This window comes from Psammomys obesus, unplaced genomic scaffold (genome assembly GCF_907164565.1).
Source record: "Psammomys obesus unplaced genomic scaffold, mPsaObe1.curated_primary_1811, whole genome shotgun sequence".
NCBI lineage: Eukaryota > Metazoa > Chordata > Mammalia > Rodentia > Muridae > Psammomys > Psammomys obesus.
In genome coordinates this window covers 877,337-1,021,515 of record NW_026592586.1, presented here as the reverse complement: position 1 = coordinate 1,021,515, position 144,179 = coordinate 877,337, and the positions used below count along the sequence as shown (strand labels likewise).

Genomic DNA, 144,179 nt, shown 5'->3' with positions numbered 1-144,179 from the left:
TTATTCCAGAACTTCTGAAATTTCTCCACTCACTTTTTCTTCCCAAGAGATTTTCACATGATCCCAGGTACATGGGCATACAAAATACAGGCAAAACCCAAACATTTACTAACAATAACCCACAAAGAAACTCACTCCAAAATCATTATTTGGTTTTCACTATTTAGTAGAGACAAAAGAAAATCTGCAGAATGAGGACCCAGATATACTTATTTAATTTCAAATAGAAAATTGAATCCTGGCTGGATATTTGATGCTAAACATATGGAGAATATTGAGTATTTTTCAGAGCAGGTTGATATTTTGGTTTTATATTCATCAATGTGAGAGTGCCAATTTATATAGATAAGTAGTACAAAATGGAGGAGGAGATATATTTATGAACATCTCAGAAATTATTGGAATTCTGTGCTACCCTAGTCAAAATTCATCAAACAGATATTTTTGTGTGTGTTTGTTTTTGTTTTTCAAGACAGAGTTTCTCTGTGTGGTTCTGGATGTCCTGAAACTCACTTTGTAGACCAGGCTGGCCTCAAACTCAGAGTTTGCCTGCCTCTGCCTCCTGAAGAGTACTGAAACAAAGGAATCAGCCACCACTACCATTTGTTTGTTTGCTTGTTTTGAAGAAACTCAAGTTGGCAACTAAAACAGCAAATTTTCAAATTAAACATCCCAACACAATGCAATCCAAAAATATACTAATCTGCTACATGTTGAGGAACAGACAGTGGGAAAATATTAAAAGCCTCTGTTTTCTGTAAGAGCAGAGAACCTCCCCATGTGTCGTGAAACACTGGGTTCATAACACACGATAGGCTGGGATCTGGGCCCAGATGTTTAGGCAAGCGGTCATTAGTGCTGTGCTCCCATGCCCGCACTTGCGGAGAAAAGTGTGCTTACACTGTGCTGGCAACCAGGGAGGCAGTTAAGTCACGTGACGCAAGCCTGTACCCCTGCCAGAGACACCCCACATTCATTATATGTCTGACTTTGAGCTAGCTTCGGCTCGTTGTTGCGTTCAGAAGTCTTTTACTGTTGTCAGCCCCACATTGAGCTCCGTTACCGAGTGTGGGGTTGCAAACCACAGTTAAAGGAGCTGTGGACTATTGAACAGCATTGGTGGCCTTAGTCTCTGAAGGAAGCTGGTTTTTATAATGAAAAGTAGACTTGCCTCAGGGCTGCTAGGAAAGTTACAAGGCCTTCCTGATACTTTGGGGACAAAAAAAAAAAGAGAGCCCCTCTTCCTACTCCTAATAAAGTTTAAAGAAAGTGGGAGAGAGAGAAATTAAAGGTGCATTTGAATACAAGACACTCCTTTTGCTGTTTCCACCAAGGACTGTGGTACTGGGTGTCCCTGTCCTCATAGCTCCACCTCAGTCCAGTCTCACTGCAGTGGCTCCTGGAGCTTCTTCCCTCAACACTCAATGTGTTGCTCAGAATTTCCTGAAGAATGAGGATCTGGCTACTCAGTGTGACACTAAGGGTCCCTCATAGTCCCAGGCCCAGTGTTTCATACCCATCCTCTGGCCACCTGGACAATTGCTACTTGCTGACCATGCCATCTACCCTGGTTTCTTTGCTGTCTCTTCTGCCAGGTCTCCTGCCCTGTGCCCCTTCCCCCAAATCCCAGAATACCTTGTTCCTTGTAGACATCCTGTTGTTCTTCTAAGCCCCAGTGGGAATGTCAGATCTTCTGTGGCCTGACCAGTTCCAGGCAATATCTTATCTCCCTTACTTTCTCCTTTGAGACCTGCTGTAGTATTCATGTTCCATGCTGGATACCACATTGCATACTGGGATACAACAGAGGAATGATGTGGCCTTTGGCCTGAGGTCCCTTGCGATGCTCAGTGTATCTAGGTGTGTACAGGCAGACTGACATTAATGGCATACAGAGATTTATAAGGGCACATGACAGAGGCAGCAATGGGGGCCACAAAGACCTGACTCATGGTAGATCTTCACAAAACACCCTTGAAGGATAGCAGAGCACACATATTATTATATGATGAGCTACTTGTCTGGAAAATTCTGATGGCAAAGATCAGCTTTAGTCCCTATTCTAGGGACTAAATGTGAAATGTCCCCACAAGCTCATATGTTTGAACACTTGGTCCCCAGCAGAAGGTGCTGTTTCAGGGAGGATAGGGAACCATTGAGGGTGAAAGATGTGGTTGGCAGACAATGGTCACTAGACCTTTGAGGGCTAGAGCCCAGTCCTGCTTCCTGTCCTCTCTTTGCTACCTTATTCATCAGGATGTAAAAAGTCACTCTACATCTTCCCACCGCCAGATAGTGGCTCCAGACTCCATGCTGCAAACTCCCTGTGACAGGCAGGGGCTGCAGCCACCATGCCTTCCCACCACAATGGACTGTCACTGTGAACTAAAATAACCTCCCCTTTTTTGTGTTGCTTTTATTGTGTAATTTTGTCACAGCAAGATGAAAAGAAACAAACAGACTCCCCTAGGACACATCTTCTAGGATATTTCACCACACATAGTAGGTACTTTATAAGGTTCTGTTTAGCAGACAATTTCGCCTTTCATTTATGATGTAATATACAGACGTTAAAGCACTTTCTGTATACCCATCTCACTCAATGCTCTGGAATGGTGGCTCTCTTGTTTCAATTCCACTTAAACATTTTTTTTTTAATTTTTATCTGTTATGTGTATAGGTTTCTGCCTGCATATATATCTATGTATCGTGTATGCAGTGAGTGTGGAGATGAGAGGAGAGGGTTGACTAGTCTGGGACTGGACTTATAGACAGTTGTCTGTAGGCGTAGGTTATTGTGTGATTCAAATGCTAATTTCTGCACACCCCATATCTGGTTGTAATCCTTGTTCTGAGAATCCCCTGCCTTGAAATGTTGTGTTAACACTGCTTCCCAATTGTCTGCTGATATACCAATAAAGCAGCTTACAGCCAATTGCTGAGCAAGGAAGAGAAAAGGGCTGTTAATTCCTGCCAGCCACGGAAGGAAGAGTTAAAGGAAGACAGAGGGATTGAACCATGGGACAGGTCCCAGAGACATTAGGAGAAAGAGCTACATCATAAAAAGTACAAAGTGCAAATATCTCTGGGATATACTCTGGGAGGGAGCCACATTAGTTTAGGTGGTTAAGAATAGATTAATAACTACTCGTTTCTTGTGCTGTGAAGCTTGTTAAAATAATGTAACAGAGTCTCAGTTATTTGTGTGATAGCTGGGATAAGAGAGAAACTGAGAAACACAGTTTTATGAAAATAACTGTAACCGTTGTGAGCTGCCATGTGGATATAGGAATTGAACCCTTATCCCCTGGGGAAACAGCCGTTGTCCTTGACTGTACATCCATCACTACAGCCAGCCCCAGGCTTAGCTGCCAGATTCTGAGGTTCACAAAACACCAACGAATTGGTAGGACAAATTTCTTGAGTTTCCACTTTATCTAAACGTTGTTCCCAGCAATAAAGCTGGAAGAGTTCATGGCAGCATCTGACTAAGCTAAACCAGAAAAGTTCATTTGTAAATTGACTATTCGGAATGCATGGTGGCTATTCCCACTGAAGCCGTGCTTTATACAACGGTGAAGCTGTCATAGTCTCCCACATAGTCTGCCTATCAATGAGATAACAAGGAATGTTAACACAGAGGGGAATTCCAGAAATTCTCAGAGATTATTTTCTGGCAGTAAAGCAAAGGAAGGAAAGATTGTAGCTCCTGGGAGTGGGGTGGGGCCCAGCTGTCACCAAGCAGAAGGGATATAGACAGCCTTTGCCATCCACAGGCTAGGAAGGGCTTGCCTCCTCCCCATGGAAGTCTGCGTGGTGAGATAAGGCCAGGAAAGCTTGGGGGTCGGGGTTGAGAAGAGAGTTCAAGGGAGAGCTGGGGTGAGAAAGTTAGCCTGGTACTCAGGAGGCTGAAGGAGGGGGATCCAGAGTTTGTGGTCAGAGAGACCCTGTCTCAAATTAAAACAAAATAAATAAAACCCAAACATTTCAAGTCAACACCGGGCAAGAAGCAAGCAGGCAAGTTTTGTAGACATGGTGATGGGTTATGAGTCTAATCTCAGTGTTTTCCAAGAGAGGCAAATGAAGGTTGGGATTAAGTTATTTTTGTTATTGTAGCTTTTGGTTTTGGAGGAGGGTTTTAATTTTCACTTTGTTTTTTGTTTGTTTGTTTGTTTTGTTTTGTTTTTGATAGAATTTGGTACTGAGTCTGGGCCATATAAGTTCCAGGGTTTATCAGACTTTATAAGTTTAATGCTATGTCCTAGACTATAGAGGGAAGACAGTGTATCATTCAGGCAAAATGAGAAAGAAAGAAAGTAAGAAACAGATGATTTCTTTCTATCTCTGATCTACATACACTTATTGGACCAGCATTTTTGGGATGCTTGCCAAGCCGCTAGTGTTCTGAGACACATGGGATGGGGTGAGTAGATGTAAGACAGGATTCTTGCCCCTGAGGAGCACACGGCCCAGAGGGAAGATGTTTACACAAACAAACGACTGTCTACACAGGGGGAGGTGCGCTATAATGGGTGTTTGCACACGACACACAGAAACACAGATAAGAAATGGCTTCTTCTGTTGGGTGGGAGCTTGGGTTAGGTCTCTCTAGAGTTGGGACCTTGCTTTCAACGCCTCCAAGTATTCCTGAAAGCTACCACCATTTACTCCATTCCTTGTTTTCTGAAATTTGCTTTATTGTTATTATTTATTGTTTTCTTTAAACAATGACTCCTGTTTAGCATGGTAGCTCACACCTTTAATCCCAGCACTTGGGAGGCAGAGGCAGGCAGATCTCTGTGAGGCCAGCTTGGACCACAGAGGTAGTCTAGGACAGCAAGGGCCCTGTTAAACAAAGAAACCCCGTCTCAAAAACCCCAAAACAACGACAAATCCAATGACTTCTTACAAAGGAAGAGTTTCAGGCTGTGCACATGCAGAGTTTCCATATTTTGTAAATTAGCAGAGGAGTGGTGGCACATGTCTTTAATCCCAGCACTCAGAAGGCAGAAGCAGGCAAATCTCCGAGTTCGAAGCCAGTCTGGTCTACAGCAAGAGTTCTAGGATGGTAAGGGCTACAGAGAAACCCCGTGTCGAAAATATGTAAATTAAGAATCGAATACACATACACAAACACATATATGAACACATGTGTGTGTCTTCTACTATTTGAACATGCCCCCAAATTTAATATGCTGGAAACTTGGCCCCCAGAGCATCACGGCTGTAGAACTGCATTTCTGACCACATTTGCTGTGCAGCAAAGTGAAGTTCCATCAGAAGGTTGTTCAGTCTGCATTATTCTGTGAGGGAAGGGACTGTGTACTTTGGCTGGTTTAATTGGGCATCTAAGACAGCCTCTTGTTTCCTGAGACTATCTATATAACCATTGCACTGTCATGTATTTGTTTTTCTATATAAAGCATATTTATATGTAAAACAAGTTGTTGTTTTTTTTTTTTTTTAAGTTGCACACGTTATATAAACATGAGCTCAAAATGGACTGGAAACCCGATTAAGCTGAGATACAAATGTTAGGAGAAAACACGAACACTCTGAGAGTATGTCTTCAAGATGAGATCAAAACATGTGACAATGGAAAAACAAAACAGAACAAATAAAATGTCAACAAAGTAAAAGCATTTGCACTTCAAGGGACACTACAGCTTACAGACTGAAAGACAATATTTGCAAATCATGTGTCTGAAAGAGAACTGTTAAAAGTATCAATAAAACATGATCAATAAAACATTTAACCTGAATATGGAGTTTCAATAGACACCACCTCAAAGAAGACAAAAATGGTGAAAACCCACTGAAGATGCTCAATTGATGTCAAAGTCAGCAGGGAAATGCAACAAGATACTAGCCAACGCCCAGTGCATGGCTAGACCTAATAGCTTAACAAGGGTCAGCAGGTGTGAGAAATCGGAAGTCGTGCATTGCTAGAGGGGATGTGGGATCACAGTCACTAAGGGAAACAATTACACCAAGAAGCAAAATCACCAGATGCATCACAGTAGGACCCAGCAACTCGCTCCCTAAAGGTACACAGGAGAAACAAAAACAGATGCTCACACAAAAGACGCAAACACTGAGCATTTCCCCTGGTGGCCCTCCTTCAAGCAGAAACAATCCAAAAGCCAATCAAGCGAAAAACAGATAAACATACCGTCTATTGGATACAATAGGATATTAGCAACAAAAGCCTAAAACCGACACTTGTTATGACATGGATCTTCTGAAATATTACGCACAGTGAAAGAAATCCGACACAAAAAAGGTCACTTATTGAAATGTATGATTTCATTTATGTGTGATAACCAAAATATGCAAGTCCATAGACAAATCTACAGTAGATTTGTGGTGGTTTACAGTTGGGGTGAGGGGAAGAAAGAACGAGGAGGGGCTCCTACTAAGGATGTGGCTTCTTTTAGTTTGGAGGTGATGAGCGCATTTGGCAGTCAGGTAATTCTAAAAGCCACAGTAATATGAGGTATGCATAAACCACCTAGATGCAGGTTTTTAAAGGCAAACTTTATAGTGTATGAATTCGTTATTTTTTTAAATTTTTACTTATGTGTGTGCATGTCTGTCTGTCTGTGTCTGCATGTGCACTTGAGTGCAGGTGCCTTTGGAGGCCAGAAGAGGTTATTAGATTCCCTAGAGATTGAGTTTGGGGGTGTTATGAGCCATCCAAGGTGGTTGCTGGTCCTATGGCTGAGCTGTAGGTGCTCTCCACTGCTGAGCCGTCTCTCCAGTCCCGAATTATATTTTAATAAATCTGCTTTTCTCCCCCCTGTATCCGTAAAGAGGAAGTTCCAAGACTGCCAGCTGTTCATGTATCCGAGGGTGACCCAATTACATGGCAGTCTCGTGTCAATCACTGGGAATTTTTGATTTATTCTTTTCCTTGCCTCCCCAGAGGTGAACAGCTGGGGTATGTTCTCTGGCATGGGTGAGGTGCTCATTGGGATAGAAAAACAAAGCAAACCACCAACTGACGAGCTGTCAGCAGCACTCACATTTCTTTCTTCTTTTCTTTCTGTTTTAGAATTACTAAATAAGTATAGATACCTGGAAGGAAGCCGGAGCTTTTGATTGGCTGACGCTGGAAGTTAGTGATTTCTTTCTCAGAGGCTCTTCCTTGGGTGGTCTGAAGAGAGTGGGTGGTCTTGGGAAGCCCAATAGGTCATGTGTCTCTTACTCCGCTGAGTACAGGGTAAGTGAGGGATGAGTGTGGTAACAGCAGGCCATAGACCATGCTGCAAGGGCTGTGCCTGCAGCCTTAGGGGACAGTGACCACTTACAGACAGCTGTTCCCATTGGCTCTTTTCTTTTCTTTTCCTTCCTTTCTCTCTCATTCTCTCTGTGTCTCTGTCTCTCTCTTTCTCTCTTTCTTTTGAAAGAGAAAGAGAGTCTCACACTATAGCCCATACTAGCTTATAATTCATTCTAGCCCAGGCTGGCGTCAAATTCACAGCAATCCTCCTGTCTCAGCTTCTCAATTGCTAAGATTACAAGTCTGAGAGCAATACTTAGCCAGGTTTCCTTAGTGTTAGACATAGAAGGTAAACCCTCATTTAGAGAAATACTGGCAAGAAACTTAAAAACACTAGAATCATGTCTGTGGGCCAAACAAAACCTCTGTGGGCCGCGTCCCCACCACAGACAGCAGTGAGTGATGCTATAGGTGATCTCTGCCCTGGATCTTCTGCACAATTCTCATCAAAATTCCAGCTAATGTTGAGAGGGTGCTTCGAGTCCATCCAGTTTAACCTCTCACAGTGAGTTGACTTGCCTTCTGCAACACACAGGCATTCGGAATTTTAGGAAGTTAGTAATTCAAACCCGAACATACTGATTCTTTGTTGGAAAAAAAAAATAATGCTGTAGGCTGAGGATCCAGATCAGGAGATGAGGTGAGGTGTGACCCGAAGGGTGAGGTGTGTCAAGGGAGCTTGCATAGGACATGAACCAAGAAAGGCTTCCATGTTGCCTTGCTTGTTTGTTTGCTCTGGAGCGATGCTCCTCATGGAGACCACTCGAATTGTTTTTTAAGACATAATTTGTTAAAATGTGTGAGCAAAGTCGGAGCTAAGGTTTCCAGGATTCCATAAAGGAAATAACTTACTGGGAGCGAAACTCAGAATTTGTGTCCAAGTGGGTCCTTTACGAAGGAGGGAGTGAAGAGCTGCAACATTGGAAATAGTCCATGAAGGAAATGCCGGTGCTGGTCGAACCTCAGTGTTGCTCAGATTCCTTCTAAGGAGTCAAAAGAGAGCATGTGACCCCAAAACATTCAGTTCCTGGAGCTATGTGATGACTAAGAAAAATTAAATTAAAAGAACCTGGTATTTGTCTAACTTTCAGAATTGCTTTCACAGAATAATGAGATAACAAGCATAAGATACCTGTAATCACAGACAGCTGGGGACCCAAGCTTCTGGAGACAGGTATGGTGTGGACCTGGGGACATCATCACATCTCACTTCCCTCTTGCCCATCTTCTTAGTGGAATCCCATTAATGGCTGCTAATAGGTGCCATTGACAACAGGTATTTTACTGCTTCCATTTAGAAGGAAGGCAGGAAGCAGCAGAGGGTGGAAAGGAGGAGAAATGGGGAAAAAAAATCAAACAGCTAACTAGAGAGTCTAGTTAGTCTGCTCTAGAGTCACTGGAAGGCTTGTATAACTTGCTGGCAAAGTGACCAGGGTTTAATCCTTTCGGTCTGGTTACTGGGAATGAAGGCAAAAACAGGACCCAACAAGTCCATGAAAAAGATGCTGAGAGATCATGCACTTGGCTTGTGCTGCTGAGTTATTAATTGCTTCTTTCTGGTGTAGTACCTATACACATTTGACAAGCCTAATAAGAATAAGGACCCAGGCAGGAACCATGACCCCTTATTAAACGCAGAGATAGTTATTAGTCGTATGAACTCCATAGAAAGCCTCACTTCCGGTAATCAGCTTTTTCTTTTTTGCGGCATTTGAATTTGGTCCTTTTCTTTAATTATGCAGAACTGCCCCGATTGAAATGACAGGCTGGAACATGGTGCCTTCCACAGGGGAGTGGAGCTCCTCAGCCCTTGCCACTCTTACGAGCCAAATACTAAATTTCATCCTGTCTCTTCCCTAAATGAAGTTGGGAGCCTTCTAGGCCTTTTGTGTGAATCCAGGGGTGCTGGAGAAGAGTCTGGCAAATTCTGACAAGCGTCATTTCCAGAGTACGTTTGTGCTTTGCCTAAGACGCCTGAGCCAAAGGCTGCTGGGTTGTCATGGCAACAGACATACACACCATTGACACATCAGCTTCTCAAATGACATAACCTTCCCAACAGGAAGGACTGGAAAGAGGAAAGCTGGCTCATCTGTGTGTTCAGAAGGAATGGGCTTGCAACCTCAGTATGGCTCCACAAGGCATTGCCACCCTTGGGTTAGGTCTTATTCCTAGCTCTGTGGAAAAGTCATAGGCTCCTCCTCAGCGCAATCTGGTTAGTCACCTTCACGAAATTCTCATTTCTTTTTCAAGCCCTGTTAAACTGATGTCAAACAGCAATGTGTGATTGCAAAATAAAGGTGGTCCCTAACCTTACTCCTTCCCAAAATAGTTTCCACAGTTTTCCACAGAGGTTTAGCATGTTGTTCTCGGACATTGAAAGGTAGCATTGAAAAGGAACATGGCGGAGTGGGAAGGAAGCCTGCCACAGCAGGAAGTGAAGCTGAGCATGGCTGGGAGGCCTTCCTTGGAACATACAGGTCTAAAAATGAGCAGCAAAGCGTCGCCCACTCTGGCAGTTCCTGAGGAACAGAGCATCAACAATAGAACGGAACTCATATGTGGAAAACAAAAAAGCCCACACGGGAGAATAACTCACACAGAATGGAGGCTGGATTCCTGAAGGTGAATCGCAGCAAGTTACAGCAGAGGGGGAGGCTGGAATGTGTCCCTTCCATTAGGCTTGAAGTGAAACCACAGGGACCCTATTCACGAGAAGCGAAATTAGCCTCATGTTCAATTTTCGTGACATTTGCTGCGGCGGTGAATGTTCCGCAGCAAGATTTAATTGGCACTCAAACACCTGAGAGGAAAAGAAGTACATAAAGCACCTGATTGTTAAATGACAAGGTCTTCATGAAGCTGGGAACATTCAGTAACTGGAGATGAAGCCAGCGTCACAAGCAAGCCGAAAATCAAAGTCCCATGTTTGACGATAACAGCGGATTCTCTCCATTTTTTCCTCACTAGACCATAAATATTTGAGTCTAGCTATTCTGAAGTTAAAGATCCCAGCTCCTCAGTTCAGTTTTTCTGTCTTGTGATTAGCCAACATTTTAAATTCCAATTTTAATTTTGGATGCCTAACACAAGTTTTGAAATCTAGGGAGAAAGATTCATTGTGTATGCCTAGATATTGCATGTGGACTTGGTAAACTCCTACTGCGCAGGAAAAGAATTCAAGAAGCCTGCTTCAGGAAGAGAATGGGAAGGAAATCCAGGCAGCTACCAGGCCCAGGGCAGAACACAGGGGCTGGCATGGTGCTGTAGGAGAAGTCATATACCCTTTCTAGGCAAAGCAGAAGCTCTGAAGTTTACCTCAGTTTCCCATTCTCCAGTGTATTATTACATCTGCACTGCTCACCTCTTTGTTTGTTTCACCACTCCCTTCTTTGTTTGTTTGTTTGTTTGTTTGTTTTCTGAGACAGGGCCTTAATGTAGTTCAGGCTATTTTCAAACTTGCTATGTAGCCAAGGATGACCTTAGACGTCTGACCTTCCTGCCTCCACCTCTGGAATGCTGGAGTTGCGGGTTATGACACCACACCCAGCTTTATTCTGTGCTGAGGATCAAGTGGAAGGCTTCTGGGTATGCGGTCTACCCACAGCGCCGGCCCCTGTGCCGCATGTTCAAGGGCATTGAGATGCTCCACAGCTTTCTCCTCTGCTGGCTACCAAGTCCTTTCTCAAGACATCTTTACATGCTCTTCTTTCACCAAATTCCCTCCATACTGTGTCACCTGGGCATGACTTCCCTTTCAGCCCTATTTGTTCTGCAGTGTTGTTCCAATGTGAACGGTAACCACATAGCCAACTCCTGAGGGTTGGGATCTGCTGAAATGGACAGCGCCGAAGGAGCTCAGTGGGCTCCACCCAGCTGCTGCCAGTGGGCACCGATGGGCCGATATAAGCATGGATAGGAAATCTAAAAGTTCTGCAAACTTCAGAGCTCTTCTCTGCGAGGCTTGGAAGCCATATTTTGGTTCTTCATAGTCTTTAGAACTCATATTTCTCCTTCAACATGGAAGTATGAGAGTCATCGGAAAGTAGGAGAAGCCTGCGAATAAAGTTCCTGTAGCTCCCCCAGAAGCCATTAGACTGCGTTCCTGTATTTGGGGATGATGTCAAGTTCCCACGGTTGCTGAGCCAGCTGGAGTACTGTTAGGTTTGTGAAATGTTGTAGTGGCGCCATCTTGTGGTAACTACCCAAAATGCTTACTGACCGTAGCACTTTCCAGTCACAAATGCCTTTGCTCCTCATCAACAATTTTTACATTAAAGGAACAATGTGAAATACAGTCTTGGAAAATCCAAAGCCTAGAGAGAGCTTTAAAAAATTTTGGCTGGGGGCTGGAGAGATGGCTCAGCAATTAGGAGCACTGGCTGCTCTTCCAGAGGACCTGGGTTCAATTCCCAGCACCCACATGGCAGCTTACAACTGTCTATAACTCCTGTTCCAGGGGATCTGACACTCTCACACAGACATGCACACAGTCAAAACACCAATGTACATAAAATAAAAATAAAAATAAAAAAAGAAATTTTGGCTGAAGTGAACCCAGTGAGGATTCATAATGGTTAGCATGAAAACAAAATTAAGGGTTTGTACGCAATATTTATTGCTAGATTTCCTTCCTCACGGTTTGATTGCATTTCCACACCAGTGGTCAGACAGGATTGACCACCTGCCAGTAAAAATTGCCTTGTTCCAGCTTATTCCAACTCGTTCTTCACTAGCTGCTTAGCTTCTTTTTACGTGGATTTCTGCTAATTTTTAATTACTAGTAAGATCTCCATGAGATTAGCTCTGGACCAGGAAGGAGGATGAAGGGGTGTGTGTGTGTGTGTGTGTGTGTGTGTGTGTGTGTGTGTGCGAGAGAGAGAGAGCGCAGAGGTGGTGAGTGGCACCTAACAGGAAGTGCCCTGTGCCTTCTGCCTACCCCCACTCACCGGTCCTGGTGTTCCTGTGGGTGGTGGGAGTAGGAAAATTTGATTAAAATACAGTCAGGGAGGAGGGGATTTAAAAGCTTCTACTTATTTAACTTTTGGATTGTTCTCTCAATTGTCCAAATTGAAAGAACTTTGTTCTTTCAAAGAAATTGAAAGAAATGCCCTTGGCATTTAATTTTTCTCCTACTTGGAGCTAGTATTTTAGATTTCTATAGAAACTCTACTGAGCAAGACTATTCTGGAGAGCAGGGACTGGGATAGTAAGGATAGTGACAGTGAGTGTTTTTTTAAAGCTTTTTAAAAAATTTTGTTTTAATTTTATCTTATGTGCATTAGTATGAAGGTGTCAGATCCCTTGGAATTGGTGTTCAGACAGTTGTGAGCTTCCATGTGGTTGCTGGGAACTGAACCAGGGTTCTTTGGAAGAGCAGACAGTGAGCCATTTTCCAGCCCTCAGTGGGGATTTTTTTTCCTTTTTTTTTTTTTTTTTTTTTTAGGGTAGGGAAAATGTCAACGGAGCCTTTAAAAATGTCAAAATAGCCTGGCATGGTGGTGCATGCCTGTCATCCAAGAACTCCCTCACCTTGCATTGCTGTCTCAGAACAATAAAAACAAGAGGAGGAGAGCGGACAAGGAAGTCCATCCTCCACCAGCCCCCGACCCCCAAGCAAAAGATCTGTAGGTCTTAAACTAAATTTCTGAGCTGGAAAGCAATGTTTCACTATGTTCAAAATAAATGAAAGCAAAGGCTGGACCCAGGACTTAGGACCGTGCAAATTAAATTACTGAAAATGCATAGGAAAGGGCATGAGGTGATGGTCACTAGAATCCCTTCCAGCTTTGGAAACATTGGCTTTTGACTTTTAACCATCCCTACTTCCTGTGTCAAGTTCGGGCCAGTGGAGGTTGTGTTTCTTCACAGGAGGCTGAAGCAGGAGTGGGTTTTGGAGTAATTCACCAACGGGCTTCTGGGTTTCCAAATGATGCTGCATTTGTTCTCAATGCCAGCGTTCTAGAAGGGAACTGTTAAGTGCACTCACCTTCCACTAGTGTGGGATTAAAAGCCACAGGGATGGTTGGTTTTCTGAATATCAAATGGGGTTTGGGTTTGGGTTTGGGTTTGGGGGGTTTGTTTGTTTCGTGTAACCTGGCCCTGAAATCTCTACACAGCCGAGGGTAACATCTAATGCCCGATCTTTACTTCATTTCCTGGTATGGTAGGATTGCAGACATAGACCAACCAACACACCCAGTTTGGACACTGCTGGGTTCAGACTCAGGGCCTCATACATGCTAGACAAGTGCTCTACCATCTGATTAGTTACACCCCAAGCCCACAAGTGAGCCATTTTTATCTGCATGTAGGTCTGTGTACCGTGTATATGTTGTGCCCGTGGAGGCCAGGAGAGGACATCGTATCTCCTGGAACTGGAATTGCAGATGGCTTGAGACATCATGTGGGTGTTGGGAATCAAACCCAGCCAGCCGAGCTCTTAACAGCTGAGCCATCTCTCCAGTCCCAATGGAGCCATTTTTGAAAGCCTTGTGCTCAGCAAGATGGTTCTATAAGTGATTGTTATTTACAAGTCAAAGACCGAACAAAACCACTCAGAAATTGATAAAACGCTTTAACTTTCAGGCTACATGGCCACTCTTGCTCCTGTGTACAGAAGAGAGGGGCATTATTTTTGCCTCCACTTGTTGAAGTGGTGGCAGTGGGGTTCTTTCGTTAGATACAGACATAGCTACACATTTTTCAATATGCGGAGAAGACAATGTTACTCTGGTAAGCTTTATGACAACACACATAGGGCTGTCCAGAGCATAGCCGTGCTAAGCAAATGAAAACTAATGACCAGGCTAGGTGTGGAGGATCCATGTGTTATGCTAGTGCCCAGGAGGTTGAAGCAAGAGGACGGCCATGAGTGTTAGGTCAACCTGAGCTGCATAGTGAGTTCCAGGCCAACCAAGACTGCAGAGTGAGACCCTGTCTCACAAAAGTCAAACAAAATGAAATGAAAAGAAGAAAAAGGAATGACTGAGGGCAGATAACAGACATTAGTGTTCTGAAAGACTGGGAGTTCAGCATAGAAAACAGAGAGACACTTAGTATAAATCCCTGTTTTTCCTTTGAAATGAGAACCCTGAGAATCTCTCAGATACTCCTTATTCTATGTTAGCTTCTGTATTTGTCTTCTCTTTTTGCTCTACATTTTTAAAGTAAAAAAAAAAAAGCATTCATCTCAAAAACTCATTTATATAAATTTATGTGTAGTGATTTTTAATTGGTGAGCATTCCTTGAAAAACGGTGACCCTGATCTTAAACACAAGGCCTGTACAATTTCAAATAGGAAAAAAAAAAATGTGGAGCAAAGTCTTAAAGATATGACACAAGATTGCCTCTGAATGAAGATGGTGAGAGCCAAGAGGCTGGCAGCTGGGGTGTGGGGTACTGCAGGCTGGGGCTGGAGGCAGGAAGCTGGGAGGTAGGGGGTAAAGGCTGGGGCTAAAAGCAGGAAGCTTCACTAGAGGGTGGATTCCAGGAGCTTAGAGGTTGGGGGCCTGCGGCTACAGGCTGGGGCTACAGGCTGGAAGAGGGTGAGAACTAGGGTTTGGGGGCTGGAGGCAATAAAGGTCTGAGTCTCCAGGAGACCAGAGTGAAGGAGGGGCAGAATCTGTGTTCTCAGATTCTGCTTGTGGTTTGGAAGGACCCTTTCAGAATACAGCTTCTGCTCACCTCCTGGGCAGGTGTTCAGTTTTTCATTAAACACTTTCTCATACATTCTTCTTCCAGCCTGTGTGTGCGCGTACGTGAGTATGTGCATGCGTGTCTGTGTCACTGTGTATGGATAAAGGTTAGAGGACACTCTGCAAGAGTTGATTCTTTCTCCCTCAGGGGCCAGGAGTCTTGATCTAGTTGATTCTCTCTGCTAGATAAAGAATGAAAAGGCAGGGGGAAAAAATCACTAAATGTGGTAAGTAGCAGTGGAGAAAGTCTCAAGCACTGCACACAGCAGCAGACAAACTAAGCATTTGAAGAAAGACAATTATTGGGCGTGAGGAGACACACATGCAACAGACACACAGGGAGAAAGACCATCCGCAAAGCACTTGGGAGCCCCAGATCCGAGCTCTCATCCATGGCTGGAGTTAAAGCATCTTTGCTGGGTCCTCCTCCCCTAATTTAGGGTTGGTCAGTTTGAATAAAGCCAGGGGGGCTGAGAGGTCCACCACTTCGGCGTAAACATCTGGCTTTGAACCCTACTGGATCTTGGAGAAAAAGCCTGCTAGACCTTTGTTTTAAGTTGTCTTGGGTCAGAAGGGCGAGAAAGAAGCCACCATCTTTCTTACCTTTATTGGTCATGGCCCCTCTCCTTATCTGTATGCCTATCAGGCATCAAAGTCATAGTCTGTGGTGGTTTGGATGAGAATGGCCCCATTAGGCTCATGCTTGAAGGCTTGGCCCCCCATGAGTGGAAATGTTTGGGAAGAATTAGATTATGTGGTCTTGACTGAGTAAGGTGTGGCCTGTTGGAGGAGGTATGTCACTGGGCTGGGCTTTGAGGTTTCACTGTCCTGCTTGCTGATCAGGATATAAGGTCCCAGCTACTGCTCTAGTCCCATGCCTGCCTGCTCACTGCCATGATGACCATAGACCAACTTTCTGAAAGGGTAAGCAAGCCCACAATTAAATACTTTCTTCTGTAAGTTGCCTTGGTCATGGTACTTTGTCTCAACAACAATAACCCTAACTAAGACACAGTCCTCCAGGTCCTAGGATTTGAACTCAGGTTGTCAAGTTTGACAGCAAGCACCTTTACCATTGAGCCACTTGCCAGCCCACATTTTACTTCTGAAGTAGTAAGTTTAAAAAGAAATTGAATAGGCCTGACAAAATATTTCCTTGTGCCTCATCTTCATGCAAAGACTTACTGTGCTGACAAGACATCGGAAGCCCAAAGAAGTGACATGAAGTGTCAGGACCCAGAACCAAGCAGCCTCCAGCCTGCTCTGGGTCTCAAAGGGGAGGAGTTGAAGGGTGAAGGGCAAATAGCCCCAAGGTCAGAAAGAAGGCTTACGCAGGGAGAGTTGGGGCCCAGGACCTAAATAGGTGTAGACAGCTGTGCCGTGGTTTCTATTGTCCCTAACATGTCACAGAAGAAAAGCGGTTCCCGCTATCTGTCATGAAAGAAGTAGGCCAGCACATCCTTGGTTAAACTACAAAAATGACATTAGGCCTGGACTCTTTGCATCGCGGGGACGGGCGCCTCTACAGACCTCGGAAGTGGTGATTCCATCGGTCAAGAGACATTGGAAAACTGGCTCCACAGAGGCTCAGCCTTCCCACCTGCTTCCGGCTTACACAGGCAGCTCTCTGTGGGAAGAGGCAAGGAAGTGCCTGAGGGGCTGAGTGCTCAGCTCCTTCCTCAGTGGACCCAACCCCTCTTACTAAAGTAGGAAAGAATCCTCAGACTCAGAGTAGGTATTCCAAGATGATATCAGGAGGCCCGAGGCTTCTCTGCACTGTTCTTAGCTGCCTGAAGAGTTACCTGTTGAGGACAACGCTCCCCTGTCCTGTCCTGTCCTGTCCTGCTCCCACACAGCCCCAGTCCTCAGGGTGCCCTCAGCATCTCTCCAGCTCTCAGACACCCCCTTCCTAGAGGACCAACACTAGTGAAAAACAGAGGGCCCTTGGACTCCACCAGTGAGTGGCAGGTGGAGTCTCTAATTCATTCATTCATTCATTCATTCATTCATTCATTCATTCATTCATTCATTTCTCTCTTTTTCTTTTTTGCATCTCAGTTTTCACATGAAGAAAAGACTTCCAGCTTTGTAATCTGTGAGCTCACACATGCAAAATAAGGATAGCAAATGTTAACTATTTTTTTTCAGGTTGTCACATTACATCACATTACAGACACGTCATCACACACTAGCATCAAGAAGTGGAGGAAGAGCGTGTGACAAAATACCCAGGCAAAGGGAAGCTTGGGAGAAAAGGGTTCAGTTTAGCTCACGATTCCAAGTTATAGCCCATCACAGTGGGGAAGTCAAGGCAGCAGAAACCTGTAATGGTCAGATTAAGTAACAGCAGAGAATGCACACACGGCTAGTTCTTATCTCCACTCTCTACTCCAAAGTCTGGACCCAGGGAATGGCTCTGATCACTTTCAGGGTAGACCTTTTACCATCTATTAAGATAATCAAGAGACACTTTCCTCCACCCCCCAGATATGCCCACAAACCAACCTGACCTAGGGAACTTTTCTTCTCAGGTGATTCTAGACTGTGTCTTTAATAAAATTAGCCATCCAGCATGGTTCTAGCTGTGGATACAAGAACATGTGTTGGCTGTGTAAAGTGGAGGAGGCACCTGGCTGGTGTCCCACGGAAGCCTAGAGTCAGAGCAGGAAATGGGTCTAGGCCTGAACAGTGTGCTTACAACCTCTCCCTACCTTCTCAAGTAATGCAAAAGCAGCTGCTGCCATGGAAAAGAGAAATGTGTATCTCATCTTAAAGACTTTGTTTCTCACCTTAGCAAACAGATGACTTCGTTTTCACAGCAGGGAGAAGACGGAGATGTCCTCTGGGCACCTCTAGCAATGTCAGGCTGCTCACTTGAGCATTGGATCAGAAGCCAAGAGTTGCTTACCTACAAGATTTTCTCAGGAAATCATGGTGTTCTTGTACTCTTTTGTTCTAGGTGCAAACTGTTTTACTGTTTAAGGTGAGGATACTGGATCCTAGCAGGAGTTATGATGATAATACTGAGTCTCAGGAGGAGATAAGGAGAGACAATGGATGGGAAAAGACACTCTGCAGCCCAGCATCCTCCACGATGCCCAGGGATGGGTTAGCCTCTAATACAGGATGTCTCTTCCAGCTTTGCATCCTATGGCCTCAGCTCCCCTTCCTTCCTTCTGCTGCTCTGTCAGCCCTACTCCAGGCCGCTCAGCTGTCTCCTGCACTGTTCTGTAGCTGCATCACGTCAAAGGGGAAAATGCAGGTGGAAGCCAGCACGATCCATTCTGAACCACAGTCATTTGCTGCTAATTGACTGAACCATCCCAGTGTGTCTCAATAACGGCCTCACAATACCCATGAAGGGTGGAGGGACTGCAGAGATGTTCGGTCATTGACCTGCTCACAGCGCCCTCTAGAGGGGAACAGAACCAGAATCAAGAAGCTAGAGGCCAGATGTTGGGAACATTCACGAGATAGTTGCTGTTTAGCTGTGCTTTTTGGAATACAGATTTTACTACCTGCAAATAATTATATTTTATTAAATATGTCCACTCTGTCTAACTCAATATAAAATATATCCAGTATACTCATTCTCTATAATAAGATATAGCTCATAAAACACAGCCAGTAATAATCCGGCCATGAAACATTAATCAGTAATGAAGAGGAAGGGTGTGACACCAGAGGTAGAACAAACATGTAATGATAAGTGAAAGAAGGTGGATCCAGAGGCAGCAAACCCCATGATCCCAGGAATGAAATGTTCTAGAAAAGACAGACCTATCGCACAGGAGACAGAGTGCTAGGAAGACAGGCTGAGACTGAAGAGCACAGGGGAGAAAGCCGGGCTGAGGAACGAACTCAGATCTTGCTTGTTGTGGTTCTGTGACCACAGATGTTTTGTCAGCTCTCAGGACTGCAACTCAAAAGGGACTTTTGCTCCATGTAGCAATACCTTGCAGATAGGACTATAAATCAGAGAACTATTAGCAAAGGTTGAATGTCACATACGGAGATGTCCAAGTATGCAAGCATCATAGGTGTTTAAGCGTGCAAGCACCTACCACTTTGAAAGCATTCAAGACCGGTTTTGTTAGCTGAGCAAATAAATACTGGCTGCCCAGGTCATCACATCACAGTTCAAAACAGCCACGTGATGGACTCAGCCTGATCAACAGAATAAAGGATAAAGATAAGGGGTGCGTGCAGTGGGGTAACTCTTGCCCACAAAGAAAAACATCATATCCTACAAAGTGCTGGGGGCTCAAGGTCATGGGTAAAATGAGCTAGATCCAGAAATACAAGTGCCGCCCGCCCACTCACCTTTGTGAATGCTACAAAACTCTACCTGGAAATAGAGTATCAATTACTTGAGATTGCGAAGGGTGGGGATGGGGTGGAAGAGGGTGGGGTCTTTGATCAGTACACAATTCGTGTGCATATGGAATATCACGCCACGATACACCGATGTGCGTAATTAATACCTGTTAATGGAGAATTTTAAACATAATAAAATTGGGGCCTGTGAGCTGGCTTAGTAAGGGAGAGAGCTTGCTGCTAACCCTGAAGACCTTGGTTTGAGACACACACACACACACACACACACACACACACACACACACACACCCGCCTCACACGGTAGGAGGAGAGAACTGATTTCTACAAGTTGTCTTTCGGTCTCCACATTGGCATCATGGCATGGCTCCCAACACACAAAATAAGCAAAGCTAATTTTAAAAATTAAAATAGATTCATCAGTGGATTGCTGTGAACATACATGGATATGTCTTTGATAAATACGTCTTCGTCAGGCATAATAAAATGTTAGCACAGAGTCACTCATGATTCATTATTAATGTTGGAAAACATCCATCATGGAATAATTTGTTGTTAGTGTTGCAAAGCATTATAAAAGGCACCTAATTATCTCCTTTCCTATCTGTACCATTCTAAAAGTTGCGCACAGGCCCAAGGTATGGCTCTCATAGCCTGTGTTGAGTTCGAAAGAACATCCCATCCCTTCTCCCACTTTGAGATCATCACTGTGGAAGGGCATAGGGTGCTTGGGCAACTTGCTGACGTGTTTATATTCACAGACATCCTGTCTTTAGGACATTATTAGTAGTCAGGGTCTTGATGTTTTTTCACTTGCTTGATAATTGAAGATTTCGGCCAATATGTCAGTAAATCTTTAACAATTGCAGGGCACAAACCTTGGGCAGCAGCACCTCAAAAGTTAACAGACACACTCTATTCTCCTTCCCTTGCCCTGGATGGCTCTTCAGAAGCTTCAGTGTTAGCTGCTATAGTCTGGATAGCAAAGATTTCCCAAAGTTTCTTGGGTTAAAGGTTTGGTCTCTGGGTTTTGGTAGTGCACGGAGAAGGTAGAACCCAGGGGAGGAGCCTGATGAGAGGTCTTTACATAGTTTGGGGAAAAAAAGCTCCCATAAGACTTCAAGCTACCCCTGAGATAGGCTATCATGTAGCCCAGGCTGGTCCCAAACTCATGCTGTTACTAAGGATAACTTTAAACTCTGGATCCTTTAGCCTCTACTTCCCAAGTGACTGGAATTACAAGCACTCCCCACCATGCCCAGTTTCCCAGCCCAGGCTATGGGGAGGTATCCTTTTTCCATCATGCTCTCCCAGCACCGCATGCTGTCCCTCAACAGCCACAAAGCAAGAGGGTCAGCCTACCCTGGACTGTAATTCCGAGCAGTGTGGGCCAGAGTAAACCTTTCTCTTTATGGCTTATCAAAGGTATTTGTTACAGTGGTGGAATGCTGGCTAACGTTGACGCTTTTCTCCACTCCATTTGATAATGGAAACAAGTGTCAAGATACCCATTCCCAAGCACAGAGATAATTTCCAGTACCCGAGAAGCCAGAGCAACTGCCCTTCAGGAACTGGAAATGGAGTTTCCACACCTCTTCCTCCCAGAAGGTGTAAAGGTCTCACCGTTTCAAAGAGCTTAGGAGCAGTAGTTTCTGATAGTAGATCCACACGGCCTCTGCATACTACCCTGACTTTTTGAACAGCCACGTGATCTTTGGAGGGGTCTAGGAGAAGGCAGCTGAGCATGGCTGAAGAGTTTCGAACATAGCCTATGTGGATAATTTCACGGATGCGTCTGTTCCTATCTTTCGGGATCCACTTTGTAGTTAGCCTCCCTTGATGGTTTTGAAGTGAATCAGATTAGACACATTCAAACTATACTAAATTCAGCCAAGCTTCCCTTTGCTGTACAGGTCTGGTCTGGAGGTACTTACTGTGGTTTCCTAACTTCACTGTCAGCTTGACTAGATTTGGAAGCATCCAGAAAACACACCTCTGGGTGTATGCTTGACAGTGTTTCCAAAGAGGTTAAACGGCAGATAGAAAAATGTGGAGAACAGCAAAGAGTAGGCTGTGGTCTTAGATGGAATAAAAAGGAACTAATGAGCTGAGTAGCGGCATTCATCTCTCTCTGCAGAAACAATGTGGACGACTGCCCCAAACTCCTGCCAGTGTGACTTCCCTGCCATAGGGAACAGTGCCTGGAACTGTGGGCCCAACAAACCCTTCTTTCTTGAAGTTGCTAGCCTCGGGTGTTTTGTCACAGCAACAGGAAAAATATCTATGTATGAATATTAGGGGGAGCTTCTTAGCCTATGTTCTCAACTGAAAGAGAAAGTTGCAGGACATGTATGAGTGTGACATGAACAGAATTTTTAACTATTTAGAAGAGGAAAAGAGAACACTGTGCTCCACACGGTGTGTGCTGGGGAGCGAATCATTTCCCTGCTGGGGATTATACTCTGAATTTCCCACATGCTAATCAAATGACCACCACTAATTTTTTTTTTTTTTTTTTTTAGTATTGTATAATTTTTACACAGCCACAAACACATTAGCTTTGTGTCAGATCAAAACAAAGTCAAGGGTTTTGTATCCTGATTCAAAGTTTTGACAACTGCCTCCGTGTTTGTTTTGTGCATATTCTTAGGCTGTGGCAAAGTGATTCCTTAGACGCTGATATTTCAGAAGAAAACTGGTGGTGTGAAATGAGGCTAACAGATTTCAAGATGCTGACTTCTCTATCAGCCCCCTCACACCCAGCTTCATATACGATCTTTGTGTCCTAAGAAACGTTACAGCTCAGCTGACCTTTGGCCTCTAACCAGGGTTGTTGTCATTCTGGTGACTAGCTTTTTCATTCTTTAGTCCCTCTGATGGATCAGTGGTTCCTCTCTATCATAAGCTTGACTGGATTTGGAATTGCTTAGGAGACACAGGTCTGGCGTGTCTGACAGTGTTTCCAGAGAGGTTTAATGAATGTAAAAACAACCATGCCACGGACTGGGATCTCAGACTGAACCAAGGAGAAAGGGAGCTGAGTACAAGCACTCCTTTGTGACTTCACCCTCCTGAAGCCATGACCTCCTTGCGAGGATGGACTGTGTCCCTTCAATATGTGAGCCACAATAAACCCTCTCACCCTTACCTTGCTTTTTCTAAGGTATCTGATCAGAGAACTCAGGAAAGTAATTCATGCAAATGCCGTTACAAGTAGCCAACCTGAAAGCAAAGGGCTCTGGGATCCAGACAAGCACCTGTCCTCTGACCTCTGCTTCATTTGCTTTCTCTTCTCCTTGTGTTTACTATGTACTTGCAGCCTTGCCCTTTCCCTCTCCTTCACTTCATCTGGCCTTGGCTGGAGACAGCTAAAATATCTGTGCAGATCAATGTTCACACAAAGAACACTTTCTCAGCAACAGGTATCTTGAATTATTCAGAGTATCTCCCCTCTCTCAAGTTTCCCATTGTTTTTGTTTGCTTGCTTTGTTTCTGTTTTCCTCGGCAACTGGGCATGAGGCAACTGCATGAGTCGACCTTCCATCGCTCAGGTTTGGTTGGGGGCAGAGGGCTTGTTCACGAGCAATTATTCTCAAAGACGGTGGTGGAAGAAATAGGAAGTCTGAACTGTATAAGGAGTTCTTGCACCAATGGAAATCAAACAGAAACACCCTCACAGTTTCTCTGTCAGGCAGAGCTGTTGGAAAACCAGATAAAGAACTAGGCAGAGATGCAGAACTGGGACCCGGCTGCCTACAGTCCCCACAAAGGAAACTAAGGGTTCCAGGACTCTGAGAGGCTCCTGTGTTCATCCCTCTTACAATGCCCACTTTGATTTCAGGAATTCCCCCCACTCTCCAATCTTATGACTTCAAAGGAAACAAATAGAGGAGTTCCCCCGCATGTGGAGCAGAGACGCCAGCCTGAAGGCAGCACCTGCAGCCTGAGGAACACACCAGCTGCAAACATCTCCAAGTCAGAACACAGCAAGACCTGAGAGCAACTGTGTGGTGTGGGATGTGAGAGTGTCCGCTCCACGCTGAAAGGCTAAATCTAAAGCCATAGCCATGTCCCACGAAGTCCCATAGGGGAAGAGTCCAGGGGAAACTTGAGTGTGACTGAAGCGACGCGTCTGCCTGCCAGTCTTGCCAAGGAACAGGTCAGCAGACAGAAAGCCAAGAGTAAGCCGGGTTGCTCTGTAAGGTGATGCTATGTCTCCCAGCAAGCAGGACCATCTGGCATGGCAGTGGATGTGGGTTTAGAGGCTGCCGGTAGAGTCACTAGCTCAAGGCAATTCCTCCTGCCCAGGCCACTTTATCTCCTGGAGGCCTGCTCAGCAATGGAGACAGAAGCAATTCCTGGAGTTTTAGGGATCATTCCTGTTCCCTGTATGGGGTGGGAGGAGCAAAGTGTGTTCTTAACCTTCCTCTACAGAGCAGACAGAGACAGGCAAGGGAACCCTTTCACGGTCACACCTCCACCCCAACCACAGTACAGAGGATGGTCTATGGAACTCAGACCTTCACCTGGTGAGGTCCCCTTCTCATCCAGCCACACTAAGAACACTGCCACCTTGGGCTGGGTGATGGGTCATCGTGTAAAGTGCTTGCCAGGCAAGCCTAAGCAACTGTGTTTGGACCTCTGGACCCACATAAAGTCAGGCAGAGTAGGGTACACCTGCAATCCCATGCTGGGGTGAAAGACAGAGGGAAGTGTATCCATGGGGCTTCTTAGCCAGCCAATCTATGTGAAACGGCCAGGTTCAGGGAGAGACCGCATCTCAGACAATAAGGTAGAGGAAGACACCCAAAATTGGCCTCTGGCTTCCACACGTGTGTGCATGGGTGAACATACACCCCAACACCTACACATGCACGTACACACATACACATGGATAAAAAACATCCACAAAAGAGGACTATCACCATGCTGAGGCAGGAGGATGGCCAACAAATGAAGCAAAGTAAGTCAGTTGAGCCACAGTAACTGTCACCAAGATGGCTGCCATCCTCACCTCAGTGAGCAGCAGCTTTGCAATTGCTGCCTTTTGAAGGAACACACAGAACTCATTCCCCTTCATCCGACGGGCTCCACACAGGTCACCACCCTGTGGTCTGCTCCATCCAAACTCTGCCATGGGAGGGGAAGGCAGGTTTCTGTGTGGGCTCCAGTGCCTGCTTGCATTCATGTGCCTGAGAAGCTAGCACTCTGCTGCGATGGCTGACACCCATCCCACCCCCAAGAAGAACCCCCCAGGTGGCATGTTCTGAGAAGCCAAGAGTACCTTTCCCATCACACATCCGTGATGCCTCCTGCCTGGTACCGTGCAGCTCATCTGAGGGTGGGGGAGGGCGCAAAGCTGAGAAGGAAGAGTGCCATCTCCAGCATGCCATTCCCCCGCAACAGCAGCCCCTGATATTGTCCTAGGTCCACTGTCACCGACCTTAGGCTTCCTAGACTCAATAGCATCACAGCCATGTGCCTGACCTTGTGCTCAAAGCTTGACATAGCTAGTGTCTTTTAATCTTTACACTACTGAGGTTGGTGTTGTTACAATGATGATTTTTACAGTTCTGGCCAACAGCCAATTGCAGAGAAAGATTTGAAACCAGACCTCCTTGTTATCAGAGGTAGACATAGGCTTTCTTTATTTTAACCTCTCCCGTGTGGCAGACTGAAGAGAAAAAGAAAATGGCTGCAGAGTACCCAACCATCCCTCATTCTCAGGCCCTGCCCAGCATTACTATCATCACTTACCAAGTCCAGCGCAAAGTGGGCATGGTGGCACGTACCTGTAACCCAGCACTCAGGAGGGGGAAGCAAAAGGATTTTGAGAGGTTGAGGCCAGCCTATGATACATAGTGAGTTCAGGATAGCCTCGGCTATGGATCGAGACCCTGTCTCCAGAAAAAAAATGCAGGTACACCCTTGATACTGCTTCCCTGGGGTGGTCTGAGCCCTGTGGCTCAGCCTGGGTCAGAGGGCACACAGATGAGCTCTCCCTCCAATATCTAGCCAGCATCACATGTTCAGGTCTTTGTAGTAGCCCAGGCATCTTTTCTAAGGGCAAATCTCCAAAGGAGGGTGATATGACAGGACTCTCATTCCTGGGTTCTGCCGTTTCTCACATGGCTGGAAAATAATATTCCTTACAGACTCTGGGAAGAAAGGAAAATGTAAGTGGACTTGATGAGAGACAGACTTTAGGAGCCATTTTTTTTTTTTTTTTTTTGGTTGGTTGGTTCAATTACATTCATTTGTTTTGTGAGTGTGTATCATGGGTGTGTGTGTGTGTCGCAGCACATTTGTGGAAGTCAGAGAACAACTTGCAGGAGTTAGTTTTTTCCATCTATCATGTGGGTTCCTGATATTGAACTCTGACTGACAGGCGTGGTTGGCTAGGGCCTTTTCCTGCTCAGTCACCTTGCCCAGGAACCATTGATTTTCTTGTTGTTTTTGTTTTCATTTGCAGGGTTGGCATGGAACCCACTAAGCTACCAGTGAGCTACATCCCCCTACCCTGAATATAGTTCTGGTTCAAAGCAAACCTAAGCCCAAGACTGGTCCAGCAGTGGGGGATGGGGAGTCCATCAGACATTGCCTAACAATGTTTGGATACACTTCGCAGTGATAAACCATGTATCTCCAACTGCCATCTAAGAGCCCTTTATGTGTTTCAGAAACTGGAGCTCACTAACAACGACAGAATGACATTAAAGGGTTTGGATCCTGTCCTAGTTCACTTTTGTCAACTTGATCCAAGCTAAAGCTATCTGGGAACAACAACTGAGAAAATGCCTCCATGTCCCTCTCCCAATCTCCCTCTCCTCCTCTCCTTCTCCCTGTGAGACATTTTTCTTGTTTGATGTGGAAGGGCCCAGCCCACTCTGGACAGTACCACTTCTGGGCAGGTGGTCCTGGGTTATACAAGAAAGCAAGCTGAACAAGACACAGGAGCAAGCCGGTAAGCAGAGGCCCTTGGGGCCAGTGCATGTCTCCAGGTTCCTGCCTTTCGTTTCAGCTGTGGCTTCCCTCCGTGATGACCTGTAACCTGTAAGCCAAATAAACTCTTTGCTCCACAAGTTGCTTTGGGTCACGGCGTTTTTTCACAGTAAAAGAATTTTAACTAAGACAGGTCTCTATACTAGGAGTGGATTTTGGTAAGGCTTATGGCCATATGGCACACACTATTGTCTGTGTGTCAGGAGGACATGGTGAATTTTATTAGGTGGTAAGGTAGGAAAATGGCATTATTTAGGCACTCTTACCAAAATATTTAGGGTTGACATGTTATAATGTCTATAATTTATTTTAAAATGTTTCAACTGGGAAATGAATAAAGTAAATATGAAAAATTATTAACATTGTGCGTTTAAGTGACAGCCATATGGGATTCATGACAGCATTTATCAGCTTGTCTGTACATCTAAAATTTCTCATAAAGTTGTTTAAAAAAAAAAACCCAAAGCTTTTCAGTAGTTTAAAAAAAATCCAGGTTGTATAATAAGAAACATAGGTTTTCTTGGTAAACAGAATTCTAAGAAGGCCCCAGGATTTTGTCTCCAGTACACCGTGTATAATTCCCTCATATTGAGTACAGGCAAGATCTGTGAGGGGATAGGATGGCATCTACCTTCATGGTCAGATTATGCGATAAGGTAAAGATGAAGGGCTGTAAAGATGTCATTGTGGTACTTGGTCAGCTGATTCTGAGCTAATCAAAAGGGGCCTTATCTTGGGTATTGGGAGTCTAACTTGATCAATCAAGCTTTTCAAAGGAGCGTTTAGCAGCAACAAATGATTTTTTGCGCCTTGAAGAAGCAAAGGGGCAACTAGCGAAAAGTGCCCTGAGGAATGGGCAGGGAACCCTGGGAAGTTGTTGTTTAATGAGGCCCTCAGGCATCCTTCCTTGTGGAACTGAATTCTGCACCTAGATAAGGACTTGAATGAAATGTCAACACACCGTTCTCAAGATTGAGAGACCAATGAATTGGCAGATGCTTCAGCTAATTTATGCCCAGACTTTCCACTCATGGAAACTAAGGTAACTAATTGAGGCAATCAACATTATGGAGCAATAGAACGTAAGTACAGGCTTCAATAATAATAAGCCAATACTAGTTGGTTAGACTAGTAGCCTCAGTGCTATGTTGTAAAGGATGCTAAGGATGCTCTTGGATGGAGAGGTGGAGATGTGATTGATTAGCAATGTCTGCTTGGACTGAGAAGTAATATGGTATGCATCTCTTACTACCATTCAAGGTCTCTTATGTATTTGAGGAAACTGCGGTTCACTAACTTATTTTTTCTCAATGACAAAATAGGACTGAAGGTCTTGAGTCTTCCATTGGAAGGGATATTGTGATGTAAAAGAAAAAAAAAAGTCTCCCAGACAGAAGAGTAGAGGAAGTTACCAAGGTAGGTTTTAGCAGTTCCAAAATATCAGGATAGCTTTGTGGGCTGGTGTGGGCAGTAAGAAGCTCCCTCCTTGCTCTCCCCTAGAATTCCTTACCCCTTCTCCCTTCTCTCCTTTAGTTCAATTCCTTTGAATATGCCCAGATATCCCCTGAGCTGAAAAATTCACCCTCTCTATTGGCGTTAAATCCTTCACTAATCTCTGTGGCTCTAAAACATCAGCGTTCATGACCATCCTGAAAAAAATGTCAGAATTCTTGATACATTTATCCCAAAGAGAGTCTGTAAATATACTTACGTACAGTAATACATTCTTATACTGTGTAGGTATAAATACTGCATAAGTCACACTGTATATAAGTAAATATATAAACATTTTACTGGTAACTGCTTAACACTGACCTTAGATGTGATGTCTACTGCCATTTCATATTAAAACTGTGTGCAGATCACAGGACAGCACCCAGAAATCGGCTTCACAATGCATGTATCACCCTGGAGTGAAGCAGGCTTTCGCCACAACTTTTACTGTGTAGGTTGACTTTACACTCCTACTGGTTCATGCAAGTCTAGGTTCCCCTTTTCCCTAGTGACATACCTCCACCCCAGCAGCAGTATTGTCTCAAACCTGCAAGCTCACACCTACTTCCTAATGCACAAAGAAAGAAGCAAGACAAAAACCATAGTTCAAATAGTCTAGCTAGCACACACAGGTCCTGGGTTCCATTCTCAAACACACACACACACACACACACACACACACACACACACACACACACAAGCTTGAGACCAAGGAAGGTTCCTGTGAAAATTATTAATGACTTCTGCAGCTATACTAAGGAAAAATAAATGCAAAATATTTCTTTGTATGTGAGTGCCATTTAGACTCCGACCAGCCCTGTTTGCTTCTAAACCAGTGGGCCATGACAGTGAATTTGACACTGTTCCAAACCACTCATTCATCTTAATTTAACTGTCTGCATTAGGGCCTTTTATCACGTAAGAACTACCCACCAACATGCCGAAAGGTACAAATAACAAGATGTGACAAATCTCTAATGAGAACACCACCACAAACAAAACGGCTTGGTAACTGGTTGTAAGCAGCTAGCCCATTTTGTACCAGATCATCGACGACTGTCATGTTTAAGTTTAAAAACTTAAATGCCAACATTGAGATTCGAAAGCTTTTGCTTAGAATTTTTGTTTTTTTTTTTACTTGTATTTGAAAAATTGTAAAGCGTGATAACCATATGATGAGGCTGAATGGTGTCTTGCTTAAAAGAGTCTCTAAGGCTCCTTGCTGTCACTTCATGCTGGGGCAAAGGTCAGCTGTAAGCTATCAGTTTCATCGGTGATTCTGTCATGACAGAGATAAGTCTAAAGCCAATGCTCTCTCCCTCACTAGGGCAGACCCCTTTCTTTTCCTCACCCCCACATGCTCCATTCCCTTGACTGTGTCACACTGTCCAGCCGTCTATTAACTTGTTGACAACAATGATCTTGGTGTATATTTAGACAGCTTTTACTTTCTCGACTAGTCACGCACTAAAATCTCATTTTTGGTTCAAAATTCCTGCCAACTCAAGAGGAACCTTCGTGTGAGTTTGATCACCGAGGAAAAACTCATGACGCAGCTCTTAGGAGAAACGGACTCATCGATTCTTGAATTTCGCCCCATTCCCAGGACCCCTTCTCCATTCAGACATTCCGCTTTCAGACTGAGCTTAACATGTAGGAGATCAGTTCGCGGAACACCCCGGACAATGTGTACTTTCCCATCCAGATGGAGGAGAAAAGAGGCCCTCCCCGGCCGGCCACTTTGCACAAGCTGTATCTGGTTACTTCTAACTGGGATGAGGCCGTGGGGAAGAAACAAGATGAGAGAGGCCAGGGTGGAAAAGAGGAAGCTCAGGGGCAGTAGGTACAGGAAGAACAAGGGGGTCGAGAAGGGGGCAACACAGGGGCCGAGCGTGAAGAGCAAATAGGGGTGGGTGTCAAAGTGTGGGCCGTTCCTCGGGGGACACTCACGGTGGAGCCGCCGCCTCCGGATCCTGTCCCTCCATGGCCTGTTTCTGATCCAGTGTAGTCGTGAAGGCAACACCATGGTCCCCAAACAGCGGCCTACGACCTCATGACCGGCGCCACCAAAGGTCTCAGACAGCAATTCCGGAAGTCGGGTTCAGATGCATAAAAAATGACAAAGATTTTTTTTAAGCTGCTTTTTTCTCTCTCTTCTCTCTCTCTCTCCCTCTCTCTCTCTCTCTCTCTCTCTCTCTCTCTCTCTCTCTCTCTCTCTCTCACTCTCTTCTGTTTGAGGTTTCCGTTGGCTTCTTTTATCTCTAGCTTTCCTTTACTTCCTTTCCCTTCCTCTCACTCCTGACTGGCCCCAGGCGGCTTGCTGAGTTGAGCTCCCTGGGGCCCAGCCTCTCGAAGCAGCCCTCTGTACCATGTTTTATGCATGAACACTGTGGCGTGGTAATTTATTCGAGCAGAGCGGATCCCTGAGCGCCTCGGTCCGCGGGCCCTCGGAGGAGCCAGCAGCAGCGGGGGGAGGGGCAGGGGTGCCTGTCTGTTGGCACAGGAATGACTTGAAATGGGAATGCCCGTCTGCAGGCTGGGACCCTGCCGTGCCTCACATTCAACCACACAATTTATTCACCACAGAACTTCTGAAGACCTAGTGATGATGCTTGGCACTTGGTATGGGAGCAGTAAGTAGTTTGTGGGCCACCGCGCTGGTGCTGAGAACTGAACCTGGGTCCTGTGCCAGAGCAGCTGAGCCATGTCTCCAGACACTGCGCGGTTAAGCGTGGCATCCTGTCTTCAAACATGGGTGTTTGGACCTTCTCACTCATCTTTTTCTTCCTCCTCTTGAGCTTCACTTATCTATTCGCGTTGAAACTTGCTGTTTCTACAGTGTTGGGTGATGTTTCTAGTGCTTCTCAAATGCTGGGACTCAAGAGTTTCCCCGCGGGAGTGTGAGTGAGGGGTTACCTACAGGAGTGAGGGTGAGGCATTACTTCCAGGAGCAGGAGGAGCTCCAACTGGCCGAGTCGCTGTCTCCAGGGAAGGCGGAGATCTCCTGATTCTTTCCCTTCCCTCCTTGTGACAGGAGGGCACACTCCTGACTCATACGATTGGCAACCACAAAGGACTCACAGGAGCAAGACTGACAGCACAGGCACAAGTGGAGGGCAACACAGTCCACCTTGAGGTCACTGAAAGTTTTCTTTTCCTTCTCTTTGGAGCGGGATGATTATTTTAGTGTATTTGACTACTTAGAGGCAGTCCAGGCTGCCCTCCAACTTCCTATGCAACTAAGGCTGGCCTTGAACTCCCGACTCTTCTGCCTTCATATCTCAAGTAATAGGATTGCTGGTGTGGGCTGCCATGCCAGGCTTCTCTTAGGAATCTAAATCAAAATCTCACCAGCTTGTCTTTGTGACCTTTTGAGGTCTCGGAGGTGGGACATGAAGCCCAGGGCTCTTGAAGCCTCCTGGGCTTCTAATCAGATCTTGAGTGCCACGTGGCCAGAGGTTGGGGCCTGTGGCCCATTTTGTGAACTGTTGTCATTTTTCTTCTCATTTATCCCTCTCATAAATGCCTAAAATCGATTGTCTTGGGGAATGTTCCTCTCCCCAGGCATCAAGGGTAGGGTGTCATTTTTTTTTTCTTGTGACAGCCCACGGTGCTATTACATCTTGAGTCATGGGATTTCGTGGTGAAAGCTTCATAGACTCAGCTGCAAGGGATGGGCTAAGAACAGCGTGGGTGGGAAAAGTGTTACTGTGGAAGTCTTTTCCTTTTTCTCCTCTCCAGTTCCTTTTCAGTAAGTGGAAGCTGGATGCTGGACTCCAGAGAAAGAATACCGTGAAATAGGCTTCTCCTTGAAAACTGCCCTGGGGAGAAGGAGACCATCAATTACTCGGTGAAGAAGGGAAACTGCTGGGCCGAGGCACATGGCCGACATTTTAAAGAAAGCCACTGTGGAAAACTTGCTATTGTGAACTAAAAGCTTACCAAACACCAGGGGGAAATGGCAGCGCTCGCTCTGACTTACTTCTCTCCTGTCACCAACTCGGGAAAGAAGCTAGGTGCTCAGCAAAGCCTTTGAAAGCTGGAGAAGGGACCTGGGGCAGGTGAGAGCTGCAGCGGTTGGGCCAGCTACACACATTTGCACAGCCATTCCGTGTGCTTTATGGAGATATGGGCTTCTGCTCCCTCCCCCGCCCCATGTTGTCAGGCCCTGCATGCTGATAGAAAGTGTGGAGGTTAAAGAGTTGGCACTTTGAATGATGCTTATGTAACACGCACATCACAGAGGGCAGGTCTGTAACTCCACATACTTCCTCATTCAGTCTGCACATGAGATAATGGAGGTCTGGCTCAAAAGTTAAGAGGACTCAGGTTCAATTCCCAGCACCCACCCCATGGCTCACAACCTTCTTTAACTCCGGTTACAGAGGATCCAAAAGGCACGTAAGTGTTCAAATAAAACATGCATACAAAACATTCATACACATAAAGTAAAAGAAATAAATCTAAAAAATAAAAGCCCACATAAAAAGCCACAAATCTTCAAATTAAATGAATAAGCAGTAAAGGATATTTTTGGTGCCCTGTATGTTCAAGACTGCTTTGGTTTGGCAGTGACATTCTGCTTTAAATATGGATTGTGCATTTGACAAAGACAATGAATGACGAGCAAAGAATGAGAGAATCAGACAGCTCTCCGAGAGTTGCCTTAGATAACACCAGATCCAAACATTTCATTTCATAGAAAGAAAGTGAAACTGGCATGCAGAGAGATGATTAGGAGACACACTCAAGTTTGCACAAGTCTGCGGACTGTGGCCAAGTCTCACCCTACTCTTTACAACCTTAACATTTTATTCTTTTCATCACCATTCAGGTGAGAGTTTGTGGTCTTCTTTGGGTCTAGGATATTTTATAAAGGGATGTATGTGTGTGTGTGTGTGTGTGTGTGTGTGTGTGTGTGTAGCAAGCAGAGATGGGCAATGTGGAGCTGGAGCATGAAAGATGCAAGGAGCTCAGTAAGACCACGAAGAGGTTCGTGTGCACAGTTAACACACCCCCTCAGCCAGTGCAGTCTGTTTCTGCCCCTCTGTCTCTTCCTCCCTGACCCAGTGACTCCTGCATTTCATGTCTCAGTGAATCACTCATCTTCTCAGGCCCCCCTGGCCTCCCTACACTCAGGTCACACACCCAGACCAACATCAGCTCCGGGTGATTTCACAACCCAGCTCTTCTCTCTGGCTGTCCCTGTAGTCACAGGCCTGACTCAAATTGTTGTCACCCATCACTGATACCTTCACAGGCTCCTAACAGGTGTCTTCGTGACCCAGTTTTGTCACCTTAACCCATCTTTACAGCCAGAGCAACTGTGAAAATGCAGCTCTGAGTGTGAAATGTCCCCCAGGCCCAACTTTTTGGAATGATGGTGGAGCTGTCTGGCGTGGGGTGGGGCATTGTGGGACTTTGGGGATGTGTGGTCTTTTGGAGGAAGTAGAAATAGGCTTTAAAGGTTATTGTGTTTCCAATCCTGGCCTTTCTTTTTTCCTGCCTGTGGCGACATGAGCAAGTAGCCACCTCCTGCTACCAACACCCGGGACCTAGTCACTTCTCTTGGGGTTTTCTCACTGTGACAAACCAACCCCTCTAAAACCAAGAGGCCACATAAGCCTTTTCTCCCCAAAGTTGTTTCCCCACTTGGCGATAATGCTGTAACAATAGCGAGCACAGGGCCACCAGGAACAGAAATTATTGCTGGGAGTAAAACTTCAGTTCCTCAGCCACAACCACAAGCTAGTCACTTTGGGAGGGGGGAGGCAGATGACCCAGTGTGACTGGTGATCTTTATGGTGATGCATTTGGATACGTGGTCCCCAGATGTTCACTGTTGGGGAAGCTGTGGGTCCTTAGTGATACCTACCAGAGGGATCAGCAAGGGAGGAAAGAGCCAGGCTTTAAGTTGATATCCCCACTTCTGCCTTGGTTCATCTTCCCCGCTGTTGGTAATGTAGGCAGCCATTTTATCCTCCCACTGCCGTGGCTACAGGCAACTTCCAATGCCGAACACTCCTGGCCATAACAGACCAACCACACAGCCAAAATAATCCATTACTCTGTTACGTTGCTTCTCCCTAGGTATTTGGCTGCAGCACACACACACACACACAGACACACACACACACACACACACACAGAGTGAGAGACACGGAGAATGAACTAATACAGCAGGGGCTGACTCGTTTGGAAGAGAGGGTGGAAAGAGCTATCCAGGAGGCAAGACCGAGTGGCAAGAGATACCAAAGCACAAAAGAAAGCACTAGAATTCCAAAATTATCCTTCAGATGTTGGAGACAGGTCATGCCCAGGGGAGCACACGGATTGGCCGTGGGAGAAGCTGGCAGTGGACTTGTCATTTTGCTCACCCCAGACTTGTTCCCAGAGAATCCTCTCAATTTTCCTAAGAGAACTTAAGGAAGACTTGTATTTTCTTCTGGGATAAGGACTGGATAGCTTTACATCTTAGAAGAATATACTATGGGAATAAAGACCAACTAGCATCAGAGGAGGGGTGTCCCCTTGTGTGTCATAGAGGGGACAAGGCGAGGTCAGCTTTTCTCATCCCTAAGGCCCGGCCATGATTGACCCAGGTTTAAAGCAGTGGTTAGTTCACCTTTGTGAGAAGCTCTCTCCGGAGGCATGCCACTACATAGCAAAGAGTCCAGTGTGGCGGTTCACGCCTGTGATTTCAGTACCTGAGAGGCTGAGGCTGGAGGATTGCTGTGAATTCCAGATCAACTTGGGCTACATAGTGAGTTCCAAGCCAGCTTGTGTCTCAAAATCACAGGAGGAGGAGGGAGAGGAGGAGGAAACACAGAAAAGAAACATTTTCTTTTAACTATTTTAGAGCGCTCAGCTTTTCTTTGACCCTCGGGACACTGGACTCTCAGCATTGCCAGAAGACAAGGCAGTGAAAGGCCCCAGGAGTCGATGGCAGCTTCCTCTTCTTCTTACATTTTAGTGGATCACAGAATCAGAATGCGCCAGAACTGCACAGCCAGCAAACTCAGATGTCGCTGATCCACAGTCCCTTCACAGAACGGAAGGCAGAGACTCAGAGGGGATAGAAGGCAGTCACCACAGAAGTAGCTAGTTCCTGAGGCAACCTCAGAGGCTGCATGGTTCATTGCTCAGGACTGTTTCTGTATCACAAACCATCACAAATCGGCCCCCTCAGCCATAACATCTATATATTCTTCAGGAATGCTCAAACACTGCATTTGTATGTGAGCAGAGCTATTTTGTTAGCACTGTGCAATGAAACCAGAGTTGGAGCTTCTTTCTGTTTGTTCACAGTGTGGGTCTGGTGCGCATGTTCTTGTGCATTTTCAGAAAGAGGGCAAGTGAAGGCAGGGACATGAGGAAGTCAAGAGAGGAGCTGCTCTCCCCAACATCTCTGCCAACTGCTGTAATCTCCTTGGAATCTATCTGCCCACCCTGCTCCAGAAAGGTTGTCCAAGAAGCTTAGAAGCTTTCTCTTAGTGCCAGGATAATTCAATGCATTTTGAAAAATTATAGTAACGATCAATGAACACACAGAGACTGGTAATACATGAGGTTGTCTCCAGAACGCTTAAAATCCAGAGAAGATAGACAGATGTGGAAGTCCATGCCTGCAGTCAGAGCACAAGCAATGAGTCCTTTGCAAACAGAGGAGCTGGAGAAATAAACCCAAAAGGAGGAGAGAAATTGAGGCAGGTTTGCAAATGTGGCATTTGAGTTGTGCCTTCAATGATGGACTCTGTCAAGGACAGAACAATGTCTTGGCAGTTAAGAGCACAGGCTGCTCTTGCAGAGGACCTGGTTCAATTTCCAGCACCTACACGAGGACTCCCAAACACCTGCAACTTCAGTTCCAGGGGATCTGAGCCCTCTTCTGGCCTCTGCACACATCAGGTGCACACAAGTTACATAGACGTACATGCAAGCAAAACACTCATAACATAAAATAATAAAATAAGAATAAATGTATTTTTTTAAGATGGGCGCTGTTTCAAGAGATAGAAAAGGATGCTTTCAACTTGACACAGGCATCAGCAAACTCTGTGGGGGAAATGAACATGTCATAACTGGGCTCAAGGGCAGAAAATGGGAGTGAATACATCACCCTGTCTGCAGGGAGCCACAGTGAAAGAAGAGCAAGGCAAAGGACCCATCCCTTAAAAAAAAGCACTCTGGGCTCATGGTTTTAGGGCTCAGTCCACAACATCAGGGAAGCATGATGGTTGGAGCCGAGGCCATGGTCACATCACCTCTGTAGTGGGCAGGCACAGAAAGCTGATCAGCTGGCTGGCTTCCCTCTTTATTCAGTCCATGAATCCTGACGTTCACACCCAGGGCTAGCCCCCACCCCAGAGTTAACCATCTCTGGAAACACCTTCAAAAGTTTGTCTCCGGGAAATTCCATATCGAGTCAGGTTGACAGTGAACAAGAACCGTGACTAAGGGGATATTCGTGAAGACGGTAGGTGCCACTCACAGCACCCTTACAGGAGTCAGCATGCTAAAAGCTGCGGCTGAGGTCCTGGAAGCAAGGAAGTACAACTCTCCAAGAGAGACCTGCCTCAGGGAACTGCCTCACACCAAGCATTTCCATTATCAACAGACAGCAAGTGTCCTGTGTGTGAATTCAAGAAAGAAGAAATGTTGGTGTCTAAAGAGGAAGGAAGAAAAAAAAAAAAAACAAGAAAAACAAAACATTTTAAAATCAAATAAGTGATTAAATTTCAAAAACGTAATTAATTATTGAGCACTTGTCGTATGTCAGACTCAGCATTGTCCCCTGAATACCGGGAAAGCCGAATTCTGTTTCGAAATTTGCTTCGTGAGAGCAGAATCTGAACTAAGTGAGCTGGTTAGTTGATAGTCACTGTTGTCATCAGCTTACCATACCCAACTCAGTGCTGTGGGAAACATTCCTAGTTTCATTGCTAAAAGTATGATGCCCGGAGAAACCCCCGAGTCTGGTGAAAAGCAGGGAGGCTAACCGTTGGACAACAAGTTATGATGGCCTCAAGTTTCTCCTTGGATCAGGATCTTCTCCCGCTGGGGCCTCTTCACTCCTGGGCAGTGTAGGCCGATTGCAGACCAGTCCCAACTATTTCCTGGTCCTCCTTCCCATCCAAGGCATGGCACTGGCGGTCAGAACTGCAGGTGGGCTGAAGTAGGCACAGGAGCTTGCTGCAGGTAGAGCCTGGTAAAGCCCCCAGTTGTCTGCCAGACTCGCGCACTGTTGTGAAGGAGGGAGGGAGGGAGCAAAGCCAGTTATTGGCCTTGCTGCTGCGGGCAGGACAGCATGGCTCTGGAGTTTGAGGATCATAGGATAGAGGTGGGTGTTTCTGGGCCCAGGGCAACAGCTTCACTATCGAGGTGCTTAGGTATAGTATATGTGATAATCCATTTCCATTGTCTACTCTGTTGGGTTAAGAAACACCTAGAGCTCTAGTGAGACACACCTTTGGGTGTCTCTGTGAGGATGTCTCCAGAGAGGATTAATTAACAGAAGGAGATCTACGCCGAATATGGGTGGCACAAACCCCTTGGCTGGGGTCCCAGACTGACTTTAAATAGAGAAAAGAAAAAGCCAGCAGACCACCAGCATTCCCTCTCTCTGCTCCCTTGTCTTCCCAGATGTGATCAAGTAGCCTCATACTCCAGCCATGAGCCTTTCTGCCACTATGGTCTGTACCCCTAAGCCATGAGCCAAAAGGAATCCTTCCCCCTTTAAGTTTCTTCCTTTGGGTACTTTGTCATAGCAACAAGAAAAGTAAATTAACAGTGAATTTCTGGTGCTCTAGAGCATTGTATGGCACATTAGTTCATTTTTTTGCTACTATAACAGTTGTATGGTCCAAACTGTTAACTATGTGAATAAAAAAAGACTTAGTTTGGATCATGGTTTTGACCTATGGTCAAGGGCCTGTGTCCAGTGAAAGCCTCCTTGTGCACAAGCCTCAAGGCTGAAACAGTACAGGTTGCCACATGGCAGGAGACAGGGATGTTTGCCTCTTTTGTTATAAAGCCACCAGTATTCAATCCTAGATTCTCTACGCTAATGACTTTAATACCATCCTAGTTACTTCCAGAATGCTTGGTCTCCAAACACCACAGTCAAGTCAAATTTCCACCCTCACAATAAATCACAAGGGATGTTAAATTTCAGTACTTGAGCCATTGACAAACCTATGCAAACCATGTCCAAAATACAGCCTCAGGGCTGTGAGCTCCTCCAAGGTACTGCTCCCCTTGTTCCTTGGCGAAGCCAGAGGACCCTGTAACTTACATTGAAAATCACAGTGGCAGGAAGTGAACAGGAGGCAGCAGTTGCCTGCAGCATCTGTTGAACACAGAACTGAGAGCAGGCTCCCAGAGAAAGGTGGCTTTGACCAAGGGTAAAAGATCAAGGGAGCGGGGTGGGGGGGAGGAAAAGGAGAGGAACAGGGAAAGGGAGAGGGAGGGGGAGAAAGAGAAGGACAGGGAGGGGGAGAAGGAGAAGGACAGGGAGGGGGAGAAGGAGAAGGAGAGGAAGAGGGAGGGGAGAGGAAGGAGGAAAAAGGGAAGGAGAGGGAGAGGAAAGGGAGAGAGAGAAAGGGAAGGAGAGGGAAAGGGAGGGCTGTTGTTCTATTTTCTGCTACCCATGTTTAAGACTTTTGACAAAGATCTTTTTCTTTTTACTTTCTATTCTGATATTTTATATCTTTGGTAGAGTATCAATTTTATGAGTTTAGCTCTGAAAATCAGAAATTCTGGATATAGTTACTCATCTTCAGTTTTAGAAATATGAGCTGCGATTTGGTATAAAGGATCGAATAAGAGTCCACCTAAGTTCCTGGGATGTAAATGCTCTGTTGAAAATATCTTGCTCAGAAAAAGAAAACAAAGAAAGGAAGATTTGAAAACATTCACTTGCTAACAAGTATTGCACATTCCCTGCATAGGCTGCGCTTATATCTGCACATATGCCTACACCTGTGAGGAGCATCCTAAATAAAGCGACGGAACAAAAGGAGTCAAATTTAATGTATACATTTTACGTCCTAAGTCATAACAGTAAATCCCCTTTAGTAGTCAACAGTTTTGGAATAAAAATGTAAAAATGCAGTTCACTTTTTTTTTTAAATTATTGTGTGTGTGTATGTGTGTGTCTGCGGTGTGTAGTACCATAGCATCCATGTAGAGGTCAGAGGACAAATTGTACGTATAATTTTTTTCTCCCCTCATGTGGGTCCTCAGGTCATCAGGCTTGGAAGCAAGTGCTTTTGCCCACCTTGCCGGCACGTGATCGCTCTTCTATATAGATTGTAATGTATGTTTGTAACAGGAAATTGGATTGTTCTGTCGGATGTAGAACGTGACTACTAAAGAAAACGTCACCTTCTTCCTTGACCTGTAAATGAAGTTGTCGGACTTGTGTTTTCTCTCCCACTCTCCCTATCATCCAGAGTTTCTAGTTAGAGAGCACCCGCTGGCTTCTCCACAGCTGTAGCAAGAAAACACAGCTCTCTGGCCTTGATCCAAATGCACAGAGCGATTTCTTCATGTCCAGGAATGCAGGGCTGCTCATTGTACACCAATCCTGTAAGTACTCTGGAGAGGGCTTTTCCTGAAAGCCATTTTCACTCTCATTTCTCGCAGGGCCACAGGGTAAGGCTGCAGCAGAGATGTCAGAGGCCATCTGGGTGGCAGTGCTGTAACTCCCATGTTCTCCCTGGTCAGACGACATGGTAAACCCCCATGCACCTTTCCTGGGGCCTGGGTAGTAACAGGAACTTTGAGGGTTGGGAAAATCTGGAAACTCGTGTTTTCTTTCCCATTCCATGAGTAGTAGATTTTCTTAGTAGATTCTTTTAGTCGAAAGAAATAGAGATTCACTATTAATACAAGCTGAATTTCTCAGTGGTGGAAGGAAAAGCAAATAAAAGGTGTGCAGATTGGTGTTTATTCACGGATAACTCCATGGCCTAATATTAAAAAAATTTTTTTTTGAAATAACTGACAAAAGCAGCCATGTTTGTTTATAGCAGGAATTTGGGGTGCTAGGCTAATCCATCCTTCTGTGCCAGCAGTGAGCAGTGGGAGATGCTCTCGTTAAGAAGTGGGAGAGGGACAGTTAATGTAGGACTAAGGTGAGTGTTTTATGCCAGCAGGAACCCACATAGCAATCTGTCCAGAGCTTTTCTGCTCTTGGTAGCCACTAAATCTGACCCGAGCTTCCAACTTAGCTCGTTGACACTTGCCTTGTGGGCAGTGCTCAGCTCTGGGTTTGACCTGAGGGCTAGTCCCCGACTGTATCCTTTCAAGCTGCATGGCTGGATAATCCCCTAAGTCCCTTTAGGCCTGAGCGTGCTGCATCTCAGATGACAGTCACTATTTTTGCTGTGTAGAATTGTGGCAAGGCTCCAATGGACCCAACAGTAAGGCTCCTGTGGTCCTAGTGAAAGATGCGTAGCTGGAGCTTAATAACCAGAGATTAGGCTGCTTATAATAGCAAGTCTTTTAAGCTCCTTGTCTCTGTGTGGATGGATTTTCTTCAATCCACTGGACACAAGTCCAGTTCCCTCCCAATGCCAATCTCACTTCCTAATCCATAGTGTCCCAGGCCAAATCAGATTAGATATGATGCAGTCTTTACATGCAATTTCCAGAGAGAAAACTTTAATCCAGCTGTGTGCAAAAGGCAGGTGACCTCAGCCATGGAGCGTTAGACTATCTGTGTAATTTCTTAGTTAGAGTTTCTTTTGTTGTGGTAAACATGACTATAACAACTCAGAGAGGAAAGGGTATATTTCAGTTTACAGTTCCACTGCACAGTCTACTGCTGAGGTAAGTCAGGGCAGAGCCTGGAGACAGGAAATGAAACAGAGACCATGGAAGATCATGGCTTACTGTCTTGTCCTCTAAGACTTGCTCACCCTGCCTCTTTATAGCAACCAGAACAGCCAGACCACAAGTGGCACCACCTACAGTGAGCCTCAACCATCAATCAAGAAAATGCACCACTTGCTTGCTCACAGGCCAATCTGGAGAAGTCATTTTTCCAATCGAGGTTCACTCTTCCAAAAACGACTCTAGCTTGTGTCAAGTTTGACACAAAATTAGCCAGCATAAAATCAAAACGACCTTGAGATTGCACCTCACACCCATCAGAATGACTAAGATCAAAATCTCAAGGGATGAATGCATGCTGGAGAGGTTGTGGAGAAAGGGGAACCCTCCTCCATTGCTGGTGGGAATCTACCCTTGTCAACCACTTTGGAAATCAACCTGGCATTTTCTCAGAAAATTAGGAATAGTGCTATGTCAAGATCCAGCTATATCACTCCTTGGCATATACCCAAAAGATGCCTTACCCTTCAATGAGGACAAGTGCTCAACTATGTTCATAGCAGCTTTATTTTTAATAGCTAGAATCTGGAAACAACCTAGATGTACCTCAACTGAGGAATGGATACACAAAGTGTGGTACATTTACCCAATGGAATATTACTTAGCAATTACAAAGAAAGAAATAATGAAATTTGGAGGCAAATGGTGGGAACTAGGAAAGATCATCCTGAGTGAGGTAACCCAGAAGCAGAAAGACACATATGGTATATACTTATAAGTGGATATTAGCCATTTAATATAGGATAAACATACTGAAATCGATAGTATTAAAGAAGCTAAACAACAAGGAGGACCCTAGGGAAGAGGCTGAAACCTCACTCAGAAGGGCAAACAGGACAGACATCAGAAGTAGGAGAAGACAAGGAACAGGACAGGAACCTTCTTCAGCGACCTCTGAAAGACTCTACCCACCATGGTATCAAAGGAGATGCTGAGACTCATAGCCAAACTTTAGGGAGAGTGCAGGAAATAGTACAGAAGAAGAGGAAGATAGAAAGGAAGACCTGGAGGGGACAAGAACTCTACAAGAGACCAACAGAGCCAAAAAACAAACAAACAAACAAACAAACAAACAAAAAACAACAAACCACCTGGGCCCAGGGTGTCCTGCAGAGACCGATATTCCAACCAAGGCCCATGCATGGAGAGGACCTAGACCCCTGCTCAGAGGAAGCCCATAGGCCATTCAGTCTCCAAGTAGGTTCCGTAATAAGGGCATCAGGAGCTGTCTCTGACATGAACTCAGTGATCAGCTCTTTGTTCATCAGAGGAAGATGATGCAGCCAGCCCTGATGAGACCTGATAGATTAGGGTCAGATAGAAGGAGCAGAGGTTCCCCCCCCCCCCGCATCAGGGGCCGAGGGAAAGGGCATAGGGGGAGAAGAGGGAAGGAAAGTGGGTAGGACTAGGAGGAGACTAGGGAGAGGAATACAGCAGGGATACAAAGTGAATAAATTGAAATAAATAAATAAATAAATAAACAAACAAACAAACAAACAAATAAAATTACCCAGCATATGTGGGGAAGCCATGGAAGCACAGGGGTCAGGAGTGAAAGCAGAGGACAGGGATAAGGGAAGTGTTGGCAGGAGGTGAAGGTGGGAAGGTACGCTTACGGAAAATGAAGGGGAATATGCTGGCCTGAAAGTAATGGAGGGAAATGACAAGGGGTGCTTGCAGAAGGAAAGTAATGAAGGAACAAAATGGCATGGGGAGGTGATAGAGGGATGTGATGATGGACAGGGGAGGTGAAGGACAGGGGAGGTGATAGTATGGATCTTCAAAGAAAAAACCAAACAAGCAAACAATTGACTTTATGGGCTGGCTAGTCTTCCTGAAATGGTTGAGCCGCAACTGTGCAGTTTGTACTATTTTGTGGTGGTTTGATAGCCACCTTGATCATCAGCTTTGTGTATCAGCTTGATACGGGCCACCCATAGGGCTGACAAATCATCATGTCTGAATGTGTCTGTGAAGATGTTCCCAGAAAATATTGGCATGTATGTCAATAGACTAAGTAAAGAAGATATGCTCTTGCTGGCCTGCTTGGCATCATCCAGCAAACATGGCATCACCCATCCCATTTCAGGCCTGACCAGAACAAAGAGGTAGACAGCATGGCTCCTGGTTTCTGGGTCACTGGGTGTGGACTCATTACAACATTGTCTTTCCTGAGCTTCTGGCTCGGAGGCAGTGGAGCATGGAGCACTTCAGCTCCGTAAGTATGTGAGCTAATCCTACATCGTTCGTTATGTATTTATTTTCATGTCTACATCATCTATTGTCTATGTGTCTGCCTATGTCTAGATCATCTATCTGTCATCTATCCATCATCTGCCATCTAAATATCTATATTTCTACCTATCTACCTGCATCTATCGCTTACCTGACTACTCACCTGTCACCAGTCTACTTACTAATCATTAGCCACGTATCTACTTCCTGCCCAGCTGCATCTACCCATTCCTGACTTTTTCCTCATCTCAGTATGTTAGTTACTTGTCACTGTGATGAAAGAGCTGACAGAAGAAAGACACAGCAGCTAAGGCACCGAGTCTGTGGCAGTGGGAGACTTTGCCTGTCTTGTTACATCCTCATAGATGAGGAAGCAGAGAGCTTGGGCAGGAACTGGAAGTGAGCATCATCTCACCTCCCTCCTTGGTGAGCTACCTCACAGAGTTTCTGCTTTCCCAGAAAGTGTGCCACAAGATGGCGACCAAGTGTTCTAATACAAGAGTTGTCGACTTCACGCTCAAACTGCAGTGACTGAGATGCCTTCTGTGCTTCTGACGGCTTAGCTAGGTGCTGCTCCTCCTGGGATCTTTTATTTCTGTCTTCAGTCCCCAAGAATCACAGCTCACACTATGTAGGCCACAAGGTGTGGGAGTATGTGCCCCCCCCCCAGGGCAGGCCTTCTGGGGAGAGTTGCAAGGGAGGGAGTCTGACATCCCAAACCCTTCCACGTGGAAGCTCTCGAAGATGTAATGTGCTCTCACAGGCTGCCTTGCTTGGCCTGGCCTGGGCTGGGGCTCAGCTTGGAAAGCACGGAGTTTGTTCCCCCCACCACCACCTACGCCTCTGTGATATCTCCTTAATGAATCACACAAGGATCTTGTTCTCAGAGCATGCTTCTGAAGCTCTGTTGGAAATATTCCTGCAATCCCACAGCTCTGAGCTGGGCCTGAGCTCTCTGGGATCCAGGCGTGAACATAGGAAAATATCCAAAGAAAAAAGCCTACAGATCTTTGGAGATTCGATCCTGTGTCTCTTTCTTATCATCACTGGGTCACACACACCAAGAGGCTATTAGGAGTCTCACTCTCCTGGCTGCTCTTCTTGTTTTTGTTTTCTGGCTTTAGTTTGTCTGGTATGTGACTGAATCATGGATGCTCTCTCCTCCCCCCATTTCTTTTCTGTTTCCCCTTCCTCCTGGGAGACAGTTTTTATGTTTACTCCTAGATTGTATCTGTTTACACACATGAATACATAGGTAGAAATACTCAGTATTCATGAGCACATGCACATATGTAAATCCTCACTGTCAAATGACGAGATTTAGAATCACCTGTGAAACAAGCTTCCAGGTGAGTATAGGAGCCATTTCCAGGAAGGTCTGACTAAGGTTGGAAGATCTAATCTGAATATGGGTGACACCAAACCCTGGGCTGGGGTCTCACACTCCTTATTTAATAATAAGGAGAGGGCAAGATGTTGGAGAAATGCCCCAGTGGTTAAGACACTTGCTGCCATTGCGGTGGGCTGGGGCTTGGTTCCAGCACCCACATGAGGCAGCTAACAACCACCTATAACTCCAGTTCTAGGGAATCTGATGCCCTATCTGACCTCTGAGGGCCTTTAGACACACGTGTGGAGAGCATACATACATGCAGGCACTTCTACATACACATAAATAAAACTAAACAAAAATTTAAAAATCATAATAATAAATTACTGGCCTTTTTTTTTTTTTTTTTTTTCCTAAGCAGGGGACAAGCGGAGTGCCAGCATTCAGCTGTCTCTGCTTCCGGCCTGCAGATGTGAGACAGCCAGTCACTTCACACTCCAGTGCCAACCTTCCCACCCTCAAAACAAGCCCAAGCACACCCTTTCCTCTGTGAGTTGCTTCTGCCAGATGATTTGTTGCAGGAAAGAAAACAGTAACTAATGCCTATGTGTCTACAAAGACGGGGGCATTCAGGAAACACATCTATCTCTGCAGCCGGCCTATGACATGGTCAACAGCTGTTTCTCCTCCTTCGTTTTGTTAGGTGTACGCGTGAGTATGATTTCATGATGTGACTCGGTGTGTCCATACTGTGAAAAGATTACTAGTGAGGTTAGTTAACACAGCCTCTACCTTTTTACTTTGGCTGGTGGGAACGTTGAAGACTTGATTGCTTAGCAAATTGTTATTTGTCTACTATTGTTAGCAATGATTACCCTCTGGGTTAGACCCTCAGAACTTAGCACCTTATGACGGAACAGCCATTTTAACTAGAAGGAAAGAAAGACTGTGGCTGCCATGCGCAGCTCGTGCCTGAAATGTAGGGTGCGAGGGCCGTGACGGGAGGTGGGATGAGAGATGGCATTTCTAGGACACGCTTCCAGGTCAGCTGGTCCTCGCCTAGTGATGCTCCTAATTCTAACTGCAGGGCCTGTGGCCGCAGCTGTAGGGAGAAGCGCTCAGAATGGTGATCCCCGAACTGGACTCCTCAGGCCTGGAACCAAGCCAGCAGCTTCTTTGGGTCAATGGGGACAATCTTTGATCTGGGCCAGCCTCAGTATGGGGTGGATGAGGTACTCATCGGAAGGTGGGGTTTGAGCACGTCTAGTTTCTAGGTCAGTTCAAGTGAAAATGTGAGGTGCAAACACGGTGGAGTTCGTGCAGAATCCGGCAGTTGGCCCAAGGGTGAGTGGTTGAAGGGTGCCAAAATCTCAGTGACATTTCTCTTTGGCACGCAAGGCATGTGGCCATCCAGGACCACTCACTGTGACTGATAGATAAGGCTTCAGTCAGTACTAAAGACTGGAGGGGGAAGGACCAGCGCCACCCAATCCCAATATTTCAGCAAAGAAGTAGAGAAAAGGGCAGTCAGACAGGCAAAACGGCCACCGGCTTACTACGCTCCCGCTCCCTGTTGCACACGTCAGCAGCAGCATCACTAGGAGAGCAGAGCATTCTAGAGGAGGAGGCATAGCAGACATTAAAAAGATGAGCCCCAGTGGCCCCCGGTTCTGCGCTGGGAAGCAGGCAGGTGGGGAGACGTTTTTCAGAATTCACTCAGGAGCTAGGGGAAAACTCAAAGGCTCTGAGGTGCAGGAGCTACTTTGAGAGGTCAAAAACTGATTCGCCGTTGCTCTGAATAATGACATGGAGACCTTTACATTTATTATAAGCTTCAGGTGTGATAGCTGGGTAGATCCTCAGCTATGCTAGCTCAATGGCACTGGGCTGGCCTATGTCCCAAAATGTGGTCTGTTACCTGCCAACTTAGTCTCTTCCTGGTACCTATTTCTTTATTGGTCTCTTCCTTTCTCTGGTCCCCACCTGAGACCCTCTCTCTGGACCTGGAAGTCCCACCTAAATTCTTCAGCCCAGCTATTGGCCATTCAGCTCTTTACTTGACCAAGCAGAAGGCAATGGAGAACAATGTTTACAAAATGCAAAGACAGAAGATGCTTCATAACAATCACAGTACCAAAGTCCAGCCTGTAATCAGATCTGCACCGGCACCAGCGCAAGTCAGCATTTGAATAATACAAGGAAAATCTTTACACAATGCACAAAAACATCACTCCAGCATCCTGAGGAACTGGCATTGCTATTCGCAAATCATGCCAATAGCCATCCCTTTACTAATACCAGAAGTGTAGCCTGCAATCATATTACTCATTGCATCGTTATGCAAAGACTCTTAGCCATGTTTCAGGGGTATGTTGGTGACTAACAAGGGCAACTTTAATAAAACTAGGAAGAACATTTCCCTTGTTTGTTTGACTTTCTTGTGATCGCTTTATGTTGGTCCCACAAAGGGCGATAATGTGACGAACAGGCAGCTGACATTTCTCCAAGCATTTCATTATAACCCTAAGAGGTCCTGCCTACTCTTCCGACCTGCAGATGCAGGCTCTGTGCTCGGGGCGGGGGGATAGCAGTGAGTGATTCAGCAGCCAGTGGGTGAGGCAAACCATCTGCAGACTGGGTCATGGAACTCCTGAGCATTCAACTCCAACCTCGGCAACCCAGTTGAGTATCTGAAAGAATGACTAGAGGAGGGGGATTGGGAGAGTCATTTTAAAGAGAAATGTTTGAAGTGTAAAACAATCCACAATAAAAGATGGAGGAAAAACCCAGGCATGACTGTTGTGCAGTGGCGAGAAAGTAAAAGACAAGGAACACATCACCTCTTGTCTGCTAATGCTGCTGCTGCCATGGGCAAAGCAGCAACGTAAGACCAAGGCATTCTGGGAATGAAAGGGCACTCTCCTCATTAGTTTTATGTTGACTAGAAACAAGCTAGAATCATCGGAGAGGAAGAAGCCTTGATGAGAAAATGCCTCTATAAGATCAAGCTGGGGGCGAGCCTGTGAGGCATTTCCTTAATTAGTGACTGGTGCGGCAGGACTCAGCCCACTGTAGTCGGTGCCACCCCTAGGCTTGTGGTTCTGGCTTCTATGAGAAAGCCGGCTGAGCAAGCCATAAGGAGCAACTAGGTAAGCAACTTCCGTCCATGACCTCGGCAACAGTTCCTGCCTCCAGGTAACTGCTGCGTTTGAATTCCTGCCCCGACTTTTTTCAGGGATCAAGTACAATGTAGAAGTATAGTCAAATAAACCCTTTCCTCCCCAGTTAGCTTTTGGTAATGGAGTTTCATCACAGCAATAGAAAGCCTAACTAAGGCAGGCACTGTTAATAATCATACAGCAGCGACTGTAACGTATCAAGACTGGCTTGGGCAGCCATGAGAGAACTTGGGGTTACCCCAAGGGAGCTACTGACAGTGGTGCTCTGGTTAATTCTTCTTATGTGTTTTTTCCTCCCCTGGGAAGATGTGAAGCAATGTCTTTGCCCCAGATGGGACACCAATGACAGACTAAAGAAATAATCTTCCCCAAATCTAACTTTAGAAACCAATGACCTTCTTAGGGTTACAGATTTAGGTGACTAGCAGGCAGCACTGGAAAGTCCCACCCAGCACAGCGATGACTCAATTCTTAACGTCCTGTATCTCATGAGCCTCCCTCCTCCCCCTTCCTCCAGGAAGAATAGGTTCAATTTGAAGGGAATAGCAGTGATGGGGTTACAGAAATTCATGAATTGCCTCTCCATCTCCCAGCCTCTTGTGTGTCGCAAGAGGGTGAGTGAGGGATGGCTTAGCCAGATTTGATCCTCGGGACTCTATGCTCTAACTGACTGAGTGTATCTTGACACAGTCTAGTCCAAAGAACAAAACATAACTTAAACAATTAATAACTTAATTATTTGAACCCCAACAGTTACAGAAGGCAGTAAAGCCAAGTAGCTAATGGTTTTTACTGGGAGGTTTGGGAGAGCAGCGGGACTTGGAGAAAGAATTTCTTTGGGTCTCATGTTCCTCCGGTGTAGAACAAAAATAAGAGCAAACTCTATTTGAGCTTCAGCCTCATTTCAGGCACTGGGCTAAACACTGCTGTTGTTTCCCGTCCTCATTGCAGTGACATCATGAGGCAGGCAGCCACCATCTTATTCTGCAGCCCAGGCCACAGAAGCTCAATGCAACTAAATAACATGGGTGAGGTGGAACAATTATTAAATGTATATTTTATGTGGGGCCATTTTGCTGATTAAATTGTGTCGATGTGTGCACACACACACACACACATACTTAGTCTTTAAAATAAAAGAAATCTTTAAAAAGTTTCGCATTTTAACCAGAAGCTGAGGAGAAAAGTAAGCCATTTGAACTCAAATATTGAATATTCAGTATTATTTTTACCTACTGTTAATAGCTTGGAAGGTACTCTATCGTTTCATGTTCATCCTGCCAGCGAAACCCTTTCATACTCTTTAATATCCTCAGAGGACAGCCTTGTTGACATAACCTAACTTTGAAAGCAGCAAGAATCTGAAGCATCCAAGCTGCTGCTGCTTTAGCTGGGAAAAGAAATACCCAAATGTGTCCTTAAAACCCAGATAGTTATCTAGAAGAGAAAGGAATTCTCCCCGGAGGGAAGTCAGCGGGCACCAGCTGTGACGGGAGGGAACAATTGGATGGTTTTTAACCATCTCTCCCCGCTTCCTCCCAAACCACTGCTGGGTGCTAAGGGGCTCATCCCTCTACAATAAGCTCTTATGGTCACACAGAATACATGCTACAAACTTGCCTCGAATCCTTGCAAAGGTCCTAGCGACACGTAAGATTAGCAGAGCCACTTCCTCCATTCCCTTCATTGGACCATGGAGAGGAAACAAGGAAAGCCTACTTTGTATATAGGAAGATCCAAGTACAGATTCTGGATCCAAAGAGGTGGGCTGACCTTGGCCACACAAGGTAACTAGCCCCCTGAGACTATGTCTCCTCGTTGCTAAAATAGGATAACAAAAATGTTCACATTTTGACAGACCTATGCATGTTGTATTGCGTGGCAGAATATGTAGTACATGACGGGGCTTTGTATGTCTTAGCTGTTATTGCTGATAAGTATTCCTGGAAAGTTGTGTCTGGGTCAGACGGTGTGACTACAAGATCAAACAAGCTGTCCCTGACCTCCCGAGTCAACAGTCAAGAGCAACCCCTCCTGTTTCTTGCCTGGCGACTGAGTAGCTGCTCAGGTGTCTGGTGCTCTGAGGCTCAAGAGAGGAGAGATGTGTGCATGAGGTACAGGATGGAGAGGTCAGGGATGCTTGGGGTGCAGAGGAAGAAAGGTACACTGGGAACTTGGTGGGGCTCGGGCAGGAGGGCTTGGGAAGCAGGTACACAGTAATACAGAGGGAAAAGATTCCTCCCTTTGTCGTGCCTCTGGTAAGGCAGGTTCCTGAACAGTACAAGGGGCACCTGTCATCTTCTGTGACCCGAGATGCTTCAGGTCCTGATGCTGTGAAAACCAGCCCAGAAGTCATAGACCATTGAATCCGAATCTTGAATGAGGCTTAGTCTCAGGTCCCACAGTTACCTTGCTGTATCTTCACATATTATGGGCTATAATGCAATGAATATGCCTAAAGTTGAAAACCTTCTAAAGATATCAAATAAACTCAAGCCAAGAGAGCCGCTTCATGGCTGAAGGCTTAATACTCAGGAAGAGCACTTCAAGTTCAAGGCCAGCCTTGGGTACAGAGTAAGATCTTATATCAAAACAGATGAACAAAATAAACCTAACCAGTAGAAAGTCATGGCTTAGCCTCTCGTCCCCTTAATAATCACATTCACCTAAGCAAATGACTAACACAAAACCAATCTTATAATTAAAGTTTTGAGTATCAAAAAGTGTTATGACAGGGAAAGAGAGACTATGAGCACACTTTCTCACCATCATTAAATTTAAAAATTGCAAGTCAAATTCTCTGAAGTCAGGGGCCATCCATGCACTGCATGCTCCAGAAGCCACGAGTGTCTAGAGGGAGTGGCCTGTTGGTTCCAATGTAAGTGGATGAGAACCCTGAGCTGAGCGTGGCGAGCATGGACTCTTGCGCTCAGAGCAGAGTGTTTGCTTTTCTCTGGAGACGCAGTTCCTTTCTCCTCTCTATCCAAAGTCATTCCTCTCCGGGGGAATAAGCAGGATGTCTGTTTCAGCATAGTACTATGAACTGGGGGCTTGCATTTTTATTCCTATGCAGGCTTTGCTTTGTCTCACAAGCTCTGCGAAGTTGCCACCCCAGCTGAATTTTTGCCCTGGAGGGAGGAATTTCTCCTTTCTTTTCTTTTCTTCTTCTTATTTTTTTTTCCAGTTTTCCAGTGCAGCTTTTTCTTCTTACCCTGAACGCTGTTTCTCTCAACTGCCTCACCCCTGTCCCAGGTCACTCTTGAGAGATCCGATTGAAGTTTGGGGTTTTGTCCTTTGGGTGGGAAAGGGAATTCTAAGCTCAGGATGGATCTCTTCTGGGGCAGCCACACAGATGCCGCACTTTTGGGGCAGTGGTGTTGGAGTTCAGCCTGGCTTCGTGAGCGCTCTGTGTACTGTAGACAAGGCTGACATAATGGCAGTGATTGCTGCCAGACACGTCAGAATCCACCACACATGCCATGGAAATGCGCCAGGGCTTGTGGGACTTGAACTGCTAGGTGAGGGCAGCTGGGTCTCACTGATGTAATGGTCCCGGAGCCCTGGTCTCTGTGGCTCCGAAGTCCGGTTGAACCTAAGACTTAACAGCACCTGCCCACCCAGAGGGCAGTGAAGTGCTTGTTCCTGGCTTGCAAAGCCGCTGATATTTTAATTAACTTTTTCCAGGAAAATATTGCCCTGCGGTCCCTAGAAACATCATTTTGCTGCCTGGCCTTGTAAGAATCTGACCTACTTTAGGAAGGCAGCTCACTGTGGCCCTAGGGTTCTTTTATGCAAGAGAGAGAAATGAAGCTCTTTTCTTGCTGACTGGTGCCTGGGCACCCAACTCAGTTCCAGCTACTAGAATGAAGGCTGTTTAAATGTCGTTTCAGTAAACCAAAGGTCTTCACCGATCCGAACTGAGAAGGACCATCCCAAAATAAAAACACATGCTCTGGTCGGCTACTGAGCAGGGCCCATCCTTCTGAGGATCAGCTGATCACTCACACAAGGCCTCTCAGGGCTGTGCCCTTTGATGGTGTGACATTTGTGGCCACACCACCTAGCTTGACTTATGAACAAAACTCCTGTTTCCTGACCCCCCACGGGCTGGAGCTGAGAACACACTAGGAATCTACCCCTGACAACTTGACCTTTCAAATCAGGTGTGGTGGTTCATGTCCGTGAACCCAGCACCCAGGAAACTGAGGCGGGAGAACTCTTGGGAGTTCCAAGTAGCCCTGTAAGCCTGCGCCGTCTAGTAAGTTCTTTGTCCACCATGAGATATTTTCTTTAAAAAAAAAAAAAGAAAAGAAAAGAAAAAAGGAGAAAGAAAAGAGTTTTCAGCATTACAGGAGTGGCTTAGGGTTTCTATTCCTGTGACAGAAACACCATGAAAAGTAACTTGAGGAGGAAAAACTCAGGTCACACTCCATCATTGTCAGAACTCAGAGCGGGAACGAGAAGAGAGGCAGGAACCTGGAAGCAGGAACAGGAGCAAAAGCCATGGAGGAAATTGCTTACTGGCTTGTCCACCATGGCTGGCTCTGACTGCTAATTTTTTACACCCAAGGACCACTGCCCCACCCCCACCCCTGGGCTCCATCCTCTTACAGCAATCATCAACAGAGAAAATTCCCCAAAGATTTCCCTACAGGCAATGTGATGGAGGCGTTTTCTCAGTTGAGGTTCTTCCTCCCAGATAATGTCTAGGTTTGCGTCAAGTTGACAAAAATAAACTTGGACAGGGAGTCGAGTGTTTTTGTATTTACTGGACAGAATGTCCACAGAGAGACGTCTTGGTCAGGCTTGTTTTGATGCCTCATCTCCCAAAGAAAAGAAGCAGGGGGGAGGAGGGAATGACCCAAAAGACAAGAGGAAACTTGGCTTTGTCTAAACGAAGCAAAACTCAAACTGTGCTCTACAGCAAGTTAGAAAAAACACCCCGCCCTTCTAACGGAGTTTGCAGGGAAAATAAACGCTTGCCAGCCAGAGCTACATACTTGTAAAGCCAGAATTCTGGAGGCAGAGGCAGGAGGAGAGCTGAGATTCTGGACATTCTGGGCTACATAGCAATACCTTGTTTCAGAAAACAAACACACAGACTGATTTATTGTTTTCTTATTTTTAAATTCCCCCGACAGAGAGAGCTCACTTTCAAAGGAGGAAGGAATGAAGATAGACAAGATGTAACCTGGATGCCTTGGGTGGTTCCCCACAAAAACAGGTCATCCCAGCAACTTGCTGGAAGGAAGGTGCTCCTGAAGAGAATAGTTTCTCTGTGACCATCACCCAAACAGCGCAACAACCGCAAAGAGCTCAAGCCTTGCCGAGCGATGCTCTTGCGCCACCTACTGACAATTTTGTCTCATTGCGATTTCCCAAGGCCTTGGTTACAGTTAGTTGTCTAAGGCATTATTATCCCGTTCGAATTAAAGTAGTCCCTGGAGTCCAAAGGAGGAAGTAAATATCCTTAAATTCTAGACAGGTACGTTATTTTGTCAATTGTCTTTGATCTTCTACTGCTAAAATAATAATATACGGTGCTGGAGAGACGGCTAAGGAGAGAAGGTGGCTGCCCTGAATGGCATGCGCGGTCCCTGCCACCAACAGACCAACGAGGCTGGAGAGAGGGCTCTGCGGTTAAGAGCCCTTGCGGCTCCTGCCATCAACCAGGGTTTGATACCCAGCACCCATTTCCAGTGGCTCACAACCGCCTGTAGCTTTAGCTCTATGGGATCTGGAGACATGTTTGTGGCATGTCTGGCCTTCGCACACATGTTTGTGGCACGCATACAGACAAGCACACAAAGACATACACATAAATAAAAACAGCACTTCAACATAAAAGATTTATTTAGCGAAAAACAAAGTAACATGTCAAACAGGTAGTGTCTTATATTTTTCATAATTTAATGCTTTGTGTTATATAAAGGTACTGCCTATTTTAAGACATTTGTTGCTTTTTCATAAAATATGATCACTCTAAAGGCATTTAGGAAATCGTGTGTGTGTGTGTGTGTGTGTGTGTGTGTGTGTGTGTGTGTGCTCACAATGATGGTGTTTCTGGAGATGGCCTGGGGCTTGAATAAACTGATATGGTACCCCCAACCACTGAAGGAATTGCAAAAAAGAAATAGTCTGTGATGGTTGGTTCGAATTGTCAACCTGACACGCTCCAGAATCCCCTGGAAAGAGAGTCTCAGCCACAGACTGTCTAGATGAGTGAGGCGGGCCTGTGGGCACCTCGGTGAGGGACCATCCTGATGACATTAATTGAGGTGGGAAGATCTCCACATTGGGGGTGTCACTGCTCCCAGGGTCTGGGGCTTAGGGTATAAAGATAGAGAGGGTGAGCAAAAGCAGGCATCCATTCACTCTCTCTCTGCTTTTGCTGTGGACGAGACAAGCCGCTTTCAAGTTCCTGGCTTCATTTTTCCAGCACGGTGGACTCTGACTCTTGATGGTAAGACAAATAAAGCTCCTTTTCTTAAAGCTGCTTTTGCCGGGATATTTTATCACAGCCAGAATGAAATCCGAGCTTAGTCTGTGAGTGATATTTGCAAACAGCAGAGGAAGGAGTCTTTGCAGAATCGATGTGGTGGGACTCCATGGGAAACCAGCATATGCATATCAGTATATGCATATGCAAATCATGCAAATATAGGACCCAGGACTGTCAACGCACACACAGACCTATGCATGCCTTAAAAGACTGGGCAGTTATCATCAAAAGCCACAGTTCAGAAACCCAGCCTCAGATTCCAGCCAACGGAAAGAATCTGAATGTATTATACACACGCACGTGCGCACACACACAGAAAAGCATGTGCACATACATACATAAAGCTTAGACCATGTAGCCCTACCTGGTTTGGAGCTCACAGAGACTTGTCTCCTTCTGCCTCCAGAGTGTGTTGGGATTAAAGGTGTGCACCACCACAGCCAGCCTAAAAGTTAAATTTCTTAACATAATTTTCCAAAAATAAGCATTATGCCTTTCTGGATCAGTAAATAAAGAACTATGTTCTTAGTGGGTGGCAATATTTATTATTTTATTTTTATCTGGTATATTTGTTATAATTTACATTGCATAATACAGTGTTAATTTGTACAGCAGGAATAATTTTCAATTGAGATAATTACCGGCTGAAACCATGGCCGTTTTTAAAGTATAACATTTCAAAGGTGATGAGTACTAGCCTACTAATTTGTCTGCAAAGGAAATGAAAAGATTGGTTTAATTTTCTCTAACATGTCAAAACAGCAGTTAGAAGAAGAAAAGAATAAGAACAAGAAGAAAAAGAACAAGAACAGCAAGAAGAAGAAAAGAAGAAGAAGGAGAAGGAGAACAAGAAGATGAAGAAGGAGAGAGAAAAAAGAAAAGCCTGTGACTTCTTGGGACGCGCTTCATTCTCTTCTAGAGCAGTGGTTCTGAACTTTCCTCACGCTGCGACCCTTTGATACAGTTCCTCATGTTGTGGTGACCCCCCAACCATAAAATTATTTCCATTGCTACTACATGACTGTAATGTTGCTACTGTTGTGAAGTGTGCTGGAAATCTCTGTGTTTTCTGACGCTCTTAAGAGACTCCTGAGAAAGGGCTGTTCTGCCTTGGAAGGGGTCGTGACCCACAGGTTGAGAACCAGTGCTCTAGACCGTGGCTATGGACCCGCTGGTCGAAGCAGAGGCCAGGAAAGGTGTGAGCCCTGGGGAAACCAGGTCATCGGTGCCATACTCTCAGTCACTTACAGGCCTTCCACAACTCCTGTGTGCGTGCGCTGCACGTGTGACTGCACGCTGAGAAGTCAGAAGCCAATGTCCGTGTCTTCCTCAATCCCTCTCCACCGTATTTTTGGAGACAGCGTACCTCACTGAACCCGGAGCTCATCAATGAGCTCCAGGGTTCCCCCTATGCGCCGCCCTTATCCCCCGCTCTCACCCCTAGGTCATTTGTTTTGGTCAGTGTGTGTGTGTGTGTGTGTGTGTGTGTGTGTGTGTGTGTGTGTGTTGTTTCTGTTCTCTAGGCAGCCTAGACTAGAACGCCCCACACCACGTCAGTGGTGTACTCCTCAGTACCTTCTCTCCAGAAGTCCCCGCCTCGTCGCTTCCCTTTAGCACACTTCGGGTTGACGTGAACAGGAAACAGTTGCTAATAATACTTTCTCTGTTACAAGTTCCTTTTTAAATTTTAATATGGTATGTGTGTGTGTGTACCTGAATCCCTGCACCTGAGAGGACGGGGCAGAAGGATCTGGAGTTCAGGGCCAGCCTGGGCTATATAAACAGATAAATGAATGAATGAATGAATGAATGAATGAATGGTAAGTAAAGGATTGTCTTGGAAGTTTGGGTAAAGGAGAGCAACGAGAGGGCATACTTCTTATTTCAGACCATGCTCTGAATCCATGAACACAGTGGACTTTTGTATGGGAGCTGACAGCTGTGTCAATGGAATGAGCCATTTCCGGTGTCTCTGTGCTACGTTCCGCCGTCCACAGTGTCTCGACCAGGAAGCCAGGACATACGATGGTGCCGCATACCGCACAGCCACCAGAGCTAACCACAAGCTCTTCGAAGGAAGCTCGGAATTGTACTTCTGGAAAAATCACCATGCCCCCCCCTCCCCCAAACGCTGTCGTTTTGTTTTCCTAGAAACGACAGGTTCCATTCACATTAGAGGAAACATCCGCTGCTCTCCAGGTTGGGAGTGAGTCCCATTCCCACCCAGTGCCCTTACCAACCAGGTCACCAGCGCAGCTTATTAAAGACTGTGCTTTCTCCCTGGCTCTGCATCTTTCTGAAGAAGGTACCTATAATCCAGCAAATCCAGCCCAGCCGGGGAAGAGGCAAAAGGATCAGGAATTGCTTTGTTCTTTCTCAATCTCTCTCTCTCTTTGTTTTTTTTTTTTTTTTTTTTTGGAACAATCCTTTCTATATCTCATTGCTAATAGGGGGAGTTTTCATTGAGTTTCATTAACGGATATGAAAAATACTTAACAAATACCTCTTTGCTTTTACTGAGACAGCCTACAACCTTTCCTATTTATTCAGCTCACGGGCCAGAACGCATTAATTATTTTTCCTGTTTGGATGTACCTTGTGTTCTGAGTACCAAGTATAAAGAAAATCTAACTCCTGGTCCTCAGAGAGATCACAGTGCCAGTGTGTGTTTGGTGCCTGGTGAAGGCCTCGTGACAGGCTGTGGCATGGCGGAGCATCACCAGGGACGAAGAGTAAGGTGCCAGCAAAGCCACTGCTGTGACAACCCACTTATCCCTTAACCCATTTACCCAAATATAGTCAACGGTCCACCTCCCATCACTTCCCGGGAAGGATGAAATAGAAATGTGACTTTTGGTAGAGACATTCAAACCTCAAGAGCCCAAAACCTTTGTTTCCCAAAATACATTTCTCCTCACAGGCAGTTTTTCCTTTTGTCGGCTTCTTTCATGCTGTTTTCGGCTCGTGGTGCCGCCGCCTCCACTCTCTTTGTGGCTCTGTTGCTATTCTCTTAGTTGTCACCTGGGGACGCAACATGCATTCTACCGAAATGTGAGGGTTAATTCTGATGGTCAACTTAGTTAGATTATGGATGCCTAGATCAGTATGCATAATTGGACTATGAAGCTTCTGACCTCATAAGTGGTTTATTAACTCATTGGTGGGTTCCATGGAGCATCTGCTGCCATGGAAATCATTCTATGACTGAGCCTGCGCTGAAACTCGTGACAATCCTCCTGCCTCAGTCTTCCACATTCAACTTGACTTTAAAGTTTAAATGGGCTTTTGAGAGGCGGTGGAACTCCCTTCTTGCTTGGAGGAAGTAGGTGGATAAGATTTTGTCCTTGGAAGTTGAATCTTGCCCTGGGCTCTCTCTTCCTGTCATATCCCCCTTCAGATTTCTGGCTGCACAAGGCAGGAAGCTTCTCCAGGATATGCTCCCATCGCCACAATGCCTTGCCCAGTCCAGGGAGCCATATGACTGTGGACCAAACCATCTGAAACCATGAGCCAAAATAAATAATTCCTCCTGTTAGGTTGTTCTTGGGTATTCTGTTGACAGTGACACAGAGGTAACTTACCAAGTCTGTGTCTGTTATCAACCAATTGCTTCTCAGCTGCAGCCCACTCTGTACTGGCTGTTGTACAAAATAAAATCAGTCTTCTTTGCCAGCTGGTATAAAGGCTAAGGTAAGCAGGGCACTAGACAACAGAGTAAACCACTGAGGCGCTGGACCACAAAGGAACTTCTCCTTTCATCCCTAAGCCATGGTTTCTTCAGAACCAGGGTCTCACAGGGCCAGATAAGCTGAGCACATGTACTTCCTGGATGGCTGTCCCAGTGGAGCGGTTTCCAGGAGTTTTCTGCATTTGGCTTCCTGGCCTTCTTTAGAATGAGAGGTCCTAGGCTGGATTTCCTTTCTCTCCCAATCTCCATTTTTACCTCAGGGGAGTGCTCAGATTCAGACATGATTAAAGGTGCAGATGATCAGATCTGCCAACGGAGTAGGTGTGAGAACAGCATACGAAGGCAATTGTAGGGCATCCTCTGTAAGCGGTGGATGTGAGCTATGAGAGAGCAGGCAAGGAGAGAGAGCAGGTGCTTCTCGGAACGGACAAGGAGAAGAGCAACCAGAAAGTGAGGAAACAGGAGTAAGGGATGTTGGGTCAGTGAACTGGAGGGTGTTGGAGGACACTGTCCTCCAAGCAAAACAGGGTGTCCCCTCAGAGAAGGAGTGGGTGGGGAAGGGCCCTGGGCCCTCCCCTATATTCCAGCCACTTCTCCCAGATATTTGTATGTAATTCTGTCCTAATTGCACCCTGCTTTCGGGTTTTGGAAGGTACTAGCTATAGGGAGGCAGGGGAAGGCTGGGAGAAGGGGAGGAAAGGGAGAGCCACATTCAGCTATGAGGAAGTCATCACCCATGCTGCGTTGGGGTCTCCTATGACCTTGTTCTCTACGTAGTCCCAGAAACACACTGGCTTCCTAGGTGAACATTAATGGAATGCTATTTTGGTTTGTTATTGGGGAGTTATAAGGAGGGATCACCATTGTTTGTCCCCAGAGAGAAGGAAATCTCACACCAGAGGGCCTAGGGGACTGTTGAGTCATGACACCGTGAAGAGAACTAAAAAGATATCCTAAGTGACCTTTAAATCATCATTTCTAAGAGTTCAGTAGAAAGGCGAGTCTTTCTATTTCAAGTTACAGATATTAGTCTAGTGTGGTGATGCTTGCAACCTCTGCACTTGGAAGACTGAAGCAGGAGGATCACCATAGTGTGAGATTGCCCTGGGCTACAAGAGCAAGAAAACAAATCTCTATTTTAAAATAATCTTTTATTTGCCCATCATATACATTTGAACATCTGTTTTGATAAACATTTCATTATCTTAGTAGTAACTGAATAATTTACTATATAGTATAAATCACACTTTAATTTCTGACACTCAAGCATTTCTGATTTTCCTAGTGTGATATAAACGAGAGTAATCTATCATTCGTGTTGTTGAATTTAGTGAGAGGGAGAGAGCCAGTCTTCCCTCGATTAGAGTTTGGAAACAATTTTGAGGTCACATTCAAGAGGTAGGTGAAAATGCATTTGATTGTCCTGTCAGTGGGTAAAGGAGTGTTGGAAAACAACATGCAAAGTAGAACCTTGGGTAACAATTACAGTTTCTTACAAACAAATTAGTACATCTGAAACAATGTCAAAAATAGACAGAAAAAGCACCACAGGCAAGTTAGCTGCCTATTTCAAACATTGAAACAATATTTTTGAAGTCCCATTTTAAAATGGGTTCTTTTTCATGTTGTTTTTTGCTGTTATTTTTGAAGACACAGATTTTTATTTTCTATTATTAAAGATTATTATTTTCTATTATTATTCTATTTATTTCTATTTTATTTTCTATTTTTAAAGTACTTTCTGCATATAATTATTAACTAGTGTTCATATCATCCCTTAATCAAAGATCTGTTAACCATTACAACTCCTAAGCTTCATTAATTGGCAGACTTCATAGCGGAATCAAAGTCATTTCACTTCTAGAGAGATGGGACCTCTTAGGACAGATCCCAGGCCTGTGATGATACCAACAACACTCTCTGAAAAACTGAAAGCAGTCTTGATGCTGCTGTCTAGGGGATGAATTTATCAAAGAACACAAGAGCTATTTTTACAGTCTTCTTTTCAAATTACAGAAGCCTTTTCTCCTTCCCATTTTCTTCCAGTCTCCCATTCTTTCCTCCCTTTTCCTCTGAGCCTACCATCTCTTCTTTTGCTTCCTTCCTTCTTGCTGTTGGAATCTCCTATGTAGCTTTTCCCCTTCCCATTCCCCCACATTTCCTTTTGTTTGGCTTTATTTTCCACACAGAGCTCCTTCTTCTTGGTTTTCTTTGGTTCCTCTTGCACGGGAGTGTGAATGGGGTGAATCGGGGGCATACTGGGCATGGAAGCCAGGGTGTCATGCCCTCTGAGCCCATGCTGTACTACCAAGCCGCATTGGCAGCCCCAGTAAAGTAGTTTTGAGTCTGTCTAGGCAATGACACACAAAAGGCACATATGTGAGCATCTCTCAAATGTAGTGTCTGTCCATTGCTAATATAAACATGTCTCCTTTGGTAGAAACGGCTGCGTTCAAGATGTAAGAGCAAATTCTTGAACGTTGGTCATTGGTTTGCTGCCACCTCTGAATAAACAATACTACTGATGAATAACAATCGTTAGGGGGGTGTCGATGAGGATGAGAGTGTTTCCAGAAAGGTAGGAGCAAGCGGGGAGGACCCGTCTTGCATGTGCTGGTACCATCCTAGGGGCTGGGGTCCTGCATTGAATAAAAGGAGAAAGTGATCAAGACACAGACCTTCTTCACCTCGTCCTGCTTCCTGACTGGGAACACTATGTGACCAGCTAGCAGCCACTGCTCCTGCTGTCATGCCTTTCCCAACACGACTGTCTGCTTACCCTCAAGGTGTGAGCCAAGATAACCCCTTCTTTCCCGCAGCTCTTTCTGTCAGCTACTTTCACACAGCTATGGGAGAAGGAACTACTGAGCAGTATGTGTCCCATTTTTAATATCGTTCCATTTCCTCCTTGCACTGTGGTGCAGTCTTAGGCTTCAGTTCGGACTCTACTGTTGCTTTAAAATAAGGAGCAGCCTCAGCCTGGAATATGGACTGCATCAAAGCTGTTTTCAACTTCTTGTGCCTGTCATGCTTCCAGATATGTGGTGTGCCTTAAACTGTGGCACGCCTATGTGGTGCACGCTATTATTGTGTTCACTTTGCAGATGAAACCTGGGGCACGGGGAGAACCAGCAACTTGCCTGCAGTCATAGAGCACATGGCAGAGCCAGGCTTAAGCCAGCCTGTGAGGAAGGATGAGACACTGGACTATGGTACTTTACTGCTTCCCTGACCTACTGGTTGAGTTTTGTCAACTCGACACAAACCTAGACGTATCTGGGAAGTAGGCATCTCAACTGAGCAATTGCCTTCATCAAATTGTCCTGTGGACGTGTCTGTAGGGCATTTTCTTGATTGACGATTGCTGTGGAAGGTCTCGGCCCACTTTGGGAGGTGCCATTTCTAGGAAGTAGACCTGGAGGTACCTAAGAAAGCAGGCTGAGCAAGCCTTGGAGAGTAGGCCAGTAAGAGTGTTCCTCCATGTCCTTTGCTTCAGTTCCTGCCCCAGCTTTTTGCCCCAGCTTCCTTCGTGAAGGACAGTAAGCTGTGAGATGATACAAATGCTTGCCTCGAAAGTTGGTTTTGGTCATGTTTATCACAGCCATGAAAAGCAAACTAGGATCCCTAATAAGCAACTTTCAGTGGACTCAAAGGCTTGGTCCCCACCTCCTGGGCCTCTGCTCTACCCATCCACCCACTTACATGGACACACCTCGAACTTTTCAGAACCGCTCCATCTCTAAGACCCTGGTGCTGTCTACAGGCCTTTCAAACCTCCTACTTTCACACCTGTGGGGCCTGCATATTGCCTCCCGTGAGCCCCCCTGACTCTCCCCGGGGTCCCTTCCACCACACTGGGAGGTCACACCATTGCTCACACTCACTTTGCCGTTTTTCCACCACTTAGCTTCACCCATCCTTTCTGACTAGGATATTCTTCCTGCCATCCTGCCCCTCTTCCAGAATCTCTTCAAAAGCTCTGCTTAATATTTAACTCCCCCACAGTGTGAAAATCACACCCAGAGCCTCACATGTGCTAGGCAAATGCTCCACAATTGAGCTACACCAGCCCCGGGTTCTTTGACACACTCTGACTTCTTACTGATCTTCCTGCATCTGCAACCCTGTTCTCCCTGCCCTTGGCCCTGTGCCCCTCCTGCTCATCTCAAAACAGTCTTTCTCTGCTTGGCACTCCCAGCATTCATGGTGCAGTGTTTGAATTTTCTGTGCATCTCCTGCTTAGACTCACAACTAAGACCCAGCCCACTGCCCTGTGTGGAGCTACAGCATGAAACACCAAACTCAGTCCCCGAATGGGATGTAAAAGATGTTCTGATTTGATTCTTACTCTGGCTGGTGAAGACACTGAGGCCTAATTTAAAGAGGCAAGTTTTACTGACTGTTTGAGACAAAAAAGAAACGTGTTCTTTCCTTCTTTGAGTGAGGAACCATGAGATGGGATGTGGCGCTATAACTAGGGCCGTTATGCAGTGCTTTCTTCTTTTACATGTATGGGCGTGAACACATGTATGTTCTTGTTGTTCTCTGCTTGTTCCAGAGGTCAACTTCAGGTGTCTTCCTTAAGAGAGGTCCACCTTGTTTTGATCTCATTGGCTGGAACTCACTGATTGGGTTAGGCTGGCTGGCCAGCAAGCCCCAGAGATCTGCTTGTCTTCATCTCTCCAGCGCTAGAATTACAAACATGCTCCACCAAGCCTGTCTTTTTATGTGGATGCTTGGATAAGGATTAACTTGGGTTCTCATACCTGGGTGATAAACACTTTACCAGCTGAGCCGTCCCTCCAGCCCCTACACTGTGTACTTTTAAGAAACAGAAAATGTCCTGAGAGGGGCAGGTATCAATATATACAGTAAAACATGAAAGCGTAGGTTTTGGTAAAAATAAATGAATATAAATGCATAGGTCAAGAAAGCTACCATTTCTGTAGCATGTACTTCTTTTGATTCCAGGCAGGTAGGAACAAGCTTTGTAACACAGCTAAGGAGGCTCTGTGCCTGGTTGTGGAAGGCCAAATCTGGCTCGTGCCACAGAAGCTACCCCTTGGCCATTGCTTTTAGCACTTCTCCTTCCCAGTTTTATTGCACTCTCTGTCCTTTTATGCTCAGGATCTTTCTCCAGAGCAGTGTCTGTTTTCCTTGGTAGTCTGTGCTCACCTCCGACCTTTCAAAGGGTCTGTGGACCCTGAGTGGGTGCTCTCAATAGCTGTCTCATAGACTTATTTTTATACCTAAATGTTTTCATGCAGTTCTCTTTTATGATCCTCCTGGAAGTCAGGTTCCCTGTCATTTAGGTGACAAAGTGAATACCACAGGATACATGGCTAGGTGTCTACCAGCCCCACATGGGACTTACCTGGGACATGCCAGGTCTGGTCTAACCACAGTGCATCAGGAATGACCTCCAGTTGGGTGGTGTTAGAGGGAGTTTTATCTGAAAATGATTCCAAAACCTGCGAGAAACAAAAGCAGAGAGACATGAACTTTGAGTGTGAATTCTTCCTTGCTTGGCCAGGGTTTCTTGGGTGCCTGGTCTCAGTTCTCCCCAGAAGACAGTGCTGCCCTGCTGTTTCAGTTGCTGGTTCACCTGAGAGTTTTCAGAGTCCCTTAAAACATGATGGCCACCTGTCATTTTGCGGTAAGCCCACTTTAAGGGATTCCCAATAGTGCAAGTTACATTTCTGCAAGATACACAAAAGCTTGTGTCAGGTTGGAGCATTAGTGAAGGTGGCCACATCCCCGATGCTTCCTGAAGAACGGTCTAGCCAACTGCTGAACGAGACTCAGAACCGGCATACCCATGAGGAGAGCACGGAGAACGTGCCAAGAGATGCAGACATGACTTATCCAACCGCCGTTTCAAATGGTGAAACGTTAGAACAGGTTCAATGGCCAAAGACTGTAAAATGAGGCCTGAATACTGGCATTTGGTATCAGGTAGGCGGTCGCTAGATGGACACGAGAGAAAACATACAGTGATATAGAAAACAGCTGGTGGCCATGCAGGTGCAAGAATGAGGAACCGTACCATCCTCATTGGAAAAAACTCACAGTGTGCTTGGAAATAGGAAAAGATAGGTTAACTAGATGCCAAATGCAAATTGTTCCATCTGAGTGAGGAGTAGTTCTGGTCTTAATTTTTTTGTATTTTAAAATATTTTTTTCAGGCAGAGGCAGGCATATCTCTGCGAATTTGAGGCTGGCCTGGTCTATAAAGCAAGTCCCACAACATCCAGGGATGTTACTCTATCTCAGAAACAACAACAACAACAATAATAACGGATCCTGTTTTAAGAGTTAAATAGAGCTGTGACTGTTTTTCAAGATTCATCAGGGCATCTTCTTGTACTCATGATCTTTGTTCTCAAAACACAATATAAGCCAGATGTGACAAAGGGTCGTAATCCTACCACTTGAGAGGTAGAGGCGGCAATGTCACCAATTCAAGGTCATGCTCAGCTACATAGCGAACGTGAAGCCAGCTTGGGCTATGGGAGATCCTGTCTCAATCCCTCCAAAGCAAAACAGAACCACGACAAAACCAGCCTCAATGTGACAAGATAGCTCCATCTCTGAGATGATTCCAAGGTGAATTCTTTGTACACAGAGATGATGTCTCCCAGAAGTTGCCACACTCTCTCTTTCTCTCCCTAGAGTAAGAGTTTGGGTATAGGCACAGCCGGTGCTTGGCAGCTGATTTCACTCAAGAGCAGTGATCACACACTTGGGCCCACGAGGTGACTACAGCAGGGTGTGAGATTGGCACATCTGCCTTCACTCTGTGTCTGTCTCCCGCTTGGCTCTGCACTGGCATGCTAATGACTCAAGGGTGTTTGTCTGCCCTAACCTAGCTCATCCTGCTTCAAGACTGAGATACAAAGATAATTCACTGTTCTAGACTGTGGTCACCTTGGATGCCAGAAAAAGCAAAAAACCCCAGAATACGCCTCTGTACTTCACCAAGGGGTGGGGGGTTATGTGTGGCAACTGTCCATTTAGGAGATGAGGCTATACCAGGAACAGAAATGACCCTCTTGAAGGAACCAGCTCATTCCTTGCAGTGATAAGGATTTCTTCCAACCACCATCCAGAACTAGAACTGTGGTAATGACGCAGCCAGACCACAGCTTGGCCTGGATTATCTGACTCTGCACACTTCCACCCTAACCGCAATTCCTCCTCTACTTAGAGCTGAAACTCCTGGCAGTAACCTGCAGGTGGATTTGATCCCGTTTCTCTGTTTTCCTTTATGCAGCAGAACACTGACTGAGTGTTCTGTGACCTCCACATGCGTGCATGTGCCCCCAGAGGAGCCATTCTGACTCTTTTGCCGTCGATTGCCATATTGAGACAGAGGTTTTTAGGGTGGGAAGGAAGGGAGGAGGAAGGGCAGGGTGCCCTGTGTTTTTAACTCTACAGCACTGGCTGCATGTGCTGAAAATGAGCAAAACCCGGATGTCCCAACTGCAAGAGAGAGAAGGCGGGTTGTAGGTGACATCTTCTAGGGGATGTTGCAGAATGTCTATACGGGTGTGGCACTGAAATACTGTCTTAGTGCCCCCCCAACAACACATGACATACTATTGAAGACATATGTAGCTACAGACATGCGGGGTATGCTCAAGAGTCACCCTGAGAAAGAGCAGAGGGAAAGGCAGGAAGTGGTTTCCTAGGAGGGGCCAACGAAACCACAACGGCTCTAACAGACACACACTCCTCGAACGTTTAACACTTTACAATACAGTTTTAAGACATCAAGTGGGGAGGGTGCTGAATGGGGTGGCTCATACCTGAAATCTCAGCATTCTGGAAGCTGAGCCAGGAGGATCATGGTAAGTTCGGGGACAGCTTGGGCTATGTAAGTGAGTTCCAGGCTGATCTGGGCTGCAGAGTGAGAGCCTGACTCAACCAGGCGCACAAACAAACCAACAGACAAAACACGCCCCACCAAAATTATAAAGGAAATAAGTTTAAAAAATAATGACTATAATTGCAATCCACTAGCTAGAAGGCCTTACTTGGACATTCTAATTTTTTAAAATTTTATTCTGATTGGTTAAGTGTGTGTGTGTGTGTGTGTGTGCATGCAGTGTTCATGGTGTGCATGTGGAAGTCAGAGAACACATTTTAGTCATCATCTCTTTGCTTCCACCTTATGTGTACCCCCGAGATTGAACTCACGTCAGCAGCTTAACAACAGAACCCCTTACCACTGAACCACCCCTACAGCCCAGAAATTTTAAGTAATAGGAATTTTAAAATTTAAATGTCTATACCTCTTTAAGAGAATCAGTGGTAGTGATAAGACTACTTCATCTTTACTGATCTTGTACATGTAAAGACAGAAAATTGTTCTTTCTGAGATTTTAAATATGATTTTAACAATATATGCAGTTTATAAATATAAGCAAGCACAAATACAGTGGGCCATTCCTGTAAACCACCCAGTTCACAAAACACTGAGCTCAAGTCTCTTGTTAAGAAGTAGAGACAGGGGACAGGAGCTCCACAAGAAGACCAACAGAGCCAACTAACCAGAGCCCAGGGTGGCTTGCAGACACCGAATCACCAAACTAAAAACCATGTCTGTACTAGACCTAGCCAACGGGCAGCTTAGTCTTCATGTAGGTCCCCTAGTAAGTGCAGTTGGGGCTGTCTCTGACAAGGACTATGTTGCCTGCTTTTCCATCACTCTCCCCTGGCCGGGCTGCCTCACCAGACCACAGGGGAAGAGGACATTCTCAGTCTTGATGTGCTGGGGTGGATTGGTGGGGTGATTCATTTTTTTCTGAGGAGTAGGGGAGGGGGATAGTGGAAAGAAGGAGGAAAGGTAGGACTAGGAGGAGGGGAGAGCTATGGGTGAGATGTAAAGTGAATGAGTAAATAAATAAATAAATAAATAAATAAATAAATAAATAAATAAGCAGAGCCAGGCATGATGGTATGTATATTACTGTGATCCCAGCTTGGGGAGGGTAAAGTAGAGATTGTCATGAGTTTAGCCCAGAGCTATAGAATGACATACTGTCTTGAAAACACAGAAAACAAGGATGGAGCCTCTTCTATCTGTGCTAACTTGGGGAACACAGCCAGCCACTGACTCCTCACTTTACCCCACTTTGGGCTCTCCTCTGATGCCCCTTCCCCCAACCCCCATGGCCCCATGCATCAAGCACTTGCAGGCTTACAGGTGATGGTATATGTCAGGATCCCGCTGCAGTCGGGTCTGGAATCCAATGTACAGGTCATCCCACAGCAGGCCATTCTTCACCACGTACCTGATGACATCAACACGGCTGCGGATCTGAAATGGAAACATGGCTGCTCTCAGGGTGAGCCTGGCCATGTAGGCGTTCATTCCCCCATGTCTATGATGGCAGAGTGAAGAGAAGCAGAGGAGTCTCCTGGGTGAGGATAAGAGGAGGGAGCCGAGAGCACAGGGATAGAGAGTAGGAGAGCACAGACAAGAAGCAGGGGGATCAACAGCTCAAATTCAAGGCTAAGTTTCGTGGTTTAGTAACTATCGCCTCAGTTTCCTCATCTATCCAATGAAGATAAAAAGGTGACATTTCTAGTTGGATTGTGGTGAGAAACAAATGAGTCTATGAACAGCAAACACTTAAAGCCAGGTTCTATGCTAAGTGCTCAGTTCTCAGTAAATGACACTGTTGCCATCACCCCAAATGCAGCAGGTGTGCCTCTGCTCTAAGGCTCGCCAGAGCCTCAGTGTTCATGGCCAGCCGAAGGGCAGGGCTGCCTTAGATGGAGAGGTTAAAGCCCTTTAGGAATCCACAGCACACCACCTGGCCCTCGCCATGCCAAGGGATTGGCTGGAAATTAGAGCCCAATAAAGTGTGTCTGCTTTGACTTGGCTCCCTTTCCAGAGACTCACTGAGCTCCCATAGAGACTGACATGTAACTCCACTGTTGTAGAACTTCCTCGTATGTCCCATCCTGGGGAAAGGGAAAGGCTGAGGCTCTGGTATCCAGGAGGAATTTGCCTTGCACAAAAAGAGACAGCTTAGACGGATGTGTGCACGCTCCTGCTTGGTCTCATGCTCTGCAGAAAACTGTGATGCTGAAAAAAGAAGAACAAGGTCTAGTTTGGCCTAGTTTAGAAACAAACCTCATTTTCTGTGTTAGTCAATGGACAGCAACTTTGGAAGAGCCAGGCAGGAAGCAAACCTGCTGGTCACTGATGCCCAGGCTAGAGGGAGGAGGAATTCTAGCAGGGAGCTGTCTTTGCTAGAGAGACAGGGTTCATTCTCTGACCCTTGGGTGTCAGTTTGCCTGTGAACACTATTGATGAGCTGATAAAGGAAAGGGAGTTCCAGCTTCTGGCCTTGATGGTGAAAAACATACTATTTGTTGGGTTTTATGGTATATGGAGTTCCAGGGGCACTCTCGGGGTTTGGTCCTTGGATTGTTTTATGTTTTTGTCACTAATTTGTAAAAAAGGTACATTTCAAAACACTGTTATTTTGAAAGCTCTGTAGAGTCATTTGCATTGGTTGTATTGTTGTGATCCAGGAAGGTTCACAACTCTTTGACAACACTCACTCTGTTTGCCTTTTTGTGTAGCCTTCTTTGACATTTATCTTCAGATTTTGGCTTATTCCTTAGCTCCATATTTGAGGTATATAAACCATTTAGATCCATTTTGAGTCCATTGTCGTGTCACGTGATTTTATGCGATGTGATGTTATGTCTGCTGCCTAAGGTTAAGTAGCTAGCAGAGTGGGACTTTGCTGAGGGTAAAGATCAAGATTCCTAGAAAGGAATATGCTTTCACTGAAACTTAAGCACAGTTTGTGGGGATCTTTATTATAACTCTATTATATATCTTATATATTAATAAAATTATATAATTATGTATTTAGTATATTAATTATATACATTATAGAAAATGTATTGTTTATGTATTATAATTATATTAAATATATTTTATATATGTTGAATATATTTTACTATATGTTTAATATAATATATAATTAATTTAATATAAAATATAAACCCTGGATTAATAGAACTTTTAATGGGTCATTTTATATAATTGTCTTTATTTTAGATAACTGGCTTGGGGGAACACTGAAAATGTCATGGCTGTAGCAAAGGTCTCCTCACAGATTATCTGTCTGAGGTTCTGCTGGACACTGAAGAGACCATGACATACCCAGGAGAAAAAGTCACCCCAGTGTGTGGACTCTAAAAAGCTGGTTGGTTGACTAGAATTATGGAGAGATGTAAAGCATTCAAAATTACCCCCAGGCCATCTTCAGCCTCTTTCGTAGCCACCCATTGCCCACTTCTGTGTCTGAGCCAACATTCTCTTGCCTCTCAGACAAAACCTTTGGGATGCATTAACTTAGCAGGCGGAGAGTTTCCATCAATCCAACACCTAAGAAGGCCATCAGATAGCCCGTGACGTCTACAGCAGAAATTCCCTGATTTGCTGTGGACTGCCTCCCTCACGTTCCCTTTGGGAAGTTCCTTGAGTTAAGACTTTATTCTGAAATAAAAAACTTCATAAATCATTTCCACATTGTAGAGTGCAGAATTTGGAGCAATCTGCACTCTATTCCCAAGCCATGGTTGCTCATGTTTGACTCAAGGATAAATCACGCCTTACTTGTTTTGAGCTGTGATTCTTAGTCAACACAAGGAAGTGGTGGTGGGAAGGGAGAAGGGAAGAAACAAGTGATAGACAGGATGAGAAGGAAGGAGGAGAAGGGGAGGTGTGAGGGAGGGAGACAAAGAGGAAGAAGCTCCACCAGGGGAGCACTTACTTCTTCATAGGGATGATCCCTGCTGGGCCTTTCTTTTGGAAAGGATAAATCTAGAAAGTCCACCAGGTAGTCGTACCCTCCAGGGAAGGGGCTGAAGTCATCATCTGTTTCAATCATCTGTGCAAACGACAAGGTGGCAAATGGAAGAGTAATCATCAGGTGGTGGAGGTCCTCAAGGAAGGAAAGAATCTGAAACACACGAAACACTTAAACACACTCAAAGAATATCCCCCCTCACATCGTGGAGCAGCTAACCAGAAATTCCTTCACTGGGCCAGCAAGACAGCTCAGCAGGTACAGGAGCTTGCCACCAGGGCTGGCCACGTGAGTGAAATGCCCGGAATCCACATGGTGGAAGGAGGGAACTAATTCCCATAACTTGTCCTCTGACCTCCACACACTCAGTGTAACACACACACACACACACACACACACACACACACACATGCTTCTGTTCATGCACAAGAATAAATAAGTGTAATTTAAAATCTTAAAGAAATGTAATCATTAAAAATTCTAAAGGTTTCATTTTCAAGCTGATTACCCAAATGAAAACATCATTCAGTTTCCTGGGGCTTTGGGTTTCAAAGATGCTTTCCTGAACAATAGTTGAACGCTAATGTAATGTAAGAACCAACATCTTATAATATTCAAGATAATGAATATTATATGGTCTTACATATCTTGTTCTTTCACATCATTAAAAGAAGGATGTTTAAATGCTCCAAATACAGAAATGACCTGATCTTGAAATAACTCATCCCAAGAGGGAAGGGAGAAAGCACATCTTTTGCCAACACACACTCTCACAAGGCGTTTAGCTCACTGTTGAGCAGGGAAAAACGTGGACACAGGATGGCACAGAAACGCGCGCTCCTGGAGAACCATGACCTCGGAGTACAGCAAGTGTGACCCGGCACTGGTGCTCGGGGGCTGCGCGGTAAACTGCAGAGTGGTTCTCTCCTGAAAGCAGCCGGTACCTGCCCGTGACTGTGAGTGATGCCCACATCCTGCCGTTACCAAGACGGCTTGTACAACCCTAGACACCTAACATAAGCCAGCTGTGGCCGGTCATCCACGGCCCTGACGGCTGGTCCACCCCCGGTCTCTTCTTTCTCTTGCACACCCTGTCTGCTAGGTTGGATTGTTGTGGTCTTGAGAATCGATGCCAGGGTCTCCCGCAAGGGAAGGCGTCCACTCTGCTGCTCTGCGTTTGGCACACCTTGGGCGGGTGTGAGCAGCGTATAACCTGAGCCTCTGGTTTGTGGCTCTATACATTGTGTGCTGGTACTAGCTCCTGTTCAGCCTCCATGCTTGCCCTCTGCTGTGTGCCATCTGGTCTTCAGAACAGTTGCGGAGAGCAATTAAACTTCTCACTGCTCCAGGGTGCTAGCCCTCTGCGTGGACCCCACGCTCTAGCCTCCCAGTTAGGCATTCCCGATATGCCAGACAATGAAAAAATACCACAACCTCAAGGAAGCTGGGCAGAGGGGGTAATAAAGCAGACATGAAAGGGAAATAGCAGAAGGGTACAGAGACAGGGTTCCAGAAAGAATAGATGAGAATGTTGGAAGGAAATATATTATTTTATATGATGATTTAATTTTTTTTAATTCATGGCGATAAGAGAGGGGGAAAAAAAGTACTGCAAAAGCCAAACTGAGCTGTGCTTAATGGGTGCTTCAGCCTCAAAGGAGAATTATTCAACACACGGTTCGTCTGTCCTCTGCTGGACAGTTCGTAGGGCTTCCCAAGTGCTTATTAGAAAACAAACTGGAAATTAAGGGGGGCTGCAAAGATCTCCAAATTGCAAGAGAGCAGAGGCAGAGGCTACTTCTCAGCATACCCTCACCACCAGGTTGTAATCCTTAAATCCAGCCCAAGTGAAGTACTCTTTTATCCAGGAGGAGTGCAGGAAGATCTCATCTCCGACAGCAGAATTCAAGGTCCGCAGGTACGGGCCAAAGTCCCAAGAATCCTTGTAAATTTTTGTCCCTTCTGGAGGCTCCACAATGCCTTTGCTTAAAGACACAAATATGAGGAGGATCAGAGAAGGAGGCAGGGAAAAAAAAAAAAAAAGAAGGCAAAATGAATGCTTTGAGGAAAACTCTGCCAGAGGAGCAGTTTTGAGATGTGGAAATGATTCCCAGGGGCCTTGCCCAGCCTAAGCTACACTGTTTCTCATACACTATTTCATGGGCAAGGCTCCCAAGTCAGATTTCATTGACTAATCTTATGTATGACAGGACATACAGAGGGAGCAAGATCCCCAAATGGGACCCTTTTGCTCCAAATAAATAAGTAATGGGAGAATGCTGACTGGGATCCACTAGGCTGACTTTATGGGTAGGGGCACACAGACGCCTCTGTGCCCCAATTAGGACAGGCATTTGGCGAAAGCAGCCATTCCTGCTGGGTGTGGAGGCTGCCAGGCCTCAGCAAGCGAAAGAAAAACCCAAAGGTTAAACAAGACTATATAAACCATTGACAACATCTGGGGAGTGGAAGGCAGCTTTCATGAATGGAACTCTACCGGGTTGGGATTTTCTATAATCCTTTGAGCCAGCCATGCTCCTGTACATGACCTCACTGGTTCACCAAGGTCCACTTGTGTGGAACTGGCGTTTTGGTCTGTTAATGGTGTCCTTCCGGGTTGAACAAATGTTTGTTCATATCTCCACGAGAGGTCAGGCCATGTTGTGCCCAGTAAATACTTGAGTAAATGACTTTACTGTATGGGGATTTGTGCCTCAGATGTACTGTGTTCTGTGTGTTACTCAAACTCCGGCTTGCAGGCAGATGCACGATTTTATCTTTAAATGCAGTTAGTAGCACAGGCAGTCCTAAAGCCACGTTCATCCTGGGGAGATAAATCTGTACATGGAAAACGGGCTTTTGGATCTGGAGAAAGTCACAGGATGTGGATGGAACAAGGAAAAAAAAATAAGAATCTAAGGAGGCAAACACCAATGTCAAATGTTTGGAGGCAACCGTAGATCCCTGTCTTCCCAAAGCTTCTCTTTGAATTTGTCATGTCCCCAAGGCTCCGGAGGCACCAGAGCACATCACTTCTAAGATACATCTCCAGTCTCTTATAGCTCCTCGCCCAGTGGCAGTATGAAGTCTCATGATTTCTTCCAGTGAGAAGCCATAGCCTTTCCCCCTGGCCTCCTGACGGCAGAGGCCTAATTATCACTTCCTCTCTAGTGTATTCTACTCTACAGAGCACAAGAATGATCGTTCTTTGCTTTGTTGTTTTCTGTGGCTCCCCCCATTTGCAGGACAGGTTCATTGCCCTGGTCTAGGAGGCCATGCTGACCCTGGCCTCCCTGTGGCATTCCCATCTCTTCCTTTCCTTCTGCCTTCACGCATCCTCTCTGAACTCAGGGCTGGGAGGGCTCCCTGAGGAGCTGGGCTTTTTTCTGTCTGCATCCTCTGTGCTTCTGGCAGCCAGTATCAAGGTCTCAGTGAATCATTTGTGAATCAACGGCATTCATGTACTCCCTTCATCTTTATCTTTAGTCTATGCCCTGTTCTTGTCCAGCTAGGCCATTGCCTCTGCCAGAAACAAAAACAGAAACAAAAACAAAACAAAAACAGACTCTTTTTCCTTCTCTTCCTTTCTCTCTTGTACTTGTAACCATCTTCTCATCCCTAAGACCTGGCTAAATGCTGAATATTTCAGATCGAGCCTCTGTGACCACACTCCTTGATACACTATCCCTTCTTCCTTCACAAGGCATTTAGGCATCGTGTCTATATTATATGTTAGCACTGAGATGCAACTGTAGTGATTCTTGTTTCCCAGAATGCTTTGCAGGGGCTCTGTCTCAGACCTGTTGTATCTTGCCTGTCACTGAGGGGAGCCTAGGGTCTGTATTTATCAAGGACAGTGACTCTGCAAATGCAATCCTACCCCTGCATGCTGTAGGACACATTGAGAGGCCTGCACAAGCGTAATCCTGGGGGCTTAGGAAGATGCCAACAACTCCTGAAACATGAGTAATAACTGAAGTAACCAAGAACCACCTTTGCTCTCCGGCTGGACATCCAACCTCTTCCATACTGGAGCACTTGGGTGCTCTCAAAGAATTTTAAGCAATTTTAACTTCACAATTTAGAAAGATTGGCTTGTCAGCAACAATTAGAGGGCTTTCCAATATTTTGCCTGTAATTGCTGTTAGAACTGCTTCAATGTGGGGTGAGTTGGGGGGAGCAAGGCCTCACTTTATAATCCTGAAACAAAACTGGTCTGGCTTGGGACTCCTGGTAATCCTCCTGGCTCCTCAAGTGCGGGGATTACGGATATGAGCCATCACTCCCAGCTAAGAACCATTCCCACCAGATTGCAAAGTTATTCCGGTAATAAAACCCTTACTATGTGCAATATACTTGGTTTTTATTTCTACCCGCGAATTTCTCTTTTTAGTGAAAATACTGATTATGACCAATGACCTTAGCTTGATGGAGGAAGGATTGGGAGGGAAGGGGCACAGGACAAACCAGGGAACTTCAGGCAGGGGACAAACCTCGAGTGAGCAGTGGAGATGAGAGTATGGTGGGGAATACTGAACTGAGTGCTGGACTGTGAAAAGCCTGTGAAGGAGAGCTCACCAGGTTATGGTCATATCTAGGAAGTCGACAAAGGGCGTAACACCAGCTGCCCTACTGTTCACTCCTACAATGTGTGCATTTCTACACGCGGGTGGGAAATTTATGACTACGTGGCTCAGGGTGTGTACTTACGGAACTATAGGCCTCCTCAGTCAATGTTAGCTCTTCGGGAATTGCATTTCCCTGTTTGATATTTCAGAAAACGCTGCTAATTTTATAGGTGAGAACTAACTTTCCGAGCCACCCAACATGGGTGCTGGCAACTGAACTCTGGTCCTCTGTGGTAGCAGCAAGTGTGTTTAACTACTGAGCCATCTTTCCATTCCCCTCCTCTACTCTCTCATAAGGCTCTTCCGTGATGAAAGCATGTGAGCCATTACACAGGGTGAAATGCTTGGGAAAGCTGACTGAGTGGAATGATCATTACTAGTCTATTTTATGTGAATAGAAAGACATTTTTCTTATGTTGGGGGGTTTCAAATAGCTCAGTCTGACCTGATCCTCCTGCCTCAGCCTCCTAAGTGCTAGGAGGTGTGTGGCACCTCCTACAGGTGTGTGGCAGCCTACCTGGTTCTAAGATCTTTATTTTAAAAAGTGAGATGGTGATCTTATTAGAGAAACAGCCTAGCATGTTACCAGACAAAGCTTAACATTATAGCAGGGACTGTTGAGAATCAGGAGGCAAGCTCTTTATCATAATACTTGTTTTTAAAAAACTATTTAAGGTGTTTTTATCCCCCATAAATATTTAATCCAAACCTGTCCGTTGGGTCCTTCAGCATCCTGCCCAGGTCAAGGGTAGCTCCAGGTCTCGGGGTCCATGTCACCACATCAGAGTTTTTCTTGATAAGATTGTTGAGCTGATTTGGGTCATTTTTGATGTTTGTTTCCTTAATATACCTAAGAAATAGGAGTGTTTCCCAGGTGAGAAAGTTTATTCTCCAGTGTGTATGGTAGCTGTGAGCCAGCACACCCAGCTGACCCACCATATCTTAATCATAAGACAAATGAAATCATAAGTGTTGGGTAACTGGTTTCAATAAATGGCGGTAGAACCAGAGCTCAAATCCCACACCTCTCTTCCTTCTGTGTAGTTGTCACCACTCGACAGGAAGTCAAGGGCCAAGGTGGTCTGTATAGCAAGGTTTTGTCTCAAATAAATAAATAAATACTAAAATAAAATGTAAGATTACTGTCTAAATACTGCAAAACTGGTATTTTCTGCCCCTCCCCCCTCAGGAGACTGTAAACTCTACAAAATGGGCAGTATAGCTCAATTTGTTTGTGTCACAGATATGAACTAAATATTTTATTTTGGCTTTGGGGGTCTTTTTAGAACCATTATGTCTGTCTGTAAAACTCTGTGTGTGTGTGTATGTATGTGTTTGCATTGGAATTAGAAGTCATTGTCTGGGAAACTAATGGGCGGGAAGAAAGGGAAGGCGGAAGCACAGGGAAATACATGCAACATGTAGTTATATATTTACGTGAAGACTTAAAAATAGATAACTCTTTTAAGGAGAAGAAAAAGGGCTGGTGAGATGGCTCAGCAGGCGAAAGCACCCGCCAACCCGAGTTTGATCCGTGGGACACACACGGTAGAAGAGAACTGAGTGTTGCGGGTGTCCTTTGGATTATCAACTATACTTAGACTCAGTTGCTTGCATCTTTCTGGACACAGTCCCATGGGCTTTGGCCACGTGTGGATTTGTGTGAGCCCCAGTCACAACATAGGTTCATTACTCCCAAAACTCTCAAGCCATCACCCCTGACAGTAACTGGCCTGTGCTTCGTTCTCATCGCCTTTTTTTTTTTCTAAATTGCCATGTAAACAACATCGTAAGGTTTGTAACCTGTTGGAACTGCCTCTGTCACCCCGCAGTGCCTTTGAGGACTCATTCCTGTTGTGTGCCAGGGTAGTTCTTACTGTGGACCAGATGGCATTACTCATAAGGGTGTTCTGTCTGGAGGCTTAGTTACTATTGCGTGTGCGCTCAGCTGACAGAGTTTTATAAAAGCAAGATTTAAGCATCTATAAAATTGTAGTTAACATTTAAACTGATAAAACTAAGCTAAGCATGGGAGAGACACCTATGATCCCAGCTTGGAGTAGAACATCACAAACCTCAAATTATGGTGTCACAGTTTGTTTATCCTTTCTCATGGCATGTGGGTTGACTTGGTAACGATGAACAAGGCTATTATTTATGTTTGTGTATAGTTTTGTGTGGACGGAGGTTTGAATTTCTAAAGAACAAATATCCAGAAGTGGAAATGCTAGCCCATATGATAAGGTTAGGTTTAAAGTGGCTTCCAAATTGCTGCCAAATTAGCAGCAACACGGAAGAATGCTGCCAACCCTGACAGCAGTGATACTGTGGTGTGAACTCTTAGTGCCACTGTGGCTCCTGCAACCAACCACCTTACCATGGCTTATTTGCTCTCTAAAAGTCTTTCTGGTACACACACACACACACACACACTGAAACAAAACAAAACAAGTAAGAGGGCAATGGAACTGAACAGAGAGTTCTCAGAAGAAGAAATACAAACAGCTAAGAGTAAGATGATAGAAGCTGATAACAATGTGGCCAACAGGAAAGCCTCGTTCACTGCTGGTAGGAATATAAAATGGTACAGTCACTACGGAAATCAATGTGGAGGTTCCTTAAATAGCGAGAAATAGATCTACCACATATCCAATTACACCATGCTTCCATTATCCATTCATTAGCTGGTGGCTATCTAGGCTGTTTCCATGTCCTAGCTATTATGCATAAAGAAGCTATGAACATGGATGAGGGTGTGTGTCTATAGCAGGAAAGAGCATCCTTTAGCAATGTGCAGTGTAAGGAGAAAAGAAAACCAGGAAAGGTGAGGTTGGAGCCAAGTCCTAGGGCTCAAGAAGATAAAAAGTTAAAGACAAAACCTAATGCTGAGTGGGGATAAAGGGACTCATAAGCTCAGGACTCGAACCCATTCAGCTAAGCTTCCAGCTTGTGCAAAGGAAGTAAAGGAAAGCTTCAGCAGTGAAGAAGACCATCAACAACAGAAAGCTGATGCAAACTAACTGAAGGAGGGGCCTGGGTTCTAGCCCACCAAGCAGCAGAACTTGGCAGCTTCAGCTGCAAGGTTCTGGCTTTAAAGTCGAAGATACAAGAAGAGGTGGCGAAATCTCCCCCTGCGGCCAGGAAAAACGCCAAGGCCAGGCATTCATCAGGGTGTCCCTACACAGAGGCCCAGAGAGGCCATTCTATGAAGCTGTGAAGATGAAGCCTGGATTGTGTTTGAGACCCCAAGACGTTAGTGATGTCAGAGCAGTTGCTACCTGCCAAGGAAGGTAGCAAACCAGTTGTAGAACCATCCCCAAAGAGAGAAGTATGTTGCAGTCAAAAAGCTAAAATGAGCTGGAGATCTAAAGAGTGCGTTGAGATCGGACAGGCCGATGCAGAGATTATAGCTTGCTTTGCTGGGCTTTGGTTTTGCTTTGGTCTGGTGTTTCCTCACTATGCTCCCTTTCCTCAATTTTAGATTGGTAATGTACATTACGTACCATTATATGTTGGAAGTGTTTAATTTGCTCTTTGATTTTGATTCTATAGTTATAGTTAAGCATTGTCATGCGTCACAGAAGAGACATAGGACTTTGACACCATGTTGGGGCTGTAAAAGACTATTGGGCCTTTTGAATTTGGACTAAATGCACTTTGCATTATGATATGGCCATAAGCCTGTGGGGGCTAGGGAGTAGATTGTGGTTGTTTGATTTAAGGATGGCCTCCATAAGCTTATATATTTGAATTCTTGTCGCCAGGCAGCAGCATTCTGAGTAGCATGGGTGGAGAAAGTGTGTTACTGGGTGTGGGCTTTGAGGCTTTAAAAGCCCATGCCAGTCTCTCTCTGTCTCTGCCTGCCTACCTGCCTAAATAAAGGTCAGGACAGGGTTTTCAGCTGCTTCTCCAGTACCATGCTCTCTGCCATCATGATGGACTAACTTCTGAAACGGTAAACAAGCCTCCAATTACATGCATTGTTTTAGAAGAGTTGTCTTGGTCATGCTGTCTCTTCACAGCAACAGAACAGTGACTAGGACAGGGACCATCATGGAAGAGGGACAGAAAGATGATAAGAACTAGGGGTTGGAGAGGATCAGAGTGAAAGCATCTTCTGAAAATGACAGAATAGTGGCACCCATAAACTTCCAGCAGCTCTGGTTACTATCTAAGCCAGTCAGCATTTCAGCATTTCCTTTAGTGGGAAGGAATGGGAAATTCATAAGGAACAAGGAGCTACTAACGGTTCATTGCTTTGGGGGGAGGGAAAATCAGTTTTATTTAAGAGTGTGGCTCCTGAAAGATGTTCCACTGTCCAGTACATGAGAATATGTGGAAGGCAGATTGGTTTCAGTGAGTTGTTAAACAAACAAACAAACAAACAAACAAACAAACACAAAATTGGCTGGGGGAGAGAGTGGGTGATTCTGAGAGGAGTTAGTGGGAGAGATAGGGGTGAATATTATCAGAATACATTGGAAACACAATAAACTTCTCCAAGAAGACTATTTTTAAATTAATCTTTTGCTTTGGTCTGTGAGATGGCTCAGCACATGAAAGCGTTCGTAATGCAAGCCTGTTGAACTGAGTTTGATTTTTTTAGAGCATACATTTTTTTTTAAAGATGCAGGATGCATTTTAACCCAGCCTTCCTTTAGCAAGATGGGAAGCAGAGACAAGAGAATCATCTGAATGCTCAAGGGTCGGGTAGCCTTGTCTGCAGTACAGGAGAAATAAGGGACCCTCAAACAATATGGGAGGAGACGGCCAACTCCCCAAAGTTTTTCTCTGACCTCCTCTTGTAGGCCATGACACGCATTTATACACACCCACACACATACTACATACACAGCACACACGCCACACCATCCACACACACAACACATCACACACACAACACACACATACACACTAAATAATAATAATAATAATAATAAAATCCTATGTTAATTTGTATTTTCTAACTGAATTTTGGAAATTATTATCGTACATAGCTGAGGATGACCTTAACTCCTGAGCAGTCTGCCTCTCGAGTGCGGAGGGCAGGCATGCACCCCCATGCTTGGCTAAAATGATTATTTTAAATGTTCGCCTCACTGCTGAGCTCTGAAAACTTACCAGGAACTCTAGCTCTTTGTCAAGTGTGTTTTCAGCATGTCTCAAACTGCATTTAATCTTTACATTCTCTCGTGACGTTTCTCAACAGGACTTTGTAAAAAAGTTTTGATGAAGCACAACCCATCCGTTCTTTTCTTTCTGGATAATACTTCTTGTTACTCGTGTTCACTATTACTGTGTGCGTGTAAAATGTGTGTATGGCACAGTACATTCATGTCACGTCACAGAGTTTCTCACTTTACCGAGAGGTTTTTTTTTTTTTTAATTTGATTTTCTTTACTTTATAATGAGGAGATACTGAGTCATGCCATGCATCTTTTTTTTTTTGGCATCAACTGATACCGTTTAATTTTCCCTTTAGCTTGTTAATATGATGATTTTGTGTGGGTTTATGTGGTATGTTTGTGATTGTGTGCACGTATGTGTGTGCAGAGACCAGGAAAGGGTTTTCTTGTCCATGACTTTGTACCTTATTTCCTTGACACAGGGTCTCTCGCTGAACATGAAGCTAGGTTTTTCTTGTGGGATTTTCTTCAAACAATGAATTTAGTTTTTCCTAATAGATACAGGACTGTTTCTTCTTACGTGAGATTTGAAGGTCAGTATCTTTTAAGCAATCAGCTATTTCATCAAGATTGCTGGATTTTCATACATAGAATTAATTGTGTATGTATCTCTTATTGCCTGTGAGGTCTTAAAGAAATAGTTGCTGTTCCAGATGTCAGTACTTGTCTCCTTTTATTCCTTTGGTTTTTATGGCTCTTTGTCATTTTCCTGAGGTTTATGTTGCTTTTGTCTGTTTTGCTTGGTTTTGGTTTTGGAGAATAGCATCTTTTGTGACTCAGGCTGGCATTGAACTCATGACCATCCCCTTCCCCAGGGCTGAGGTTTCGAGTATGAGCAACCACACCTGGAGGATGCTTTCTTGTTCTTTACCATTACTGACACAGACTCTGTACCTCCATTACTCCTTTGTCACTGCTGGGAGCCGATCTTTTCCTTCCTTTAGAACTGTTCTAATTGTAGCTCTGGGGATTGAATTCAGGCCTTGGGTGTGTGAAGTAAGTGTTCCACGACCAGGCTTCAGCTTCAAACCCTTTTTACAGTAGGAGCTTAGATTACTGACCCAAGGGATTTTTAAAAGCTTTGCAGTGTTAGGGAATGAACCCATGGCCTTGTGAATGCTCTCTTTTTTCCTGTTATATTTTTCTCTCTCTCTCTTTTGAGACACCATATGACTGTGCTGTCTAGACTGGCCTTGAGTTGAAGTTTTTCTTCTTCCTCAGCCTCCCTGGTAGCAGAGGAATAGGTATATAACATCCTGCCCTGTTTATATCCCACAAATCATGAAACTGCACTTTCTTTTGTTATTTTCATCAAAATGTTTATTAACTTCCCTTGAGACCTCTCCTTGGCCCATGGTGCACTGAGAAGGTGTTTAACTTCTAGGCATTTGGAGGCAATGCAGTTCTTCTGGCTTCCAGCATAAACCATTAAGATTACAGAACATGCTGAGTGTGGCTTTATTTTAACCCCCTTAAGGTTTGTTGCGGGACCCAGGATATGGTCTCCTTTGGTGGATGTTTGATATCACTTTAAAAATTACATATTCTGCTACCGTAGGCTGTTCTTTGTAAAGGTCAATCAGACCCACAAAGCTTATGGTGGTGGGAAAGTTTTCTATGTCCTTCCTTGAGCCTTTGAGTTCTTGTTTTTCTGAACACTGAAAGAAGAAAGCTGAAGCCTCCAACTGCAACTGAGGGTTTCCATCTCCTCTGTTGGTTCTATCAGTGTGTTTAAAGATCTGGTGTCTTTAAACACATAGTAAGTAGACTTTTCTGTCTCCTGAGGGAGCTGACTTTGGTGAGCTAATGTTACCGTGCTCAAGGTCAGCCCCCATACTTCCTGTTCTGGAGCCCACATTCATCATACAGTTCAGCTTTTCTTCTTCACTAACTTTTTGAAGTCTTTTCTTTCTGTGCTATTACATTTAAAATAGATTTAGAGATAGGATGTGGATAAACAGAGAGTTTGGTCTTTTTCTTTTATCCATTAGAATCTCTGTCATCTACCAGTTTAATCTTGGTATTTTAAAAAGAAACCATCTTTTTATTCTATCTCTACTTTCTATGGGCCATAAAATCATAGAAGCTTGATTGGGATACTGAAAAGGAACTGTTCTGGGCTACTTAACCTGTGGAAAGGTTACCCTAACAGATCCCAAGTGGCTTCATTTACAAATCTGTAGATCATTCATATTTAATATAATCATCCATATTTCTTGATTCACGTCTGTCATATTTGCATTGGTCTGTTTCCTTCTTCCCTTTTTGGCTTCTTTTAGGTTGTTTGCATGTCTTTTGGTATTTTATTTAGTCTGCCTGTTTTTTGTTGTTGTTGTTGTTTTGGCTTTTGTTAACCACATCTCTTATAGACTTGCTGCTCCAGGGATTATAATGTTGTAATAGTCCTCACCAGCTTCTCACAATCTACTCAGAATGCACCGCTTGTGTAGAATTATTTGCTAGAACTGTCACATTGATGGTGCCTAAAGAACAGAAGTTAAACAGAAATGGAGTTTGCTTATCAATCTAGAGGATGGAAGTTCAAAAGTCAAAGTGCAACAGGACCCGTTCCTTCCGTGGGCTGAGGGGAGGACTCTGTTCCATGGCCTCTCCTTAGCCACCTCAGTCTTGTCCCTTCATATCATCTTCCTTTCCTGTGTCTCTGTGCCATTACTGTACCTTGTTTTGAGGACACTGATCAATTAGATTAAGGTCTGCCCTCAGACATTCATTTTAACTGGATTACCTCTGCATAGACCCTATCTTCATGCAAGTCCTATTCGGAACTATTCAGGGGTCAGTGATTTAACGTGAGGATTTTGAAGACACATAATTTAATATATAGCATCTCTAAATACTGAAAATTACATTAGTGTTATATTTTGGCTCTCAAATTAAAGAACCCAATGAAACAAGAGCAGTCCATTAAATATGTCAAGATATTTTCATTTTTGTTCTGCCTTCAGAATCACTTCTCTTTAATCCGAAGAACTTCCCTTAAGTTTTTCTAAGGCATGTGGGTGTAGTGACCTGCCAGAGCTCTCTTCTCATCTGACAATGTCTGTTTTACTCTCTGCCCTGAGAATCTCTTCCCTGGATCTAGACGCAATTCTTCTGTTTGTTTTGTTTTGTAAACACATTATAAAAATACTATCACTTTTTAGTCACCACAGTTTCTGAGTAGAAGTCCAGCTATTGGAATTGTTTCCTGTGATTAAAGATAAAAATCAAGGTAATTTGGTATTGGATCTTTCTGTTTGGGTCATTTTGATTTGAAGTGTCTAGGCTTCTTTTGGTCCCAGTTCATATTGTTTGGGGCTTTCCTGTGCTTCTGGGATCTAAGTTTGTGCCATTTATAAGATTTGGCTCCAGCTACTCACTCTGCATCTTGTTTATATGCCATGATCTTTACCTCTTCTTCATGGATACATGATATCTGCCATTGCTCCATGGGTCTCCTGAGCTGTTCTGTTTTGTCACAAACTGTTTCTTCTTATTCATTGGTCTGATGGCTACTGTGGCTCTGTCTTCAAGTGCAGTTCCTCTTGCCTTTCGCAATGCCATCAGGCACTTGAGCACCTTCCATGTGTTTGCTGTTGTGGACTGCATTGCTTGTACATATCTTTTCCGTTTGGTTCTTCTTTGTTCTCTGTGTGTGTGCAGTTTTCTTTCTGTCTTTACAGTCAAGAGATTTTGCCATTACTTGCTGAAGCATGGCTTTTATAGCTGTTTGAATCTCGCCCTCCCATAAGATAATTCCAGCATCTGTGTCATTTTAGATCTGTTATCTACAGTGTTTCCTCTCATGATATGGGGAGGTTTCCTGTTTTTCCTTACAGTAAGTTTTTGATTGTATCCTTTTCCTTTGAAAATTGTTCTGTGACAGTCTGGGGTATTGTTTCTATCTGTGGGAGTTTAGATTTTTGTTTTAATAAGTAATCACCAAGGTCAAGTTCAAAAGCACCTGTCTTTAGACTGTGTCTTCAATTTCAGTTCCTCTTTCAATGCTTTTGCAGACCTTTCAGCTTTGTCCCACACGTGTGCCACCAGGTCACGTGTACGGGGCCTAAGCAGTGCTCTCTCCTGCACTTCAGTTGCAGAGGCTTGGCCTTCTGCTCACAAAGTACAGCCAGGGGCTAAGCTCCAGAGTTTACTCAATCTTCTGGCTCATTTTCATGAGTATCCTCCCTGCAACAACCCCAATAACCTTCTGCCTTCCATGCATCCTGCTCTTTGTCAATGTCAAATGATAACACCAGTAGAAAATAATCTTCTACTGAGAAGCTAGGGCATTGGTTTCCCTGACTGGATGAGTCCTTTCCAAGAATTCCATCTGCTTCTGAAACCAAGTGTTAGAGAGAGGAAAAAACAACAACAGAGCAAAGCTGAGTGGCTCCTTTCTGTCATCTGAGTCCTTTAGAAGCTGGGGCAAGAATTACCGCAAGTTCAAGGCCAGACTGGGATACTGCATCAGATCCTATCTCAAAAAAAAAAAAAAAAAAAAGGAAGAGAGAAGAGAGGCAGGGCCAGTCAAGAAGAGAAAAGAAGGAGCAACAGGATTCTTTCCACCCTCCTGAAACCAAAAGCCAAAAGGACACTTCTTTCCCCTGGGGTTTCAAGCAGCCTCAAAACTACTGCTTGTGTTGCTGAGTGCAGCAGAGCTGCCTGGGGCTGCGACGGGTGAAAAGAACTAAACAAAATCAAACCTCCCAAAAGCTCAAAAGATTCTCCTGCTTTTTCTGATCCTCCTTGACCCCTAACCATATCCTCAGTTTAGCCCTGCGTCCTGTTCTCAAGCAGTGTTCAACACCAGTCTTAGGCTGTCTTGAGTAGAGAGGAAGAGATACTATGTTTTTGAAGAACAGAAGCATTGAGTGGCATTGAGGCACTTGCTCATAATCCTAGCATCTGGGGCTGAGCCAGAAGGTTCATGAGTTTGGGGCTAGCCTGGGCTTCATGGTAAGATGTCATTGCCAAACAAATAAATAAACACAGAATTAAAAATAAAGCATCATTGACTTGCTTTCACTTCAGATTGTCATTTTTGTTCCTGTTCTCTGCAGTTATTTATTTTTCAGGGTCCTGATGTCACAGGCCATACATTTTGTTCGGTGTATGCTGCTGGCCATTTGGGTTGACTGCGTAGAGTTCAGTTTGCCTGCAGGAACACTGGGCTTGTGCTTCCCTTCTGAGACTAAAGAGGTGACCCTTGGGAATGTGATTTAATGCCTTCTGTTTGTCCTTCCTGTCCCTGTACAGTATAAGAGGGGATGTCTAAAATCCTACTACTGAGCTGTGATACACAGTCATTCCCCTGATTTTAGGATTTTTTTCAAAAAAATAGCTTTCAGTATTTTCCCCAAAACTTCCCCTTTCTTATGAAAAGGAAGATAAAAAAGTAAAAAATAAATATTTCCTGGGAATCTCCCATAATACTGACCTTATCTGAGGCATTTCATGAATATTAATTACCCAGGCCTCACAAACTAACTTTTAAAGCTGAGTATGATAATACAGGTTTATAATTCCAATACTGGGGAGTTTGAGGTGGAGGGATAATGACCTTGAAGCTAGCTGAAACTACACAGGATGCTCCTGTCTCAGGAAAATAACAGCAATAATAATGCTTGGCTGTTACTCATATTGTGTCCAGTTCACAGACATTTAGAGCTCAGGTTGATGTCAGCCTTGGGTTCCTTGTTAGCAGGGGAGCGTATTTCCAAACTTTAAGCAGCCTAACATCTGAACCGCCCCTCTCCCCGCTCTGCTACCCTGCCTGCCTCTGCTGCACACAAGGCAATAGTTGGGAGTGTTTGTAGTTTTCTATTTTGCTGAAGAGAAAGACTAAAAACCCTCTGCCCCCTTCTCCGGTGTCCCCAGGTTCTGTGATGTGAGAGCTGTGAATGCTGGCAGGTTCTTTTCTCCACCCCTTTTGCCATTAGAAGAAAAATTAATATTTATCTGGTTAGATATACCAGCTGTTAAAATATCAAAAAGCATCCTGGACTCTGAGCCAAGGGCCCTCTTTGCTACCCCAGAACCTTGCCTGCCTTTCCCCTGGGACCTGCTGGTTCTTTCCAGATTCCAGCTCAAGGATGAGAACTTGGGAAACATGCCTACAGCATCTTACTAGGTGCTTTCTAACGTCCGGTTTGACCAGCATCCAGGCTGGACTGAAAGGAAAGTGGTTCAGATCCCACCTCCGCTCTGTAGAGAGTATTGTGCTATAGACACTGTTTCTCTCAAGGCCGCGGACGAGCTCATTGCTTTAGCTGATGGCCACGTAGCTCCACACCAGCTGGGTGCACAGCTGCAGACCAACTCTTACCTCCCTTCCTTTCCTTTCTGGTTGACTATTATTGTGTGGGTTTGTTTTGAGACAGGCCCTTACTTTCATAAGCCTGTCTGACTTGGAAACTGGCAATCCTCCTACCCTAGCCTGCGGAGTGCTGAGTTTACAGGCATCAGTGCAAACCTGACTCCTAACATTGTTTGAGGGGACATGGGGAAACTTGGAGAAGCTTCTCATAGTCATGAACTTGGAACATGTTATTGGGGAAGCCCATGCTTCCTGTGACATTGTCATGAGACCCAGCCCTTCCTGATTCTCAAAGTCTGGCTCTTACTAGCTGCCTCTGTCATCTCCACCCTTCCTGCCCACCTTTCATCCCTCAAGGTTACATGTGGATGAACAGAGACAAATGGACCAATACTTTCTTTGTGGCCCAAGCGTAATTAGTTATGCCATCATGGGAAAATTACTTCTGGTGTATTTTTAAAAACTGCATGAGCACAGTCCCTGAACCTAATTTGTGTTTATCCAGCAATTTCAAATGATATCAGGACTCACTCACTCACTTAGTGTCAAAGGAGTAGTTTACCTAGGGGAAGGGCGTGTATGACTAGTTTTTTCTTTAATTAGGAAAAAATATGACAGCTAAGCCAGTCATGGTGACTTAATCCTGTAAACCTAGGATCAGGGAGGTAGGGCAGGAGGAGGATGTTTGGCACAAGTGTGAGGTTAGCTTGATGTCTATGGAGAGTTCTAGGCTAGCCAGGGCTACCTAACAGGGTCCTGTTTGGATCTTGGTTACATAAAATACAATTAAAAATACTAAAGAACAAAAGGTCTTGTTGCAATTTCTAGAGATACAATCCACGAAGTTTACAATCATGAATTTAGTTTCTAACCCCCAAACTAGAAGTCTAGTTACACATGGACAAATCTTCACTGGAAAGCTGCTCAAAGCTTTATTCATGGAACATGTCGCCTGTGCTTGAGCCTACTTAGACCCATTCGTCCCACAGATCCTCCTGTCTCCACCTCTCAAATACCGGGGTTACAGGCATGCACTGCCACTCATGGTTTTTACATGAGTGCTAGAAATCCAAACTCGGGTCCTTAAGAATGCGTTGCAAGTGTTTTACCAGCTGTGCAACTTCCTCAGCCACTCAATTTTTAAATAATAATAATAAAAAAATTAGTTGACTTATATAACCTGTTTTGCATCTTCCACGTTTTTCTGTATATTTAGGTTATATCAATTCAGACAATAATTTCCATCACAAATACTTGATCTGTATCTAGAGTTCATAAAACTTATGGTTCAAAATTAGACTTACATGCTTGCTGATCAAGCCATACATAAAGGTTTTCCAGTACCAAAATCAAGGATAAAAAAAAAAGTGATCTTTGTGCAATGTTCCAATACACATTGCCAGAATTAGCTCATTTCTTCAGAATTCATTTGACTTGGAAACAAAAATCAGCATCTCAAAGTTGTTTGCCTAGAAGTTGGCTCACTCTGTCCCAGCTCATTGACGTGAACATCGACACCCAAAGGGTACCATGTGTGTAACTAAGTAACTCTAAATAACAACTAAGTAACAACTGGCTTCAGTCTTGACTTGGAATATTCCAAGGAGTTGTGATGTTGCTGATTTGAATCAAGCCTTAGGCCAGCAGGGTGGCTCTGAGTATCAAGGTGATTGCTTCTGACCCTGATAACCTAAATTTAATCCCTTAAATTTAAATGTAAGTCCTCACATGGTGCAAACAGAGAACTGACTTTTTAAAGTTGTCCTCTGATGTGCACATGTATGTGGGCTCACACACTTACACATACACACACACACACACACACACACACACACACACAGGACTATAAAAATTTTAAGTAATAATAAAATAAAATACTTTGTATGCCAACTATTTTAGAAAAAAATACGTAAAACGATAGTTATTGCAAGTTCTGAAAAGTTTCTGACTTTAACAGAAGTGCTTGGTACAGGTTGAGCTGCGTCCCTCTCAGTAAAGTTGTATCAGAGTCCTAAGCTGCAGCTCCACAGGGTGTGATCTTTGTTTGGAGAGAATATCTTTGTTTGGAGAAGTAATCAGGCTAAATAGGGCCATAAAGATGCACCCTCATCTGCTGAGACTCACGTCATAAAACAGAAGAGCTAGCAGAGAGAGAGAGAGGGAGTAGCTAGCAGAGAGAGAGTGGCATGTCACGAGGCAGTCACCCACAGTGAGTGGCACGTAGGCACACAGATGCAGGAAGAAAGACCTTGAGCAGAACCTTCCTGGCAACTGGATTTAAAGTCTTGGCTTCTAGATCGGAGAGAAGCAGATTCCTATTGTTCTGTGCGACAGATAGTTCCTGGCACCGTTTGCACTATTATTACACTATGTAATAGTGTAATATACTATATAATACACTATATAATAGAGTATTATATTATGCAGGCTCCCTCCATTGAGAGCCTCATGCTGACCTTTCTCACACATGTCTTGTTGCCGGGGGTGAAAATGAAAAGCACATTTGTCTTGGAAAACCTGGAGTGAACCATCTGGTCTAGTCTTCCTCGACCTACCCCAGAGCATTGGCAAGGGCACACTTTCTTCACTCCTTTTCTCTACACTGAGAAGCACTGGGGAGAAAGAGTTTAGAGCAGGCAAAGCAGGCTTTGCGTCTCCACTCCTCTTCCCAGGGGGTGGCCCTGGGCAAGCCGCGTTGCCTCTCTTGGTTTCTCATTCCAGCTCTCCAGCAAATGTACAAAACCTTCCTCATGGTGTCCTTGGGGGAATTATTTAGATGAATTTGTTAAAAGGCCCCATTTTACCCCCTAGACAGGCTTAATAAGGGTTGCTTGCCTCCTGCCTTCCTGAGGGAGCCTTCAGGTAGTGTCTGTCTATCTGTACTAACTATGGTGGTGTTGATTCATCGGTGTTGGCAAATGATTAAAAAGTTGTGGACCTGAGTTTGACCCTCGGAACTCAGGTGAAAAAAGCCAGACTCAGCGACGTACATTTGTAACCCCAGGGCTAGAGACGGAGGCCTTGTCCCAAAAAGAGGTAGATGTCATCCCAGATATGGGTTGCTCTCTGGCCTCCACCTCCTCACACACACACACACACCACACCACACATCACACACATACATACATACACACACATGCACACACACACCCTTACCATACACACCACACACACACACACACACACACACACACACACACACACACACACACACAATGAGTCGGGAGTTGAGTTCTCACAATCTTTTTCTCATTTCACAATGCACTTATAGCAAAGTCTTTCCTTCTGACGGACACTAACCCATGTATAAAATATCGGACGAAGCGCCCAGCCTTACTTGTCAGATGGGTGAGATTCCACGAAATAACCGGCAAACGGGCAGTAGATTCGGGGCTGTAGGTCCTTCACCAGCTGAGCTTTGTAATTCAGGAGCTTTCTTCTCTCCGCTTTAATGAACTGGGCTTTCCATTCCTCTGAAATGACAGGTTCGGGGTCAGCGTCCTCCGTTCGGAAATCATTGAGAGCGAGCGAATGCCCTGGTTCCAAGCTTCTTAAACCGGGTTGTGACCCCACGTGGCTATGCAGAACTCAGTGTGGAGGTCCCAAGAAAATCAACAGCAGTAAGTGCTCTGAGACTCCAACAGGCAAAACTCAGTTCCACAAAAAACACAAAGTGAACGGGACTGCTGGCCTGTGTTGCGCCTTGAGACATCTCTGCGCATCGTGTGGAACCCATACTGTTCAACGCCGTCCACATCCTACGAGCACTGAGACCAGGGTTACCCATTCCTTCCTTTCCTGGTCCCACGCTGTGCTTCACACTGTGACACTCAGTCACTGTCTTTCTTAGTTCCTCCTGGATGCCCCCTCCCCCAGACGCCCCTTTGTGCGGCCCGTGGACAGCGCCACCACAGAAACTGGCACTGGACTGGCGAGGTGGCGCATGTTCCAACCCTGGAAATCTCAAACTCGAGATTTAAAATCTCATCCTGAGATGGCAGGAGTCGGACAAGCTCCCTCCTGGGTTCCACGCCTGCCTTGGAGCAGGGGGCATGGAGACCCCACCCCCACCCCAAGGTAGTCAGGTAGTCACTTAGCTGGCACCTGGATGCAAGGAGAGCATTGCCAGCATCTTAGCCACAGCCAGTGAAATGCATTTGCCCTGGTAACCCCTGTCCACTGCCCAAGGGTTCGTCCAACACTGAGGCGCATGCGCATGTCAGCTCTCTCTCCCGTTCTCGCTCACCTGCCCCCTTCTCTCTCCTGCATGCGAATTTGACAATAACTGACGTAACTGTTTCACTAAATATCACCTAAAAGCCACTGATTTATCCTCAGATGTCTCCCCCGCCGCACCCCACCCACTTCTGGCACTCCCAGTTGGACTGGAATCCCATAGGTCCCCGTTCCCAGTTCCAGACTGCTTCATCCTTCTCAGCTCAGCACCCGGTGGCATCCGGGCATTTCAGGGAAAAAAGCAGAATCACACTCCTTCATCTCAGCGCCGCCTGCGCACTCTACCATCAAATTCTGAAAGCTCAGTTTGCAGCGCCTGCGGCTCACAAGCCTGGCTTTCTAACAGAGTACGTGCTCCTTCAAGCGGGAACCACATGCCGGTTATGTATGTACTTATTCTCACAGCATCCATCCCAGCACAATGCCTCATGCTCGGTATCGCCAGGATATAAATTATTACCAGTGAACTTTCCGCCACTGAAAGTCATTGGAAAGCCTGATGCTCCTCCAGCAAAATCGCTCATCATTAGAGCAACTTTCTCCGGCAGCCTTCCCCCGTTGGGCCTGGTGCAGTCCACTGTGTTGAGTATTTTATGACCTGTGGGGAAACAACATGAAATCTCAAATACTCTTGTTTGAATGACTAAGCCAACAAGGTTGTCCAGTGCAAGCTATATAATCCAATTCAGTTGATTACAGAAGAATTGGTATGTTCCCCTCCCCATCAAAAAACAAAAAAAAACCAAAAAACAACCAACCAACCAAACAAACAAACAAAAAACCCACAACAACAAATAAACAAAGTGGAAGCTGTCAGAATCTGAAGTCTTAGAATATTCTTATTCCCAAGTAAAGGGGTTTATCCCTCTGGATGGACAGCTTCTGGGTGCCTCATGAAGACCAACAGCCTAATTGCTCTGGATCACAGAGCACTCCCATAATTGTCTTTAGATACTGAGGACTCAAGGACTCAAGTCAACACAGATGCCTCCATCTCTGGCAAAAACTCTATGGACAATTACATTCCAAATGATTATGGGATAACTAAGGCCATACCTCACTCATGATGAAATTTTCTAGTGAGGATATTTTTTTCCCTTTCCTTTGTTTTGCTTTGTTCTTTGAGACAGGGACCTATAAAGCCCAGGCTGGCCTGGGCTGTGTATCAGAACATGACCGTGACCTCCTGTCTTCCTGCTTCTCCTTCTTGACTGCTGGGATCACAGGTACGTACCACCATACCCAAAAATATGATGAAAGTATTCAGTGAATACTTTATTCACTGAAAGTATCATAGCCTTAAAACAATAGAAAGACTGGTTTTCTTGAGCTAAAAGCTATGTACCTGTCATAAGACTCCTAATTATTGGAGAGCTTTCACCTGAAAAAAAAATCTAAAAGGTTCATTTTCCAAACACAAGAGCATAATGTACTGTGTTTTCTGAAAATGGGGACAGCAGAAGGTGAGCATAGGATGAGGTTTCAGACATCCTCTTTTGTAATCTATGGCATGTTTCACTTTTCATTGTCTTTTAGGATAAGAAGGTACCTTTGTACTCCACAATAATGCACGTGTCCATCTCAGGATGAATACCATCCATCAAGATCATGAACCGAAGATTTTTGTCTACCTGCAGTTCGACAGTAAATATTTAAGAAGATTGTCATTTTGAGAAAAATTGGCAAATCAGACTAAAATTTAAAGGAAAAAACAAAACAAAACAACTCTTTGTCTATAACTGGATTTATTAGCCTGTTTTGTAAGGTTATACATTTGCTAAATGGAAAGGAAATCTTTTAGTAAAAACAGTTATGTCCAACACTGAAACTTAAATACAGGTTGTATTTACTGTGTAGAGAAACGTGGGCCACTTTTAAATGCATATACATTTAAATGTCACCTCAGAATGCATAATGAGAAAACAAATGGCTCTCTGACCTGTTGCCACACTCCAAATGGAACCACGTTGATGTTAGTTAACTGGACACCACTATGATCCAGATTCCAAAACACGGGCCTTTCTGTGTCACCAACATAAATGGGAATGTCCGATCGTCTCTGGGAAAGCTGCTTCAGTGTGGGGTAACTAGATCAGAGGGGTGGAAATGGTGGAAGGTTAAAAAAAATGAGATTTACTAGCAAGAGCACAACGACATGATCAGCGAAAAGGAAGGAGTTTGGAATTAGCCTATCACGAGAGTCCAGAGAGGTGTTCCTGATCACACTCATGGTGGCATCCCAGTAGTAAAACAGAGGACACAGCACAGGACAGAGTCACCATCATGTCTTCCAAAGGCAGAAATTTATCCTTTGGAGGACTCAGGTTACCAGAGAGGCCATACAATAACATTTAATGGAGCTGAAAGGCAGTCAGTATTCTGGTCCTCTCAACTGTGTGTCACCAGCCATCCAGGTTTTTTTCAGATGCTTGCATCCATAAAAGCAATTTTCATTTTTATTGAGCACTCATGACACAAAAGGATTTTTAGGTAGCTGAGGGTGTGGTAGAGAGGTGAACAAACGGCTAGGTACCCGTTCTGTCACTGCCACACATGTCCATACATTTCCATTCTTTTCCTGTTGTTTTATTTTTGACATAGCCTCTCACTGTGTAGTCCAGGCTGACCTGGAGCTCCTAAAATTTCTCCTAACTCAGCCTCTTGAGTACTAGGGTTACAGGTTTGCGCCACCATGCCCAGCAGTTCTTATTAGATTTTTATTATATGCTCTGAGGATTCTATTTTCATAAATAAGAAAACATATTCATAAATCTACAAGTACTACAAACAATGGGTTTGTTTTCAATTTTTTTTTTCTTCTGACCAAAGCTAGCGCTGCTTCCATTAGGAGATAGGTTCTAGCTTTTTCACATTCACTTTCCAGTTTTAGAATCGAACTAGTGTCTGGGCACGGTACCACGTGCCCGGAATCTCCTACTACAGACAAACATGCAAAAGAATCATAGGAAATGAAATATGTTGCCATTAGCACAAACCAAAGCCGCAGGTTTGCGTGCAGCAGCTGTCCTAATATATGACATTTCCACGCTCTACGGAGCTGCCCAAACAAAGCCTGCATGTCAGCATGCATCAGCTGTACTCATAGACCACTGCCACCCTGTGAAGAGCTACACAAACATGCAGAGCCTGTGGGGCAGGAGGGAAGAACGGGGAGGAAGCAGGCTTTTCTCCTCTAAGCAAAAGACTGAAAAAATTCCAGGATCCCTTTGACCTGCCTTGAATCTTTGAGTTCAGAAAATACACCTCCTATATGTTCCCATAGTCTTGGGGACTTGATTTGTTGTTGTTATTTTTGTTTGTTTGTTTGCACTGTGCAAAGATTGTCCTTGTGTTATTCAAATGCTGATTTCTGTACTCACAGAGTTGAGTACAGGTTGGACTTTGCTAGTGTCATTTTTATGAAGCATCTCCTGCCTCAGTATTTTGTAAACATTGCTCTCCATCACCGTGTGATTAGTTAGATAAAGAACTAACTGGCCTATAGCAAAGGCAGGAGAGAATAGGAAGGACTTCCGACATAGATTGGGACTCTTGGGAAAGGATCAGAGGCTGAAAGAGTCACCAGTGGACATGGAAGAAGAGACAAGTGCAGGGACTAAGATTGAGAGATAACAGGCCACTTGGTGGGACATAGGCCAGGGCAGTATTGTTAGGTTAGATTAGTTAAGAATCAGTTACATATAGTGCCTAAGTTCATAACTAAGTCTCTGTGCCATTATTCTGTCTACTGACAATCTCAAAGCAAGTTCCACTTGAGTCATCCCCCTCAATCCTGCCCCTTGATGCACTCTGATGCTCTGGAATCATAAGCCCAAATAAATTCTTTCTTCTATAAATTTCTTGGTCACAATGTCTTATCATAAACACAGACAAGTTGCTAATACTAATAGTAACGTACTATCATCTAATCATAATTTTTATTCTCTGCTAATATCATGTAACAATACTATGCTGATGTTGTGAAATCACATTTCTTTGAACTCTGTTCACTACCTCACACTGTTTCCCCCTCATTTTTATAATCCAGGGAAGTTTTACTTAAAAAGGTCACACAGCAGGAATGAGGTAAATGGCTTGAGTAGTTATTAATTGACTAGAAAAGACTCACAATGAGAAGGGTTTTGCCAAAAAGATGGCATAAAGGAGTCAAACTCACAAGCATCAGCAGTTTTTCAGGGGCAAACACTAGCTAAAACGTTTCACAGTGAGCGTGTTATGACCCTGTCCTTACTGTCACACAACTGTACCCCAGGAGACGCTGGCCTTCAACTGGCCATTGAGGCCAGTGGTTAAAGAGTAACTTGGCTAAACTACATTTAAAGCTCTTATCCTAACCTCACCCCAAATTCAGTTCTGTCTGGTAGAGAGCTTCTCTTTAGGTCTTGAACAATTGTGTCTTATAGCGGTGTAACGCCATCAGGTCATTTCCGTGCCGCTGTCATCCTCGCTTAGCATGGCGGGCTATACGAAAACACCAGCCCACACTGAGCTTCCTCAGCAACATGCAACCAGGGCTCCCTCAAGCCTCCACTTAGACAAGTTCAGTTCTAGGAACTGGTTAAAGGCAAAAATATCATAATAAGCAAGTGAAGCTTTGTTTGTAATACTGCAGCCGCTCAAGGGGTTAGAGACAGTGAAGAAGTGAGTTATAAGCTGCTTGTTAGTTACTAAGCCAGTTCATTCAAAATGTGAACCACTAGCCCTTTAAACAATATATCAATGTAGAGTGATTCCTTCTAGTCCTACATTCTTCAGAGCAGAAAATCAAGGCGTCAGCAATAGCCAACAACCAGCATTTTGTCTTTAACAGGGACATTCTATCAAAACACTCCTGGCAAACAGTTTATTTTTACAGGATCGCAGAGAAAGAAGAAGTGAAGCTGCTTGTGAACACTGTGGGCATTGCTGTGTTTGATGTTAGTGATTTAAAACTTCCAGACAGCTTAGAAACTGACACAGCCATAAACACAGAGTGGGAATATGACCTTCCGTATTCTGATAATTCATTCATTTTTTTTAAAAAAAAAGTGGAGTGATGTTTTGAAGCGTGTTCTGGGTGGAAAATTGTGCTTTCATCCTCCTCTTTTTGTCGGGATTAGGAACATGTCCTTTGGTTTACTGGCACCATACCAGATCCACAGGAGTCCTGGCAGAAGCTAATTTGGAATTTGGATTTGAGAACACTGTAAAGATATTATAAATTAAGATGACATCATGAAATTGCAGGCAAATGGATGGAACTAGAAAAAGAAAATCATCCTGCGTGAAGTAGACCCGACCCAGAGAGACAAACACGGTATGTATTCACTTATAAGTGGATATTCTCTGATCCATAAAGGATAATCACACTGGTATCCACAGACCCAGAGAGGCTAAGTAACGAGAAGGGCTCTAGGGGGGATTCACGAATTTCTCTGGGAAAGGGAAATAGAATAGATTTTGCAGGTAGACTGGGAACAGTTGGGGGTGAGAACAGGAGGGATCAGGTGGGAAGGCAGATGGAGGGGGAGAGTACAGGGAGAAATGACCAGTGCTGTGGGGTGCAATGTGGAAACCCAGTGCAAAGGGAACTCCTTGGTACCTATGAGGGTGACCCTAGAGAGGATTCTTAAAATGAAGGACAGGGAGCCTGAACCCGTGATCTTCTGTAACCAGGCAAGGCTTTCAATGGTGGGACTGGGGCACCAAGTCAACCCCAAAACCTTGGACCTACAACCTGTCTCACCTACAAGATGTTCTGGGGTGAAGGTGGCTCAGATTTTGTGGGCGTGGCCAGTGACTGGTCTACCTTGAGGACCAGGCCATGAGAGGGAGCCCATGCCTGACACTGCCTGGGTGGCCAGGAACCAGAATCAGGATGGCCCAGAGAGTTAGGGTAGAACCAAACACAACTGGGGGAAAACAAGTTAATGAAATGATTCCTAATGATACTCTGCTACATACGTAGATCAGAGCCTTGTCCAGTTATCATCAGAGACGCTTCCTTTACAGCTGATGGGAGCAGATACACAGGGCCACAGCCAAACATTAGGCCAAGCTTGGGGGAACCAGCGGAAGAGGGAGAGGAAGGATTATAGGAGCCAGCTGGGTAGGAGACACCAGAAGAACACAACCCACAAAATCAACTAATCAAGGCTCAAAGGGACTCACAGAGACTAAAGCAGCAATCGGGGAGCCCACATGGGTCGGTGCTAGGTCCTCTTCTTATATGTCATGGTTGTGTAGCTTAAGGTTCTTGTAGTGGGAGTTGGGGTATCTGTGGCTATTTTGCCTGCTCTTAGGATCCTTCACCTCCTACTAGGCTGCTTCACCCAGCCCTGATATGATGATTTATGCCTACTCTTACTGTAACTTGTCATGCCGTGTTTGGTTGATATCCCTGAGAGGCCACTCTTTTCTGAAGGAAAATGGAGGAACAGTGGATCTGGGAGAGGAGGGAGAAGGATATACAGGAAGAAGTGGGAGGAGTGGAGTAAGGGAAGGCTGTAGTCAGGATGTGTTCTAAGAAAGGAAGAATTAAAAAAAAAAAAAGAAGACAAATAAAGCAGGACATGGTTGTGGCATGGTAACCCTAGTACATGGGCAGCTAAGACAGGAAGACCTAGACAAGCCTGAGTCCATAGCAAAGTGAAACAACAAAAAGCAGGGCTTGGCAAACCAGTGCATGAGCAAGACTTTGCCTGCTCCGTGGTTCTATATATGGCTTTACAAGATAATATAAAGGTAACAATATTTTTTGAAACATGGAAATTATGTCCATCACTAAAGCTTTATTGGGATACTAGTTCCTCCTTTCGCTTGTGAGTCCCTGTGTGCTCCTGTTTTTTCAATGGCAACGCTGGGTGAGGTTCAACTTGTGTTCAAAACTGGAAGTATTCCGTTGGTCCTTTATTTAAAAAGTATCTCTTTGTCATTTTTTTGACACAGTGTTGCTATGTAGCCCATACTGGCATTGAATTCTTGATCCTCCTGCCTCAGCTTCTCCAGTGCTGAGAACACTGGCTCTTTCCAGTATGTATGTGAGTGTGTGTATGTGTTGGTTTGGGCTATAAATTTTGAACTAAAAGAAGGTTGCTTTGATGAGCTTTATGCTGCTCATGTACCAAGCAGAATGAGATTGGAAATCTGTGAGGGGTTATCAACCACCCTGCTTTTCATAATGGCTTCTTCCTTAGTCCTGTTGATATAAACTGTTGAAGCACTTTTAAAATTAGAATTGTGGTGCATATACAAATAATTTACTATTCTTATTCTTTTTTTCATAGTTCTAATGGGGCAAGTCAGAGTGGACAGTGATTGCAGAAGAATCTAAAAACTTTTTATAAGCAGGGTATAGTGGCACATGCCTATAATCCCAGCATCTGTAAGTGGTGGTATAAGGATCAGGCAGGAGTTCAAGGTCATCCTCAGCTCCATAGTGAGTTCAAGGCCAGCCTGAACCTCCTGAGATCCTGCCTAAGAAACAAAGCAACAACCCTCAAACTCCCACTGATGCCTAGCTGAGCCATTGTTATCTTAGAAGTTGGATACAGTGACTTCATTACCTCAGGTGGTCTGAGTGCATGTGACTTATGTAAATGAGGTCTGCCTTGCACAGCCTCTCCAGCCAGTCAGATGGAGGCTCGTGTAGCAACCACCATCCTCGGGCAAAAGCAGGGCCAATTAACCAAGGGTCAAACACCATCCGCTTGTCTCCCAGCTTGAGGTCCATGCAGGCATGCGTGAGATAAGTTATCTGTTAGAAGAGAGTGAGATTCCTGTTATGGCACAGTGACTGGTCAGCACAACAGAGTACAAGGTTCAGGCTGTTTCTCTGACAAGGTCAGGCAAATTCTGGCTCAGCAACAACTGCAGACACACACTGACAGAACACAGCGCCCTCCACAGACTGTCAGGATAGAGACTCTAGTGTCGGGGGTTTGTTGTCAAGTCAATGGATGTGCCCGATTTTGCTCTCTTTGAACCAGCTCCCTGCGTTGTTTAGCTGTGGTCTGACCAATCCTGGCACAGTTTCCAAAGTAAAGCAGTTAGAAATGTTAGCATAAGCATCAGGGACTCGACATGCCATTGTGGCTTGGAGGAGTGCTGATTACACGACTCCTGATTAGTTTGGTGGGTTATTGCAGTAGGACAGACTGGACATCAAGCTAGCTGGGCTGTGTGACCTTCTATTCTACATTCCCTTCTTACTCACCCTGCAGATTGCCAAGAGCTTCTGAGAACCGGTATCAACAATGATTTCCAGACCGGTGCAGGTAGGGGAATTCCAGACCTATTCCTCACCCCCTTCCTTACCCCTGCCTGGCACATCCACAGATAGAGAACACATGGAAAAGCAGAGATAAGGCAACAGGAGTCAAGTGTGAAGAGCCAGCTGTGAGATAAGGAACCACCAGGAAACAAGTTAGTTTTTATCATTCCTGTTCTGAGTAGAGTCTCGTTTATTTCAAACAAAGCTAAACCAAACCAAACCAACCAACCAACCAAAAAAAATCCCATCCAAATGCACATAGCTTTCTAAACACACACACACACACACACACACACACACACACAATTTTGCTTGTTTGTTTTCCCCAAATTTCTGAGGTATTTCCTTTAGAGGAAAATGCTCTGATAATACGATGTGCATAAAAAGATTTGCAAAAGATCTCAGGATGAGGGGCAAAATATACAACTTGCTATCTGCCACAGTGGGAATGCAGTTTATTCCCCAAAACGTTCATGTTCTTGAAACTTGGTATCCAGGGTGGGGATGTTGAGAGGGCATGGGGTCTTTAAGAGGTGGAGCCTGATGTAAGGTGATTAATTCATTAGGGATAGAGCTTTTAAGAGGCTAATGTACTTCTTCCAGGATCTTAGGATCTCAGGATTGGCCAGTTCCCTCAAAAATGAGCTTTCATGAGGAGACCGGCACCTCCCTCCAGACATTGTTCTGCAAGTACGAACGCCACTTTCTTTCTTAAAAATAATTTATTATTTTATGTGCATTCGTGTGAAGGTATCAGATTCCTTGGAATTGGGGTTGTAGGGGGTTGTGAGTTGCCACGTGGGTGCCGGCAGTTGAACTCGGGTCCTTTGGAAGAGCAGACGGTGCTCTTGACCCCATGCACACTCCAGCCGTTGTACCCATCCACCAGGAAGCGCTCACCAGAGCTGGGCACATGCCAAACCATGCTCTCTAACTCTGAGCTAAGCTAGCCTCTTTTCTTCATGAACTCCTCAGCTTCAAGGGTTTGATCATCAAAGCCCTGACTGATATACAATCTTATCCAAGAATGTTCAGGCAGTAAGGGTACTTTCTGAACTTCTTCCAACAGTTTTACGTGACTTCTCATTGGACCCTCCTTTAACATGAAATACTGTTTTTCTAGGTCTATCTTGCTCTCTCTCTCTCTCTCTCTCTATCTATATATACATATATATTTATGTATGGTGTGTGTATACAAATATATGATTTTTAGGTATATATAGTTGTAAAATATGCAAATATATGTATGAATGACATCTCAGTTTTATTTTGTTATCAAGATTATAATTTTAATGTTTCCTTACCTGTACTTCCCCAAAAGCTAACTCTTCGGGAGACCTGGGGTCAAAGTCCCAGGGGTTAGGAGGGTTCAGTTCTAGGAGAAAAAGACCACTGTCTCCATCCATTTCGACAACTAGAAACAAAGGGAAATAAATCTGAGCGAGCGAGATAATGACATTCTTGAAAGATTCACTGCAGTAGGATCACATCGTCACAGTACAGAGAGGGTCAAAAATCACACTTGCAACAGAAGCCACTGCTCACTGATGGCACAGCGCCTGCCAGGACAGCTGCTGCCGCTGCTTACGCTCATTTCCTTGCTCATGCTACATTTAAGCAGCTCAGGAGATCTCAGGCGCATTTGACACAGACACACGCGTACAGCTGCCCTGTGCTGAAACCAGCGAAAGAGAGAGAAGGTCAAGGTGCCGAGAGGGTGTGCAGGAGGGAACTCCCAACCTGATGCCAAAAGCCAAGAGAAGAGTTAACCAGGAAGCAGTTTCAAGCCGTTCAAGCTAGATGTGACCCGTGAGATGTCTGACAGACACAAAGGAAATTCAGCGCAGGCAGGCAACATGATGACTGACATCACGTAACGGTCCGCCAGCGTAGGAAGACTTAGAATTCACAGAGATCTGCTACAGCCCCCTTCCAACCACGAGCCAAAAGAAAAACCCTCCTCTCTTTCAGCGGCACCTTGTCGGGAATATGGTCACAGCAAAAAGAAAAGCGACTAAACAATTCCCAGCGAGTTAAATCTAACCACCCAAGGCAATCATATGAACTGCTAAATGAAAACAGGTAGTAATTTTTGCAGTGCAACCCAGGCAGGCTTAGAATCCATGGCAGTCCTCCCATTTCAGCCTCCCAAGTGCTGGGATTATAGGCAGGTACCACTGTCTCAACCCTCCCTAAATCTTTATTAAAAAAAAAAAAATAGTGAAGAAATGGAGAAAAAACATGTCAGAAAATTACAGTTATCAAAAGGATCGGCGTTAGTATTGTAATGGCACAATGGCTACAGACGGCATGAGAAGAAATTCATAAATTGGTGGGCTGACAAGTGGTACCATGGAAATTGGTTTACTGAGTTTTCTGAAACAAAAGGAAGCCACCAAGACATGACAACAGATGATAAAATAGCTTTAAAAAAAAAAAAAGATTTGTGAGTTGAACAGCTATAGAAGCAGTTCCCAAAGAAAATTGAAGCCATTAAAAAAAAGGTGAAAAACTTCTAGCATCAGAAACAAGTTATCAAACACCCTATGCCAAGTGTTAATTATCAACACATTAGCATCACATTTGAGTGACAGATGAGAAACAATGAGACGCAATTGGTACTCACAATGAGAAGAGTGTTAAGAGCTTGATCGTGTCCTGTGCAGAGTGGGGATTAAAAGAATGTCCACACACTATTTCTGGGAGGAGAAACCCATGCATCCCAGTGGACAGGTGCCAATACCACTCATACTGAGGACAAATGAAAGGATGATGATATCACAAGTGAAAGGATTGCTGTGCTCGTCATCCATTTCAGCTCACCATATTCTGTCCATGCAAACCTTTTCACATTTTTATTCAGTTCCCTTTCCACTCTCATCCATAAGTTGTATTTGATACTGTCTTGTAAATCATTTTATAGTACATTCATTAAAACATTGGTCTTTCCGTTTTCTTGCAGTAGGTTTGTCCAGCTTTGGTATCAAGGTAAAACTATCTAGGTGGTCTGAAACAGTATCACCCATGACCAAGTGAGCTTTATGCTAGCCTGGTTCAATATTTGAAAAATGTAATGATAATTGAACATTCAAAAAAGCCAATGGACTACCTCACATTAACAGAAGAAACAGGGCAAATATATGAGCATCAGAATGGATATAGAAAAGATATTTGGCAAACTACAGCATCCTTTAATGAGCTAGAAGACAGTGTTAGAAAACGAAGAATAGCAAAGTGGGTCCTCAACCTAAAACAAAACAAAACAGCTGAGAACACACAGCTGCTTCCACTGTGAGGGGAGAAACAGAACAAGGAAGCTCTTCTCATGCCACTTCTGCCTGGAAGTTCTAGATAAAGCAACTATACAAGAAAATGAAATAAGAGACACACAAATTAGAAAAAAGTTAAGCTATCTGTATACACGGAGAGCATGATCCTAAATATAAAACATCTAATATATCTAACAAGGAACTATAGCAATCTTAAAATGACATTTATAAGATGACCAAAAAGAATAAACTATTTATGAATGAATTTAACAAAGGTAGTACAAATTTTCCACAAAGCCACAGTAAGATGGCACAAAAACAAACACACAGATCATTGGGTCAGAGTGAAGAACTCAAATAAACCCGCTTAGTTAGAGGTTTTTGTTTTTGTTTGTTTGTTTTGGCAAAGATGCCAAAAACATATATTAGAGGAAAGAAAACCTCTCCAGCAAATGGTGCTGGTAAAACTGTATACCCATATGTTCAAGAATGAAACTATTCCTTACCCTAACAAAAATTAACCCAAATGGAGCAAATACCTAATCACAGAATCTGAAGCAGTGAAAATACGAGGGGAAACAGTTCCAAAATACAGATAGGCATAGGTAAGAAGTGTCTGAATAGGACTCCAGTTTGTCAGGAAATAGCACCTACAACTGAAAAATAGAACTTCAATGACATTAGTAAGCTGCTGCACAGCAAATGAAGCAATTTGGTGAAGAGAGCCAGAGACTAGGTGAATAAATATGTTTGCTTACTTTACATCTGGCAGAGGAGTAATATCCAGACTACACTAAGAACTGATTTTGGTGTGTCATGTTTTTTATTTATTTGCAAGCTTTTTTTTTTTTTAAAAAAAAAAAAAAAAAAAAGCAATAAGGCTTATTGGAGAATAAATTTCAAAAGGAGAAAAATAAATGAAAAAGAAATTGAGAAAGACCCCTGATAGTGATTTTTGACTCAGACACCTGTATGTACATATTTACGCACATAAAAAAAAGAGCCAATCACCCAGAAACCTATAAAAACCTATAAAAAGAACACCTATGATGAGCAGCAAATTAATGTTCACCACTGTTACTATGCCTGTGGGGCCGTGAACTTCCTGTGTGGTCTATACACACAGATTATTGGGAAGGGCTGGGCTGATTGTTTACATTCAGTTTGCTCACCTAAATAAGTTCTTCACCGCAGACCAGCCACTCTTGCCTTATGCGAAGCCTTATAGTGGTTTATCTTACTTTTACTTTGCCTTACTGTGTGTGTGTGTGTGTGTGTGTGTGTTACACGTGCACACATACAGACCAGATGAGAACGGAAGGTATCTTCTTTAATCACACTCCACCTTATATTTGGGGAACCTCTCACTGAGTCTGGACCTCATTAATTAGGCTAGATCAGCTAGGAAGCCCTAGGAATCGCAAATGAAGCCATTAGGTGAAGAGAGCCCAGAGACTAGGTAAATATATTTGCTCACTTTACATCTGGCAGAGGAGTAATATCTAGACTATACAAAGAACTAAAAAGGGTAGACAATGATAAATCAAGTACCCAGTCTACAAATGAGCTGGTGAGAGGAGCAAGCATTCTCCAAAGATGAAATGCAAACGATCGATAACCATAAGGAAAAAAAAAACTTGTCTCAAACAATTGATCATGTTTAAAATCAGAAGAGATCCAGAACTTGGACCGACAGTGGATGCCATCAGGACAACATTTCCCAAGTTCCCCTTCACTCCTCTCCCCGCTGGGGCGGAAAGCATGGTGAGTGTTTACCTAGCTCGTCCTGACAGAAGCTCCCTGGAGGGTTGATGTATTTCATGGTGCTCACGTCTAGCTTCCAGTTGTGCTTTGTGCATTTAACGGACCTGGTGCAAGGAGGGGAGGAAAATGAGAGTCAGCTGTACGGCCCAGTGAAAAGAGCGTTAACGTCGATGAAGTGTGATGGCAGCTCATGGCACGGAAGTCAAAGCAATTGACAGGACGCAAACCATGTGAAAGAAAACCTATGAACAGATGACACTGGGAGCCAGGGAGAGGTTGGCTCATCATCTAGCAATGTCTTTAAATGTGAAGATCAGGCCTGTGTCACACAGGGATGTGTGTTAGAGACAACAGAATGATCTTCAGGGTAAGTAACTCCTCCTGGCCAGGGCGCATGGAGTCAGTCTGACATGATCGCACACGGGCTTTGTGGGAAGAAGGGCCACTGGTAAAGCAACGGCTGTGCACAGATAAGCAAGCTGCTGCTGGAGACCCCTGCTCCTGAAGACAGCCCTTGTCCACAAACTTCACGGGAGTGACTTTCTCATAACAGCAAAGCGACGTTCAGAGAGAATGCGGTCATATGTGTGTGTGACTTATCCCCCCCTCAACCCTCACCTCTAGTACTCAACTGGTTTCATATCCCAAAGGAATTATTTCCCTAGAGTTTAAGGTTTAAGAATATGATTACTGTATCAGATATAATACACTCAGATAAATATGAATTTCAGATGAAGTGAGTATAATTTTATCTTTTTCTTCCTTTTTTTTTTGGTGGGGGAAGGATGGTTCTTTTCAGGACAGGATTTCTCTGTGTAGCCCTGGCTGTCCTAGAACTCTCACTGTAGACCAGGCTGGCCTTGAACTCACCTCTGTGTCCTGAGTGCTGGGCTCTAAGATGTGCACCATCATGCCGGCAAAAAGTGAGTATATTTTCAAATGCACATCTTCCACAATATTCACAACATGTACTCATTCTTTTTTATATGTAACTATTTAGGTGAGTGTTCTACATTTCTATTTATTAATTTAACTCCATTTCAGAATAAGACTCAGACTATAACCGATGGGAGACTTTAAAGGAGGCACTGTGTAATTTTTGCTATTTGTTTGAACATTCTTCCTTCCTTTCTCTTTTCCTTCCTTCCTTCCTTCCTTTGTTCCTTCCTTCCTATTTTTCTTCCTTCCTTCCTTCCTTCCTTCCTTCCTTCCTTCCTTCCTTCCTTCTCCCCTCAACTTTTTTGAAACAGGATCTCACGTAGAACAGGCTAGCCTTGACCTTACTATGCACCAAAATTATCTAGACCCAAAGTCTGCACAACCTAATAAACTTACAAATAGTTAGGATTGCTATTCAGAATGGAACATAAAGCTTTGCATGAAATTTTACACTTTCAGTATGGAGCATATTTTATGTATTTATCCACTGTCCAAACTAAAACATCCATGCCGGGATTAGAACTAGGAGAACAATTAGCTTCATATCCCCCTTTTGTAATATGTTCATCACCTGCAGTCACTCATTACTTCCACTCATGACTCATCACTTCATTACTTCCATTTACTCTGAAAGACAGGCTCTCCCACTGAACATGACGCTCATTGGTCCAGCTGGACTGGCTGGCCAGGAAGCCCTGGGGATCCTCCTGCCTCTGCCTCCTGAGAGGGTGGGATTGCAGGCTCACACCACTGTGCCTGGCTTTTTACATAAATGCTCTGACTTTGAACATGGATCCTCATGCTTCACCAGCAAACCTTTGTCTCAGAAACCTGACAAAGTGGGCGAAATTCTCATTTTTACAAGTGAGCAGGCTGAGGCTGAGAAAGATCATGAGCTCGTTCAAGATGATTCATTCCTGAACAGGAGAGTGGTGGGCACACAGGGATGAGAGCCACACTGAAGCCACTGAGCTGCTAAGTGGTTAGCTACATATAGAAAACAGGAAATTCAGAAATAATCAGAGGGAGGAAAAAAAAAATCTCTATCCACCCCAAGCGCTATATAAATGTACCGGAGATGAAAGGAGAGAGATCCCTGCACTGTCCCCTCAGAAGACACCAATAAGCGACCCAAACAGAATGTTACCTGCAATTCCTGGCTACAGGTGCAACAGAGAGTGGCACTGAAAAGTCCACTAGCATGTAGGGCTGGACTGTGAAACTGTCCATGGAATCAAACAAGTCTGTGGGTAGATGTGAGAACATTCTAGATTTTGGAATTGTCCTCTGCACAGTGATAGTGGGGCATTCTTGGACAACTCCTCATCTCCCCCTGTCACCAAACTATCCACATGTGGCCAGATGAGTAAGACCAATGAGGCAAAGAAAGGGAAAAGCCCAGTGCCCAAGGACTCAGCCCATGGAGACCAGGACAGGCTGTAGAGGGCTCTCAAGGGTAGGGTTCAGTATCCATAAGGCAACTGGTGCTGACAAAGCAGAGGCCCAAGAATTCTCTTTAGATATGCCAGATAGTTCCTCAGAGTCAAACAACTCTGTCTTAACATTGCTGCAGCCCGGAGGGAGGAGAGACGTTCTCCGTGGGAATGAAGGCAGGCAAAAGCATACACTGTGAGAAAAAAAGATAAGCAATCACCACTGTTTAAGGCGGGGACAGCTGGGGCTCTGCCTCTTCAGTAAGCCTGGCTAGCCTTAGAAAAATTAAATCTGCTTTCCAGCGAGGTTTGGAAAGCACTCTGTCTGTGTGTGTGTGTGTGTGTGTGTGTGTGTGAGAGAGAGAGAGAGAGAGAGAGAGAGAGAGAGAGAGAGAGAGAACGTCCTGGGAAAGGAAAACTTCTAGAAGACTTAGAATCAATGCAATACCACATCTGTGTGTTCCTACCCCTGCAAAAAGGATATTGCCATACATGTTCACATGCCCTAGAAGCTAGGTTCCAGTAGCTAGGATTGTCAAACTAAATTAGAGTTCCTAGAAAGAGAGAAGAGAAGGGAAGTCTGAGAAAAATATAATTTTGAAATTAGAAAACTGTCCCAACAAAACAAGAGGAGAACTTACTAGAAGCAATTTGCTGATTGGGTCACTTAAAATGTCTAAGTGAGTACATTTCCTGCCAAATCTAACTGCAAACAGGGTCCCTGGGAAGAGGGCAAAGGACCCGTGGTACCTTCCATCTAAATCCTCGATGTCTTTCATGAACAGGCCTCCTTGGTGCTTGCAGAGGTTTTTGCATGCCTTTATGTGGTCCTTCTCCTTGTATAAAATGTACTCTTTGCCAGTAGTCTTATTTCGAAAAAAATTGATTCCTTCCTTGAGGTTGGCAGCTTCAGCAGGTGACAGGGACAGCAGGGTCTCAGCTCTCTGTTTCCTGCTAGGAAAAGACAAGCATTACAAGAGAAACATTTTTGGGTGATTTGAAAGAATAACAATTCTGAAGTGACAGCTCAAAACTTCTCTTTTTGTCTGGAGCATCTCCCACAATTGAGGCTCAGTGGCCCCCAATAGCCAGTGCCCTTTCTCCACCCTTTAAATCCGTGCAGATAGGCACGCTGCTTTCAAACAGAACTGAGCCCTCTCTCACTTGCCTGTCCATCATCTGCCAGCTCCTGTTTCAATGCAGCAGCCGATGTCCTTTCTACTTATGTGGCTCTTCTGCTCACACCAGGAAGAAGAGGAAGGCGTTAGATTGCCTGGAGAGAAAATGTTTACCCAAATTCACTATTTCCGTTGATATGGTTTCCTCTCCCCAGCCACACCTCTTTTAAAGGCCTGGGTCATCGGTTCAGCTTTCCCAGGCCTCCCTTTTACACGTGGACATCCCTCAGCCACAATTGGAGTTCAGGTCCTTCAGGATCACCATCAGCCTATAGGTTAGGCTAGAACTTGCCTTTGCTTGACCAAGCCTCCAGGATCAATCCTTGACTATTCTGTGCAACCTCAGCCCTCAGAATATCAAACCAGCACCAGATAGGCTGCCTGCTCTCTACTTTCAAAGCCCTGCCTTCTTCAGTTTTTTTTTTTCTTTCCTCCCACCACTTAGCTGACTGCCTTTCCTGTGCTGTCTTCATCAGTTAGCTATTTAACAACATAACTCTCTCAGGAGCTAAGTTTGAGTGATTTACAGAAAACTTCAGCAGCCAATGAGGCACTGGAACATCAGCCAACTTTTATTTCAACTCAGTTTCTGAAGAGGCTCTCTCTATCAGCAAGTCTGAATCATAGCATCAAAGTTCTCTGGGAGATTTTTCAAAATGCATCATTTTGCATATCTGTGATGCAAAAAACCCTGGGTGTGTGTGGCTTATTTGTATCTTTTACTCCAAACTTAAAGTGGCCCAAATTATTTCCTCCCCTCGTGTTGCCTTTAAACATGAGCTCAAGTGCATGTGGCATGATTTTCTTTTCAATCTGTAAATGTCTTAGACCAGAAGTTTAACACAACTGGGGAGTTGAGTGGTAGAATGAAAGACTCAAGCTGCTTCCAGTTCTAAACAGAGGAGGGCACAGCTCTGGGTCAGGTAAAAGTCCTGCAGCAGAGCCCCACTCTTGCAGGGTACAGGATCACACTTTGAACCCCGAGATTGTGTTATTTACTGGAAAAACCCGTTTCTAATTGTGGTGTGGCTCAGCCCTAAAACTAAAGCTCTTTAGTTCAAGAGCTTTCTGCTTATTGTAAACAGGATTAAATGAAGTCAACCACGGGTCAAGAGACAGGGAGTGAACACAGGGAAAAACCATAGAGCATACGAGGACATTAGGAGGATGGATAGAGAGACACACAGGAAGGAGAAATGAGGGCGATTCAGTTTGAGAGGTTTTTTTGAGACACATGGAGGAGACTTTTTCTTCTTTGGGGGATGCTGGCTGAGGAGGAACAATTCTGTTCACATCCGACGTGGCATTATTCCAGAGATAGGTTGTAAGTGCAGGTGGTAAGAAGGGATCCATTCCAAACCTTGTTCTTAGTGTGTGCAGAGTTAACACTCAGTTAAAAAGGAGCACAGGCGTGCCTGCCGTGGTTACAGGTGCACAGAGAAACCATTTTCAGATGCCGAGCTTTACGTGATCAAACAGATCATAAGACCCACATTCTGCGTTAGAGCGCTGGCTGTGCCACCTAGTGAGGAGAGCAGGTGCTGGGGTCAAGTGCAACCACACGCATGGAAGATGAACGCGAAAGGGTAAAAAAGGCATCGGCGTTCCGGTGCACAAGCTTGTTCTAGAGATAGGGTCTCATGGAGGCCGTTCTGGTCTCAAACTCATTATGTAGGCTATGACAGCCTTGAACATCTGATCTCCTGTCTGTACCCCGCAAGTGCTGGGTTTATAGGTATTTCTGCCATGTGCACCAACACCTACAGCTACATGCTTTTATGTATGTTTCTCAATAGTTAGTTTCACCCTAAGTATTTTTTAAAAATATTCAATTACCCCTAAAATCAGGAAAATGAAATTATTGTTAAGTTACAGTTTTTAATACAGGCCTTTAATGCTTTGATGTTTTCAAATCGTTCAATATTCTTTAAAAATGCCCATTAGGGGCTGGAGAGATGGCTCAGCAGTTAAGAACTCTAGCTGCCATTACAGAGCACCACAGGTTCAATTCCCGCTACCCACACGATGCCTCATAACTGCCTGTAGCTCCAGTCCTAGGTCTGGTGCTCAGGGGCCAAGGCATAGGCACACGGGTGGTACCCAGACATGTGTGCAGGTAAAGCATCCATACACATAAAATAGGTAGACAGATAGATAGATAGACAGACAGATAGACTTTTAAAGAGATGGGGAAATGACTCAATTGGCACAGTGTTTGCCTGGCATGAAGAAAACCTTGGGTTTGATTCCCTAGCACCCAAATAAACTGAGGATGGTGGCACACACCCAAAGACAAAAAGGTCGGAAGTTCAAGGGCATCCTTGCCTATATAGCAAGATTAAGGGCTGCCTGGGCTAAAGGAATTCATGTCTCAAAAATATTTACTTAAAAAGAACCATTAACAGAAATACATAAAGGCTATTATACGGAGAAATGCATCTTGATGGCCTATAACATCCTGGGATGTTGTTATGGGATGTCTGTCACAGAGATTTTGAAAGGATGCACTTCTCTTGCCCCATACTAATTGCTCACCTCTCCCTGTCTCTCTGTCTGTCTCTGTCTCTGTCTCTGTCTCTCTCTTTCTTTCTTTGTGTGTATATGTGTGTGTTTAGACAGAGTCTCTTCGTGGCTGTGGCTGGCCTTCACCTTGCTGTGTAGATCATGCTGGCCTCAAACTCACAGAGAGCTGCCTGCCTCTACCTCCTAAGTGTTGGGATTCAAGGTGTGCACCTCCATGTTGGGCTGCCCTGACTTCTTAAAGATATGCTCTCATTCTGCATCCCTCTGCCTCAGTCTCCTGAGACCCGGCCTCACCAGTATTCCCCCCTGGCCCTCCAGCAGCACAGAGGTCAGCTTTGCTTGTTTGTTTGATTTGTTTCATGGTGCTATGGCTCAAATCTTTGTGCTCCGAAATGCCGGGCAAGCATTCCACCTGTGAACCACCATGTGACTTGAAAGTTGTTTGGGACAGGAACTCTTTTGAACTGTCTTCTCCCAAAGGATCACATGACCAAGGAGCCCTGAGTGCCCAGCCCACATTTTTCTATGTATGGAGTGAGGATAGAAATGAAAACCTTCCTAGTCAAGGACAAGAAGCACGGTGTATCAGGGTGTTAGTGAATGAGGTGAGGAGGCAGGAGGCTTGGGATGCTGCACATTTGAGACCAGCCAGGGCTACAAAGCAAGACCCTGTCTCAGAATCTCAGAAACAATCAAACAAAAGGGCTGTGTGCACTGGCTGTGTTAATGCTTGGTCCTCCTCCTCCTCCTCCTCCTCCTCCTCCTCCTCCTCCTCCTCCTCCTCCTCCTTCTTCTCATTACCAGTATTTTTGTGTATAGATGAATAGGGTGAATTTTACCAGACTAATAATCATAGTAAGTGCCTGTTTTAATATCAGCAATGTTATTGATTTACTGCTTCCAAGGTCTGTTGCAGTTAGATGTGGTGGTTCACATATGTTATCTCAGTATTGGGGAGGCTGAGGCAGGAAGATCATGAGTTCAAGGCCTGCCTCATCTACGTAGTGAGATTCTGTCTCACAGAAGGAAGTCAGACATGGTACCTTGAGTAATGCTCTGGAATTTAGTCTAAGGGGCAGGCTAGGTATGGTGGCACACACCTATATAGTCCCAGGACTTGGGAGGCCAAAGCACGGCAATTGGGAGTTCAAGCAATCAGGAGTTCAAAGCCAGCAGCATGCATAGAAAGTTCAAGGTCAGCCTGGACTACAGGGTAAGACACTGCCTCAAAAACTGATAGCAATGTAGACGTCACAAGAGTGATAAAAGGAGGTTCTTGCGGTAAGTCTTCGCTAACCCTTTGATCCTGCCACAGTTATGGGAGCCATGGCAGTAGTTTTCAGCCCTCGAGCCACAACACCTTTTGGGAGTTGGACGACCCTCTCACGGGGGGTTGCCTAAAACCATCAGAAAGCACAGACATTTACATGAAGATTCATAGCAGTAACAGAATTCCAGTTATGAAGTAACAACAAAAAAATAATTTTAAGGTTGGGGGTCACCACAACCTGAGGAACTGTATTATAGGTTCATAGCAGTAGGAAGGTTGAAAACCACTGTTCCTGAAGTCGATAGTCACGGTGTCTGAGCTCAGGGTTGAGGGTCAAGGCAGAGACAGGGAAAGGAATATCAGCAAAGCTGTGCCCAGCAGAACAGGAGGCCCTAGTAAAGGTACTTCATAAACCAAGAAGTCCTCCAGGGGCTATACTCTGAAAACAAAATGGAAGGGAAAAGAATTGCCAATTTATGGGCTCATGTTGCGATACATGATTTCTTCTTAAATTTATTCTTTCATGGTTTTATAATGTTCTGTGATCACAGTTCCCACCTCCATTATCCTCTCTTACTCATTATCCCTCTCACAGAACCCCAGAACCCCTTCTATTTCCCAAGACCCTCTTCTGGGTTTCTTTCTCTTTTTTTTTTTTTTTTTTTCCTTTTTTTTGGCCCACTATATTGTGAGCTTAGGTAGAGGGTTATTTACTTAAACAGAGACCATGACTCCCTTCCAGAAAGGGTTAGCTGCCTATTGTAAGGTCCAAAGGAAATTCCCCAAAATTCTGGCACCCATTCCTCTCTACCAAAAGAGCTGTTTCCTTATCATGCTCAGAAGCAACAAAAGGCTCTGTGTGGTGCCTACTACCAAACCAAAGTGCATGCTGCCCTCCGGGCTCTCTTAGTGTCACAGGTACCTGTAGGCCTTCTCAGCTCTTCTTACCCATCCCTCCTAACCCATCCCTCCTACCCTAACTACCTCCAACTCACCGGCATCCCTCCCCCAGCTTCTCATTCCCTTATAACCTCACTATTCCAGCTGTGCTTTCTCTTGGTCCCCTCTCCCTTACTCCTATCTCTTAGTCTCCTTTGCCTTCACTCTCTTTGTCTTTCTCTCTTATTCTCTGCCACCTCTCCTCTCACGGACTGGTCCAGGCTGATGGCCATGTTCGCTCTAATGCTTTCTTTCTCTGCTCTGGATTCTTCCAGGTACCTCTGGCTGTACTCTTCCTCATCTCTACAATTTAAAAACAAAACAAAACAAAACAAAACAAAACAAAACAAAACAGAAAAACAAGACAAAACAAAAGCCAAAAACCTTCCCTTCAAACATACCTTGAAACTGTCACATCCTCAGTTTATGCATCTAGTGCTGAAACTTGCAGGTGTGGGAGGGTGTGTGTGTGGCTGGACCCCTTTGCAAGGGGCCTGGCTGCTCCTAATCCAACCATGCTGCTGACTTGACTCCCCAGAGGTATGTACAGATCCTTTGTCTCTGCTGGCTTCTGCCATCCAGATTGACTCCAAATTCTAGAGTCCGACTCTTCAGACACTTTCTTCCTCCACGCGGTACGTTTCTTCACTGTGACTCTGGGCATCCCTCAGTCTGTGTCTCCTGGAGACTGCCGTGCCCTCCTGGGCACCCATGGCATGGAAGGGCTCTCCCTCCCTCCCTCCACCTGCTCTCTCCTGTCTGCTGGGGTAAGTGTTACCCCAGAGCTGCCTGCTTTGCCTCTGTTGGCTCCCTGGAGCCTCCTATTAAAAGCCTCACTGGCTTGCTGGGAGGTTCCTCTTGCCTACTGGGCCACCATCACGTGAAAGGGGGTGCCCCTCCTTTATTATTTGGGACATTTTTCTTTGACAAGTCTCTCAATCACATTACACTTAGGAGTGGCCCATATTGAAATTCTTGTCACCAGGACGCTTAGCTTTTTTTTCCCCAATGTTTTCCCCCCACCAATGTTCTCAGCTCCCTGGTAGAGCTTCCTCACCTGAACCTAGGAGCTGCCTGCTCTGTCTCTGTCCCTCCTGTCAGGTCACTGGAGCCTTCTGTTTAAGTCCCACTGCTCCCTTAAGCCCTTATGAGTCTCTACAATATTGAAATTTTTCCTTGGGTGGAGTTCATATTTTGTGACACTTCCCTCCTTATCTAATCTCTTTTCCTCCCCAGATATTTCATCAAGTGGCTCTCTGCAAATGGTTTGGCTTCAGTACAGCTCAAGGGCCAAAACATGATGATTTCAGTTTCTTGCAGAAATCTGCCACTGCACAAACAAATGATCTGAAAATGTCTTATATCTAAACTTCCTCTGTTCTACACTCTCAAATTTTTTTTTTATCTCTAAGCTTCCCCCCCCCCACTCTTGAAAGGCTTTTTTTTTCTATTATTTCTTTGCTCTCTGCTCTAAAAAAAAAAAAAATCTTTTAAGTATAAACTCTTTATCTCAGAGTTTGTAAGTTCATTGGCTATGGTTAAAAAAAATCTATAAAATCTGTAACAAAAGCTAGCTTAAGACTTGTAACCAAATGCTAACGGTTTAAAAACAAGACTCTAGATAGGTAATCTTAATTTGCTGTAGCGTATTATGTCTATGACTCAACTGTTGTTTAGGAAAACAGATCTGCTGCAGCGTGTCTGTGTAAAGTGGATTCCAGTCCTGGTTAGGAAAATAGATATTTTAGATAGCAAACGTGTGGCTTGTCTCCATCTTGACGGATGACTTCATGAGGATGGGAGCAACTATGTGGCTGGCAGCCATCTTTGCTAAGGCTAAAGAGAGCACATGCCATGTGACTTCACCAGCATCTTGAGTAAGATGGCCGTGTGGTATAAACCAACCCAGGCAGCACCCATAAAACTTCTTAGACCTATCGAGCCCTTTCCTTATCGTGGTGTCTCCTTTTAGACTGAGGAGACAACAGTAAGTCTCCAAGATATTTTGGATTGGGATGGTCTTTTATATGATTTTCATCCTGAGAGTACAAATTTTAGATGAACAAAACAACATGTTTGATAAATAAAGTATAAATTCCTAAGATTTTAAAGTTTTAGTCAGATTAGCAGAAACTGACTTAGAGATGTATGTCTAACCACTTAAAGTCTTTGCTTCTGAAAAAATTTAGATAAGTTAAAAAAAATGTTTAATAAATAAGATTTATAAATCCATAATGTCTGCTCAGCTTAACAGTAACTGATTTGAAGGTATATGTCTAGCCTCTTAGTCTTTGCTGACTTTGTCAGCTGTTTGGATAAACTGAGTAGTTATACACACTGTCAACATGCACACTTGGCCTGGAGATGGGCTCTCTCATTCCTTTGACCCTGACCCAGGAGGAAGGCTTTGCCAATTTCCCATGGGTCTGAGACACACCCATGTCAACATTATACTTTCATTCCAGACTTCATCTGCTCTTCACATATTCATTCAAGGCTTTCTTGCTTCCCACAGTCCTGCTTGAATTCCTGCCATGAATTCTATCCAGTAGTGATGGGGTTGAAAATGTAAGCTGAAATAAACCCTTCTCCCACTAAGATGATTTTGGTTATGGCATCTTATCACAGCAATAGAAACCCCAAGTAAGATACAAGTTTTTGCCTTAGGAATCTAGAAAAAGAAAAGTAGATTTAAATCAGAAGATTACATGGACTTGGAAGCGGGGAATCAATATGTAATATAATCTGTACACCTAGGCTGGAGATATGGCTTGGTGGGAGAGTGTGTGCCTGGAATGCAAGAGGCCTTGGTTCAGTCCTCAACATCAGAACAACCAAATAATAACCCCATATCTATAAACAAATAGATAAAACGTAGGTGGTCTTCAATTCATGATGGCTTTACAACCCCATCAACCAATTGTGAGCTGAAAATATAAGTCAGATGCACTTAATATACCCAGTTTAGTAAACGATCCAGGCATGCCACAGCTACCACCTGTTGGCCATATGTATCCCAAGAGAGTTATGAACACAGCCCAAAACACTGTACTAAGAAGGCGGTGTTCCAGTGCAAAAGATTAGGCACTCCTGCCTATTAGTTGTTTGCCCTAGTGATTATATGGCTGATCAGGAGCTGCAGCTACTGTACAGCAGTTTAAGAATATTATACGGAATACAGCTAGCCAAGGAAAATATAAAAAATTAAAGTACAGTTTCTATAGAATGGATACTTCTTCCGCACCGTCAAAAGCTAGGGGAAAAAAAATCATAAACTGACCAATCTTAAGCCAAGGACCATTTGAACTAATATCAGAAATTTTAAAAAAGACAACACTACAGACCCCGTGGCTATTAAAGAAATAATAAAAGGACGCTATGAAATTTTCTGCTTGCCACAATGATGACAGGGTCCATGCCCTGTCTGGGTCTGTGATCCTTCTGCAGCCACGTCTGTGTCTGTGTCACTACGGAAGGCCATGCTGATGTCCGTGGTCTGTGCAGCAGCCTGAAGCCATTTTGATGTCCTCAGGCGATGCTGCCGCCAGAGGCCATATTGACGTGAGTGGCCTGAACTGCCACTGTGGTACTCCTGAAGCTGAGGGCTGTGTTTGTGGTCAGGGCTGTGACCAGAAACCATGCGGAAGTACATGAGCCGTGTTCCCACTGACTATAAAGAGCAAAGAAGGTACTTTTTGGCAGTGGTCTCAATGACTGCAGGCACACAGTTGGGAAAGAAGAACATTGAAGGCTTCTGTGATAACCGCTCCTCCCCAAGTAACAGCCTGAACAGGAAACCATTGAAAAGAACTCTTCGAAATTGTGATAAGGATGCTGAAGCGTAGACCTCAAAAAACTGATGGCTTCTGGCGGGGGTGCAGGAAGGGGAGGGGAAGGACTCAGTTCTATTTAAGGGCAGGCCACTGGGTGTTTGACCATGTTCTGGTTAGCATATAGATAACACATACACTTGGTTTGTTTTTTTTTTTAATGTGTTTTGGAGGGAGGAAAGGCATGAGGGGGAGCCAGACAAGGAAGGACTGGGAAGTGGGATATATGAGGTGCACTTCCCAAAGAGTCAATAAAAATTAAAAATATTATGTTGGGGAAAAAAAGCCTGTTTGCAGATTTGCTAAACCAGATAAGACAGCCTACAATACACACACACACACACACACACACACACACACACACCAAAATAAAAACAATAACAACAACAACAGAATGGACCAAATCTAAGGTAGGTAGAAGGAAGAACTCAACGGAGTAGATGTTAATAATGTAGAACAGAAAACAGCAGGAAAGCCAAGCAAATCCATAGTTCCAAAAACGAATTTGACAAATTATCTGGGAAGATTATAAAAATCAGAAATAAAACAGGGTAAATTACCACTATCTCTATGTAGGCAAATGGGTAAAATTCCTTGAGTAACGTAAGTTGCCATACCTGTCTCAAAAAAAAAAACAAAAACAAAAAAAAAAAAATAATCAAAATAAAGCCATTATAGGTAAGCAGATAGAATTAATAACACTAAATCTTCTTCCTCAGCTGCAGCCAAGAATCTCTGCCCATTGGTGAGTGTTAAAGCCACAGTGTGATGAGGCCCTCTCCTCATCTGGGAACCAGCAGGAGCCTAGGTCTCTGAGTTTTCCTGCCTCTACTCCACCCTCACCCTGTAGAACAATGAGGTGAGCAGTCACGGAAGATAGGACCAATGTCCTCATTAAAGCAGTTTGTGTTAACTTATATCAGTGAATAAGTTAATATGTCAGTTAATAAGTCCATTTATGGCTTTTGTAAAGGCCCTGTCCAACTTCAACATCGGGAGCCTCATCTACAATTGAGAAGCAGGTTGTTCCTTTCCGGCATTCCAGCGCACTAAAGCCCTGCCAGCAGACAGTCCTGCCTTCTGCACTGGGGCTGTTGCCCCAGCAGAGAAGAAAAAAGTCGAAGCAAGATAAGGAGAATCTGAGGAATATGATGATGACATGGGATTTGACCTTTTTGACTAAACCTCTTTGGTTGACATGTTCAATAAAAAGCCAAGAATGTATAAAAGCAACACCTAAATGGTTCTATATCTGGGTGTATGGCTCAGCTGTGAAGTGTAGGTCTACAGCATGCAAGATCCAGAACAAAATAAAATAAACTTCATTCTAGAAGTGAAACCCAAGCCCAGATGGCCTCACTGATTAATTCTAGCAAACATTTATAGAAGTATTAATAGCAATCTTTCTCACACCCTTCCAGACCGAATGAGATTTATCCCGACCCCCAAAAAAGCTTTATTTAACATCTGAAAATCAATTAGTGGATTAGCAAAATTGCACAGTACGTAAAGGTGCTTTCCAGGGATCTGAGTCTGATCCCTGACGCCCTCATGGTAAAAGGAGAGAACAACTCCCACAAGTTGTCCTCTGACCTCTACATGTGTGCCATGACATACATGTGCCCACACTCATGCACTCACAAAATCAAATGTAACCATTTCTTAAAATTAAATTCAGATAACATATTAATATTGTAAAAGATAATCATGTGACAAGCACAAAAGCTGTAGAAAGACTGAAGAAAAAAATTCTCTCATCCTTAAAAAAAGTGTTACAAACTCATAGTGGAAAGAAGCTCCTACAACCTGACTATAGTATTCTATGAACAGCCCATTTGTAACATTAATATCAAAAGAGGAAATGCTTTATCCCCCAACAGTAGAAAAAAAATTGATGATGTCTTTTCTTCCCGAATCTGTTCATCATTTTAGTGGAAGTTCTAGTCAGAAAACTTGGGCTGAAAAAAATTAAAGTATCCAAATCAGAAAGGAACTGTAAAACTCTTTGCAGACAGCATGGCCTGATATGCAAAAAATCTTGAGTGTCACAAAACAAAAACAAAAACAAACCTCCTAAATCTAACATTCATAAAAGATGAAAAAAGAGTAAAGGGTGGGGAAGATGGGTTAACATTTAAAAGCAGTTGTTCCTCTTGCAAAGGACTGGAGTTTGGATGCCAGGACCCCAGCTGAGCAGTTTACAATTCTCCTGCAACTCCAGCTCTAGGGAATCCAACACCCTCTTCTGGCCTCTGTGGGCACCTACATACATGTGGCATATACACAGAAACACACAAATAAAAATAGATCTAAAAAAAAAAAAACATTTAAACAGATGTAAATTTCATGAAGAGGCCATTATAATGCAGTGTTTAAAGAAAGTAAAGACCTTTCTTTAAGTAAAGAAAGTAAGATACCCTATATTCATGGAATCAAAGACTTGAAGTCAGCTCTCCTCACCACATTTATCTATAGGTTTAATGCGATTCTTATCCAAATCCAGGAAACTGGCAAATTAACCTCAAAGTCGTCTAAACAATAATCTGGAGAAAAATGACAGTTTTTCTGCTGCAAGAATCATGTCTCAACTTCGAAACCTATGAAACTACAAAGCCAGCGATGAAGGTACAAGTATACATGGATGGACTAGACATAAGCATTCAGAAGGAGAAACATGAGTATTGTTCCCTTAATTTTCAACAAAAGTTTCCAATGAGGATGAATAGTCCTTTCAGCCACTGGTACTGGGACAACTAAATAGACAGGAGCAAAAGATGAATTGCATCTCTACCCCAAATGACACACAAAAATAAACTTAATACTAATTACAAACAAAAAGTAACAGATTAAAGTATACAAAGTATTCAGAGCAAATGGTAGGAGTTCGTTTTAAGGATTTCCAAATGGAGAAAATGTCATGACTATTCAATGACCATACTTGACTGAATTCCTTAGGTTCCTGCTTTAATAGGCCTGCAGAAGAGCAAGGCCCTTCCCATCTTGACACTATCTAGAGACTTTGTGATGTTACCTTTTAGCTGCTGTTGTGAAATCAACCCAAATATTCATTAATGGATGAGCAGAATAAGAGAATGTGGTGCACATACACACAGTAGAACATTAGTTCTATAAAAAGAATGAAGTTCTGTCATTAGCCTGATGAGTTTGGAGAGCACTGTGCTAAGTGAAATGAGCTATCACTGAAGCACAGATGCTGCATGATCTCTCCTGTGTGTAGAGCTAAGAATGTTGGCATCATAGAAATATAGAACAGAAGAGTGTCTGGCAGAGGCTGAAAGTGTTAAGGAAAGGGGGTAACAGAGAGGTTGGGTAATGGGCACAATGTTTTAGTCAAATGGAAGACAAGTGGCCTAGGGTTCTACCACACAGGAGGATGACTGTTAACAACAGCATGTATACTTCGAAGTAGTTCGAAGGTTCGAATGCATGCAAAACAAAGAAATAATAAATATCGATGGATAAAATAACTAGCCCAACTTGATCATGTTACATACACGCAAAGAAATATGTACCATTACTCTGTAGTAAATGGTTAAAAATAAAATAACTTAAAAAAAGGAAAGAATTAGATTTGAGAGTCAGAAAGAAATTCAGCCAGAAGATGATCAAAAAAGACCTTTACTGATAGAAAAACAGCACATACCAAGCGATGTGGGCAACCCAAAGAAGACAGTGAAATGACTTTCTTTTGATAATCTCTTGTAAGAGAAGAAGTCTGCATTGTCCTGGGGACCAAGTAAGAGGAGAGAAAGAGAATGGGAAGGGGAGGAAGGGAGGAAAAGAAGGAGGGGAGGAGAGAGGGAAGCAGGTAGCAGTCAGGCAGAAAGGCAGGCAGACAGATAAGCGGGCAGACAGGTAGGTAAGCAGAGAGGGAGGGAGGCAGACAGAAAGCAGCAGGGAATGAAATGGCTCAGACAGGTAAAGCATGTGCTGCACAACCCTGAAAACCCAGGTTCCAGCCACAGAACCTGGAGGGAGAGAACCTACTTCACAGAGTGGTTCTCTGACCTCCACAAGCCCACTGTGACACGTGTCCCTTCCCATCACACACATATGTAGCAATACTCAAAGAAGAAAAAATAATGAAAGCAGCCATTCCTTCATTATTTTTTGTACACAGATATTTTATGGCAAAATGATATGTACTTCAAAAGACATTGCCTCACTACTAGCATCCCATTCAGTTGTTAATAAGCTGCCTCTATAATTACACTGGAAGACTATGTCTCCACAGTGAGAACACTCAGGCTTGCATGCACTCATTTATTTTGTTGGGCTTCTAGAGCAAGAGTGGACATGGTCCACAATGTAGGTCTGCCCTTCTGGGATCCTAGTAGAACTATACTGAGAGATAAGACAATTGTCTCTCTCTGAGTTTCTCTTAAGCTATCTATAGAATGTTGTGTTTTCTTTACCACATGACCCATTTAGACTGTCCATTATTCTCAGCCACAGTTCTTTGCTCTCTTTATTTATTGCAGGCAGTAATCCTAGTTTGCTCAGTGTCTCTTCCTCAGACCACTCCTATTCATAGGGGGTGAGGTTACAGAGATGCGGAAACCACTAAGCTATTTTTACCACCAAGCAATACGTGAGTTATTTAACTCTAGATAATAATAGAGTTAGTGAGTACTTAACTCTAGTTTTGACATAAGGTTTAAAAATACAGTTACAGATTCTTGCTTTGGAACCATTCCTACAGACAAGACTTGGTTGTACGTCTGCTGTGTCAGGTATAGAAGGAAGATTGGACAGAAGGAAGGGAGGAGAGAGGAAGAAGGAAAGGAGAAAGAAAGGAGGGGGAACGAGGAAAATCTGTTATTTGTCACATAAATAGTCTATTCCAGACCCTTATTCCCAGGTCAACCAGGGCACAGAAGAACAACCAGTGGAAATGCCTAGCCAGTCCTCCCATGCCAGGACCCATCAGGCCTCTAACTATGTCAACGTTTTGCTTGATCATCCCCCCCTGTTAAGTCTAACATACCGAGTCTAAGGCATTATCAAAAAGAAGTGCACAGTATTTTCCTGCACCCCATCAGGAAGTTTTTATTTTTTCCTGCAGTACTATTGAGAGCAGGTCACACACACACACACACACACACACACACACACACACACACACACTGCTAAAGATCATTTAGCACCACTATTTTAAGATAAGCATGCTGGAGCAAGTTACTTCATCTAGTTTATTCCGGGGTGGCATATCCACTCCCCAATGGATTTCACACATTTCTTGTGCGCTCCCTTCAGCAATGAGTTCACCGAGTTCTGAAGGGTCCCGTGGTGTCTTGATCGGCCAGACAACTTCACAACAGGTATCCTGCCAACACTTCATTGGCTACAGTTACCTCCCTGGTGGCGTTCACCCTCTCCAACCACTAAATTCAGCTTGCTTTTTTCAGTTGTGTCCCAACCACAGGCAGGCTACATAACCGTCTTCCAATGACTATTGTGTTAAATCGCTGCTTCCCACCCGCTGTTGCAGTAACATTTCCTGCTGCCATCTGTCCGTGTTTACCCTGAGTTTCATACTGCCAAGAGAGCACATCTGATGTGCAGCATGTGGGAAGTCAAAGGTGACAGAGCTCAATGCCCAGGGCCACAACGAACATGGTGGGGCTGGCACCGGGGCAGCCAGGCAATGCCCGCGTGCTCCTTGCCACCCACACAGACAGCAGCAGGATCACAGGGGTGCTGAGGAGCACTTAGCTACGCCACTGACACTGAGCTGGCATGTAATTGACCATTTTAATCGACCATTTTAAAAACTAACTGCACAAGATATCTTGGTGGCACGCACCTTTAACCCCAGTACCCAGGAGGCTAAGACCAGAGGATCTCTACGAGTTGAAGCCTCGTCTCTATTGTAAGTTCTAGGCCAGCCAATGCTACATAGTGAGATCTTGTCTCCAAATTAATTAATAACGAATTCATTAAAATAAAACTAACTGCAAAGGAAAGTTTTGTTTATAAGGCCATTCCTCCATCTATAGACTTACTGAAGTCTGCAAGCCATGCTCTACCTTTTGATTGTTTTGCCACACTGGGTGTTTAAGGCCTTCTCAATGATATTTACATTAAGCTCTGATATTTTAGATATAAATAATTATTATTTCCAAAAAGTCGTACGTTTTAAAGAATAAATTTGTTATTAAAGATTGATTGCCTAGATCCCTGAAGGAAGCATCAGATCACCAGTCTAACTTTCTGAAAATTAGCAAGTGATGATTCTAAATGAAGCTATGAAATCTCAGGGCTTTGTCTATTTTTATGTAGGTGTACACATATGTATCATGTATCGTACCTGCCTGTGTGCTTATGACTGTATATTGTTTACATAGTTCCAAATTAGCTTATAGATAAATCCGCACTCAGTAATTAAAGTGTACAATCAGACCAAATGCCTTTAATTCACACGACTTAAGTATATATATATATGTGTGTGTGTGTATGTATATATATATATATATAAAATTTTCTACTTTATTTGTATTTTTATATTTTATATACCTTTTTATTTTTGTTTTTGTTTCTGAGACAGGATCTTTCTAGGTGTCACTGGCTGTTCCTGGAACTCCCTGTATGGAGCAGGCTGGCCTTGAATTTGGAGAGTCTCCTGCCTAGGATCCAGACCCTTATTTCCAGGTCTACCAGGGCAGAGAAGAACAACCAGTGGAAATGCCTGGCCAGTCCCTCCCATGCCAGGACCCATCAGGCCTCTAACTATGTCAACGTTTTGCCTGATCATTCCCCTGGTTAAGTCTAACATACCGATATGACAAGGAGCACCCTTGGGCATAGTTTTAAAAAATATGCTAAGTTAAATTTGTTAGTGAGAGGAAAGTAAAGAATTTTTTCAAATTGATAACTAGGGAGACAATTCAAAAGTTAGTTAGATGTGATTCCTGCTCTTGCGGAGGACCTGAGTTTGGTTCCCAACACTCACTTCTGGCAGCTTGCAGTGGCCTGTAACTTTAGGCGATTGCGTACCCTGTTCTGGCCTCTATGGGCACCTGCATGCTACTAGTCCATGTTCCCAGCCCCCAGCCCTCTCACACTGTCAGATTAAAGTCAAAGGGATAACCATGGTGAAAAATACCTTAGGGAGCTTAGGAGAAGCTTCAGAAAACAAACAAAACAAAACAAAAACCAGCAGATGACCTCAGATGCATTTTCTTCCCTAGATTCTTGTGTTCCTGGGTATGATTTCATGCCTCCTGTGACAAACTTTTACATTCAAAGTATAAGACACATTCACTCTTGTTGGATGTCAGATCATAGCTATAGAACCCAGTCTGGTCAGTGGACTCTGAATCTGGGCATGTCCTTCTGCCTTGCTCTCCTGCTTTCTCAGTTATAGTCTATAACACGTGCCAGGCAACTGTGTTTGAATTGGTCTGTCCTGAGACAGTTCTGGGAAAGATCTACTCTGCTAACATTGACTATATGCTTTCTGGCACTTGTTTACATGTTTTTCTGAACTCAACCTTCTTTTGATTATTGTTTTGTTTTCTTTGTCTCATTCCTGTATAAAAGCACACTGAAGCTGGAGTAAGGCTGTCTACAGATTTAGACTGTGGTCTGCCCCATTTTGGGGGGTTCTCAGGTCCCAGGTCTCACTGACACCGGCCAGCACAGGTTGGCAAAAGTCAACACCACACCTCTAATTTGTCTCATTGATGACAACGATCTTGCCTAGGTTAGCTGTCAATCCGAATCCTATTTATCTCTTCCATGCTTAACGTGGAAACAGTCAGTGTTCTCTGCTTCAAGTACAGCAAATTCTGAGGGCTTCTCTGGGCAAGAAAATAAAGTCTTGACTGTATGTGCTGGTCATTTTGGGAGGCTTAGAAGTAAGTGTAAAGAGTAGATAAATTAAGTAAATTTAATTTAATTAAGCATCTCCTATGGTAGAGCTAGTTGCTGATATACGGCAAACAATTCAAAATTGCTTTCTGCTCCAGAGGTCACTATAAATTGTAGTTGCTAAGATCTTCATTAACATGTACAATCTCATACGTAAAGAATACAAGCACGTTTAAGTATGGTTTTAATGAGGAAAATACAGAACAGAAAACGGGTCATTTTGTTTTATTTTAAAGAGAGTGATTTGTCTAAATTGAAGATTTTATCCAACATTGTTACACAGCGTAAAGGACAGCCTCACAGGTAGGCAGGAGCGAAGCATACACCTCTGTCCTGTTCTTTTTCACCACTTTACTTTAGTACAAACTCTTGCATGTCCCATGGACCTCATGCATGCTGTCTTAGTTTGCTCCGTTGCTGTGCTAAGTACTGTAACCAAGAGCAGCCTGGCAGTAGAGATGTTTATTTCAGCTTACAGTTGTAGTACATCATTCAGGGAGGTCAGGGCAGGGGTAGGAACCTGGAGGCGGGAATTGATGCAGAAGCCATGGGGGAGTGCTGCTCATTGGCTTGCTCCTTGTGGCTTGCTCAGCTTGGTTTCTTATGGGACCCAGGACCACCTGCCTGCGTGTGACACCACCCATAGTGGGGCGGGCGCCCCCACATCCATCATTAATGAAGAAAAAGCACCACAGCCTTGCTCACAGGCCAATCTGATAGAGTTGTTTTCTCAGCTAGTGTTCCCTCTTCCCAAGCAATCTTGTCTTGTTTCAAGTTACCAAAATAATAGTAATAACAATAATAATAACCAACCCAATTTGTTTTCTGAAAGGCCTGGTAGCACACATTCATAATCCCAGCACTCAGAAGGCACAAGTAGAAAGTTTGAGAGTTCAACGCCAGCCTGAGACACTGTACATAAATTTTTTTTAAAATAATAAGAATTGTAAAAAAAAAAAAAAAATTAAAAGAAGCAAGTTAGTGATAGAGAATAAATTTTTGCTAAGAGAATTAAAAAGAGGAGATAAAGGTTTCTTTTTTGTGGGGTGGTAAGTGCTGAACTAAGGGCTTTTCGCACACTAGGCAAGTACTCTGCCGGCCTTCTTTTTTACAGTTGATTTTGAGAAAGGAGCTCAGAAAGTTGCCCAAGCTTTCCTGGAGCTAGTGATCTCCTTGTCACAGCCTCCTGAATCTGGAAGGAAAGGACTGCACCACCAATGCCAGCTAGAGAAAGAAAATTTCTGTGTGACTTCCATACGATAGAACAAGATTTTATCCTCACATAAAATTACTGACATGGATGAGGGTAGGGGCTACAGCTGGGATACAGAGTGAATAAATAGTAATAAATAAATAAATAAATAAATAAATAAATAAATAAATAAATAAATAAATAAATATTATATTAAAATAAATTTTAAAAAATTACTGAAATGGGTTAGGACAGAACTATAAGATGGGGCAAATGGAAGGAAGGGCTCTAAAGGATTGAATTACACGGTTCTGAGGAGCTACTTTGCGTCTCAGGGTGCTCCTGGTTTCTGCAGAAGACTTCCAAACACTGCTGCGGATTCTGATACTCACCTTTCACGGCTGGTGGAGATGCTCCTTCAGGCTGTTAACAGCAGAAAGGTGGCTGAAGAGGATTTAAAAAAAAAAATGAGAAAGTAAGTAGTCTTGCTGAAAGTCACCCTACAGTCTCTTAAGGGAACTTAGAAGGTAGAAGCTGCTTCAGGCATGACTTCCTGGATTCATCGTACCATAAAAAGAGGGCACAAAACCCTGAAGTGTGTGTGTTAAAGTAGAAAGGGGATCGTGAGAGGGAAGGAAGAGATCTCAAGGGAGGAAGGAAGTGAGGGAACCATAAGTTCAACTTTGCTCTTAGCTTCTTAAATTGTACAAAAAGTACAACATCTATTGGAGTGTATTGAGAAACACATGATCGGAAAGCAGAAGAAAGACTCTGGGGAAATAGGGGGGTAACCATCTGGAGGAAGAGATGGGTCCCAGGCCACAGACAGTGTGCCAAGAAAACAAATGAGAACAAACTACACGTATGAAAATGCCAGAAGTAAACCCATTGCTTTGCATGTCAAATTTACTCATTTTTTTTAAAAAATAGACTCAAGTGAATCTAACAATGTCTAGCGCTGTAAACAGGGATCACAACTCACATGAAAGCAAAAGAATAATAAGAAGCAGTTCCAAGCAGCCTATTCTGTGTTTTAATCTCCTGGCTGATTCTGTTCTTTGTAGTTAGAGACTAAAATTACATATGTATCAGATTGCACCAGAAGACACAAAAGTAAATTCCCTTTTTGTTGTATCCTCTCAGTTGACCTGTTTGCCTAACTATGTTTTGGATTGAATTTCTCCCGGACATTCAGTATATAATTTCAGGGTTACTTAAATTGGGAATGTCAATTTTCTAATTTTATTCAGGACTAACATCAAATTTTGATGACCTTTAAACTACTGTACAATTATAAAAGGAACTCAGGCTATGAAATCAGCTGTGATCTTAAGACTAATCTCACTTTAGCAGCAGGGGAGTGTTACTCAAAGGAGGACCACACAGTCGTTCATCCACTCTAAAGTAGTCCTGGGAGACTAATCTCCATTCCCTTCGACTCTTAAGAATGAAGAGTAGGACCTGGAGAGATGGCTTAATGGTTAAGAAAGCTTACTGCATAACCATAAGGGCTGGAGTTCACACCCCAGAACTCACAAAACAAGCTGGACATCCCAGGTTTGCCAGTTAATGCCAGCTCTGAGTGGGGGCAGAGACAGGATGGTTGCCAGGACTTGCTGGCTTCCAGCTTCGCCAAGAAGACAGGAGCCCTAGATTCAAAGAGAGACCCTGCCTCAAACGAATAGGCTGAAGACACAGAGGAAGATACCTGATGCTCTCTTCTGGCCTTTGAGAGTATATATACCTGCACACCCACACAGACACATACATATGTACGTATGTACATACATACACACATATGTAATAAATAAGTAAGTAAATAAATAAATAAAGCTTCACAGCTTCTTTATTTCTCTCTGCTCTCCCCAGTCATCCTGTCTGTCCACCTCATTCTCCACAGACTATCTATTTGACTCCTGAATCCACTTTTTTCAGGTAAGCCTGAGCCCCATTTCCCTAAGCAAACCACATGGTTTAAAATAGTATTGAAATCTTCTCTTACCTTTCTGTCTTAGAGCTAGCCATAAAGACATTTGTTGACTTTCCTTGCCTGAGAGTAGATTCTAAGACCTATATTTCACAAGGGATACTGTGCTAAAGTCGGAAGAAAGAAACATAACAGACAGAACAAAAAGAATCAGAGCAGACAGTCTTGCTGAGTTTTCTAACTCAGGTTATTATCTAATTAGATCATATCATTTTTGCTCCAACATATTGGACAACGGCTATCCATGCTTCAATTGCACTTATGCCAGGAAGTCTCCATGAAAGTCCCAATCATTTCTTCCAGCTGATTTTATTTTCTATTATATTGTTTATGCATTTGTATGTGTGTATGTGTGAAAATACATGTCACAACACACATGTGGAGTTCAGAGGACAACTTTCAGAGTCAGCTCTCTACTATGTGGATCAAACTGAGGTCACCAGGCACAAAACACCTTTACCTACTGAGCTGTGTTACCTTCCCCATTCAGTTCAATATAATCTACAGCCTTGCTCCTAATGACATCTAGTCTTCATTCATTCCTTCAAAGTACAACCCATACACCTGAAATAGTCTCTGATCCCTTTGCACATACTTATCTTCCTTACCTCCCAGCCCCAAGCCAATCATCATCAAGGAAGATGTTCCAGAGAAGACTACTACAGCTTTGACACTCTCACTGCACCATGGCCTTTTCTTTAGTGTGAATACACCAAAAATCACATTTCATTTTTAACTCTGATGTTTATTTCCTAGAAAACTGTCGGCCATATGTATGCATGAGTCTTTATGACCCCTCTGTAGCCTGACTCACAGAAGGATTTTTAATAAACAGTCGAAAGAATTGGTGAGCACTGCAACTAATAACCCACACAGGTGATTCCCACAGAACCTTTTCAGGAACCTGTGACTTCAACCTGATAGCACACTTGGGCTAGTTTCACAACAGCTGCAGGCTTCTTTGAAAAACTAAAACTTAGCAAAACGTTACGTTTGACATGAGTTTGTTATTCAAGAGTATGACAGAAGGTACCGTAAATACTGGCTAGGGCATTTAAAGGATTATTTATATTGTGTTTGATATTCCCCAACAGAAAGAAAAGGCAGGTGACAAACTATTCTGACAGATCTTATCCTGAGAAGCATTCAGCATTTTACTGGCAGGTGTTTTAAGACTGATTGCATTCTGTTGTTGACTCGAGAACAGGAGTCTCATCATGCCAAGGACCCCTGACCCTCCTGTCTTTTTCTGAGTTCTTTGGATCCATTTACCTCCTAGGCCAGAACATCTTCAGGTCCAGACATTGAGTTCTTTAAGCCCTGGAGCCCTTGTTGCTCAGTATCTCTCTAGACTGTGACACTTAGAATGCTCCTGAGCAAGGCAGGAAGTATTAATACACTCACAGAAGGAAATGTCTGGAGCCATAAAGATCAGCTGGCAGCTGAATATAAATAAGAGAAGTGCCCGGACTGGTAAGAGTGGACAGTAGAGAGCATGTGGATTGAGAGAGCAGGCTCTGGAAGGCAAGAGTACAAGCAAGATGTGGACAAAAGCAGATTCTCCACACAAGTACCTCAGCCGCCTACCCGCTGTCACTAAGGTAAACACTGCTATATCTCCAAAAATTATTTTAGTTTCATAAACTCTGCCACCAAGAACTCTTGGTTCTTCCACGTAGTCACAGAACACTAAAGACAAACTACTAAGAGTGTAAACCCTTAAACTTGATGTGGTCATATGCTCCTGTAGTCCCAGAAATTTGGAAGTGAAAGCAGGAGGATCAGGAGGAGTTCAAGCTAATCCTTGGTTATGGGGGCAGAGGGAGAGGGGATGTTGAGGCCTGCTTAGGACATGACGATCCCATGGAAAGCATACCTTTACTCCCTTCTGAGTAGAGAAAGGGCCACAGCAACAGGCCCAGATCTTCTTTTAAATGATGTTCATAACCAGCAGGGATGCAGCCTAAAATTTCAGTTTGCTTCATTAAAATTTTGGTTTGATTTCCATGTGGCCAGGGAGTCTTTTCAGAAGCAATTACCCAAGTTCAGCGGGGAAGTCAAAGTTCCTCCGGAGACACAGATGTTGAGCAGGCTGATATGGTTGTTGTTTATCTCTGTGTGTCTGTCATTTATACTGCTCCTCCCCCAGGTCCACCCATTAGACACAAGCAAGGGGGTTAGAAACATTAGATAAACCAAATTCTATGCCCGCTCTAGGGCTAGAGTGTGTGCGTGCATGCATGGGAGTATGCGTGTGTGCGTGTGAGTGTGTGTGTGCGTGTGGGCGGATTAGATACATAGATGTGGTCTAACCGAAGAAAACACTAAGGGGAACTTAACCCACCTTCTGATTGCTGTACTCATCCAGAAGTGAGTTGGTCTACTGTAAACCCCTGTGAGTTTATCAGGAAAAGCATGAATGCTTGCATAATAAAGTAAGAGAAAGTATCTGTGTGTCTGGGGCATGGCATTTAGTTCTAGGCTGGATGGTTTCTGGTACTCTGTTGCTCTTATCAATGCACATCTGTCTTGCTAGTCCCAAGGGCTTAGCATCCAAGCCTGGGATCTCAAGAGACTGCTAGCTCAGTTTACTTCCTTCATTTGACAAATATCCTTGTTTTGGCTCTTGGAAGGGTGTCTTTTATGATTATTTCTACAAGTACAATAATGTCGTATCTTGCCTCTCATTCTAACGTGAAAGAACTCAGCTCGGGTGCTCTCGTTAAAATCAACTAGCCAAGCGTGGTGGCTCATGCTTATGGTCCTAGCACTCTGGAGGCTGAGACAGAACTGCCATGTGTTTGAAGCCAACCCAGACTACATTGTGAGTTCAAGGCCAGCCTGTGCCATAGAGTAAAATGTTGACTCAATAAATAAATAAATAAATGCTAAAACAGAACAACTGCCCATAGTAAAACCTTGTCTCGATTGATTGATTGATTGATTGATTGATTGATGCCAAAACAGAACAAGGACCAGGGAGATGGATCAGTGAGTAGAAGCACTTGCCTGCAAGACAGACTGAGTCCAGATCCCAGGACCCATATCATTCCATAGCCCAGCACATTGGCCCTGAATCTCTTGGGTCACCCAAGCCTGGAGCATGATGAGGGGAAACAACAGAAATAATGAAGGATGGTGTCTTGACAGGGAAGGTTAAGAACCAGCTCCCCAGAATTGCCCTCTGACCTTCACATGTACTCCCTGGCACAGAATCTCACCCAATCCCCAGCACACATAAGAAAAACAAAAACAAGCAAACAAACAAACATGGTCATAGTGCACCAAGTCTGTGATCCTAGCACTCTGTGAGATAGAGACAGAGGCAGGCAGGTCTCTGTGAGTTTGAGGCCAGCCTGGTCTACAGAGTGAATCCAGGACAGCCTAGGCTACACAGAGAAACCCTGTCTCAAACAAACAAACAAACAAACAAACAAACAAACAAACAAAAAAGACTTATACTGCATTCTCCAAATATTTTATTTATGTGTGTCTTGCCTCTCTAATAAAGTTGTAAATTTCTGATTAGAGTATAAGTTTATAGTTAGATTGTGAGTCTCGCTCTCTGATTAGATTGCTCCTCTAATTAGATTGTTGGCCCTAGAAACGTGGCTTTGGCCCTGCATTAATCACAGCACTTACAATGGCTTGTAGGAAACAACCTAGCATCAAGCCTACAGGAGAAATAAAAGGGAAGTTTCATCGGCAACTCCGGCTACAGAAATGCCCACCAAGATGACAGACGGAGGCAGTTTCCCCTTAGAATTTTCCCAGGCAGTGCCTGGCCCCTCAAGTTTTTGTTTCTTCTCTTAGTCAAGGTCTTTCAAATTCTTGCTTCCCTTTATCCATATAGTGTCATGTGACTATTTGTATGTCCGGTCTCACTCTGTAGTCCAGGGTGGCCTCAAACTCATGGCACTGCTCCAGCATCAGACTCGCTGGTGCTGAGAAAACACGTGTAAGCCAGCACATGGCATTTTCAAAATAACCATTTGATGTGTGTGCTTCTCCGAGTTTTTGGTTTGCTTTTATAGAAGCACAAATCCATGCAGCTAACTCCCACGCTGAAAGATAAAGCGGAGGATGGCGGGGGAGTCTGGAGGAATGTCTCAGCAGTTTACAGTTTCTGCTGCTCCTGCAAAGGGCCCAGGTTTGGTTTCTAGCCCACACATTAGGAGGCTCAAAACCTTCTGTACCTCCATCTACAGAGTCTCCAACACCTTCTTCCAACTTTCATTGTCACTTGCATACATGTAGTTTAAACAGAGAGAGATATATATATACAGATATACATATACATTTTAAAAATAAATATATCTTTTTTTCTTCAGGTTACAGAGAAGTGCTAGGAGTTAATATACCCTTTCCAGCCAGCTCCCATCCAGAGGGTGGTCATTCTAAGCCTGCAGCTTAGGGTAGTGATGCTTGTTCTGGAATTTTACACAACTCTAATCATTCTGTGGCACACTCTCCTGTCTTGACTTCTTCCCAGCTATACAGCTATGCAGAACAGTGGTTTATTCTCTTCATTGTTGGATAGCATCATGTTCTGTAAATAGACAACGTTGTGTTTCTCTATTCCTCTACTGTTAGATATTGGGATTATTTCTTGCTTTTGACCATTATTATTAGCGATTAGCCTCTTTGTACATAATGTTTAGTGGAAAGAAGTACTAATTTATATGGGGAATGTATTCAAGGGTGGAATCTCTTGACCAGACAGCAGACATACAGTAAGCTTTCGTAGGTGTTGTCAACCTATTTTTCCAAAGGGTTGTGTCAAGTCACACAGGTAGCAACAAATGAGACTGCTACTGTAGTACCCCCAGCTTTGGGCACCTGGCCACTGACCAACTACAACACTGGCTGAATTTGGGATGGTTTGTCAGCACTAAGGCAATAACAAGTTCCCCTCAGGTGAACTACCACCTGGAGGTATGAAGGACAGAGACTGAGGAAGGAAGGGTGAGGGATAAGATGCGGGGGAAGACTGATAAGGTGTGGGGAGTGAAGGATAAAAATGTGAGGAATGAGAAATGAGAGATAAGGAATAGGAGATATGGGATGAAGGATGAGACCCTAATGTTTCACAAAAGTGGATTCAGATCGGGGAGCAAAGACAGAGAGATTAGATACTCCTGACTTGGTCGAACTGAGAGTCTGGAAGGGGAAGAAGTCCATGTTAGAGTTGCTTGCTTGGGACTCCATATTTTATTACTGAGTTCCATATCCGTGACCTATTGCATAAAATCTAGGAGTTTCACTCAAACGACGTCTCCCTATGTGTATCCCTGGCTGGCCTAAAACTCTCTGTGTGTAGACCAGGCTGGCCTTGAAATTTTGACAATCCTGCTGTCTCTGCCTATGAGGAGAAACTAGGGTGTTAGTCACAGGCTGGGATTCCAGGTGTGCACCACCACGCTCAGCTGGAGAAAGAAACTTGGAGCTCGGTGTGTTGACATGTTGCTAATTCCTGTCATTAAGAGGCCTGAGTTAAGGGGGGATCGTGTGGTCCAGGCCAGCCCTAGTTACAAAGCAAGACTTTATTTAAAAAAATAAAAAATAAAAAATGACAACAAATAAATAAATAAATAAATAAGGCAGCAGGAACTAAGCCCCATAACTGTGAGCCCTCTGTCATCAACGAGAACAAGTTACAACAGCTTAGGATGAGGGCAGTTATCCTAGCATGGTGGCACTGTTGGCTCAAGACACAGGGAAAGCCTTCTCTGTCGTGGACTCTCTTTGTAAACTTTGTATACTTTGCAGGAAAGTGTCCAGGCCCCTGCCTGAGGAGCTTCAGCAGCCAGGCCAGGCTGCTTCTAGTTTTGCCTCTGGGCTCCCCTTATATCTTTGCCTAGGTGTCCCCTCTACAACTCTTCAGCTCCACTGGGCGCCACCCCTGTGGTCCCTGAGAGGAGTGCTCCAATCTTCAGGCTGAGCTGGCCTCTTTGCAACTCCAGACAGCAACACCTCAGGACTCCAGAGCCTCTGAGAATAAATCTCCATAGCCCTGGGACCTGAGATCAGACACCTAGAGAAACTGAGAAGCTGAAGCCACAGAGAAAGCAACAGCACCTGAGGCCTCAGTGAAGGCTGCCCGGGACAGGGATCTCAGGGGGAAGGAGGTGTGTTCAACTGGTACTAGTCTGTAAGCTCCAGAGCCATCTCTATGGCAACAATGTATATATAAACTTGCCATTCCCCTGAAGCAAGGAACTTTACATCATTTGACACTGCCAGCCAGGCACCAGGACCAGGAATCTGACCCCTTAGTATAAGTTCATAGTTTAGTTACGGAAAATTGTTTTGTTTAGCTTAGAGTTCAAGTCTGTGTAAACTCCTTGAGGCATGGGTTAATAGTCCCCTCTCCCACACCTCTTTAACTGTCATAATGGCATTTCCAGCCTCTAGCTATCATAATAGCCATCTCCAGCCCCACAGTGGGGCCCTTTTCAGATTACACTAATTTTAGGTGAAAAGTCTTAACAAAAGCTCATCAATCCCTGATAAGGAAAAATCACCAATCCCTGAGGTGGAGAACCAACCAATCCCTGAACAGGAAAACTCATCAATCCCTAAGCATCCCCAAGCTCAGGACTTGAAATCCCACTAATCCTCACCCTGAAAATCTCTGCCATAGAAAGTTTCACTCCTGAGAAATTCTATATTAAAGGCTGAGACAGTTCAGTTTCTTTGCTGTCTTTTGAGAGCAGAGGCAGCCACTCCTGGATTCATCCCTCTCCTCTGGGATTCATCCTTTCAGTAAATCTCCTTCATGAATTGTTTTGCCTGGTATGACATCAAAAGAAGCCCAGAAGAGAAGAATTGAAAGAGGCATGGGGCTGAGGCCTCCTGAGCTCCTCAGCTCAGCTAAGGTTCGGAAAACCCTCCCCTGGCTACAATGTCTCTGCTAAGGAAGCCTCCTTTTAGAGCTGTGTGGTTCCTGGGCTCCCATGTCTCAGGTTTCCCTTCCCTTGGGACATTGTCCCACCTCAGAACTGTGCGGTTCCCCGGCTTTGGAGTTGTGGGTTTCCTGGACACCTTCCTATTAGAGCAGGAAGGCCAACAGGCACAGGCCTGGAATCTCAGCACTGGAGAGTTTGGGACAAGAAGGTCTGGACAAGGTCAACCTTGGCTACCTATCAAGCCTGGGCTGCATGAGATTGTTTCTCACACAAACCAACTAAAGACAAAAGAGAAAGGAAAAAAGCAATCTAGTTTCTCTTTATCAGAGGAAGGCTAAGAATGGAAGGATAATTTGCTGCTGGAAAGAAGCTGAGTCTCCAGTGCAAAAATTCAGCTCCTTTGGGGTTTAATAAAGAAAACAGGAAGAACTTCCAGTATAAAATGTTGTTTTTTTTAAAGGCAGAAACCTTCTGACTTCTCAGAAACAGCAGGTTGGTTAGGTTTTAAAACCTGTTTTTAACTCAGCTGATCCACCAAAATAACAAAGATGGCCCCGGGGATCCAGAAAAGGGAGCTCAGACAGCCAAGGTTGGGGAGTGGGAGAGGGCCTGTTAAGAACACGCTGATTCTGTTGAGAGGAGTAGGATACCAGGCCTCAGGCCTCAGGAGGGAGTACCACCAAAGGTGACCTGTACCAGCGCCGTTTGGGGAGCACAGGAGAAATCTGCATTCCATTTCTGGGCTAGGACGAAGTGCAAGAAGGGGGTGTGGTTGTGCGATCACCATCCAGAGAAAACTGGAGCCCCAGCACCAGAAATACAAGTCTCTCAAAATCGGAACAAAACAAGACAAAAAAAAGCTGAGTGGGCATGATGGTGCATACCTGAACTGGAAAAATTTCAGAGGTGGGGGTGTCAGGAGTTCAAAACCAGCTACATAGTGATTTTTGAGGTTACTCTGGCCTACGTAAGATCCTATAATAAATAAATGTGTGAATAGGTAGATCAATAGAATAAGCATTAAGTTTTCTACTGCACATGAAATTTGGGATTATAAATTTTCCTGAAATCTCCAAGAAAAGGGGGTTTTATTAAATAAAACAGGAGGGACACTGAGAAAGGGAGAGAATAAAATAATCCTGAGTTCCCATTTAATGGACCTAATGGTTGTTTTGAAAACACTAAGAAAAGCTACATTATAATCTGATGACTGATTCCCCCCCCCCCAAAAAAAAAAAAAAAAAAAAAAACATGCCAAGAAATTCTATGAGCTTGGCCTGATAACTTATGTATATAATTTCAGCACTCAGCAGACTGAGATACTTTGCGTTTGAGGCCAGCCTGATCTACATTTTGAATTCAAGGCCTCTGGGCTACCGAGTGAGTTCCAGGGTAGCCAGAAGTACATGGAAATACTTTGCCTTTAAAAAAAAAAATCAAGAAGAAGGCGATGTGAGGATGAGAGAATCAAAGGAGGAAGAGGAGGATGAAAAGAAGGACAAGGGGAAGCCCTGTAAGTTTTGAGAAGACTCTGTTCACTCCACTCATCTACAAATTAATACAAAGAGAATGCCTTGAGCAGCGTAGTTTGTCTAGTTTGCAAGCCTGGAGTGTTGCCAAGGCAGGAGCCCCACGCCCACCCTGCCTTGCTGTGATAAGTGTGGTGAGATGAAAAGAAGCTAAGGCGTTGAAGTCCAGAACACGTGGCATTTCCACTGTGCTCAGAGTTAAGAACCATAGCCTCCTTCTCTCAACCCTGGTAGAACATGGATACTCTAGAAGTGCCCTTCCCGCTGTGATGGTGGAGACTTTTACACGCTCCTCTCCTAAGAGCACGCCTTTCTTCAAACTCTTAACACTCCCAGAAGTTTCTCCAGCTGCTAGTGTCCTCCCCCTTCTCCTTCCTCACCCTTTCCTTCTCTTTCTCACATCTGCTGAATGTCTTCAGTACCCCTCAACCCTCTTCCTCTCATCCTGACTTCATTGTGGCAATCTGACTGCCTCGTGGTCCATTTGAACTTATGACCCAGAGGCCAGTGATGCCCTTCCATCGGGAATCCCAGAGCCTCCCTGAACCTCTTGTCCACACTCAGGACTTCGGCTCCTCTTGGTGACCTGCTTCTCCTCGGAGGCTCCAGATCGTTTCCCCTTAGTGTTTCCGTAGCTCTCTTTGTTTCCCTTCCATTTTTTGGTATGCATGTGGATATTAGCAGTCTGCAATCTTTCCTCCCTTCCTGCAGGGTAGGTGGTCCTGCTCTTCCATTGCTCTTAAGAGAAAGCATTCATTCCCCTTTCTCCTAAGTTTCCACACTGGGAACTAAAGGATGGGCAACCACTGGCACTGTGAAGGTCAAGTGCAGAAGTTGGCAGGTCACTCTGCTGCATGCTTCTTCACCAGCTCTGGAGCTCTTGTTTGCTTGTTGTGACAGTCTTGTTTTGTAGCCCAGGCAGGGCTTGGATTCAGTATTTAGCCCAGGTTAGCCTCTAACTCATGGTAGTCCTCCAGCTTCAACCTCCTGAATGCTAGCACTACAGGAATAAGCTACCACATTGGAGCATGAATTTCCCCAAAGAGAATCCAGATTAAAAAGTTCTAGACCTACTTGAGCTACTGTCTGAAGGCATGTTCTCTAACTTGTTTTTATCCAGATGTAGGATTTACAGGCTATGATAGCAATTAATAAAGATCATTATTTATTTGTGAGGCAGAGGTATATATGCTTGTTCAAAGAAAATGTCACAACAGCTTAGCATAGACTGCCTTTTGGTTCACTCTTAGGAAGAGTGTTTTGATCAAATGTAGCAAGCTAAGAAAAGAAAAAAATCAAAATGTATGGGTCAAGGGTTAAAGGGGCACCAGGAATATAGCTAAATTCTGTGTTCAAGGAGATAAGTAGATTAAAGATATTAAATTAAATTAAGTGAGTGGGGATCTTGGGGTAAGATCCCACCCAGCTAAGCATTCATCTTATAAAAGAATGTTCCTCAAGGAACATTGTCACTTATTGTAAATTTATGATACATTTTCAGTTCTAAAGTGCTAGTTATATCAAGTTAGGCCTTATTAAAAAAGCTTAGGTCCAGGTTTGGTGGTACACACTTTTAATCCCAGCACTCAGGAGACAGAGGAGATCTCTTGAGTTCAAGGTCAGTCTACAGACCAAGTTCCAGGACAGAAAGCTTAGGCAGTGAAGGAAATAATTAAAAACAGAAAGCTCGTGAAGATGTAATGGAACAAGGGGGCCATGTTCCAGCCCCAGCAAGCAGCAGAACTTGACAGCTTCAGTTGTGTGGTTCTGGCTTTAGAATCAAGGAGGCATCCAGGTTGTACCTTGTCATGGCTGCTGGATTTGGTAGTGTGTAAGGGCACCCAGGTGGTGCTGGTTTTGAAGGCATGATGAGGCCATGGAGAGCAGCTGGTGCTTGGCAACTATGAGAGGCCCGGAGAGGCCATTGGTGAAAGTGCAGCCTCAGTGTCAAGTCGAAGGACCAGAACTGAAGGGGTCATCTAAAGAAGTTGAGACTTGGCACCATGAAGAGAGCCTATGAGAGGCTATCGGTGAATGTGTAGCCCAGTTGCAGCAGAAAACCCCATTGTTTTGGAGATTCCATGGAAGGACCACCAAGAATAGCAGCAGAAGATGCTGTATTCCAGGAGCTGTGAAGGTGAAGCCTGGATTGCCTTGAAGACCACAGGTAGTTAGAGATGCCAGAGCCAGAGCCGAGGGATACCTGCTGAGGAAAGCTGCTAGAAGGGAGTAGAACCAGCCCAAGAGGAAGTGTCTTGCAGTCAACAAAACTGAGAAGAGTTGGAGAGATGAAGAGCATTTTAACTTTGGACACTGAGATGCAGAGTTTGGAGTTTGCTCAGCTGGCTTTCAGTCTTGCTTTGGTCTAGTATTTTCTTACTGTGTTCCCTTTCCTACATTTTGGAATAGTAACATATATCCTGTGCCATGACTTGTTGGAAGTATGTGATCTGCTTTCTTATAAGAGATCGTAAGAATCTCAGAAAAGACTTTAATCTTCAGACTTTTAAACATTGCTGAGACTGTGATAGACTTTTGCAGTTGGGCTAAATGCATTTTAAATGCATTTTGCATTATGTTATGGCTGCAGGCCTATTGGGGACAAGGATGGAATGCGGTGGTTTGAATGGTATGACCTCCATAGACTCATGTGTTTGAATGCTTGGCCAGAGGGAGCAGCACTATTAGGAGGGGCTTGTGGCCTTATTAGAGGAAGTGCAGCATTATGGAGGTGGGGCTTTGACATCTTAAATGTTCAAGCTATGCCCAATGTGAAACACATCTTTGCTGCCTGAAGATCAGGATGTAGAACTCTCAGCTCCTGCTCCAGCACCATATCTGCATTAAATCCCGCCATATTTCCCACATTGATGATAATGGTCTAAACCCCTGAAACTGTAAGCCAGCCCCAATGAAATGTTTCCCTTTAAAAGAGCTGCCTTGGACATGATGTCTCTTCATGGCTGTAAAACCCTAACTGAGATAGGAAGGATGAGATCAACTGCACTGGTAGTGAGCTGAACTGTGGGAAGCCAGCACCCCACATTTGGGGAAAGTGCATTTAGTTCAGCAGCAATACAGCCCAGTGTGAAGATACTATGCTTAGATACAGATACTCCAGAACAGGAAGAGAGCTTACGTCTAGTCAGTGGCAAATCTAATCATAGAAACCAGGTCTCTGTGTAAACAAACTGAAATTCTCTGCAATTTATATTCCATAAATTTCAATACCACATCCTGGAAAAAGAGTTTCTGGAACTCCTTAGCTTCCTTGACACCTACCTAGATGATCGTGTGTAGACAGAAATGTTGATGCTGCTGATCCCTATACCGTTTCCCTAGACCCACCTCTGGAAAGCTTAGGGGTGAAAACAGACATAACCAGACGATACTGAGGAGGTCCTTAGTGATATTCCGTTACGAATCATTGTGTAACCTTGCCCCTGCCTGTCTGCTGGGACTTCTGGAAAAATCTGTCTCTGACTGAGAAAGTGCTTGTGCTTTTAAAAAAAACTGATAAAGATGAACTAGAAGTTCCAGTCCTAGATAAATCAATAGGTAGATGTGACACATATAATAACAGATTAATAGATTATGGATAGTAATGATAATAGATACATTAGAGTTGATAGATAACAGATATATAGATATAGACAAATAAATTATAGATAATAATAATAATGTAAATATTTGATAATAGGTGATCTATAGATAGATAGATAATAGGTAGATAAATGATAGGTGAAAGATGAATACACAAGTAAATGATAAATGGATATATAAGATATATAAAAAATATCCATTTATCCCCCAAATGAAGACTTGTACATCTGTGCTCACCATTTACAGTAGCCAAAAGGTAGAAAACGTCTAAATTTCCATCATTAAACAAATTAATGAAAACCACATGGTACGTGCATATTTATAAAAAACAAAAATATTTATAAAAATATTTATAAAAAACTAGAAAAGGGGAAAAACTAGAAAAGAAGTGCATTGAGTGGAAGAGTCCAACACAAAAGGCCACACTGTATATTTTATTTTACCTGTGTGAGGCAATTTTGATAAGCAAACTCACAGGAATGGAGAGTACAGGAGAGGTTACAAGCTGGGCGAGGCACCCATGTAGGGTTATTGCTTGCTGTATGTCTAGTTTCTATTTGAAATGAATTTCCAGGCGAGATATCGAGAGTGGTTATACAGTCTTGCAAATACACTTATATAACTTGGAATGTATAAAGGTGGTAAATTTCATGATATATATATATATATATATATATTCACACATGTATTAGTCACAATAAAAAAATATATACTCAGTTCTTTTCTGTTCCTGCCAAAGTGGAATGGTCTGGTTCATCAAGTTCCTGTTACAACAACAAAGTGACACAATGCGATCGAAGGAAGAACAATTCCTAAATCATGTGCAGAAAGAGAAGCCGAGGGATAAGAAACTACCAGAAAACAAAATGCAAAGTAGAATGGTAAACATGGCACAGTTATGGTTACCTTGCAGGGCAAGGCGGCACACAGCTGCAGTCCAAGTTGCTGGGAGTCTGAGGCGAGAGGATTACCACGAGTGTGAAGCCAATCTAAACTACCTAGCCAACTCTAAGTCAGCCTGTCCTGGTTAGGGCTTCTATAGCTGTGAAGAGACACCATGACTGTAGCAATTCTTATAAAGGAAAATACTTAACTGGAGCTGGCTTGCAGTTTCAAAGGGCTAGTTCATTATCATCATGGCAGGAGACATGGTGTTCTCCATAATGGCTGTGCTAACTTGTGTTCCCACCATCAATATAAAAGAGCCCTCCTCCCTTTCTCCGCAAGCCCCTAGCATTTTTTTTATTTTTGTGTGTTTTGTAAGAGCTGTGTTAACCAGAGAAAAATATCTCATGGAGTTTCTAATGTGCATTTTCCTCATGATTAGCAGTGATTCGCGCTCAGACACGTTTTTGGCATTTGCACATCCTTTATTGAGAGCCTCGCTAGCCAGGTCATTTGTTCTTGGCTGCATGCTCTGGTTTTCTCTGTTGAGCAGGTTAGGGTCTCCTATGTCCTGGACATCAAGCCCTCATTGAGTAAGTTGCCTTCAAATGTTTTCTCCCATTCTGTGAGCTGTCGCTTAGCTGCTGTTCCCTTTGCTGTACAGAAGAAGCATCATAGTTTGATTTAATCTTGGTTGTCAATTTTTGCCTTGCATTTGGGGCCATGCTCCCAAAATCTTTGATTGGGCCTGAGTCCTGTTTTCACTGAGTAAGTCTAGCCATGCTATAGTTGCAGACCTTACATTCAGTTGTGACTCATTTTAAATTATTTTTTGTGTCTGATGAGAGGCAGGCACCTAGTCTACACCAAGCTGATGAGTGCACTCCGCACACACGCAATGAAGCGAATACTGGGAAGCAGGATCTGACAGAGAAGAGCAATGTTTAGGTACTGAAGCACAGCCTAGCCTACCTATCTGCCAAGCATAACTTCATTTGCTGCTTGGAACAGACTGACTCAGAGGAACAGCTGAGACAATTGGGCTGTGGCCCTTAACAACCTGCTGGCTGCCACGTACTCTTCCATAAAAATCTCACTTGTTTGCCCACCTCGCTTTGTGCTTTTAGTTATATAAAATGAGCATGCAAACTGGACTTGGAGCTTTGAAAGACCCTGGCCTTTCAGGAGTTGTCCTGACTTCAGTCCACCAGGGACAACTCTTTCCACTCTAGGTAGAAAGATTCCCACAGCCATTCTGGATATCCCCACCCAGATCTCCTTCAGCACAACTCCAGTTGGTTTGGAGAGATTGCAGCTCTGGGGCGTCTTGGTCCAGGGAAGGTCCCTGGAATCAGGAAGCTGGGTCTCCCAGGGAATTCAGAAGTCCCCTTCCAGGAGCCAAGAGGTCTGTGACACCTAGGAATCTCCAAGTGGAGAAAAGATGAAACTGGCTGTGAAGACAGGTAGGAAGAGCTAGTACAGGCTTGAGCACTCTGCAAGAGACTGTATCTGAAGCCTCAGTGGGAAACTGAGGTGGCACAGGTCACCAGGCAAAAGCCTCAAAGGGATACTGAGGTACTGGTGTTGGTCTCCAGAGAAATATACAGACTAGGAATTGAAAATGAGAATGTGTACTTCTAAAGGGATGGTGAATGAGATGTGTGAATGCTTGTAATGCTCCCCTCCCCCACTCCATGGTCATAGGATTTGATTGGGACCCAACCTGTGCTTCAACTGAGGTCATTTCACTTGGACGAAAACTCACCTTTCCTAGTAGGAGGTAACTTAGCATGTGGGCCCCATGTAAGAGTTCTTGAGTTGGAGCAAGGCAGCAGACAAGTGGGCACCTGCTTGAGGGAGAAGCTGAGTTTCTCCAGCCTCTCCTATGCATCAGAGTTAGATCTAAATATACAACCCCCTCAACTCCTGCTCAGGAGCTCTTCTGGTTATGGGGATTACACAGTCCTACGTGAGACCTACCTAGTCCTGCAAAGACTGTTAAGCCTGAAGACGCCAAGAGAGGCCCCATTAGCTTCCCCCAGAGGATGAAATTTTGCTGTGATGCTGCTTCCAATTGCCAGGGCCACAAGGCTCCAAGGCAGCAAGACAACCAGATCGTGACCCTCCATTGGCATCTGCCTGCCACCGAGGGAAATGCCAGATCCTCCTTCATCCAAGCTGTGTTATCTGCTCACATACTTGCCTGAAAAGGAGGGAGAGCCCCTCCACTGTCTATTTTCTCCTCATAAGCCAGACTTAAAGGACTAGCCACACCCCAGTTCAGATACAGAAGCTTTTAGTGGTGGAGCTAAAGCCTACAACAGGGGCAACAGGTTCCCACAAGAGACTCAAAGCAGCAGTATATCAAGAAAGAGGACTGCTTACCTCAGGGGGCAAAGAAATTAAAACAGAGATCAGATCTTACGGCTCGGAGAAGCTGTCAGAGCCCATGGCTGAGGCTCCCACACAGAGTCAACTTCCCTTGAACAGGGGAAACAAAGCAGCCAAGCAAGCCGCCCTCCATGAAGACAGAGCCCTGCAACACCCTCCTCCCACAAGGGATGTGTTATATTCTAGGTGCTCCTAAGAGCTCCCCTCATATAAGCCAGAAGAAAGGAAAGGAACAATTGGTAAGTGGGAGTGGGGAGAGGGGATAAGGAAGGCTGGTTGACCATGATAAAACAATAATGATTCCTGAGATGACAGCTCTCAGCCTAGTCTGGCAAGCTCATGAAACAACCCATCTGGAAAAACTGTCAGTATTAGTCAGGGTTCTCTAGAGTAACATACAGACTATCTCTCTTTCTGTCTGTCTGTCTCTCTCTCCATACATGTAATATACATTATAAACACTTTATATATTATATAAATATTTGAGATTTATTAGACTCACTTACAGACTGCAGTTTAGCTAATCTAATAGTCGGTGGTTATTAACAGAGAGTTCAAGAATCCAGTAGTTTCTTACCATGAAGCTGGATGTATCAGCTGGTCTTCAGTATACGCCAGATAACAAAGAAGGAGGCTAGTGAGTTGAGAACAAGCAGGCAAAGAGCCAAAGCTTTCTTCTTTCATGTGCATATATAGGTTTCCTGCAGAAGGCGTGGCCCAGATTAAAGGTGTGTCTTCCTGCCTCAAAATCTGTATTAAAGCCATGTCTTCCCACCTCAAAGATCCAGATTAAAAGTGATTCTTTCCACTTGAAATTAAGAAAAAAAAAAAAAAAACCCTCACAGGTGTGCCACTTCAATCTTGAGGTTTAGTTAATTTCGGGTGTAGTCCGGTTGGCAATCAAGAATATCCATCGCACTGTCAAAGATATTTGGTGGTCCTGATGTTGCCAACACTGAGCCAAAGGTTAGCAAAAGTCTGTCTGCAGCATGCTTGGAACAAGCAGGGACCCAAGGCCCCATGCTGACACAGAAACATGAACATGCTGATCACACCTACATGAACATGTAAAAGGTGGACTTTACTGACATTCAACCCAGCAGAGGGCACTAATACTTGCTGGTTATGATGGGCACTTTTCAACCTGAGTAGAAGTTTTTCCTACCAAAACAGACAATTAGTTCGAAACTTCCACACATAGTACCACCCACAATCATAAGGCTAGGCTGAGAGAATAAACAGGACTTTAAAAATGGCACTGGCCAAACATTGCTAAGAAACAGACCTCCCTTGACCAGAAAGTCTACCACTTGTACTCCTTAGGGTGAGTTGCATGCCCTGTAAAAGCAGTTACTCTCCTTTTAAGATTGTGTTTGGTCATCCACCTCCACTGTTCCCGAAAGACCTCTGAGAGCTGGACCCACCTGCTTCCAGCAGTTCTTGAAAGACTTGGCTGACAATACACACGTGTACACATACAAAATGTCCAGTCCTCACTATTCCTTAGCTTGTAAAGTTCAATCCATGGATACACCGCCCCCATGGCAAGGCTTCTGTGGATCAGAGATAGGAGTGGACTGCAAGAGCCAACCCAGACTAGCCTCTGAAACTGATCATTTCAAAACAGGAATGGGGATGGTGGCTCAGCTTCTTCTCTGTCCCTTGATGTCTTTCCTGATCTTGATGAACAACTGAACCAGCCCCTACTCAGCCTCTCTGGTCTCATCAAATAAATTAGTCTAGAGAGAACCTTTTCCCAGGGCAACTCCAATTCCTGGGATTGGGGTCCTGCCTTATCTCCTTCAGGTGGTGCTACCTGGGACTGGGCCAGCCACAGATTGCCTCTTGGACCGTATCACACTGCTCATGTTGGAAAAAAAGACTATGGTTCCTTTTGGAAATGGTCCCAGCTAGTGATGCCCTGTTGGTATTTGGCCAAAGGACAAAAGATCAATAGGAAGCCTATTTATCTTATCTTAAATCTGGGTTGTTTGTGGACTTTGCCAGAAAAGGAACCTGGAAGGGACCAGGAGTTTAAGGCTATACCAGGCCTTGGGGGAGGAATAACATGGGAACTGACCATAGAGAAGCCTTTCATGTGGGAAAGCCATGCATTTAAATGCTGGCTTCAGTAAATGCCATCACCAGCTCTTTAACCTAAGTCAGGACTGAGGGATCTGCTTACGTGCAAGCCAAGTTACTTATACTGGAATGGGAATGACTTCAAGCGTGACTTAAAATACAAAAGGGACATGTTCGACTGGGGCCAGCTGGTCAGCTCAATGGGAAAAGCCCAATGAGTGAAAAATGAAAAGGGCTACACCAGAGTAGTTAAAAGAATGGCAGTCATTAATGACACAAATGTTGCCAGCCCCAAGGGTATTAACACCTGCTGCCCGGGAGACGGTTGTGAAATCATATTCTTGGCCCCTGACTTAGACGCGCTCCCAGGAAACGAGGTCCAGCAATACCTGCATTCCTTAGATTCAAGAAATAAGAAAACTCCTGTATTTTTACCAGCCC

General features: G+C 44.3%; 1 protein-coding gene and 1 pseudogene across 4 annotated transcripts; one reads left to right on the top strand and one right to left on the bottom strand.

The window, feature by feature from the left end:
- Nucleotides 1–58,774: 58,774 nt before the first annotated feature.
- LOC129682261 (cytidine monophosphate-N-acetylneuraminic acid hydroxylase) lies at nt 58,775–142,303 on the bottom strand. Of its 4 annotated transcripts, none has more exons than XM_055614523.1 (17): nt 142,234–142,303; nt 124,746–124,797; nt 106,697–106,801; nt 106,279–106,482; nt 103,169–103,260; nt 99,428–99,537; nt 97,417–97,607; nt 91,791–91,938; nt 91,401–91,482; nt 90,312–90,449; nt 88,953–89,088; nt 74,820–74,960; nt 71,293–71,467; nt 69,447–69,563; nt 66,849–66,964; nt 63,017–63,113; nt 58,775–60,281 (listed from the first exon to the last, which is right to left on the bottom strand). In XM_055614523.1, the coding sequence occupies exons 3-16, from the start codon at nt 106,705–106,707 to the stop codon at nt 63,038–63,040; spliced, it is 1,737 nt and encodes a 578-aa protein (XP_055470498.1). In that variant the 5' UTR covers nt 106,708–106,801; nt 124,746–124,797; nt 142,234–142,303; the 3' UTR covers nt 58,775–60,281; nt 63,017–63,037. The 4 variants fall into 4 exon arrangements, with proteins under 4 accessions (XP_055470498.1, XP_055470501.1, XP_055470500.1 ...); XM_055614526.1 differs by having other exon boundaries at nt 106,279–106,479; XM_055614525.1 differs by having other exon boundaries at nt 106,697–106,763.
- Nucleotides 115,077–116,451, top strand: LOC129682251 (60S acidic ribosomal protein P1-like; annotated as a pseudogene).
- Nucleotides 142,304–144,179: the final 1,876 nt, after the last annotated feature.

What these genes read in the sequence shown, in the direction of transcription:
- LOC129682261 (XM_055614523.1), bottom strand. An exon ending in CATTTGGAGTGTGGCAACAG is followed by an intron (nt 91,483 to 91,790) that starts GTCAGAGAGCCA and finishes GTCGAACTGCAG; the next exon opens with GTAGACAAAAATCTTCGGTT. An exon ending in CTGAAGGACCCAACGGACAG is followed by an intron (nt 71,468 to 74,819) that starts GTTTGGATTAAA and finishes TGTGTCTTTAAG; the next exon opens with CAAAGGCATTGTGGAGCCTC.